Source organism: Schistocerca piceifrons, chromosome X, assembly GCF_021461385.2.
Source record: "Schistocerca piceifrons isolate TAMUIC-IGC-003096 chromosome X, iqSchPice1.1, whole genome shotgun sequence".
NCBI classification, from domain to species: Eukaryota; Metazoa; Arthropoda; class Insecta; order Orthoptera; family Acrididae; genus Schistocerca; species Schistocerca piceifrons.
Genome location: NC_060149.1, coordinates 429,193,692 through 429,337,870, shown reverse-complemented (window position 1 = coordinate 429,337,870; position 144,179 = coordinate 429,193,692). Strand labels below are relative to the sequence as shown.

At 41.8% G+C, this 144,179-nt stretch overlaps 1 protein-coding gene across 1 annotated transcript; it reads right to left on the bottom strand.

The window, feature by feature from the left end:
- Positions 1–31,779: 31,779 nt before the first annotated feature.
- LOC124722399 (sodium channel protein Nach-like) lies at positions 31,780–125,279 on the bottom strand. Its single transcript, XM_047247569.1, has 6 exons — positions 125,116–125,279; positions 92,136–92,342; positions 77,640–77,796; positions 62,121–62,290; positions 50,222–50,351; positions 31,780–32,106 (listed from the first exon to the last, which is right to left on the bottom strand). Exons 1-6 carry the CDS (start codon positions 125,277–125,279, stop codon positions 31,780–31,782), a joined length of 1,155 nt encoding a protein of 384 aa, XP_047103525.1.
- Between the last annotated feature and the right edge of the window lie 18,900 nt (positions 125,280–144,179).

Below are 144,179 nucleotides of genomic sequence, written 5' to 3'. Positions count from 1 at the left end.
GAGTTTCACACAAATCATTTCACGAGGTTGAGAAGTGCACGTTGGGACAAAGTGATTATATTTTGTTCTTATTACCGCTTTATCACACGACGCTAAAATGGCCACGACAACCTATTAAAAAACTGTCTTTATTATTTGAAATATTGTTCTTCATTATAAAATATTCTTGCACACGATCTTTAACAAAAACTACATTTTACTTGCAATATCTTCTGTTTCCTATACATAAGTAGCAAGTTTTCCCTTGTAAGGCATGACTTTACTTTTAATATTATACCAGTAAAACTGCAGTTTGAACATTTAAGGCATCAGTTTATATAAAATTTAATGCATATGTCTTTCCAAATGACTTTAGTATTCACCAATTTTATCCACTAGTACCCATGAAATCCGGTTTCAACCATTAAAATTGCACTCTTGAACAGTTTGACTATGGGGGCACTGCACATTCCTTTCCTGTCTTCTTCAAATGTCACTGGCTTCACATATGTGCCGGTGAAGCTTGTAAACGTCTTACCACGCGTTCTGAAGACCTGTATAGGAACATTCATAACCATTTGAAAGCTAGCGCTAAGGAACAGGCACAACTGCATGAATTTCAAACTTTTTTAGATATCAAAATTCAGAAATGTTGTATGCATCGCAGCCAAATCGCTATATTTGCAGGCCTTTGTAGTGAGAATTTTAGAACAGTGAAATGCTTTGCGTCTCTGTTTTGTTTCTAAATATGTAGAGGAGAGACTGGTTGCGGCCGAAGAAAATCACCGATCCCTCAGTGACAATTTTTTAAAATTATTTCATTAATTTTGGCCTATATTTTACCGAAATTCACAGTTTTAAATAAGTACTTCCAGCGTGGTGAAGTTGTTATCATTGAGTTACGTGAAAAGTTGGTAGAGGGATACAAGGAAGTGTTGCTTCAATGTGCATGGACTGGCAGTGTGTCATAACCAATAAACTATCTGAGCTTGAGCCCAACAACAAGTCAAGTTTCTTCCTGATAGCCAAACGTATTTAGGAGCTGAAATTCTCAAAGCAGTTCAGAAACTAGAAATGAATGGGACGCCGTGAAAGACTTTTACCGCAAATACAGGCTTTTAATGCAGACAGGAAGTTCAGGGCTAAAAAACAGATATAACTTTGACGATGATTTATTGGCATTTCTTGCAGTTTTGACGCCTACAGCGGTTCTTTCAAACAAAGAAAGGGAAAAAATTCTCTCACCCATACCTCTTACGTCAAAATTGTCAAGAACAGTCTCTTCCAATGATAACACTCACCTATAACAAAACATGGTGGCTGAAAGGAACTTCCTATTGTAAAACTAGAAGAAAATATGAAAAACTGTACAGAAGTGGACGTATTTTGGGGAAACATACTCAACATAAAACTTTATCTGGCGAGAGAGGATTCCCGGTCCTACCAGAATTTGCATTCTCGTGTCTGTCCCTTCCACACTCAAATATCGACTGCGAAAGAGTTTTTAGTAAGATGAGTTTTGTAAAAGTGAAAAATAGGAATAGCCTCGTTACTTCTACAGTGAATGGATGTTTGCCTCTCAAGCAGTGTGTGAGGAGCAACAGCTCATACAAACATTTTGTTCCCTCTGCAAATATGCTCAGTAGCGTGAAAAAAAGCGCACTTAAATTCGTGGCGTTCCACTTCAGTTCTTCCGTTCCTGACCCTCTAAAGGAGGAGGGGAATGATGATGCATTCGATTTTTAAGTTTTCCTCGAAGGTAAGCAAATACCTTTTTATAAATTTTATGAGCCCTGTGTAATTTTAATAAATTATTCCCTAATAATAATTTCAGTAACATTAAAATGCGGAGAAATTAACGTGAAATAATCGGAATAGATCTATTTTTATGCAGTGTATGTGCGATTCCCTAACGAAACGTACAACGATTTCTATGCAGTTGTACATACATACATACATTAATCCTTGTTCCATAGATCATAAATACATTTCGTAATGATGTGGAATGTGTCACTTTAACACACGTTTTCTTTACACAAAATAATTAATTAATTTTTTTACAGTTATTACTTCATATCTAAGAATTAATCTACTGTGTAGGGGGAGCTATAACTGAGAAATTCTTTTAATTTGCTTTTAAATGTTGGTTGGCTATCTGTCAGACTTTTAATACTATTTGGCAAATGACCAAAGATTTTTCTGACAGCATAATTCACCCCTTTCCGTGCCAAAGTGAGATTTAATCCAGAATAGTGAATATCATCCTTTCTTCTAGTGTTGTAGCTATGCACGTCGCTGTTATTTTTGAACTGGGATGAGATATTAATAAGAAATTTCATAAGTGAACATATGTATTGCGAAGGTACTGTGAGTATCCCGAGTTCATCAAGTAAATGTCTGCAAGGTGATATTTGGTGGGCTCTGGCTATTATTCTGATCACACGCTTTTGTGCAATGAATGCGTTCTCTCTTAATGACGAATTGCCCCAAAATATGATGCCATACGAAAGCAGTGAATGAAAATAGGCATACTAGGCTAATTTACTAAAATGTTTGTCACCAAAATTTGCAATAACCCTTATAGCATAAGTAGCTGAACCTAGCCGTTTCAGCAAATCATCGATGTGTTTCTTCCAATTCAATTTCTCATCAATGCACAAACCCAGAAATTTTGAGTACTCTACCTTAGCAACAGACTTCCGTTCATAGCCTATATTTATCAATGGTGTTATGCCATTTACTGTACAGAATTGTGTAAACTGTGTTTCCTCAAAATTTAGTGTGAGTCCATTTGCAGAGAACCACTTAATAATTTTCTGAAAGACATTATTTGCAATTTCCTCAGCTGATTCTTGGTTCTTGGGTGTGATCCAAAACGCTGCGATCCAAACGGTGCGATCCAAAACACTAAAAGATTGACAACGCTCCTTGTATATGTATTCGTGAGCATTTTGTGAAGCTCTACTGTTACTGTAACTTCTTTCATAGTAGGTCGCCTGAATCTTGACTCTAATGTAAGAAATGCAGCTAGATATCGACTCACAAAAACATGAGAGAGTAACTCTATATCTGTGTATCGCTATGATCTACACTCCTGGAAATTGAAATAAGAACACCGTGAATTCATTGTCCCAGGAAGGGGAAACTTTATTGACACATTCCTGGGGTCAGATACATCACATGATCACACTGACAGAACCACAGGCACATAGACACAGGCAACAGAGCATGCACAATGTCGGCACTAGTACAGTGTATATCCACCTTTCGCAGCAATGCAGGCTGCTATTCTCCCATGGAGACGATCGTAGAGATGCTGGATGTAGTCCTGTGGAACGGCTTGCCATGCCATTTCCACCTGGCGCCTCAGTTGGACCAGCGTTCGTGCTGGACGTGCAGACCGCGTGAGACGACGCTTCATCCAGTCCCAAACATGCTCAATGGGGGACAGATCCGGAGATCTTGCTGGCCAGGGTAGTTGACTTACACCTTCTAGAGCACGTTGGGTGGCACGGGATACATGCGGACGTGCATTGTCCTGTTGGAACAGCAAGTTCCCTTGCCGGTCTAGGAATGGCAGAACGATGGGTTCGATGACGGTTTGGATGTACCGTGCACTATTCAGTGTCCCCTCGACGATCACCAGTGGTGTACGGCCAGTGTAGGAGATCGCTCCCCACACCATGATGCCGGGTGTTGGCCCTGTGTGCCTCGGTCGTATGCAGTCCTGATTGTGGCGCTCACCTGCACGGCGCCAAACACGCATACGACCATCATTGGCACCAAGGCAGAAGCGACTCTCATCGCTGAAGACGACACGTCTCCATTCGTCCCTCCATTCACGCCTGTCGCGACACCACTGGAGGCGGGCTGCACGATGTTGGGGCGTGAGCGGAAGACGGCCTAACGGTGTGCGGGACCGTAGCCCAGCTTCATGGAGACGGTTGCGAATGGTCCTCGCCGATACCCCAGGAGCAACAGTGTCCCTAATTTGCTGGGAAGTGGCGGTGCGGTCCCCTACGGCACTGCGTAGGATCCTACGGTCTTGGCGTGCATCCGTGCGTCGCTGCGGTCCGGTCCCAGGTCGACGGGCACGTGCACCTTCCGCCGACCACTGGCGACAACATCGATGTACTGTGGAGACCTCACGCCCCACGTGTTGAGCAATTCGGCGGTACGTCCACCCGGCCCCCCGCATGCCCACTATACGCCCTCGCTCAAAGTCCGTCAACTGCACATACGGTTCACGTCCACGCTGTCGCGGCATGCTACCAGTGTTAAAGACTGCGATGGAGCTCCGTATGCCACGGCAAACTGGCTGACACTGACGGCGGCGGTGCACAAATGCTGCGCAGCTAGCGCCATTCGACGGCCAACACCGCGGTTCCTGGTGTGTCCGCTGTGCCGTGCGTGTGATCATTGCTTGTACAGCCCTCTCGCAGTGTCCGGAGCAAGTATGGTGGGTCTGACACACCGGTGTCAATGTGTTCTTTTTTCCATTTCCAGGAGTGTAGTTACCATCTTCCGACCGTCCGAGCATCACACCGAAACTGACACGCAATTTTGGACAGTTATTAATTACTGAAGTATCTGAATTAATTATTAGCCTCAAATGCTTCATTTTCTTTGATCCAAGTAATTTGCAGAAGACCTCCGGGGACAAACCCACCACCCTACTACAACGAACATGAAAACAATCAGATTCAGCAACAAGAAACATCTCCTAAACTCACAAGAAAACTTCCAAATTCGAAAGGCAATAGCAGAAAGGAAACACACAATTAGTGACCACAGAAACGTCAGCAAGCAGACGCTATTTAAATTAGTAGAGGAATTCGTAAAAATATGGACTACCATCTTGTTTCTCGTACATAAATTTCTCAGTTTTTCACGTTAAGCAAACAAAATATCTGTAGCACATATATATTTCAAGCTGCCTATATCTTCGAATACATGCTATATTAGGAACATTTCTAAATTAGGCATAGCACAAAGTTTGGCATTTTTGGCACTTCAGATTGTTGGGTGCAAATATGGGATACTCCATTCGTTTCCAGTTTATTAAAGTTAAAACAAATAATGGAAAATCTAATAATTCATTGTCAAAGAAAACACTGTGAAACATAAGAACACAGTAAAAAAACACACGAAATATACCATTCTCAGTTATTAAATTAGTTACTTTAGGTAATTTCACTTACAGAAGTCACACACATATCGTCCTTTAGCATAACGTGCACATTCAGCGTGCGCCCACGTTTCGCACATTAGACACATTACCCATTCTTCCCCTGCCTCGTTCTGCGAAAATTTACCTGAGCAAAAGAGATAATTGCCATCTTCATTAGTGGGTACATTGTTGTCCAGAACGCTTCTAAGGGTGAACAAATCATCTCTCATACTAAAAACATCATCCTCAGAAACGATTATTCTTGGTTCCTAGGCTTTGGTGGACTCTGCTTCTTTGTCTCTTGTTTATTTGTTGCTGTCGTCGATACTTCAGGAGATCTCTTGTATGGAGACGAGGTTGGGACTGCTGAAGAATCTGCTTTTCTTCCTTTAATTCCTGGCCTCTTCTTTATTTGTGCAATGGGTGAGATTTGTCACGGTGTAATTTCAGATGTGGCAGCAGACGTTCTTCCCTTGACATCAACATAAGCCTTTCCACTTTGAGAAGTCACAGCTCCTGCAGATGGTTCATTGACTGGATCATTAGGTAAATCCTTAACTATTCCTTCATTGCTGGTAATGAAGTCTGCATCCGTGAAAATTGAGGGTTTGACGGATATATTCCTGCCACCGTAGACCCGTTGACTGTTATCTCCCCTGTCTGGCACTGGAGATAGACTTTCCCATTCAACTCGGCGATGTCCATGTTTGTTACTGGACCTGCATTTTCCCTCATCCTTACGCGTACCAGCTCATAATAGTAGGCTTTCAAAGGAGTCATGAAAGTTCTATCCAGCGGTTGCGTATTGTGGGAGACATGAGGAGGCAGACAGAAGGTTTTAACATGGTTTCGCGTGCGAGATTTATAATACAAATTTCTGGAGTGGCCTATGTTCTTTTCTCTAATCTGGTACCGCGCGCTGCGGAATTTGAATCCGCGCCAGACGTCATGGACGTCGAAGACTCATAGAGGTCTCTGCATCATCGCGCCGTAAGCTGTGGCGGCGCGCGCCTCCTGGCCCGCTTTTAGTGTGGGGGCGCCACCGAGGAACACGTGGTCCCAGCGGCCAATAGCGGCGCCCCCGATAGCATACTTAAGCACCTGCCTCGCGCTCAGCCAGCATCTCCGGCTGTAATCCGGAAGGATACCGCCCTTCGATTGGCCTTTCGGTTCTAATCGAAGTGTTAGGTATATTGCAGGTGCCAGCCACCTTGCAGCGGTCCAGCCAGCAGCCTGCAGCCAGCGTCCAGCAGCGGTCCCTGCCAGAGTCCAGCAGCCAGCAGCGGTTCCTGCCAGCAGCCAGCAGCGGTTCCTGCCAGCAGCCAGCAGCGGTTCCAGCCAGCAACCAGCAGCGGTTCCTGCCAGCATCCAGCAGCCAGCAGCCCACAGCGTCCAGCAGCCAGCAGCGTCCAGCAGCCAGCAGCGTCTAGCAGCAGCAGCAGCAGCAGCAGCATCAATAGCGTCCCCACTGGCCAGCCAACCAGGTCGCCTCCCCCACCAGCAGCAGCAGAGTGGGGCTTCAGCCCCAGTCTCCTTCATAGTTTCTCCGTCCCTTCTACTCTGTGTTTCTCGTCGCCTTGTCCGTCTCTCGTTTGCTTCTTTGTCCTGTCCTGTGCTTTTCCCCTTCTTGTAATGTCGACCCCCACCACCACCATTACTGCCACCACCACTGCCATCATATACACATCCCCCTCCGCCGCCGCCATCACTATCACATGGTGTGCCGCATCACTCCTCCCTCAGTCCATCCCCCCACTCCTCACTCTCCCATCTTCCTCACTATTTGTCGCCCCATCCCCGGCTCCTCCCTCTCGTGCCTCCTCTGATCCCATTCCTCCACTCCCTCCCTCTGCTCCTTCCGCTAGGGTGGTCGCCCAGCGGGCTACGGCCCACACTCAACTCTCCCCTTCACCTTCATCATCATCGTCTTCACCGTCGCCTTCGCCATCGCCCTCACCATCTCCGGCGCCGACTCTAGCACCGGGACCTGCCACTCCCTGCCACATTCCAGTCGCTCCCATCCCCCACACCTCCTCCGCCACCGTCATGTGCCCCAGTGGCACCCCTGCCTACTCTACTCCCAAAAAGGCTCCGCCTCGTCCCCCTTCCCCAGCCCATGATGACATGGATGTCTCTCCACCTGTCCCTGCCCCCTCCTCCTCCTCCTCCTCCTCCTCCCCTCCTCCTACCGCTACATCCTCTCCCGTCCTGATCCCTCCCTTCTTGACGTCCGGAACCTCACCCTCTTCCTTCGCCAGAATTTTCCTGGTGCCCCCATCTCCCTCCTCACTCCTCGCCGTGATTCGGTGCTCATCTCCTCCCCCAGCCCTATCTTCCACACAGATCTACCTCCCGCATCCCTGTCACCCGCTTTGGCCCTAATGCCTCCCTCACCCCTGCTCCTTCCCCGCCTCCCTCCCGCCAACCCCAACCCCCGTGTCGCTCGCCAACCCTCACCGCCGTGATCACTCGGCTTAGTCCGGCGATCACGGAGGAGGAGGTGTTGGCAGAGCTCAAAGTGCATCCCCATCTGGAGGTGCGTGCAGTTCGCCGCATCCATAACTCAGCCGGCCCCACCCGCCTTATGCGGGTCTTTTCTGAACACGCCCCCTCCATTGACCGTCTCCTGAAGGAGGGTGCCCTTCTCTTTCACCAACGCTACCAAGTTGACCCTACCTGTTCCCCTCGTCAATCCCTCCGTTGCCAAAGGTGCTTGTGGTATAATGTACACCCGACATCTGAGTGCCGCGAGCCTCCACCTGCCCGCACTGTAGGCAAGCCCACTTTTTATGGCAGTGCCCCAATCTCCAGTCCCCCCCTCCTGTAATACCTGTAACCTCCCTCATCCTACTTACTTCCAGAAATGTAAGGCCTGACCCCCTCCTACCACTCCTGAACTCTTCATTCCTGTCCGCCCTCTGGACGCCCCCACCCCTCCTGGCAATTCCCTTCGCCCACCCCCTACTGCTGAGGACATCATCAGATTCCTCACCATCGTCCTTCAAAATGTTCATCCTTTTCAGCGCCCCCACATCCTCCAACCAATATCCCTCGCCGCCCGTTCCATTTTCCAACTAAAAATGTACGCCACCTACTCTAACAACCAGGCCCATTTCACCTTCTCCCATCTTGACACCCTCGTCTGAATCTCTGTAATGGCGTGACAGCACTGTATCCTTTTCAACAACATCCGCTCCCTCCCTGCCACCAAGAACCTCTTCCTGCACACCCTTGCCACCCACCGCGTGGATGCCTTCGTCCTCAATGAAACCTTCCTTCAACCCCACCACACCGTCCACACTTCATCCTACCTCCGATAATCCCCTCCCGATTGCGCGTGGCGGAGTTACCATTGGTCACCACCGCCAGATCCCCGTTCGGCTCCAACCTCTCCTTCCCAACCCCACCGAACACCTGATCCTTAGTCTCTTCTTCCCCGGCCTTACCGTCACCTGCGCCACCATCTATGTCCTCCCTAACGCCCCTATTCCCTTCGACTTCCTCTCCCACATTGACCGTACCTTCTCCTCCTACGTGATCGCCGCCGACCTCAACGTCCATAGTCGTTCCGCCGCCCAGTTACGGCAGTGGCATCAGTTGCTCTCCTCCCTTCAAGGCAACTTCATCCCCATCCCCCAGCACACGTGTCCCGAATCGAACTCCACTCCCGATGTTGTCCTTTCCTCCCCCAACCTCCTTGGCCGCGTAATGGTGGATGTCCTGGAGCCTATTGGTAGCGACCATCTCCCTGTCCTCCTCACCGTTTCGGACGGTCGTCGCCCCTGCCATGACCCTCGTAATGACCCTCCCCTAAGTACGTCCATGACTAGTCCCGTGCCAACTGGAATGCCTACCGGGATACCCTCTCCACCCAGGTCGATAGCCACCCCTTCACCTACCACCACCCTGACGATGTAACCCATACTGCCTCCGTTCTCCAGCAGACCTTGTCTGACGCCGTGGAGGCCCACATCCCTACTGTCGCCATCCACCCCCACCGTCCTATCTTACCCCCACAGGCCGTCCTCCTCCTCCGTGAATCCCGCCATCTCTACCGTGCCTTCCTCCGCACGCGTGACCCAGACACACTACGATGCCACCGGCAACTCCAGCGACACATTCATAATTTGCTTGCAGCTAAGAAACGCCGGGACTGGCGACAGACATGCACCCGTTTAAATGCTACCCTACCTATCAACTCGTCCAAGTTCAGGTCAGCCTTCCGTCGCCTTACCGGAAGTAAACCCTCCCCCTACTATCCTCTGCTCCATGATGATCACCCCTTCCCTGACACCCTTAGTAAGGCCAATCACTTTGCCTCCTACCTCTCTGATGTGTTTTCCATCCCCGATGATCCCCAGTTTGATTACTCCCTCTTCCCTGATGTCCGCAATCGAACTGACACCTCTGTCCCTCCCCTCGCATCTGGTTTCCAGTACTTGGACAACATTGCACACACAGAACTCAATGCCCTTATCACTACACAGGATCTCATTGCTACACTCCGCACGAAACGCAACACCGCTCCTGGTCACGATCGTGTCACCTACCGTCACCTTTGTGAAGCTCCTGTCTCTTTCCTCTCCCCCCTGGCCAGGCTCTACAATGTAGTCCTGTCCACCGGCTACTACCCCAACCTGTGGAAAACCTCCCATATCCTGATGTTCCTTAAACCTGGCAAACCGCCGTCCGCCATCTCCTCGTACCGTCCCATCAGCCTTACCTCGGTCTTCAGCAAGGTCCTGGAATCTATCCTCACCTGCCGCATCCACCAGCATCTCCACCAGCACTGCCTTCTTCCCGTTACCCAGTGTGGCTTTCAGCCGTCCTTCTCTTCCGACGACCTTCTCCTTCACCTCACTCATCTTCTTTCTGAACACCTTAATTCCCATCGCTCCACAAATTTCCTCTCCCTGGGCCTCGAACGTTCTTATGACCGCCTATGGCATTCCGGTCTCCTCTTCAAGCTTCAAACCTTCGCCCTTCCCATTAACTACGTCCGTCTGATCGGCTCCTTTCTCTCCCACCGTCCATCCTACATCACCATCCATAACACGGATTCCTACACCTTTTTTCCCTCCGCCAGTGTGCCCCAAGGCTCCGTCCTCTCCCCCCTTCTGTACCTTTTGTATATGGCGGACATGCCGCCGCTATCACCCCCCGTCCACCTTCTCCAGTTTGCTGATGACACCGCCTTCCTTGCCCCTGCCCCCACCCTGCAGCGCTCCCCGCACCTTCTCCAATCCCATCTTGACTGGTGCACCGCTTGGTGCAACCAGTGGTTGCTCAAGGTCAATACCTCCAAAACCCAGGCGATCATTGTAGGCAAAACCACCCCTTCCTTCCGACTCCTTGATTTCTATCTCACCGTCTATGGCCGTCCTATCACCCTCACCCCCACCCTCAAGTACCTTGGCGATACCCTCGACCATCGCCTCTCCTGGACCCCCAATCTCCGGACAACCCAAGCCAAGGCACGTTCCCGACTCCGACTCCTCAAGCTACTTTCCGGCCGTACGTGGGGTCTGGACCCCCCCACCGTCCTCCACACCTATAAATCTCTCATCCGCCCTATCCTTTGTTACGCCCATCTGGCCTGGATCTCCGCCCCCCCCCCCTACCTTTTATAAATCCCTTCAAATCCTTGAACGCCATGCTCTCTGCCTCGCCTATCGCATCCGTCTCCCCTCCCCCACACGGATCCTGTACCATCTCATTCTGTTCCCCCACCTCCTCCTTTTCCTTGAAAGGGTACGGATCCTTTACACATCCCGCAAACTCGATCCTCCTCACCAGCTTGTCTCGCCCATCCTCTCCCACCCCCGCCCGCTGCCACGCCTGTATTCCCACGTCCCACCCGGTCTCCATCTCTGCACCCTCCTTACCCTCTCCAAGGTGGCTTCCGCCAGCTCCCCCTCCCTGATGATGTCCTCCTCCCCTCCATCTACCCCTCCTATCAACTTTGATCCTCCCCCCACTTCCTGTGTCCTTTCCTTTGGGCACCCACCCTCCCTTCTCTTTCCTTTTCCCCCGCCCCCTTCCTCCACCCCTCTTCCCCCGGGCTTTCCCCTCCCCTTTCCTCCCTTCCCCCTTTCTCCCCTGCCCATGGCATCTGCTCTCCCCTCTCCCTCTCCCACCCTTCCACTCCTCCTCTCTTGGCAGGTCGCCGGACTCGTACACGGTTAGTGAACACCTGCGCGCCGGAGATCAACGCCTCGTGTTTCTGTGTGTGCCGTCGTTTTGGGCTTAAGTGGATCAGTGTTCTGTGCCCCTACGTTCACGTGTGACAATTTTCGTCTCTGTATGTGTCCAAGTGTCTGAGCAATTTTATCTTGGACTCTACGTCCGTGAACGGCACCTTGTATTTTAAAAAGTGTTTGTCTCCGTTTATATGTCCGTTTATATCTCCACCATCTTTTTTCTCTAATTGTCTTCATTTGTATCTTTGTGTTTCTCTGAGGCCAAAGAGCGGCGTAGTATGCTGCTGCAGGCCTGCCTGTAAACAAGTTTCAAAATAGCAAGAAAGAAAAAAAAAAAAGCTCAGCCAGCAGTCTAACATCGCGTGCGTCTCAGGACATATCGCCTCAGACAGCGTATAGACTTTCGTGTTTGTATTCCAGTGGACGTGGTTGTCTTGTTTGGTTCGTTACTCTATTGTCTGTTCTTGTTGTGTCGTAACGTCCTCCGTTGGTCGTGTCCGTCCATTCCTGTTGTGTTGTTGTTCGCGGGCCGCTCCACGGGTCCCGCCGCGTTTCCGTCGCTACTACCCTGCGACCGTTCCGGTCGCTGTTCATCTAACATTTTTCATTGCTATTTGCATAGTAGATTCATCCCACTGCTTTCGAGCTCGTGAAGTCATTTCTGAAGCAATCCCTTTAAGTAAAGCAGACTGTGAAAGTACGGCACAAATATGGAATACCATGGTACAAATATGGAATACTAGTGTTCCATATTAGTGACACAGCCAATTTGAAATTCAGAAACCCAAATTAAAACGAAAATTAAATTTCAGTAGGCTACAAATGCCCCATTTTACGGCTTACTGTATTAGCTAAACGTCTGTTTACAAAATATATTAACAGTTTATGTGTTATGACAAGAAAGAAACTGAAGACCAGCAACCTGCCACAATTATGCCTCCTAGTGAATACGTGAAAACGGCTTCACTCACTCGCAATGGCTGCCAGCTGTAATATGAATGCATCCCAAAGCAGTCTACAGTTTCTGAACGTAGTTTTTAAGCAGCTAACCAAAGTACAGCACATAAAAGGCGACATATAATAGTATTCCATATTACTGTCCCTATTCCAATTTTGTACCTCTTCCTCTAGTAAGTAAAGCATGCATCTGTTCATGATCATAGCAAACAAAATCGTAAGATAAAAACCATATTGTTGCGGTGACCACTGAAAATATTTAAGAATAAAACGAAACGCGTCAGGTCTTAATAAGTCTTTCATAACAGTTGCAAAAGACGGCAATTAACCTATACAATTTGTAATTATAAGGTCTTATCGCTTGAGGGTATGGTGCCACAGTTGGTTGCACGCTTTATATCAGACGAAAATAAGTGAGAGTGTTATTGGCAGCTAGCAGCACTCACATGAGGTGATCGGAAGCTGGGTAGCGAGCCGCCCTCAGGATGCCAGTGGACGCCTCGGCGAGATACTCCACTGAGGAGCATTCCGGGGCGCAGCTGCAGCTCTCACCCTGCTCCGCCTCCAGTTCCTCTGAAACGTCAAAGCACACTACACTCAACAGTAAACTGAGACACAATGTGGACAAGAACAATGCTCATAAAATCTCAGACGTATCCTAAGTCTCAACACAAGGAATCCAGTCTCTAAGATAATGGTTAAAAGCTGAGTAATTTAAAATTGATCTGTTGAACATATCTATACAGTGTTATTCGTAAGTAATTTCGGGGATTCAGAAAACAATAAGACATAAGACATACAGAAAATAGACGTAGAAGGTGGTTGTAATTAAACTCTGGCTTCTTGCAAGCGACCCTATGAAAAGGAGTGACTGTAGGACTGTGAAACTTTGAGGAAACCTTCTAAACGACATGCGGAAGAGAAATAACGAATAAAACGTTGAAAGAAACACAGTTTACATACGAGAGGGTAACATTTGTTAATTGCGTAATACTTTCACGCCCCAGGAGACAAGCGTTGCTCAAGGGGACGAGCATCTGCGTCCACGACAGCCTGGAAACGCGTCAGAGATGCAATTTCACAATTGTTCGCAGCACTATTCGGACAGTGGACCGTGGACTGTTCAGATGTCGTAACACATCTTGTGCACTACTTGAAGATTGTAGGTTGCGTCCAGCAGCCCCAGCCATGGCAAAAGTAACTTCTTCACAACTTGTAGCGCAATTGACAGTTGGCCTCCCCCAGGATCAACTCCCAAACCGCCAGCTAATTCGAACTTCCGAATCATGTTCTTCAGCCCCAGTGCGGAAAGAGAACCTCTCTGTCTTCCCCCAATGCGTCGTTACTCGCAGCAGTATTGCTGTTGTTTTGATAAAACAATTTTACGAGTAAAGCCCTGCTCACCTTGTTGGAACTATGTTAACTGTCTGCAACTCTAATGCACACTGATGCACGTACAAGAATTATTCAACGATCGGTCGCGAAATGGATACCACATTGAAAATCCGATGCAGTTTTGCATAGGTGTGTTGGACATTGTCTCTAGTATGCCCGTTTATCGCGTTACGTCGTTGTTTTTAGTTCTGAGCACACATGGAGCACATAAAGATATCTACAACAATAGTGTCTCCCGCCGAGTACGAGGGTATGGCGAGAAATTTCGCCTGAATCTATGCAGCCAACATTACATAACTGTCGTGCGGTTTCTTCTTCAAGACAATTCTCAGCCGCATTCTGCAGGGGCAATGTAGATGTTCCTGGATCGTTTTCAATTGGAAACGTTTGATTACCTACAATACAGCTAGTAATTGTCTCCCTTTGAGTTTCATCTCTGCTCACATGAACCGCTGGCTATGAAAACAACATTTTGGCACAGACAACGAGCTGTGGGCCAGCGTAGATAATTGGCGGAAAGCACTGGCGGCTGCCTTCTGTAACGAGGGTATTGGAAAGTTGGTACAACGCTACGACAAACGTCTAAGTCTGATCGTCCACAAGAGATAAGTAGCTGGAAGTTGTAGCTAACTGTTGCAAATAAAACAGTTTTGATTTTCACTGTGGTTTCCATTTTGCAACCTATCGTTTCTTACTTTTCGAATTGCCCTCGTATTTCTGCTAGCGTGTCTCTTTCATTTTAATTAAAAACGGGATATTTTAAAAAGCTTACAAAAGCCTGAGACAATGAAGGAAAGAAAAATGTTACAAAAGTGTACTGACAAAATTTAATGTGCATAGAAGTTTACCTTTGTGTAAATGCACTCAGATTATCCCAAATGTCCTTTTACAATTATTATGCTGCACTGTCACCGTACTTTTCACTCTCATATATTTTATCAAGAAGTGCATTTGAGACTGAACACTCATCTGTTGTTTCTTCGTCTTAACCTGATTCACAATGGCAGACCTTCCAACACGCCCAATAGAAAAATTTGATTTCCACAGCGTGTATTCTACAGTTTCTTCACTACCACTGGTAAAGCAAACTCACTTCCGATATTGGTGTTAAAATTACTCTTTCGCTTTGGCATGATGAGACAGTGACCATGAATCGGTACTACCAATAATGTAAAACAATAACAGTGAATAAAGATTGTAGAGAAAATTGTACAAGTGACACTTCTTAGCGCGACATTTTGGAAAAAACGGAACTGTCGCGGGAAAAACGGTACGAATTGACACCCTAGTTTCAACCCGAAGTCGCTGTAGCAGTACCAGCGCCTAACGGCAAATCATGACACTAACGCTACTAACAACGCCAAATCCTGCAGCACACAGTCTGGACATCTTTCCTATAAAGTTGTGTTTCAATACTGTAAATGGTTTTTCATCTGAAATGGCAGAAGTAGCGGAAGTTTAATTATAACAACCATGTATATCAGTGGATTGTAGCCATTTTACTCACTTCACAGGTGCTAAATAGGCACTGTCTGCGATAAGACAAACATGTTCTGACGTGCCTGCCCCCTTGCGGTGCGCCCGGCAACTACGAATGAAAACGTGAAGAGATGCTTTGTCCACTGACATTTTTCATTTCTCTGTTTCTTGAAATTTTCACACACTCCTCTTCTGAAATTCCGGAGGTACTTATGAATAACGTTGTGCTTCACAAGCAACCTACAACATAAGGCGGAAGGTATGTCGGTACCACAGTTATCATACACGACTCTCCAGTGACGACTGAGAAATGAAAACCACGCTCTGGCACTGAGAAACTGTTACATACCCCAACCAGGGACATAACCCGCGCGGAATGGCCGGACGGTTTAGAGGCGCCATGTCAGTGATTGGGGGGCTACTCCTGCCGGAGGTTCGAGTTTTCTCTCGGGCATGTGTGTGTGCGTGTGTGTGTGTTGTTCTTCTTAGCGTAAGTTCGTTTAAATAGTGCGTAAGTCCAGGGACCGATGATCTTAGCAGTTTGGTCTCTTAGGAATCCACACATTTTTGAACTGGACATAAATATTTATTTGTTATTACAGGATACTGGATTTTACGGCAGTCCCAGTTCTTCCCAGTCTTTCATCACTATACAACATAATTTGTATAACTTTAATAGAAGCTTTTGAAATGTGGAGTCACAGAAGAATGTTTAAAAGTGTATGGGTTGATCGAATAGCTAATGAGGAGGTACGAAATCGAATTGGGGAGAAAGAAAGTTGTGTCAAAAGATGATTAAAATAAGGGTTGGTTAATAGCACACATCTTCTGGCAGGAAGGAACCGTCAGGTTTGTAATGGAAGGCAATGTGAGGTCTAAAAGTTATAGAGGGAGACAAAGGACAGAATAAGGCAAGTAGATACCAATGGATTTAGGCTGCCGTGGTTATGCAGAGATGAAGAAGCTTACATGGGATAGACTAGTGTGGAGAGCTGCATGAAACCTCTCTTCAATCCGAGGATCACAACAAAGAAAAACACTGGTTATTTTTTACGGTAACGGAATTCAGTAACGTCTACTGTCACACCATTTTCACTCTTTAACGTCCGAAATTTGCTCTCGTTAAACAAATCGCTGCCGTCCCTTTTGTTTTTCAACCGTCACACAGCCGCCGAAAGCCAGAAACTATGCAGTATGCTATCATATTAATTTTCCTTTTTAAGGCTGCTGGAGCACAGGTTCCTAAGACACACATCTTTAGTTTGGAAGAAACTGCAAGAGAAAAATTTCCCACCGTTGTGCAAACATCACGAACTCACATCTAGTGTCCGGTGATGAAGAAGTTACGCGTATTTTGCATAACATCGTTCACTGCATGTTGTTGAGATTTGGGTTCTGAACCAAACGACATAATCAACAACGGCTGCCACATATTATGAGTGAACCATGGGGACTGCTTTTCTGATGATTGATAGGTCCTGCTGCAATATGTCGATGGTAGAGTCAAGATTCGTCGCTCCGAGGGGTGTTGAGCTCTCCACACAGACTTCACAGATGTCAGGCAATCACATGCGTCGTTTTTGGGTCAAATGGTTATTGCAGGGGGCACCATGAGAGATACGTCTGTGATCATTTCATTATAAACCATTTGCACTTTTAGTCGTTTCCTTCTCCACCAGAGATGTCATTTCAGTAGTACAAGTGTGCAAGCCACATTACCGCTATTATGAGAATTAGTTACAGGACCATGGCGATCGACTGCATTTGACGTCATAGCTTTGCAATTGCCAGCATGAGAGCGTGTAGTGAATGCCATAATGTAAGAAACAGCGTGTGAATGGACACAGAAGAGGGGACGCTGAAGTGCTTGTTTGAGTTTTGGGAAAATCCTTTCTCGAATCGCGAGCTTTGGGCAATGCGGACTGGCCGAGAAGAGTACTGTTTCCCATTGTAGAGACTTTACAACTGTGTTGCAACCACGATGCTGACGGCGTATGTCGATGGGTGCTTGCTTTTTTAAGAGAGCAACCAGAATAAAAGTCTGATGCGGAAAAAGTTTCTATATTAATTTAAAGGATATGTTGCATATCGTTCTATTTTATTAAACAATATATTGAAAATTGAATTTGAAATGACTATCTGATTAGTGGCTGGCTAAGGCAGGTTTTGCCGCGAGAATGACCTGGAAGGATCATTATGATTGGCCATTCAGATCAATAGCCAATCAGAATCAAGCGGTTCAAAAAAATGTTCAAATGTGTGTGAAATCTTATGGGACTTAACTGCTAAGGTCATCAGTCCCAAATCTTACACACTACTTAACCGAAATTATACTAAGAACAAACACACACACCCATGCCCGAGGGAGGACTCGAACCTCCGCCAGGACCAGCCGCACAGTCCATGACTGCAGCGCCTTGGACCGCTCGGCTAATCCCGTGCGGCTCAAGCGGTTCCCGCGTGCAGATAGAGGGGCAGAGAGGAGAGGAGCATCGGGAGAGTCGCTCACTAACCTGTTTCCGAGTAACACCATGCTTGATGTCTCCGAGAAAATAGTATGAAAAATGAAGAGCTGGTGAGATCATTTCAGATAGAACGCGTCGTGACTAATGCGGTTTAAGTTACGAACATTTTGAGGAAAGTGTGATGTTTCGGAACTGATTAGGTGAAGTTTTATAAGCGTGTGATATTTTGGTCGTAGAGACAATTCCGCGTGGCATATTCCGTGTTCTTGACGGAATACAGAGGCGTCCAAGAAATGTATCCACTGTTTAAAAGTCCATAACTCGCAAACTAGTTGACGGACTTGTCTCACTTTTGGTGAAAGTGTAGCTTAAAGTCCAACTTAAATATATCACTGTAGGTGTTCGAAATGGTCACCATTAACATTCACACACAAACGATGCCGCCGAACTGCAGCACGAACTACTGACTGCAACGTGTTCAGTTGGATATTTGCACACGAATGTACGATGGATTCTCGAAGTTCATCCAACGTGCGTGGCTTTTGTCGATAAACGACGTCCTTTAGTGTTTCCCACAGGTAAAAGTCCAGAGGAGTTAGGTCTGGGGAACGTGGTGGGTACTCCACAGCACCTCTACGGCCTATCCATCTTTCTGGTAGATTTTCGTCGAGATACGCCCTAACACGATTTTGGTAGTAGGCTGGGGCACCATCTTGTTGAAAGTAAACTCTTCCGTCTCCATACAAGTCTCAGATGGCAGGTGAAATGGATGTATGAAGCCTTTGTCTACATGGACGTTCGGATTTTCGGCGGTCCAGTAGATGCAATTGTGGCGATTTACTGTACCATTGAGTTTGAACTGTGCCTCATCAGACCACACAATCATCTCTGCAAACTCTTCATCATTGCGCACCATATTAGTAGACCAATGGCAGTACTCCATTCTACGAACTGGGTCGTCCTCGTTCATTGCGTGTAGCAATCGTGGGATGTAGCACTTCCACTTTGCTGTCCGCAAAATTCGCCGAACACTTTAGCGACTCACTCCAGTTTCACGGACACACTGTCTCACAGACCTCTGTAGTGAGCGAGTGAATTGTTGTAACACACGACGGGAGTTAGATGAACTTGCTACTGTTACAGGTCGTCCAGATCTTTATTTGTGTACATCTTTAACACAGTCTTCGGCTTCAAAATTGTCTCGAATGCGACGAATCGTTAAACGTATCGGTGGCTCTGTTTGATACTCATTTCGCGATTGCCGTTGAACCTCGTTAATGTTTTCGTACTTAAAATACCACTTCAAAAGTGACTTCTTTTCATCAAATGTAAGCCTTGCGCCAGCCATGTATACTCGAGTAACTAGGTGCAACTAAGAACAAAATACTGACTATCTGGCGACTGTCATCTGACAAAACAAAACAACACAATACAACGCTTGTGTGGCGATTGCCGGAACTACAAACTATTACACTATCAAAGATGAGACAACTTCGTCAATTAGTTTGCCAGTTACGGACTTTTAAACAGTGGATACATTTTTTTGGACCCCTCTGTACTTTGGCGAGCACTTCTGCCATAGAAGACCATTGAAACGACCGAAAGTTAAACTCGCTAATAGTGGTGGGTCAGTGACTGTTAGATCGCAAAAATTGATCGGGACGGGCCAGGAATTCTGGCTGCTTTTAAGTGTGAAATATGTTGGATAGACAGTAGACTTCGAATGATAGAGTATTACCATAGTAAATACGGACTGGATAGCCATGTCATGTGCTTCCTTATGAATAAAAAGACGATAATAGAATTTTCGAATGCTTACTGCAATTAAACTGCATTCTCCTACCGCCCGAAATTTGTGAAATGAACTTACAGGAACTGATTTGCAACTTGAGTTACGCGGCCTTGTGTGGTAGGTATTAGGTAGTGGTTTCAGCAACGCTGCTTTACGCTGCCTAGCGTGTATCTACTACTGCAGAGTGAAGGGACGTCGGAAGGAAGAAATATAGAGGTAGGTGAACTGTTCGATAAAAGTGACTTAGAGAGAGCAAAGGAGACGAAAGAACGACCGACCGAGCCCGCCCCGCCGCAATTGGCAGAGGGACACGTCGCTAGTCGGCTTTCTGAGCTAGGAAAAAATATTCTTTCGCTAAATCTGCGCCTCCGTTAGAAAAATGATAACCTTCTTGCTTTGTACGACCACCAAGGAATGATATGGTAACTCCTCGAGGGCGTAAGCTTGGTTTCGACGCCACCCCCCACCCCCAGCCGTCACCCTGTAGCCAAAACCGGAAGACATTTGCTGGTCGCGTGTATGGGGTAGTCTGTCCACAAGAAACGAAAATGGACAGCGTGGAACAAGGAGTCAAGAGGAGGATAACTGCTCACGGGGAATCATCTATTGACTGGCATTGATATATCGTCAGCCAATGATAAGAAATGACGAGAAAATTCCAGCCCTCCCGAAGAGCGAGAGACCTGCGTCAAAAACCAGAGAGACAGAGAGTGGAGAATGAGGAATGAGCGTACTGTCAGTAGGGTGATGACATTCAGACGACCTTCTTTTCTAAGAAGTGAGATTTCCTGATGATCCTTCCGAGAGACTTCGTGTTGGGACTTAATCTCAAGACTTGGTAGCCGCGACTTGGTTTGCACTTTCTCTTGGTGCTGATCCCATCCTGTGATGACTTTAGTCTACTCCATTTTGCTCTGGTTCCATTCCACTCTTTACTGCATTTCATTCCAGTCTGTTGCTTATTGTCAGGAGCATTCTCATTGGTTCCATTTTCTGAAGCCACTGTCTCAACTGATGCTACTTTTGCGGTCTGATTACAATACTGATCTAAGTTTTGACTCTGCCAACGAGTCATTATCATCATCACCGTCATCCGGTTAAAATCCGATTCCTTGGGTGCCGCTTCTGTAATTCCGCCCATGCACAGCCCCGGGAAACCGATCCTTCATGATGTTACTACTTGAATGGTAAACCTTCAGTCCTCGCCAGTGGACCACTGGGCGAATCCTCGCGGCCTGCACAAAGGGAACAGGCTGTTCAACTGTTGACAACTATCAATCATCTTCCTGGTGCTATCCACTCACACAGCATCGAAGTTACTTCTATGCTCTATGTGTCTCCTCGAAGAGGTGAAGAACACGAAAGAACCCCACCAACAGGCAACTCTGCACCGCCAAAGATCGGTTCAAGACTTCAGTGAAATCTCACTCACAAGCCAGCTGCTCAGACAACGCATTTGTGATATGTTTGTCCATTCCAAGCACCAAGGCAAACTTTAGTCAATAATTTTTCTCTTTTTGTTTTTATTTTATTAAACTGTTTTGACATTACTATCTGTTTTAACCTCTCAGTCATTCCGATGTTTTGCACACATCCATTGAAGGATGACTTTTCATTTAATTAATGTTGATCAAGCTTGGCACCCAGAAAACGAGAAATCAATCATTTTTTCCGTATACTTCCACCACAAGTTCCCATTTACCACATTTCAGCACCCAGCGTGGTGCTCGGTATATACGAGACTTACCGAAAGCGCTATATGTAAATTATTGTGTTCTTCATCAAAATATCCACGGGTGTACTGCCGGTCTACAGTGTCCAACGGACACAATATTTCGGCGATCATACATGTCGCCATCATCAGGTGAACTGACGGACTGAGCTCCTGTGAACGTGCCGGTACGGAGATCCGTACGCTATGGCTGCTCAGGGGGAACTGGGTTCGGTCGCGGCGGCGGCCGATTTAAATACCCTCCGCCCGCGGCGCACTCCCTCCGCCGTCCGCGCCCCGCGCCACGGTCATGCGGTGGAACAGATTGCGACGGCGCCTGAGGTGACGATTTACTCTTGATTAACCCAATTGCTGGTTCCCAAGCCTTGCTAAGATTATAGCCACAGTCACGGTTTATGAGGTCGTGATTGGTGCGAATTTCGATGGCCTCTCTAACAACGCTGTCCCAGTATCTCGACGTCTGTACCAGAATCCTCGTGCGTTCTTACTCCATAGCGTGATTTTCCGACAAACAATGTTCAGCGACCGCCGACTTGTTCGGATACATCAGTCGAGTGTGCCTCTGGTGTTCACGGCATCGATCCTCGACGGTACGCATCGTCTGACCAATATACGACTTGCCACATTGACACGGAATCTGGTACACGCCAGCCTTCCTCAAACCGAGGTCATCTTTGGCGCTCCCCACCAGTGCACGAGTTTTATTCGGAGGACAAAACACAGTTCCGACCCGGTGTTTCTTCAAAATGCGGGCGATTTTCCCCGAGAGTGCGCCTGTATATGGAATAAACGCAGTGCCTACCTCCTCCCTCGTGATTTCATCCATGGATGACCTCGGTTTGAGGAAGGCCGGCGTGTACCAGATTCCGTGTCAATGTGGCAAGTCGTATATTGGTCAGACGATGCGTACCGTCGAGGATCGATGCCGTGAACACCAAAGGCACACTCGACTGATGTAACCGAGCAAGTCGGCGGTCGCTGAACATTGTTTGTCGGGGAATCACGCTATGGAGTATGAACGCACGAGGATTCTGGTACAGACGTCGAGATACTGGGACAGTGTTGTTAGAGAGGCCATCGAAATTCCCACCAATCACGACCTCATAAACCGTGACTGTGGCTATAATCTTAGGAAGGCTTGGGAACCAGCGATTGGGTTAATCAAGAGTAAATCGAGCAAACGTACAGTTGCGACGACCACGGCGGACAGAGCCATCACACCGACGTCACCTCAGACGCCGTCGCAGTCTGTTCCACCGCGTGACCGTGGCGCGGGGCGCGGACGGCGGAGGGAGTGCGCCGCGGGCGGAGGGTATTTAAATCGGCCACCACCGCGACCGAACCCAGTTCCCCCTGAGCAGCCATAGCGTACGGATCTTCGTACCGGCACGTTCACAGGAGCTCAGTCCGTCAGTTCACCTGATGATGGCGACATGTATGATCGTCGAAATATTGTGCCCGTTGGACACTGTAGACCGGCAGTACACCCGTGGATATTTTAATTATCAAATACGCCTGGAGAAACTCAAGAATCATGTTGTGTTCTTCTTTATTTTTAACATAAAAATTTACGAGTTCGCGTAATTCGTTCCTTCCACATAGTTCAAACATTCTACTTTTACCCACTGTGCACTCGTTTCAGAAAGTCTTTTCCGTACTGACGTAGATTAACCCTATTTTATTTAATATTGCCCCAAAAGACTAAGAGCACTGCGCAAATGCACTGGTCGGATTTGCAAAGCAATTTCAATTTGGCGGAAAAAAATAGAACTACGCACCACGAATGAATTATCCGAATGGAACGGAAATCGATAGATGTGATGTGCATGTACGGGCAAACAAAAGATTTCAGTCCCAGAAAAAGTGGATGATTTACTCAAGAGAAAGAGCTTCACAAATTAAGCAAGTTAACGGCGCGTCGGTCTGCCTCTGGCACTTATTCAGCTTGACATTTATTGATAGAGTTGTTGGATGTCCTCGTGAGTTATATCGTGCCAGATTCTGTCTAGCTGGAGCGTTAGCTCGTCAAAATCCCGAGCTGGTTGGAGGACCCTACCCATAACGCTCCAGACATTCTCAATTGGGAAGAGGTCCGGCGACTTTGATGGGAAAGGTAGGCTTTGGCAAGCACAAAGCCAAGCACTAGAACTGATCATTGGGGCTCAATCTGAAGTGTGTCCAGGTCGAAGAAGTGTCTGGAGACTCTCCGGACAGCGATGGGACACCAACCTGATTGTCGTTCGCCGTACAGCCCGACAACAAACAGTGATGGTCGGGGTATTATTTTATTTCATAGCAGGACTCCTCTGGTTGTCATCTACAGTACACTTACACCACAGCGGTACGTCGGCGATACTCTACGCCCGGATCCGTTTTGTTGCCCTCCATGTCAAGCCAAGCTGAGCTTTCATATCAGCAAGATAATGCCCGCTCACAAACGGCGAGAGTTCCTCCCACTTGTCTTCGTGCTTGCCAAACCATACCTTGGTCAACAACGTTGCCGGATCTATCCCCAATGGAGAACATTAGGAGCATTATGGGCAAGACCCTCCAACTAGTTCGGTATTTTGACAATTGAACACACCAATTGCACAGAATGTGGCACGATACCCGTCAGGATGACATCCAACTATTCTATCAATCAACAGCAAATCGTATAGCTGCTTGAATAAGGGCCTGAGTTGATCAGCGCGTTGTTGACTTGCTCCATTTGTGAAACTCTTTCTCTTGAATAAATTATCCAATTCTTCTGAAATTGTAATCATTTGTTTGTCTGCACATATACATCACATTTACCGATTTCCATCTCGTTCGGATAATTCCTTCGTGGTATATCGCATTTTTTTCTTAGACCCAGTTACGTAAGGTATTTCCGTTAAGTAAGTACAATCCGAAGAAAACCATTTACACATGGAAAAAGTGAAGACATTTCTGATTTTCATGGAGTAATATATTATATCTTTTTTTGAGAGTGAGACAGTCACATCAATACCAAGATAGAGTTTGTTTTTGACTTCGTTTGACCTGTTCAGTGAGAGAACTGATTAACTGGCTACATATTAATCGAAATAGAGGGGAAACATTTTCTACGCTTATCTCAGAAATCAAGTACAATTACCTCTGTGCTTCTGTAGACACTTCAAATCGAGGAAGCCACACTTTCTCTTTCCATCTGAAACCAAAGCAATTATTTCAGTGTAAAAATGACATTGCTCCTTAGAGGAATATCTTGACATTATTGAAATCTAAGAAAGTTACAGGAGTGTATAGTATTATAACACCATATCTGTTATAATGTTAGACAATTAAGAGGTCGCGAATATGTTATGAAGTAATGGTGCAAGTCACTTTACATAATAAAGCATATTTTCGTATAAAGTCTTTGAAAAGATTATAACCCTTTTAGACTGAAAGTTGATCTTCAGGTGTCGATTCAGAGCTCAACGCTGATATATAAATATTCCTATGTGATTTACTTTGGTCTTCTAATGGATGAATATCTAAGTATGTTGATTAATAATATTCCATTTCTATTAATGGTAGAGTCACAAGAAATAAGTAAATAGTATCTCTACAAATGATAAGCCACGTTAGCTGGCGATCAGCTTCAGTTAAAACGTCGACTGTTTTACCAGAAGCAGAAAACAGTAACTGTAGAATCACTAAATACTTGAAGAAAGACGTACACACAATCAATGAATGGAATAGGAAGAATATTTATAGAATTGGGGCTAAAGAGAAATGTGTGTACCTACTCCCATAACTGAGAGGTCAATGTATCTGACACCACACGAAAGGCCGGTCCGCTCAGCCTTATGAAGTATGCTGAGGAACTTGAAGGAGAAATTACGTATCCGATTTCGAAAGCCCATGTTATCAGCAGGAAGAGGAGCGTACTAACAACATTCATTTTTTTTAAGAAAATATATTTTCTTCCACGCACTTCGCGATAATTCTTGGGCACATAAAACTCCACCTAGCCCAAAGAAATCTAACTTATTTCTCTTTCGCTTTGCCCAATTAATTACGGATTATCCAGTATTTCGTCTAAACCGCGAGAAGTGCTTTCCGTAATGCATCATTTAAGATATACAACGGGCACTACAGGGTTATCGCTCTGAATTCTATGGAGTATCTGGATCTTGCGACAGACTGCAGAACGGTTCTGCTATCTCCATATCAACGTAAATCTTGCGTAAGAATCGCGAACACAAAAGATATCAGGACTCGAACAGAAGCATAGAGAGAATCGCTTTTGTCTAGTTCCAGTTACAGGTGTAACAGGTAATGCAGTGACTAGCAGTGGCACAAGGCATGCAATATAAGCTATAGCGAATTCCATGACACTCTCTCTCTTGTTTCGCGATAATAAAAAACGAGCTGTCCTTCTTTGAACTTTTTCGAGGTCCTCTGCCAATCCAGTCTGATGTGGATCCCACACCACACAGCAATACTCAAGAGGAGAGCGGACAAGCGTAGTGTAAGCAGTCTCTTTAATAGATCTATTCTATTTTCTAAGCGTTCTGCCAATAAATTGCAGTATTTGGTTTGGTGATCATACCAGTTTAAGTTATTCATAACCGTAATCCCTAAGTATTTAGCTCAGTTTACAGCCTTTAGACGTGTGTGATTCATCGTGTAACTGAAATTTAGCAGTCTTTTTAGTGCTCATATGGATGACTTCACGCTTTTCATGATTTAGAGTCAATTCCCACTTTTTTTACTATACGAATATCTTGTCTAAATCATTTTGAAATTCGTTTTGATCATCTGATGACTTTATATGGTAGTAAATGACAGCACCATCCGTAAACAATCTAAGAGGTCTGCTCCGATTGTCTCCTAAATCGTTTATGTGGATCAGGAACAGCAGAGGACCCACAATACGTCCACGGAGAACGCCGGATATTACTTCCGTGTTGCTCGATCACTTCCCATCGGTTATTACGAACTGCGACCTTTCTGACAGGAAATCCATGAATCCAGTTACACAACTGAGACTATACTCCATAGCCGTGCAATTTAATTAGAAGTTTCTTGTGAGGAACGGTGTCAACGGCCTTGCCGCAGTGGTAACACCTGTTCCCGTTAGATCATCGAAGTTAAGCGCTGTCGGGATGGGCTAGCTCTTGGATGGGTGACCATCCGGTCTGCCGAGCGCTGTTGGAAAGCGTTGTGCACTCAGCCCTTGTGAGGCAAACTAAGGAGCTACTTGATTAAGAAGTAGCGGCTCCGGTCTCGTAAACTGACCTCCGGCCGAGAGTGCGGTGTGCTGACCACATGTCCCTCCATATCCATATCCAGTGACGCCTGTGGGCTGAGGAAGACACGGCGGCCGGTCGGTACAGTTGGGCTTTCCAGGACCTGTTCGGATGGAGTTTTAGTTTCAGTTTGTGAGAAACGCTGTCAAAAACCTCTGGTATGGAATCCATTTGAAGTCCCTTGTCCATAGCACTCATTACATGGCGAGAATAAACAATTGAGTCTGTGTTGGCTACTTGTCAATAAATCATTTTCTTCCAGGTGATTCACAATGTTCGAGCACAGTATATGTTGCATATTTCTATTGCAAAAAGACGTTAGTGACGTGGGTCTGTAATTCAGCGGATTACTCCTATTTCCTGTCTTGGGTATTGGTATGAGTTGTGCAACTTTCCAGTCTTTGGGCACGTATCTTTCCACGAGCAAGTGGTTGTATATGATTGCTAAGTGAGGAGCCATTGTACCAGCATATCCTGAAAGGAACCTGACTGGTATACAGTCTGGACCGTCTATTTCTCTGTTTGCGTTTGAGCCGCTTGACTGACTCAATGCAGGACCGCGCACTGAACAGTGACTGTGCACTAATAACACTGCAAGAGTTCAAGGGTATGAAACATGGCGTTGGTGCGATGCCTGGCAAGGGTCTGAAAAAAATGATTACTGAATTAGAAAAGACAGGTTCATTTGAAGCGCAATGTGGTAGAGGAAGGAAACAACCGACCCTACGTCAGTAGAAGTTGTGGCCGCAGCACTACAGGATGCATTAGGTTTCTCAGTTGAGCATTCATGATGCGAAGAGCCCGATCGAGGGGGTCCCACAGATTCTCGATTGGGTTTAAATTCGGGGCGTTTGATGGCCATGGGACTATGGTAAACTCACCCCGGTACTCTACGAATCGTGCACGTACACTGCGAGCTGTGTGACAAATTGCATTGTCCTGCTCGTAGATGCCACTGCGTTGAGGAAAAACAGGTTACATGTAGAGGTGGAAATGTCCCCAAGGATGGATCCATTCATTGCGCCTCCCAGAATGTCGAGACCACTCAGGGAATGCCTCGATAACAGTCCCCAGACTATAACGTCCCCTCCTCAGGCCTGGACCATTCTGACAATTATAGCAGGTTGTTTGCCTTCAGAAGTTTCACGCTGTACTTGCCAACCGCCATCAGTCCAATGGTGCATAAAACGTGATGCACATGAAAAGGCCACCTATCGCAACCCAGTAGCTGTCCAGTTGCAATACTGGCGCACAAATTCCAGTCGTCGTTGCCAATGAACGCTAGCCAGCATCGGTGCATGAACGAGGCGCCTACTGTGGAGACCCATACACAGCAACGGTCACTAGACGGTCGAATACGAGACACTGTTGGTAGCCCCTTGGTTAATCTAGGGATCAGTTACTCAACTGTTGCACGTCTATTCGCCTATACACGTCTGTGAGTTGGTGCACCACAGACGCCTCAGCATCGGTTTTGGATGCGACATTTTGCCATACACGGTGTACTTTAACCATGGCAGCACTCTATAAGCTTACAAACTTAACTATTTCAGAAATGCTTCCATCCTTTACCCGAAAGCCAATAACCATGCTCTTTTGCATGTCAGATAAATCGCTCGGTTTCCGCATTACGTCCCCCTGACATGCTTTAGATACCCTCCACTGCAAGTGCTCCCACCTGCCTTCTGTGAGTGGTTATTGCGCGTTGCACGGCCGCAGTGGGCGAGCGCTTCTAGGCGCTTCAGTATGGAACCGTGTGACCGCTACGGTCGCAGGTTCGAATCCTGCCTCGGGCATGGATGTGTGTGAAGTCCTTAGGTAGGTTAGGTTTAAGTAGTTCTAAGTTCTAGGGCACCGATGACCTCAGATGTTAAGCCCCATAGTGCTCAGAGCCATTTGAACCATTGCGCGTTGACGTCAGACATTGGCGGTGGTCACATTAATGTGACTGGATCGTGTAAGCAGCTTGAATCACATAATAAAGGCAAGGCCTCCGTTCAAGATTGTATACGAGTCAGGTTCCTCTCAGAGTATGCTGATAAAATAACTCCATATTTAGCAATTATATACAACCACTCGCTCAAAAATGAGATCGACAGGAAGTGCAAAATGGCTAAGCAGGGATGGCTAGAGGACAAATGTAAGGATGTAGAGGCCTATCTCACTAGGGGTAAGATAGATACCGCCTACAGGAAAATTAAAGAGACCTTTGGAGAAAGGAGAAACACTTGTATGAATATCAAGAGCTCAGATGGAAACCCAGTTCTAAGCAAAGAAGGGAAAGCAGAAAGGTGGAAGGAGTATATAGAGGGTCTATACAAGGGCGATGTACTTGAGGACAATATTATGGAAATGGAAGAGGATGTAGATGAAGATGAAATGCGAGATACGATACTGCGTGAAGAGTTTGACAGAGCACTGAAAGACCTGAGTCGAAACAAGGCCCCCGGAGTAGACAATATTCCATTGGAACTACTGACGGCCGTGGGAGAGCCAGTCCTGACAAAACTCTACCATCTGGTGAGCAAGATGTATGAAACAGGCGAGATACCCTCAGACTTCAAGAAGAATATAATAATTCCAATCCCAAAGAAAGCAGGTGTTGACAGATGTGAAAATTACCGAACTATCAGCTTAATAAGTCACAGCTGCAAAATACTAACACGAATTCTTTACAGACGAATGGAAAAACTAGTAGAAGCCAACCTCGGGGAAGATCAGTTTGGATTCCGTAGAAACAATGGAACACGTGAGGCAATACTGACCTTACGACTTATCTTAGAAGAAAGATTAAGAAAAGGCAAACCTACGTTTCTAGCATTTGTAGACTTAGAGAAAGCTTTTGACAATGTTGACTGGAATACTCTCTTTCAAATTCTAAAGGTGGCAGGGGTAAAATACAGGGAGCGAAAGGCTATTTACAATTTGTACAGAAACCAGATGGCAGCTATAAGAGTCGAGGGACATGAAAGGGAAGCAGTTGTTGGGAAGGGAGTAAGACAGGGTTGTAGCCTCTCCCCGATGTTGTTCAATCTGTATATTGAGCAAGCAGTAAAGGAAACAAAAGAAAAATTCGGAGTAGGTATTAAAATTCATGGAGAAGAAATAAAAACTTTGAGGTTCGCCGATGACATTGTAATTCTGTCAGAGACGTCAAAGGACTTGGAAGAGCAGTTGAATGGAATAGACAGTGTCTTGAAAGGAGGATATAAGATGAACATCAACAAAAGCAAAACAAGGATAATGGAATGTAGTCTAATTAAGTCGGGTGATGCTGAGGGAATTAGATTAGGAAATGAGGCACTTAAAGTAGTAAAGGAGTTTTGCTATTTGGGTAGCAAAATTACTGATGATGGTCGAAGTAGAGAGGATATAAAATGTAGGCTGGCAATGGCAAGGAAAGCGTTTCTGAAGAAGAGAAATTTGTTAACATCCAGTATTGATTTAAGTGTCAGGAAGTCATTTCTGAAAGTATTCGTATGGAGTGTAGCCATGTATGGAAGTGAAACATGGACGATAAATAGTTTGGACAAGAAGAGAATAGAAGCTTTCGAAATGTGGTGCTACAGAAGAATGCTGAAGATTAGATGGGTAGATCACATAACTAATGAGGAAGTATTGAATAGGATTGGGGAGAAGAGAAGTTTGTGGCACAACTTGACCAGAAGAAGGGATCGGTTGGTAGGACATGTTCTGAGGCATCAAGGGATCACCAATTTAGTATTGGAGGGCAGCGTGGAGGGTAAAAATCGTAGAGGGAGACCAAGAGATGAATACACTAAGCAGATTCAGAAGGATGTAGGTTGCAGTAGGTACTGGGAGATGAAAAAGCTTGCACAGGATAGAGTAGCATGGAGAGCTGCATCAAACCAGTCTCAGGACTGAAGACCACAACAACAACAACAACTCGCTCACAGAAAGATCCGTACCTAAAGACCGGAAAATTGCTCAAGTCACGCCAATACTCAAAAAGGTAAGTAAGAGTAATCCGCTGTATTACAGGCCTATATTATTAACGTCGATTTGCAGCAGGGTTTTGGAACATATACTGTATTCGAACATTATGAAGTACCTCGAAGGAAACTATTTATTGACACATAGTCAGCACGGATTCAGAAAATATCGATCTTGTGAAAGAAAACTAGCTCTTTATAGTCCTGAAGTAATAAGTGCTATCGACAGGGGATGTCAGATTGATTCCATATTTTTAGATTTCCGGAAGGCTTTCGACACCGTTCCTCACAAGCGTCTTCGAACCAAACTGCGTGCCTACGGAATATCGCCTCAGTTGTGCGACTGGATTCGTGATTTCTTGCCAGAAAGGTCACAGTTCGTAGTAATAGATGGGAAGTCATCGAGTAAAACAGAAGTAATATCCGGAGTTCCCCAAGGAAGTGTTATAGGTCCTCTATTGTTCCTGATCTATGTTAACTACATAGGAGACAATCTGAGGAGCCGTCTTAGATTGTTTGCAGATGATGCTGCCACTTACCGTCTTGTAAAGTCATCAGATGTTCAAAACGACTTGCAAAATGATTTAGATAAGATATCTGTATGGTGCGAAAAGTGGCAATTGACCCTGAATAAGGAAAAGTGTGAAGTTATTTACATGAGTACTAAGAGAAATCAGCTAAATTTCGATTACGCGATAACTCAAACAAATCTGAAGGCTGTAAATTCAACTAAATACTTAGGGATTACAATTACAAATAACCTAAATTGGAACGATCACATAGATAATATTGTGGGTAGAGCAACCAAAGATTGCGATTCATTGGCAGAACAGTTAGAAGGTGCAACAGGTCTACTAAAGAGACTGCTTACGCCACGCTTTTCCGCCCTATTCTGGAGTATTGCTGTGCGGTGTGGGATCCGCACCAGGTGGGACTGACGGATGACATCGAAACAGTACAAAAAAGGGCAGCTCGTTTTGTATTATCGCGAAATATGAGAGATAGTGTCACAGACATGATACGTGATTTGGAGTAGCAATCATTTAAACAAAGGCGTTTTTCGTTGCGACGGGATCTTCTCATGAAATTTGAATCACTAGATTTCTCCTCCGATTGCGAAAACATTCTGTTGGCACCCACCTACATAGGGAGAAATGATCATCACGATAAAATAAGAGAAATTAGGGATCGCACAGAAAAATTTAAGTGTTCGTTTTTCCCGCGTGCCGTTCGAGAGTGGAACGGTTGAGAGACAGCTTGAAGGTGATTCATTGAACCCTCTGCCAGGCACTTTATCGTGAACAGCAGAGTAATCACGTAGACGTAGACGTGTAATCTAATGATGCATTCTTCCTGCTATACTGTGTAGACACAATAAGTAAAATCTTGCTATTTGCTATCCTTCCTCTTGAATGGCCAGCACTGCAGTTTGAGGAAGCGGCTGACCAGTGTCGTAGACGTGGAAGGGCAGGCAGGCGCAGAGCTGCCAGGTGCGGTTGTTGCGACAGTCGTGGCGGCAGTTGTGGCTGGAGTAGGCGCGTTCCAAGTCGAGCGGCCGCTCCTCGCGCAGCAGGCAGCCGCGGCGGCCCGGCCGCTCGAGCTGCGCGGCCTGCGTCGCGTACATCAGCTGCGGCTGCAGCGACAGCAGCACCTCCTGCCCGGGGGACGCCAGCCACGCCGCGCTCGTCTCCGCCGGCACGTTCAGCGCGTCGTGCACCAGCACCTGGGCAACACACGCTCTCCTCGCTCACCGTGCGTTTGCACTACGCGAAACAGCCTCTCACAGTAGTTTCGCGAGGCAAGTCACACTAGTATCTCTATTGCGAAATGTGTTGCGCGAGGCCGACTCGTGGCTAGGTAGACCCCAGCCGATCGTTGGGTGCTAAGCAAAGATCCTCACCTCCCTTGTCTCACGCACTGTTATCATCCCTAGTGTTACTTCTGAGTCAATGAACAAGGAGGAAAGCATACTCACCGTCAAATTACACACTGAAGAGCCAAAGAATGTGGTACACCTGCCTAATATCGTGCAGGGCACCTGCGAGCACGCAGAAGTGCCGCAACATGACGTGGCATGGACTCGACTAATATCTAAAGTAGTGCTAGAGGAAACTGACATGAATCCTGTTGGGCTGTCCATAAATCCGAAAGAGTACGAGGGGTGGAGATCTCTTCTGACCAGCACGTCGCAAGGCATCCTAGAAATGCTCAATAATGTTCATGTCTGGAGAATTTGGTGACCAGTGGAAGTGGAGCCACTCTGCAGCAATTTTGGACGTGTGGGGTGTCGTATTGTTTTGCTGGAATTACCGAAGTCCGTCGGAATGCACAATAGACATGACTGGATGCAGGTGAACAGACAGGATGCTTACGTACGTATCACCTGTCAGAATCGTTTCTAGACGTATCAGGGGTCCCACATCACTCTGACTAGGCAACATGTTCCCAATCATCAACAGTCCAATGTCGGTGTTGATGGACCGAGGCGAGGCGTAAAGCTTTGTGTCGTGCAGTCATCAAGCGTACACGAGTGGGTCTTCGGCTCCTAAAGCCCATATCGATGACGTTTAGTTGAATGGTTCGCACGCTGACATTTGTTGATGGCCCAGCACTGAAATCTGCAGCAATCTGCGGAAGGGTTGCACTTCTGTCACGCTGAACGATACTATTCAGCCGTCGTTGGTCCCGTTCTTGCAGGATCTTTTTCCGGCCGCAGCGATATCGCAGATCTGATGTTTTACCGGATTCCTGATATTCACGGTACACTCATGAAATGGTCGTACGGGAAAATGCTCGTTTCATCGTTACCTCGGCGGTGCTGTGTCCCATGGCTCGTGCGCCGACTATAACACCACGTTCAAACTCACTTAAATCTATATAACCTGCCATTGTAGCATCAGTAATCGATCAAACAACTGCGCCAGACACTTGTTGTTTTATATAGACGTTGATAACCGCAGCGCCGTATTCTGCCTGCTTACATATCTCTGTATTTGAATACGCATGTCTATACCAGGGGAACAACCCATTACAATCGGGAGAAAAGAGAGAGTGTGTGGAAGGAAATGAGCGCGATACTAGAGAAGCAAGTCGCTACTTAGTAATATTTTTCTTTCTTTATTTTGATTTCATTTTCCCATTCATGGATGGGCTGGCAGCAGAGATTTAGCCGCTGTTAACCTACTTTGTGAAATATGAAAATGGTATTAAGTACAAAGAAATACGAGAGAAGGCGATATTATTGAAAAAAGGTATCGCTGATGCGGTAAAGTTGATGTTATGTGGGGAGCTGCTTGGAGGTTATGAGAAGGAGGAGATTAGTGTGCCGGCCTGTGTGGCCGTGCGGTTCTAGGCGCTTCAGTCTGGAACCGCGTGACCGCTACAGTCGCAGGTTCGAATCCTGCCTCGGGCATGGATGTGTGTGGTGTCCGTAGGTTAGTTAGGTTTAATTAGTTCTAAGTTCTAGGCGACTGATGACCTCAGAAATTAAGTCGCATAGTGCTCAGAGCCATTTGAGATTAGTGTTTAACGTCCCATCGACAATGAGGTCGTTAGAGACGGAGCACAATCTCGGATTAGGGAAAGAAATCGACCGTGCCTTTTCAAAGGAACCATACCGGCATTTGCCCCAAGTGATTTAGGGAAATCACGGAAAAGCTAAATCAGGATGGCCGGACCGCGGGTTTGAACCGTCGTCCTCCCGAATACGAGTCCAGTGTGCTAACCACAGCACCACCTCGCTATGTGGCGCCTATGAGATGCGAAAGATGATTCTCAAGTCGTTTCTTGCTTTGATCATTAGCTTCAGGTAACGGGTAGGGGAAGACATTACGATGGAGAAATAAAATGTCGAATGTAAACACCTTCAGCGGTCTAAATTTCCAGCTATTTTATTTCAGCAACCCTTACGCCAACATAACGCCATCTTCCTGATCGACTTGTAGGAAGAGTCTCACGTCTGGTTCAGTCAAAATAGGGGCCAGCATTCAGTGAGTAGTATCCGTGGACTTTGGAACAGTGATTCCTTCGACGATCACTTGCCGACTCATACGATCGAACGAAGGGATTGCTGTGTCAAAAATCTATGAATACTAGTCACTGAATGCTGGCCCCTATTTTCACTGGACCAGAGGTAGGATTCTTCCTACACGTCGGTTACTTGGCGCGGAGATGGCGTAATATAGTGCCGAAACTGGTTGCTCAAATAAAATAACAGGAAACTGAGACGGCTGAAGGGGTTTTGATTCGACATTTTATATTGAACAGCAGAGGTTCCGCAACCATCCGTATAAAGATGGACTTACAGAGATATTATGTTGGTAAGTGGACACAGGATGAGAAGAGCAGAGGTAAATAAACTGGAATTATATATATGGGGATTGATATAAGAAATGACCGCTCATTTGGCGTTATATAGAAGTGAAAGGTAGAGGAACTACAACGGTTGGATCACTGAATGACATGGGCAAATTATGTACTGTACAACACTGCTGGTCAATAAAACAACAACATCATAAAGGCGAGATGGAACAAACGTTAAAATGGCTTGGATATGCAAATTATTAGAACTTGTATTTCATTATTTCTTTATAAAGCAGGAAGGAATAATGTCACCTATACTGTGTATACAGGATGACTAGAAACAGCCTGAAAAACTTGTAAGGGTCTTGTAGGATAAGTTGTGCTGAGAAATGATCATTAAGAAAATACTTGATACTTTGCGCCGTTTAAGACTTAATTAGCATTGAAATTAGCCAATCATTCTGTTTCGCGTGCAAATTCAAGCAGCCTGCCAGACACACTCAGAGACAGTTGTTTTTGTATCACTCTTTTGTTCGGTTTTAGGAAACCAAACGCAGAATACGTTTGGCGACATCGTCTCTGACGAGCCCCTTGAATCTGCGAGAGCAACGGCCTGATTGAGTACTTTCATTGCTAATTAATTCGGAAACGACACAACGGATCGAATTTTTTTCTTCACAATTATTTTTCAATGAAACCCTGCAATGCCCTTACAAGCTTTCCAGACCGTTTGTGACCACTCTGTATGAAGAAAGATTACGCAGCGGGTTTTTCATTCAGACAATGTATTTGAATGTTGTTTGTTTGTGAGAAGATAGAATTATACCTCGTGTAAGAAGGAATTCGGAATTCAACAGCGGCATTGTCAGGGCTTGTCAAGCATGTGGCTTCTTCTTCCCCGACATTTATGCTCGTGTTGGTCAGGATCCCATGACTGTTGTGTAAAATACGCAACCAATGGATTCTGGAGGGTTATACTTAACGCTACGCAGGATCCTAAGAGCCCCACAGGATTAGCGCCTGAGAGGATAGACACTGCTTGCTCGACCTTGTGGTCGTATCGCTGTGTCACATGCCTCGAGTCAGGAAATGGGCTTGTTTGCAGCAACACATTAATTCTATTTTAGTAAGTACGTTGTACACAGGCTTTATGAAAATATATTTTTTTTCTGCGACTGGTCTCGATCCCAGATCGTCGTGATGGTGTTAGTAATTACAATTTTGTAAAATTTTCCACCGTGATGATGATGTGAAATCGAAACCAGTAGTGGATGAAAGATATATTTCCAGGAACTTTTAAAATATTTATTGGCTGTTAACATCCGCCATATAGAAATGATTGACATTTGATACTGCTACGTTGATTGACATACGTTTATTTATAAAAAGCTAGTGATCTCTGCAGTTTCGCATGGATAGCACTGATTACCCTCCCCCACATGAACCCTGGGACTTGCCGTCGGTGGGGAGGCTTGCCTGCCTCAGCGATACAGATAGCCATAACATAGGTGCAATCTTAACGGAGGGTTATCTGTTGAGAGGCCAGACAAACGTTTAGTTCCTGAGGATGGGCAGCCGCCTTTTCAGTAGTTGTAGGGCAACAGTCTGGATGAGTGACTGATATGGCCTTGTAACATCAACCAAAACGGCCTTGCTGTGCTGATACTACGAACTGCAGGAAGCAAGGGGAAACCACAGCCGTAACTTTTCCCGAGGGCATAGGGCATGCAGCTCTTCTGTATGGTTAAATGATCATGGCATCCTCTTCGGTAAAACATTCCGGAGGTAAAATTGTCCCCCATTCGGATCTCCGGGTAGGGACTACTCAGGAGGACGTCGTTGCCAGGAGAAACAAAACTGGCACTCTACGGACTGGAGAGTGGAATGTCAGATCAAAATGGTTCAAATGACTCTGAGCACTATGGGCCTTAACTTCTGAGGTCATCAGTCCCCTAGAACTTAGAACTACTTAAACCTAACTAACCTAAGGACATCACACACATCCATGCCCGAGGCAGGATTCGAACTTGCGACCGTAGCGGTCGCGTGGTTCCAGACTGTAGTGCCTAGAACCGCTCGGCCACCCCGGACGGCAATGTCAGATCCCTTAAACTGGCAGGTAGGTTAGAAAATTTAAACAGGGAACTAGATAGGTTAAAGTTATATATAGTCTGAATTAGTGAAGTTCGGTGGCAGGTAGAACAGAACTTCTCGTCAGGTGAATACAGCGTTATAAAAACAAAATCAAACATGGGTAATGCAGGAATAGGTTTAATAATGAATTAAAAAAAAACAGGAACGCGGATAATCTACTATGAACAGCGAAGTGACCGTATTATTGTAGCCAAGATAGACACCAAGCCCACAGACACCACAGTAGTACAAGTTTACACTATGTGATCAAAACTATCCGGACACTCCCAAAAACATACGTTTTTCATATTAGGTGCATTGTGCTGCCACCTACTGCCAGTTACGCCTCATCAGCTACCTCAGTAGTCATTAGACATCGTGGGAGAGCAGAATGGGGCGCTCCGCGGAACTCACAGACTTCGAACGTGGTCAGGTGATTGGGTGTCACTTGTGTCATACGTCTGTATGCGAGATTTCCACACTCCTAAACATCCCTAGATCCACTTTTTCCGATGTGATAGTGAAGTGGAAACGTGGAGGAACACGTACAGCACAAAACGTACAGGCCGAAAAGTTGAAGAGGGTCACAATGTGTAATAGGCAGACATCTATCCAGACCATCACACAGGAATTCCAAACTGCACCAGGATCCTGTGCAAGTACTATGACAGTTAGGCGGGAGGGAGAAAACTTGGATTTCATGGTCGAGAGGCTGCTCATAAGCCACACATCATGCCTTGTTGACAACTTGGGTCCATGGCTTCTTGGGAGCTGCGCCACACTCGAACCCTACCATCAGCAATTACCAACTGAAATCGGGACTCAACTGACCAGTCCACGGTTTTCCAGTAGTCTAGGGCCCAACCGATACGGCCAAGAGAAGCGCTGTAGGCGATGTTATGCTGTTAGCAAAGGCACTCGCGTCGGTCATTTGCTGCCATGCACCACAAATTTCGCCTCACTGCCCTAACGGATACGTTCGTCGTACGTCCCACATTAAGTTCTGCGATTGTTTCATGCAGTGTTGCTTGTCTTTTAACACTGACAAGTCTACTCAAACGCCGCTGCTCTCGGTACACTATTGACACTGTGGATCTCGGAATACTGGATTCCCTAACGTTTTCCGAAATAGAATGTCCCTTGCGTCTTGCTCCAACTACCATTCCGCGTTCAAAATCTGTTAATTCCCACCGTGCGGCCATAATCACGTCGGAAACCTTCTCACATGTACCATATGAGTACAAACGACAGCTCCGCCAATGCATTGCCCTTTTACACGTTGTGTATGCGATACTACCGCCATCTGCATATGTGCATGTCGCTATCCAATGGAGTTTGTCTCCTCATTGTATCATTTTCAATAAGGGGACTGAGTCGATACTATTAAAGTACGACTGCTGGCTGCCCCGGAAAAGGCTTCACCACCAAACATTACCCCACACCCTAACCGTCACCAGTAAAATAAACAAAATAAGTCTGATCAAGGTGTTCACGTGATGCCAGCTGACAGCTCCTTCGTCTTCTGCTTACATCGTCATAGGACGACAGTACTGCAGAGTCATTTTTCTAGCACACCACTCAGTTGTTATTTAATCTTTGCTTTCGAAACTGGAGCTACTGCTTGTAAACAAGCAGCTCCTTCGCTGTTTTTACGGGGCTACGTGGAACCCGCTGTAGTCCTGCCAGAAAGTGGCAGTCCTTTACAGGGAAGTCTCAATGCTTAGTTGTAAAAACGGATCCTCAGTACTAGAATCGCTGCTGAAGGGATGGACTGTTAAAGGGGGCTAAAAACGTTTGTTGTCCAGCATGAGGCTAAACTACTGTTCTCACATCCATTACCATCCATGGTATACTGCTGCACCGATAACAGCGTATTGTCTATCCTTCCACCTGCATGTATAGTATCAAACTTAAGCTGAAGAGCGTAGTGAACTCGAAGCATAATTTGAAGAAAAAGTATTCTGACGAATGCGGGTAACTTAGAAGACACAGTCACTCGTCAAGCCTCTAAGTTCTCGATGTGAATGACTTTCATTTTAACAGTGGCAGGACATTCCTTCCGCAAAAAGTCAATATGCTTTTTGTAATAAAATTGCCCGTATTTTCCAACATGATTCACTTACATAAACACATCTCAAGCATGTCAACTGAATGAAATCCGTATTAGACAACGTATGAACGAGCGAACCAATGTCACGAGTGCATATTTGTAGTACTGTTCGCTGAGAGACAGAGACACGACGGCCTGTTGAATCGCTATGTCTATGACCTGGTCTGCTCATTGATAGTTCGTTCATTCATTATTTAATATGAAATTTACTCACTGATCTGAAAACTCATACACAGATTAACTTGTAGTCTAAAGTTCCCTATTCTATCATAAATACTTGAAGTAAGCAAATGTGAATACTGATGTACGGGGTGGGGCAGATAAAAGTGACCCGGAAAACAGCGTTACAGGGTAAAAAAAAGCACAGCAGAAATAAAGGAAATAGAGTACTAACCCGACTACAGCAGATGTTGAAAGTGACCACAATTCGTCTCTTGGCACTTCTGGGCCCGGGTCAGCAAGCTACTGAAGCCGGGTCGAAGCTGGAATTGCTGCAATCTCATCCGAAATGTTCTGCTGCAATTCTTGAAGACTATGGGTGTTGTTGCGATACACCTTAGACTTGAGGGCTCCCCACACAAAGTAATCGCACACCGACAGATCAGGTGACCTGGGTGGCCAGCTAGGACCGCGACCAGACTGTCCTCCTCTAACAACTCTGTCAGGCGTGAAGATTGTGTAAATGTGCTTCAAGGTTCGGCTGGCTCTATGGACAGTTGCTCCATCTTGCTGGAAGTGACTGTAGGTCTTTTCCTCCCCCGTTAATGCTGCCACAAATGGTTTCAAAATGTTACCAATGTAATGCGCCGAAGTCAGCGTCTGATGAATGCATTAGCGGCGTGCAGACATTGCATACCAAACCCCAACATTCTGATCATGCAATGGTGTTTCGTGGAAGTTATGAGGGTTCTCCGCTGCCCAGAACCTGTGAGTCTGTGAGTTGACATAACCACTCATGTGAAACCAGGCTACATCACACATAAATAACAGATCCACGTCCAAGTCATTCATTGTTGTCTCAGTGAACAGTCACTGACTAAACTGGAGGCGCTGAGGAGGATCAGCTGGTTTTAATGCATAAACAACAGACACTCGTTAGTGATGCATGTGCAGATCCAGGTGGAGTAATTGTCGCATGATCGACGTGATATGCCGGTCTCTGAAGCATTTTCTGATGAACTGCAGCGACAGACATTTTCTGATGTGCGGGCACGTTTCGGAATGTTTTCTGACTTGTTCAAAACGGATCAAGTGTGACGCCATTTTCGGACTGAGCGTTGCGTAGCATTCTTTGTTGGCTCTTTGACACCATTAATCGTTCCAGCAAACAACTAACCACACAGTTTCCACGACTTTGTTGTCGCGTGACATTTAACAACGAACACCCGCTGCTGCCCTAGTAAAATCGTCCCCTTTGCACTGCTCCACTCACACCGACACAGCCCGCGCTACCCTCTGAACCGGTGTGGATCACGTGGCGGGAGTACACGTGGTGTGCTCGTCACGGGGTGTGGTTATATGAATAAGTACACGTCCAGTCGTATCAACTTCTCCGGGCCACTTTTATTTGCCACACCTGTATATAGATATCTAAGATGTGAGTACATGTTGAGAACTGCTGTCCATATCTTGAGGTAAAGCGAAACCACGGCTATTGCTAGATGCAGCAGGCAATATTCTCTCACGACGAAGTGTATCCACAGACATCGCTTACATCAGTGAAAGAACGTAATAAGTACAACGTGTTTCAGTAATGAGTAACCGACGACACTCTTTATGAATAATGCAAGTTAATATTCCACGAGAAGGTCAACGTTTTACACAGCCATTCTCCTGTGATTTGACAGTACAACATCGGAGCAAAAAGGTTGGATTGAGAGTTTAGAGAAGAATGTAATCATAGAGAAGTGGAATGGAACCCTAACGACATATCTAAACGTTGTTAATGAGAATGTGAACTAACTCATTTGTGATCTACCTCCTTTTTCTCTTTCGGAGAGCAAACATCTCACAAGGGGAGGCCACTACGTTAGGATCACGGATTTACTTCAAACTTTGTTCACCTATAGTAGGCCATTAAAACAACATAATGTGCAAGTAGTAAGGTGCACTATGGCAATACCGAGAAAATCGCAAGAGAAGTTTTACGCGTCTATTGTGTAACTGATGTATCTGTGCGTAACTACCGATCGTCGGAGTTCATAGTGGGCTAGTGGTATTCAAAAAATTTGCATCTACAGTAACCGTCTCGCTACATTAGCAATGTTTCACCGCTACGCAGATTAACAGCCAAATGGGACCTGCCTCTGTGTCTGCAGCTCGAAGTGTAGAAGTGCAAAGTAGTCCTGGGTACCTTACCAGATTGCATGTGTAAGAGATTTCGCAAATCACGACAGGCACACATTTTGAGGAAAACTGTGTGCGTTTCTTCATTTACTTGTCGATAGCTATAAATACTGTTACGACTTCTGCACCGCTTGTTAGCAGCAGTCACAGTGGCTGCGCCAAAGACAGAGACGGCGTGGAGTTTTACAATTATTTACTGAACTTTCTTTACAATTTCTCCCTCGTCGTCGCTGCCCAGCCCTGCGGATCCCTCCGCCTTGCTGCTGCTGTGTAGATTCTCCGACAATGCGCGCAACGCGCGCCGCTGATCGCACTCGGGAGCCTCAGGCCACCAGTACTCCGCTGAAGCCAGGATGCTCTGTGGTTGACATGAACTCGTCGCCGCTCGGCGCTCCAATACGTGAGGTCAGATGCTGACGCCTGCTGCACCGGCGGCTGGGACAGTCGCGATGTCCGCGAGGTCCTGTCATGGACGGACCACGCGCCGTGGGACCGGCTTGCCGTGAAATCCGGGCATTAGTCTCCGGCGGTGCCTGTGACCAAGACCGCGCTGCGGCCGGTCCTGCTGGAAGTTCTCGCTGTAGTTAGTCAGCCATGGTGCCGACCAGACTCGGGCCGACCTCCAGAGCTGAAGTTGACATCTGGCGGCTAACGGATGACTCCTAGGTGCTGGAACAGACTTCTGGAATCGTCACCTACGAAGATTGAACATTCGGACACGGACCACGTCCGTCCTCAGATCAGAGCTGTTTCCTAATGGCTTCTGTGTGTTTGCTTCCTGCGCTCCACTATTTATATCCGGCAGGAGGACTTTTTTTACCCTCGGTGGTAGCTTTATGTTATTACTGCCGCAGTATATTGCAGCGTAACTTAGCGTGCTGGCTTCACTTCCCCTTACTCAGTACTCTCCAGGCTTTGCTCGGCGCTCGGTCTGTGTGCGTCCTTGTGTCAGCCGGTTGGTAGACTGCTGCTGTAAGCAAGGCTATCTGTGTGTGCTTTACTTCGCAACGTCTTGGTCGCCGGCGTGCCTCAGTTTCGCCATTCTCCACTGCGTGAAGTAACGCTTACTACAATACGTTTGTTTTAATAATTAAATTTAATTGAAAAAGTAAATAGTCAAATAACATGAAATTCACTAAAACTTCATGCAAATGCACGTGTTTTTTAATTATATTGCCTCTCATATGTCATAAAAATTAAATTATATGACCAGCAATGAAAAAAATATAGATTAAAAATGAAGTGTGAGCAGGAGTCGAACTGTCACCGCATACATTTTCCTCTTACAAAGCTCGAACGCTAACTATTTCTTCTTTTTTTTTATAAGGGGGCTTTAGGGATCAGGTCATGGGTTGAAGGAGGCAGGGTGGGCAGAGGTCGCAACCCAATGCCTGGCTACGATGTCTCCTCCCTCCCTTTTCCTGAGGATGTGGTCGAAGGGATTAAATTTATTTTCATCATTTTTTATTTTTTTAGAATTTTATTTGATTGTTTTGCTTTTTTGCCATTTATATATGTAAAACACAACATACAAAACCTAAAGATGCCATTCAACACAGCCAAACGTAAAACGACTCCGAACGCCGTCTAGATTTAAAAAATTCATTAACAACAGAAAAACGAGACCCTGCAACGGTCCAGTTGGCATGTATCCAGGTCGGCTTCTCGCCAACTTAAGAACGAGATATAGTCTCCTGTGTACATCCGGGATGAACGTAAGTTCCTGAACGTTGAGCCATCTTCTCATTTCACTTCTCACACCCGAAACAGCCCAGCTAGCCGGAGGGTCCGTGAATAACGAATCTAAGTAATTGGAAAAACATGTTCTATATTTCACAGTGCGATACAGATAATACGTCGCCAACCCCTTTATTCAGTTTATGGTGTCGTTCTGGAGGTGGGAAAGTATACTTTGTCTGAGAACAATATGCACCGTACGTAATTAAAAGAAGAGCATTTTGCTCGTTAGAAGCCAACAGTCGACTGCCTTGCCAGAAATCAAACCATGCTCGTCGGAGTCGACGAGCGCGCAGTGGGGCATATCTGCGTGTCGACCAGGTGAATAGAGGGCAGTCGTTGACGCTTTAGGAATTATCCGTTCACCACTACATACCACAACGTACGTACCTCTGTAGGGAGAGAGGGATGATGAACCGCTCTCCATATTCTCTGCCCCTGTATCGCCGTGTACTTCTGTTCGAACCCATTGTAAGATTTGTTGCTGAAGGAAGCTTCGACATACGTCTTTCGTTGTGTGCAGCATGGTCTCCGGCAAACTGTCCTGAACGTAACTGTAATCGACGAAGAAGTCCCGAAGGCCTGCGAACAGTGCTGTGATGTGGCCAACACTGACTGATGGACGAAGTGAATGGGGGACCACTTCGTTGATCACAGCGCCCATTAAGGTGACGTGCTCGGTTCGCCAATAGCGTTGGATCGTACTAAGAAGTAACACACGCGCCCTGTTCCTCACGTTTACGACTCCGATGCCTCCCCCTCTCGGTGGCAGCGTCAAGGTTCCACTGTAGATTCTAAAGAGGAGGTCAGCACTCACGAAATGTCCGAAGACTAACTGTAGTCTTGACGCGATCGTAGTGGGCAACTGCAGTATGTGTGCCAAGTGACTTATTTTTGGAGCTATATAGATGCTGACATAACGCGAGCTGGAATACATCTGTGGCACGCAGTGCATATTGTCTTACTAATGCGCGAATTTGTCGCAGTAACCGTCGATAATTATCCGCTGCTGTACGTCGTATGTTTCCATGGAACACCACTTCCAGACACGTGAGAGTGGGGACCTTGGTGATGGGCACTGCTGTCCTTGGTTGCAGCCTCTGCCCACTTCCATCCATCAGGTCTTTCGTAGGTTAATGACACTACCCGTCACCGTTCCATACTGCTGAAGCCATCCTAGCGCTGCCTGGATTTCATCTCCTGACCTGACTAAAACAACGCCGTCATCGGCGTATGCGCGGTGTTGGAAACATGCGGCCCGTACTTAGACGCCTTTAAGGCGTCATCGGAGGCCGTATAGTGCAGGTTCAAGAGCGACAGCAAATAAGATGGCCGAAAGGAGACAACGTTGCCACACTGAACGCCGGATCGTGATAGGTTCTGAGCTAGCACTGCTCACCAACACTCTCGAGTGCTGGTCTTGAACCAACCTCGATACCGTGTCCACAAACGTAAGTGGTATTCCCATCCGTTCGATGACCGCGCGTAGGAATACATGGCCCACTGAGTCGAAAGCGTGATCGAAATGCACTGCCACTAGGGCTCCTCGTAATCTACTGACCCACATAAGTGCTATGACATTACTGTATTCCCCCTAGCGTTGTGTGTATATTGCTCTTCCCACCTAGACATGTTTGACCTAAATGTATTTTGTCCTTTATCGCCGCTTGAAGACGGCCACGAACGATACGTGCAAAGATTTTGCTATCTGCGTTCAATAATCTCAAAGGCCGGTAGCTTCGTAGTTCACGACCATCACATGGATTTGGAAAGGGTGTCATGGTACCATCTGTGAACTCAGTAGGAACCGATAGGGTACAGGGTGACAATTATTGAACTATATGAAATAAAATCTTCAAAACATTTGAATGGTTTGCGTTAGGACGTTCAAACTACAGGGTTGGCTGCGGGGCATGATGGGAATTAGTATGCGCTGTATGGTTTGGTTTAGCGACGAAGCCCCTTTCATTTGGATGGGTTCGTCAACAAACAAAATTGGTGCATTTGGGGGACTGAGAATTCGCATTTCGTGATCGAGAAGTCTCTTCACCCTCAACTGGTGACCGTGTGGTGAGCAATGTCCAGTCACAGAACAATCGGTGCGATATTCCTTGATGGCACGGTGGCTACCGAACGGTATGTGAAGGTTTTGGAAGATGATTTCATCCCCATTATCCAAAACGACCCTGATTTCGACGAGATATGGTTCACTCAAGACGGAGCTCGACCCCATCAAAGCAAGAGACGGTTTTATGTCCTAGAAGAGCACTCTGGGGACCGCATTCTGTCTCTGGGGTACACAGAGGCCTCTGGCATGGGCCTCGATTGACCACCGTATTCTCCCGATCTGGACACATGGGACTCCTTTTTGTGGGCCTATATTAAAGACAAGGTGTACAGAAATGACCCAAAAACCATCGCTCATCTGAAAACAGCCATTCAGGAGGTCATCGATAGCATTGATGTTCCGACACTTCAGTGGGTTATGCAGAATTTTGCTATTCGTCTGCGCCACATAATCGCCAATGGGGGCAAGCATATCGAACATGTCATAACCTAAATCCGAATATATTTAGTGACGTTTACATGTTGAATAAAGTGTATGCACGCAGTAGTTTGTAACTAATTTTCGTTTTTTTTCATATAGTTCAATAATAGTCACCCAGTAGGTGTTAAGAGTTCGTTGAACATCTGTACCCACGACGGCCCATTAGAGAAGGAAAGATGCGTTAGAACTCAAGATGGAGTCCATCCAGTCAAGCAGATCTGTTTAACGCACGACAATTTAGGGCAGCGTCCAGATTATCTACGGCGATTTCAGCTATAAGACCGTCCACTTCAGTGGGACGCTCAGCCGCTGGCATCTCGCGAAGCACGTCTGCAAGTTCTGCTCTGTCCAGTTGGTCCTCCACATAGGAACTATGATGGTGATGAGCGAAAGCACGTACAATAGCCTTCTGCAACGTGATCCGCGATCTATCGGCCATTTCGACATCCCGTGTAAGTGTACTTCGCCGCTGCCTCCTTTCTCTCACTACGGTATATATTGTGATGACGGCCGTTCATTGCGTAATCCATCGAGCAGCCTCGCATGTACTTTAACTCCTTCCGTCCTTACTACCGTAAGACGCAGCAGTTGTGCTTTGATACGGTGAACAGTCTCCTGACGGACCGGAGACGGTGGTTGCGTCGGTAATTCACGTAGGGCTGTGAAATAAAATTCGGAAGTCGCCCGTTGCCAATGTAACTTATCTTGACCATACCTTGTGACGGTTCTGCGTAAGGCCGGTTTAACATAGTAAAGCCACCGCTTAAGCGTTGAATCGTACGCACGTTGACGCCACTGACATTGATGCCATGTGTCTTCTGTTGTGTTGGCTAAAGAGTCAGCACCGTGTTACTAGAGGAGGCCGAAATGCACGCGTTTAGCTCACGCAGGCTGGCGTGAAGAGGGAAGAACTATACTGACGTGAGGTCTGGAACGTGACAAGGAATGAGAATTCAGAAAGCGGACGTAATTAGTTTCATACTTAACTTTAATCCATTAATGATGAACGTCGCTCTTGACGGTACATGATTCACAATATTATCTGTTAGTAACTGAATATGGCGCCTTGCTAGGTCGTAGCAAATGACGTAGCTGAAGGCTATGCTAAACTGTCGTCTCGGCAAATGAGAGCGTATGTAGTCAGTGAACCCTCGCTAGCAAAGTCAGCTGTACAACTGGGACTAGTGCTAGGGAGTCTCTAGACTAGACCTGCCGTGTGGCGGCGCTCGGTCTGCAATCACTGATAGTGGCGACACGCGGGTCCGACGTATACTAACGGACCGCGGCCGATTTAAAGGCTACCACCTAGCAAGTGTGGTGTCTGGCGGTGACACCACATCTTCAGCCTCCTGTAAACAGTTCTCATTACGCAGGTGGGTAACATTGAGCTTCCACGGAACCCTGCTGCGCCATTTCTTTTGTCGAGACAGAGCGGCGGAGCAGATGTAACCCTGGTCGTCTGTAAAGGCCGCAGGCCACATCTCCGCGTCAATAGTCGCCGTGCGTAGCCCACGCGACACATACACCATCTCGAGTTGATTGGCTGAATGGATCGTAAAGTACGGATATCCGAGGCTGTCGCCGGGCGTCATTTCCCAGGTGTCTTGCAAGGCAAGATCCTGGATCAGCGTCTGTAACGCCGGGCAAGGGATTAAGTGTGGGCGCAGAACGAAGTTAAAGTCGTCACCGACAATGTAGTTCTCCTGACGTCCTCGAAAGATCGGTGACACTTCCTCTGTATAAAAGGATGTGCGTTCGCGTCTCTTCCTCAAGTCAGACGGTGCCTAAACATTCGCCAAGCGGACATCCCCTACAGTCAGGGCAACACTACGGCTCGATGGTAAATATTCCACATCTTCAGCCACTATTGCTTCTCATGACAGTATGGCTTGCCACCGCTTCGTCGTAACCTGTTAAACGATAGACGCCATAACCATAAAACTCAACTGGGACATTGCTTCTTATCTCCTACATAAAACTATGTCGTCCACTGCCCACAGCATTTCTTGCAGCATTTGGATCTTTACTGGGACGCGAATACCATTGATGTTAACTGTACGAATACGGTAGACGTGTGGCATCGGCTCGGTTGTGCACTGCTAAAACGTCACGCACCAAAGAATTAGCTGTCTACGAAGCATTCTTCCTGGACCGGGACCACACGACACCGCTTCATTGGCCGCCGTGGGCAAGGTCCCCTCCCGACTCGTTGTCGGTGAAGCCAATGGCTGAACGTCGACGTCCTGCATCGTTTTCTGTCTTTTCGTCTTCTGTGGACAGCTGCCGCTTCTTTCGCTTCTTTGTCAACCGCTGTTTTCATAATCGTGCCTCCACGTCTGCTGAGGGATACTGTTCAGTGCAGTCCTCTTGCAGATCCGCTTCCACATCTGAAGATGGGTTCGATTGGAGTGTGGGAGGACCGTGGCTTCGCATCTGTTATGGGACGTCTGGCTGATGGTGTGACAAGGTCATTTGTGCCGCCAGTGACGTGGGATCGGGGACGATACTCGTAGACTATATGGGCACCGGCCTGTCATAGAGACTAAAAATCTCGAAAAGATCTTGACCAATTTACTTAACATTTTTACATGATGATCTAGGAAACATTCGGTAGGACGTAGGTTACATATATTTAAGTAAATCGGTCAACAACTATTCAACTATTAAAGATTTTGCGCTGATTTTTACAGGATACTCTAACAAATATTTGGACGGACATATATATACACTCCTGGAAATGGAAAAAAGAACACATTGACACCGGTGTGTCAGACCCACCATACTTGCTCCGGACACTGCGAGAGGGCTGTACAAGCAATGATCACACGCACGGCACAGCGGACACACCAGGAACCGCGGTGTTGGCCGTCGAATGGCGCTAGCTGCGCAGCATTTGGCACCGCCGCCGTCAGTGTCAGCCAGTTTGCCGTGGCATACGGAGCTCCATCGCAGTCTTTAACACTGGTAGCATGCCGCGACAGCGTGGACGTGAACCGTATGTGCAGTTGACGGACTTTGAGCGAGGGCGTATAGTGGGCATGCGGGAGGCCGGGTGGACGTACCGCCGAATTGCTCAACACGTGGGGCGTGAGGTTTCCACAGTACATCGATGTTGTCGCCAGTGGTCGGCGGAAGGTGCACGTGCCCGTCGACCTGGGACCGGACCGCAGCGACGCACGGATGCACGCCAAGACCGTAGGATCCTACGCAGTGCCGTAAGGGACCGCACCGCCACTTCCAAGCAAATTAGGGACACTGTTGCTCCTGGGGTATCGGCGAGGACCATTCGCAACCGTCTCCATGAAGCTGGGCTACGGTCCCGCACACCGTTAGGCCGTCTTCCGCTCACGCCCCAACATCGTGCAGCCCGCCTCCAGTGGTGTCGCGACAGGCGTGAATGGAGGGACGAATGGAGACGTGTCGTCTTCAGCGATGAGAGTCGCTTCTGCCTTGGTGCCAATGATGGTCGTATGCGTGTTTGGCGCCGTGCAGGTGAGCGCCACAATCAGGACTGCATACGACCGAGGCACACAGGGCCAACACCCGGCATCATGGTGTGGGGAGCGATCTCCTACACTGGCCGTACACCACTGGTGATCGTCGAGGGGACACTGAATAGTGCACGGTACATCCAAACCGTCGTCGAACCCATCGTTCTACCATTCCTAGACCGGCAAGGGAACTTGCTGTTCCAACAGGACAATGCACGTCCGCATGTATCCCGTGCCACCCAACGTGCTCTAGAATGTGTAAGTCAACTACCCTGGCCAGCAAGATCTCCGGATCTGTCCCCTATTGAGCATGTTTGGGACTGGATGAAGCGTCGTCTCACGCGGTCTGCACGTCCAGCACGAACGCTGGTCCAACTGAGGCGCCAAGTGGAAATGGCATGGCAAGCCGTTCCACAGGACTACATCCAGCATCTCTACGATCGTCTCCATGGGAGAATAGCAGCCTGCATTGCTGTGAAAGGTGGATATACACTGTACTAGTGCCGACATTGTGCATGTTCTGTTGCCTGTGTCTATGTGCCTGTGGTTCTGTCAATGTGATCATGTGATGTATCTGACCCCAGGAATGTGTCAATAAAGTTTCCCCTTCCTGGGACAATGAATTCACGGTGTTCTCATTTCAATTTCCAGGAGTGTATATCAGTAAGACGGTCAAGAACTTTTTGAGATTTTTGCTAACAACGTTTCCCCTTTATATACAAAAAGTATATAGCCTACGTACTATCGATTGTTTACTAGAACATCGTGTAAAATTTTTAAGTAAACTGCCCAAAATCTTTTCGATATCTTTAGTAAAAACGTCTCGTCTTTATAGTAAACAGATCAAGAACTTTTAGAGATTCTTTTTGGCAAAAATTTCGAAAGGCTTTTGATGATTTTACTTCCAGTTTTTACACGATACTCTAATAAACGTTTGAACAGACAAAGGCTATATATATATATATATATATATATATATATATATATATATATATATATATATATATATATATATATGGACAAAGAGGGGGAGGTGGGGAATGACCGAGAGAGAGGGGAGAGAAGGGGTTGGGCACTTATATTCAATTCCCATACATATACAGCAACTGCGAAGCATTGCCGGGTTCTCTAGTTAATATAGAAATGTAGATTCTATACAGTAACAGCTTACCTTAACACCATGTGATGCCTCCGTTGTGGTAACATAATCATTGCGGTCGTCTTTTATCAGCATGGACAAGCCCATTTGGCGCCCGCAAGCACTCATCCTGACAACGTCGTTTAGATTGTCTGCACTGTTTCTAAAAGAAAAAAAAAGATAAGACTAATATTATGTAGAGATCTCAGACGAAAAGCGCGAGAGTAGAAGAGAAAGGATGTAGAGGTTCCGGGACGGAAAGAGGAAAATGAAGTCCATGAAGGGACTGCCAGTGTTCTTAAAGAGTCCATAACCTAAGAAGAAGAAGAAGAAGAAAAGGATGTGGAGCATGTGCAGACAGAATATCTCAGGCGGTACATAAAGAATACTTGCAGCGAAGAGAGTACGGGTGGCAACGATTACAGGCGACGGAAGACCCAACAGACGATGCTAGCGAGACAGACGACAGTAGTTGCAATCTGACGATGCGGCACAGGCGAAGACGTAACAACGTTAAGTTGGCTAAATGCAGTGTACTAACTTAGGCTAGGTGATACATTGGACTTGCTGGCTACTGCAGCAGATGAATCCTATAACCTAGGCATGGAATAATACTACCCATTTCATTATACAGGACACAGCATACACATACAAACACACATGATAGAGATCCAAAGACCCTAGAACAGTAAAATTATAAACAAGACCATAATTAAACCTGACTGGTGATAGTCACTGGAGTGTCGCGACAAAAAGTGAACATTAGACAGTAACGTTGGATTATAAGGCAAATATTAAAATAGAGGACCACATACGCTGCCCTCTAGAGTAGATGAAAACTAGAAACTAACCTAGATGTATGATCATGACATCTGAAGGTAAGAGGATGAAGGTATTGCTGAGGTTCTCACCTTTGGATGGCGAGTAGTAGTAGATGGGGGTGGAGGTTGTCCAGGAGCGTAAGTCTCAGTGTCTTTCTAAGGTACTCCCTCCTGGACAGCATTGGTGGGGGCAGTCTATAAATCTAAACTCTTTCCCATTTTCCTATTTTTCTATCTTCGAGATACATAAATTGTTAAATTTAAGCCTTTCTGTATCCCAGCTAGTTTTGTTTCCACGTACATTAAGCTACAACTATGTTAAAACACTAAGAAACCACATAACCTTCAATTTGATATTGCGAAAACATGATCTGTCTTAGCCATTAGGTTACAGGTCAAATGAAAATGGCTGCATATTAAATAAAATTAAAAAAAATCACACAGAAGCATTGCCAAGCATCTCAGCTTATAATAAACTACATGGCCCAAACTCTCTGAACACCCATTCTCGGTCTTCTCAAAGACTAAAATTATTTCGGGCTTCCTTTTGCTGCTGTTTTAGTAAACCAGACCTCAGTGCGAAGGTTGGGTTGAACACCACAGTGAATTGTTAGGTATGGTCCTACTGGTAGCAATACACAGTTGTCAACTCCCTAACCTATCAACTGACTTACCCAACCAGTTATAGGGGGAGCCAGAGTTTAAAGTTGACCCCAAATCACGTGACATCTAAGCATTTTTCGTGACATGAAGCAACAGAACAGATAAGTGAAAAAAAGTCCAACAGTCAGCTTGGAACTGAACCTCGTTTCTTTGCGCTTGGAGTGCGATACTTACTCACTTAGTCTCCGAGCACGCTTACTACTATTACTGCCTCCGTTATGCTGTAGAGGCTCTCCATTCCATTCTAACATACTACAGGCGAAATGAGTTTCCCTTGTCTCTTGAGCACGGTGAGCAGTTGCTGAGTTTTTAAGTGAAATGTTCTGTCGTGCAGCTAATGCTTTAGTTCATTTCAAACGCGCTCAATTGTTTGAGATCTCAGCTTTGATGCCAGTCCTAAAATTCCACCTAAACTCCTTCCCCAACCAAGATTTAGTAGTCATCGCTTTGCGGGTAACCACATCATGATAAATATACAGAAAATGTGCAACTTCAACTGCTGCCATTATGTAGAAACCGTCCTGTTGTCTACAATGGTTTCACGAACACCGCCTCCCATTTTTCTGAAGACGAAAGCTAGTGGTCTGAGTCCAAGTCAGGAAAAGAAGATACCGTCTGTGAAACAAACTTCACCGTACTTCACAGCCACCACAGTAACTCAGAGTTGTGACTAAACTTAGCATTTTTAGGTGCAAAAACGTGTCGAAAAAGGTGCAAAACCCCTCCTGCACTATATGTTAAAAGGTATTTAAAACGGTGTCAATTCCATATGCGAAAATGTGTTTTGGAATACGTATATAAGTCATTAAATCACAAACATCATACACTGGAAAATACACTCCTGGAAATGGAAAAAAGAACACATTGATACCGGTGTGTCAGACCCACCATACTTGCTCCGGACACTGCGCGAGGGCTGTACAAGCAATGATCACACGCACGGCACAGCGGACACACCAGGAACCGCGGTGTTGGCCGTCGAATGGCGCTAGCTGCGCAGCATTTGTGCACCGCCGCCGTCAGTGTCAGCCAGTTTGCCGTGGCATACGGAGCTCCATCGCAGTCTTTAACACTGGTAGCATGCCGCGACAGCGTGGACGTGAACCGTATGTGCAGCTGACGGACTTTGAGCGAGGGCGTATAGTGGGCATGCGGGAGGCCGGGTGGACGTACCGCCGAATTGATCAACACGTGGGGCGTGAGGTCTCCACAGTACATCGATGTTGTCGCCAGTGGTCGGCGGAAGGTGCACGTGCCCGTCGACCTGGGACCGGACCGCAGCGACGCACGGGTGCACGCCAAGACCGTAGGATCCTACGCAGTGCCGTAGGGGACCGCACCGCCACTTCCCAGCAAATTAGGGACACTGTTGCTCCTGGGGTATCGGCGAGGACCATTCGCAACCGTCTCCATGAAGCTGGGCTAGTGTCCCGCACACCGTTAGGCCGTCTTCCGCTCACGCCCCAACATCGTGCAGCCCGCCTCCAGTGGTGTCGCGACAGGCGTGAATGGAGGGACGAATGGAGACGTGTCGTCTTCAGCGATGAGAGTCGCTTCTGCTTTGGTGCCAATGATGGTCGTATGCGTGTTTGGCGCCGTGCAGGTGAGCGCCACAATCAGGACTGCATACGACCGAGGCACACAGGGCCAACACCCGGCATCATGGTGTGGGGAGCGATCTCCTACACTGGCCGTACACCACTGGTGATCGTCGAGGGGACACTGAATAGTGCACGGTACATCCAAACCGTCATCGAACCCATCGTTCTACCATTCCTAGACCGGCAAGGGAACTTGCTGTTCCAACAGGACAATGCACGTCCGCATGTATCCCGTGCCACCCAACGTGCTCTAGAAGGTGTAAGTCAACTACCCTGGCCAGCAAGATCTCCGGATCTGTCCCCCATTGAGGATGTTTGGGACTGGATGAAGCGTCGTCTCACGCGGTCTGCACGTCCAGCACGAACGCTGGTCCAACTGAGGCGCCAGGTGGAAATGGCATGGCAAGCCGTTCCACAGGACTACATCCAGCATCTCTACGATCGTCTCCATGGGAGAATAGCAGCCTGCATTGCTGCTAAAGGTGGATATACACTGTACTAGTGCTGACATTGTGCATGCTCTGTTGCCTGTGTCTATGTGCCTGTGGTTCTGTCAGTGTGATTATGTGATGTATCTGACCCCAGGAATGTGTCAATAAAGTTTCCCCTTCCTGGGACAATGAATTCACGGTGTTCTTATTTCAATTTCCAGGAGTGTATAATGAAATGCATCATTGAATACACTGACCCACTTCAGTTACGCATTCAGAAAACTGTTTAAACAAATAACTTCCAACATTTCAATGTATCTGTGATTACTCTGGTCAGAATTGAAAAGAACGTACATATTACAGGAACGCGTTTGCCTCCTTCCGTTATCATCATTAGATGAGCTACTCTGTTCAAAGCTACAGTTTTATCTGTAATAATTTATGTAGATGTTTAGATGATTTGCTGTTTGGAAGTAGAAGAGGACCATTGTACATCAACAGGCACATGAGGTGCGTATTTTGTTTTCAAACGGTGGTCAATATTCTTATTTATCGACACGTTCCCCACAGCAGCGTTTCTAAGTTCAGCACGACTCTACTTCACAATAATTAAAGCACATCCTTCACATCTGTCAAAATGACCCAATTTGCTTCTTTCTCTAAAGAATTCGTCTCCAGTCTTCTCATGGCTGTGTACAATACAACACTCATCTCACATTTCCTCTTCCCTGATACTTTCATAGCCTTTCTTTCAGCTAAAGTATCATCTGGAAAATCATCTAAACATCTTCAAAATGCCTGAAAATTACTACAGATAACCAGTACAGCTGTTTCACTGCAGACGTCATTTTCCAAAATGTTTTGAGAAAGTGACATATTCTAAAATAATCCCTCACCTGAGAAACAGTAACATCCACGACAAATCACAGTTGCTCTACTGAGAATGCCATTTATATGTCACTCCCCAAATTTTACAAGCATTAAATGACAAAATAGAGCCAGCTGATATTTTCTGCTACCTATCTAAGGCATTTGACTGTGTAAATCATAGTATTCTCCTACATAAATTGAAGTTTTATAGGATTGATGGTACAGCCAACCAATGGATAATATCATATCTAACCAGAAGAATGCAGAAAGTTGTTCTTAATAATTCAGCCAATGCAGTCTGGGGACATAATTATGAGTGCGGAGAAATCACGTGTGGGGTTCCTCATATATATAAACGATCTTTCGTCTAATACATAACAAGCAGAATTAGTTCTTTTTGCAGATGACACTAGTATTGCAATCAATCCAAGCATACATACAGAAATAGAAGAACTGGTAAACGTGATCTTAAAAATATCATTGACTAGTTTTCTGCGGAAGGTCTCCTTGTCAATTTTAAAAAGACGCAACAATTTCAGTCCTGCATATCTAGGGGTACTACACCAATGATAAGTTCAACACATGACGAGGAAATAATAAATAGGGTGGAAACTTCAGAATTCTTAGGCGTCCATATTGATGACAATTTAAACTGGAAAAAGCATATTTTGGAACTCTTAAAAGAACTTAGTTCAGTCACATTTGCACTTATAATCATTGCAAATTCTGAAAGACATAAATCAGTAAGTTGACATATTTTGCATATTTCCGTTCAATAATGTCGTATGGTGTACTGTTCTAGGGTGACTCATCTTTAAGAAACAAGGTATTGATTGCTCAAAAAGTGCGGAAAGAATAATATACCACGTTCACATACGATCTTCTTGAAGACATATGTTTAAACAAATAGGTATTTTGACTACTACTTCACAGCCTATTTAGTCACTCGTGAAGCTTGTTCTACATAACCCACTGCAGTTCAAGACTAACAACTACGTACATAGTTATAATACCAGAAGGAAAAAATGATGTTCATTGCTCCACATGTACGTTGTCTTTATCACAAAAAGAAGTGCAAAATGCTGCCATCAAAATTTTCGATCACTTACAAAATAATGTAAGATACCTGACACAGAGCAAAGTTCAGTTTGAAAACAAACTGAAAAAGTTTGTCCTTGACAACTCATTATAATATCAATGTGTAAAAGGTGATTATTATTAACTCACAACAGTACCGATACTTAAAATATGTGCCGCACGCGCGCGCACGTGTGTGTGTGTGTATATATATCTGTGTGTGTGTGTGTGTGTGTGTGTGTGTGTGTGTGCATGTGTGTGTATGTATGTTGCTTACATCTCCTAAACCACTGGAGCGATTTCAACCGAACTTGGTACACGTATCCCTCACTGTCAGGCAACAATCGCTGTCGGAAAAAGAACCACATACGTATCATGGTTCGGGAAATATGACGTCATAAATAACGAGAGGTGTGGAAAACTGCCACATCGTGCATGACGTTTACATTTATTACTTCTTTGCTACTTACTCTACTCGTAATACATTTTGCAGGCTGTATCCACATATGCCGCTGAATGTGCCTATAAAACTATATCATTTCATGACACATACATCAGGAGACTTGATGACATAAACACTGAGATGCGTGAAAAAATGCCGCATCATGCATGACATTTTAATACAATTATTCTCTACTACCGAGGAACTCCTACAGTGGAGTCAACTTAAGGAAATCCCTGACACGTGGTAGCGCAATTAACAGCTTTCAACTGCGAAGCGTAAACGGCTGTACACGAAAACAATACCCGCTTATATAGCTATGAAGAGGCTTTTCCGCAGAGACGGTTACAAGATCGCGCTGTAGACACGTGAAGCAGCTGTACTCATACGTTTGTACACTGTGCAAATTTCTCTGTACGATTATTTCACAATTTCAAAGGTATTTTCACGAATACGTGGAAATGAAATTTTTTCGATATTACGCTACAAACACAGTTCATTGTTTGTTTCCGTTTCTAACAGAAAATTGGCAAAATGGAATACCCAGACAATCCCGGGCTTGTCAGCTAACAATAGTAATAATAATAAAAATAATCATGTAGCCATTTTTACGTATGAATTTGTAATGTGAATATAAAATGACTCGTTTCAATCACCAACTTTCTCCTCCGAATGCGAAAATACTTTGTTGGCGCCGACCTACATAGGGAGAAACGATCACCATAATAAAATAAGGGAAATCGGAGCTCGCACAGAAAGATATAGGTGTTCCTTTATTCTGCGCGCTATACGAGATTGGGATAATAGAGAATTGTGAAAGTGGTTCGATGAGCCCTCTGCCAGGCACTTAAATGTGATTTGCAGGGTATCCATGTAGATGTAGACGTTCCACATCATTACGATTAATAGCACAACTGGCCCATGGAGCATTAAACTAACTAACGTCTCATGAAATGCGATTTAGACGTTACAGACGCTGCACTTTTCAAAAAATTTGTTACAGTAGCGTCACTATTAAACTGTTTGACAGTGTCATACATTCTCCCAGTGTCATTTTGGATTTCGGCATTTTGGATGCAGACAAAAAAAGAGAATCTAATCTAGCAGAAGAACACTACAAGTAGTGCAAACTGTACTCACTAGAGTATGCGACCTGCTTAACGTCAAACTGCTTCTGCAGTTGGTGTAGTCGCGAGACAGTCACCAAGCAAACAATCACCGTGGCGACCATTGTTAGAGCTGGCGTAGCTATGTACTCTGCCTTGCCAGGAATTTTCGTAATATTCGAAATTTAATCACACTAATACGAGAGGGAACATACTTTATTGTTTAATATTTGTATGACTGACTTATACTTTTCTTTATTTACGGCTTCATTTATTTTCTGTTCCATATATTACTCTTTTCTTGTTATTCATGACGATGCAACATAGTCTTGCAGTACAAAATTACATTTCTTTCTTCGCCGTACATCATATGTATAAACATATCTGCAGGAAGTGTTATGGTACCTATCTAACTTTTATTGGAGCAACCGCTCATGTGCAAACAGCAAGTGATTCAAAGAAAATAAATCAATAGCAAAATAAGACTATTCCCAAATATCTCTACTTTGTTTTAGGGACGAACGTGAGTTATAAGAGAAGGAGGGTGACGAAGAGACAGAAGTTGAGTTTTTAGAGTTACAAGTGCCAAACAGTGTGTCCAGTGACGATTAATATCCACGATAAAGATATATGATCATTTCAGACGAAAGCTGAGAAGTAGGTTTAACACTAATGGGATGAGCAGTACCTTGAGGCATAGGGTCACTCACTCTTGGGATATAATCAAGAACAAAGGTACTTTACTGAAACCAATTTCGGGCATACGTGGACGCTTTGTAATACCTGCCAACATAAGCGTAAACTAAGCATGAACGCCAGTAAATGAAATATCGTTGATACGTGCAGTTCACCAGCGATGATTAAAGACAGTTATTTTCGATCAGATAACGGCAATTTTCAGAGTAAATCTTCCATATAACAGCCCACTTGAGGTCCAACGGGATATATCTGTCTCTCTTATAGTGTTTCAAATACCAGCATGCTGAGAAAACTTTTGAAATTATGTCTTCCATGAGGAACTCTTTCAGCCCAAAACCCAAACATTACACAGTGGGTCTCAAAAACAAAATAAATGAAATTGTCATAAAAGAGTTAAAGGTGCGGCAGAAGAAAAAAGTATTACAAAAGATACTGATAAAAGAAGCAGCAAAATCACGGTTAGGAGCATTTATTCCATGTTTCCTTTGGACGATAAGTCATTCACAATAGTTCAAATACGAAATAAATTAAGGCGCAGCTTTATATGCAGTAAAGTTGTTAGAGTTGGATCTAAAAGTGACCCACATTTCCGTGGGTGGCTAAGCGTTAACTATGCACGAACAACGTGACTGACTGCCAAACAGTCTGAAGTTCTGTGAATTTTCAGTTGATTAGTAGTTCCGCTCTCTATCCTAAAGAAAAAAACTGTGCAACGGAATTTTAATTATTGAACTCCAGAATGACGGATCAATACTATTCAGTATTTTTTTTTGACAGAGTACACGATGCTAAAGAGCATAGGACATGGAGGCTTGTGGTGGCGTGCACTTGAGCGAAAAGTTCAGCGAACTAAGTAGCTGCATTACTAACATTTATTTATTATCCTTTTTCTATCAAATTATATAAAATTTTAGACTCGTCACGAGCATCACATGCGCTTGAATGGAGAATAAATCTCAAAGGCTTAATCCAATGAATGACACAAACTTACAAATCGAAAGAAACAGTTAAAAACTGACACTGATTCGTAGCTAGTGGAGGAAAGATAGTAGCTGAACGATGGAAGTGAAACAAGTTGGTGGCTTCAAACATCACAGCACATAAGCTCGCAAGCCTAGTTCATTAAATGAGTGACCACGCAGCACTTACAGGATGAGAAAGGAAAGGAAGAAGAACAATACCACTTGACTTGACTCGGTTCCCACTTTACCCATATAATGGTTGATTTGGCCCGTCGTTATCTAACCTGAAATCCATTCCTATCCCTTCCGATGTGCGTTCAGCGTTCCGCATTGCGTATTTTTAACCCTGGCTGACTCACTGATTACAGCGGCCGGTATCGCGGTGCGCCCGCAACTCATGCCTTCGCCTCACGTACCGGTAGCGGAAGCAAATTTCGTGCGTCCGCAGTCTGCCACCGTCGTCGAGTGAAAGTCTCTACACCATGTTACACTGACATTCGAGCACGACTCCGACCTCCATCAAACCCCTGGTCAAGTGGATGCCACTTCAAAACTGATAATCTCCATCTAATCTTCCAGCAGTGTATCGTCACCTTCCCTCGACCAATCGCTGGGCAGACGCGAGATGCAGCTGCACATCAAAATAATTTGCAGTAAAATTTAAGCTCCCACCCGTGTGCGCGAGAGAGCCAGTTAGTATGGAATAGAATGGGAGGACCGACCGCGGTGGCCGAGAGGTTCTAGGCGCTTCAGACCGGAATCGCGCGACTGCTACTGTCGCAGGTTCGAATCCTGCCTCGGGCATAGATTTATGTGACGTCCGTAGGTTAGTTAGGTTTAAGAAGTTCTAAGTTCTAGGGGAATTATGACCTCAGATGTTGAGTCCCATAGTGGTCAGAGCCATTTGAACCATATTTGAATGGGAGGAGGTTGTCGATTGGACTGGAAAACTGCTCGAGTTACACCAATACTCAAAAAGGGGAATAGGAGTATTCCACTGAATTACAGGCCCATATCACTAACATCCATTTGCAGCAGGATTTTGAAACATATACTGTGTTCGAACATTATGAATTACGTCGAGGAAACAATTTATTGACAAATAGCCAGCACGGATTCAGAAAATATCGTTCTTGTGAAACACAACCAGCTCTTTACACTCATGAAGTAATGAGTGCTATCGACAGGGGATGTCAAATTGAGTCCATATTTTTAGATTTCCAAAAGGCTTTCGACACCATTCCTCACAAGCGTCTTCTAATCAAACTGCGTGCTTATGGAATATCGCCTCAGTTGTGTGACTGGATTCATGATTTCTTGTCAGAAAGGTCACAGTTTGTAGTAATAGATGGAAAGTCATTGAGTAAAACAGAAGAAATAACCGGCGTTCCCCAAGGAAGTGACATAGACTCTCTAGGGTTCCTGATGTATATTAACGACGTAGGAGACAATCTGAGAAGCCCTCACAGATTGTTTGTAGACGATGCTGCCATTTACTGTCTTGTTAAGTCATCAGATGACCAAAACGAATTGCAAAGTGATCTAGATAAAATATCTGTATGATGCGCAAAGTGGAAATTCACCTTGAATAAAGAAAACTCTGAAGTTGTACACATGAGAACTAAAAGTAATCCGCTAAATTCCGATTACTCGATAAGTCACACAAATCGCTGTAAATTCAAGTAAATACTTAGGGATTACAACTACAAATAACCTAAATTGGAACTATAACATAGATAATGTTGTGGGTAGAGCAAACCAATTGGCAGAATACTTAGAACGTGCAACAGGTCTACTAGAAAGACTGCTTACGCCACTTTTGTTCGCCCTTTTCTGGTGTACTGCTGTGCGGTGTGGGATCCGTATCAGGTAGGACTGACGGATGACATCGAAAAGTTCAAAGATGGGTAGGTCGTTTTTTACTATCGCGAAATAGGGGGGATAGTGCCACAGACACGATACATGAATTGGAGTGGCAATCATTAACACAAAGCCGATTTTCGTTGCGACGGGATCTTCTCATGAAATTTCAATCACCAGATTTCTTCTCCATTTGCGAGTACATTCTGCTGGCACCCACCTACATAGGGAGAAATGATCATCACGATAAAATAAGAGAAATCAGGGCTCGCACAGCAAAATTTAAGTGCTCGTTTCTCCCGCGCGTCGTTCGGGAGTGGAACGGTAGAGAGACAGCTTGCAGGTGGTGCATTGAATCCTCCGCCAGGCACTTTATTGTGAATAGCAGAGTGATCACGTAGATACAGATATGCAGATGTTGATTAGGCCGCCGCCTCACAAATAAGCTAATCAAATTTCGTAATTTTTGCACGAGAAACTGATCATGAAAAGTGGAAAAAGCAATCGCAAAACCAACCCACAATGATTTGTAGAGGAATGAAAAAAAAACCTCACTTTGTACAATATTATATTAGCGTTGCCATGCACAGCAAGTTATTTCATTTACAGTAATCTTACCAGGCAAACGCAAAAGACAATTCTGAATGTCTCATAGATCTGAGACAGGATCACTACAAACCATTAACTTACACGTAAATGTCTACCATACATGCATTCTGGGACGGATAGACGTTGATTAGGCAGACCGTCGGGTAATGACAATGTAATTACATTTTCTTATTTTCGTAATCAAGCTTGCAATTTGAAGAGCGCTTATTCGTCCATCTATAACTGTAATTCGTCAGCTATTCATTAAGAGAAGCAGACGCTAATTATTTATGCACGATCAAATTTTACAAGTCGAATACCATATCCGATAAAAAATTATAGTTTGTCTTGTATTCCAGTAACCTGGCACAAAAAGATGTAATCTGATGAATAGGTTTATAGCTGTCTATTCTACAAACTGAGTAAACACAGATGAGCGTGGCACATCAACGAAGCTGCATTCTTAACTTACTTCCTACAACAGTAGTGCGATTACGAGGTTTGTAGGAAAGCCCATTGCCAAAGTGTACCAACGCATACTCGTTTATTATTAAGCATAGAGTAAACCTGCCACGGGATGTAAAGCAATTTATGCAAATGATGTAACACGTAATTCGATAGAAGAATGGGTAGAAACATTTTTTTATGTATTCTCGGTTATCTGCGTCCATACAACATGTAACAACTTCATATTGAACAGCAAACAATCAAATGTGGTTTTGGACAGGCAGCAGGACAACACTGAGTTTCACAGTCCTAGAGCTACTGTCATTCTAGGCAATTCCTAAATGATTGTTTTGAAATGTTTATACCGAAAACTACAGCTATTAAACCTTTGTTGCATAGCGGGACGGGCGGCCCTGTAGTTGAAGCTGCAGCAGACGCCACATTCGGTGAGCACGGTCTTGAAGAGCTTCTGGCAGTGTCTCTGGAGACCTTTGAACTGGCACTTGATCACCACCTGATCGCACTGCGGGGCTACCTGAAAAATCACAAGAAAAACCTGTACCCAAACTGCCTGCACACGTTTCACGTTTGGAAACATCCTGCGCTTTAAAAGAAACTTCAATACGAGTTAAGAAAAGGCGTAAGCAAACTCCCGTCATAAACGAAAACAAGTATCAAACTTTATGTAAATGAATATTACACAGTGCTAAAATATTGCGTGCTTCATTGCGGAATACTGAACACCACTGCGGGCATCTTTAGATAGCTGATTACACGCAGCAGCCGCCAAATCAGACGCCTCATAATTATTGTAAAACTATTTCCTGCTGCAATAAGGAGCAGCGTCATCAGCATTTCACAAACAGGAAGGTAGAACTGCTCCAAACGCCCGTTGTTACTGAACAACACCATCACAAGCGTCTACAATCACTTTCAAAAGTATCGTTCATTGCAAAAACTATATGCCAATAGTCAGCATACTTGGTGAGAAAATGTTTTGTTTAATCAGTTGATGCATTCAGTTAGATAGCAATAAGGTTGGTTCAAATGGCTCTGAGCACTATGGGACTTAACATCTTAGGTCATCAGTCCCCTAGAACTTAGAACTACTTAAACCTAACTAACCTAAGGACATCACACACATCCATGCCCGAGGCAGGATTCGAACCTGCGACCGTAGCGATCGCGCGGTGCCAGACTGTAGCGCCTAGAACCGCTCGGCCACCACGGCCGGCAGATAGCAATAAGTATCAAAAATAAATGAAATGGTACATGTTATAACTCACTATTGTTCTGATCAGCTCCGAAAGAAGGTACGATACTCGATTCAGATTCGGAAGGAATAGACTCAAAATCTCCGTCGACTATGCAGATATATATACTTCTTGGTTCCCCAAACCACTGAAGGTCAAATGATGCTATGATTTCTTTCTACAGGTAATCGTTAATTTCCATGCCTATTTTTGTACTCCATCCCTAATAGCCTAGTCAGTGACAGGACGTTAAATCGTAGCGTTCCTACCATCAATACAGTATCGATACGTCTCTACTGCATCAGATCTCTTTTTCACCTACAAAAGAACCAAACAGGAAAATTCATCGTAATGAATGATGTTATAGCACAAATAAATTATTCAAGAAGCTTCCTGAAGTGAAATTGTATAAGTGACATGTACTGAAGGTATGCTACACTACTGGCCATTAAAATTACTTCACCAAGAAGAAATGCAGATGCTAAACTGGTATTCATTAGACAAATATATTATACTAGAACTGACATGTGATTAGATTTTCACGCAATTTGGGTGCATAGATCCTGAGAAATCAGTACCCAGAACAACCACCTCTGGCCGTAATAACGGCCTTGATACGCCTGGGCATTGAGTCAAACAGAGCTTGGATGGCGTGTACAGGTACAGCTGCCAACGCACCTTCAACACGATACCACAGTTCATCAAGATTAGTGACTGGCGTATTGTAACGAGCCACTTGCTCGGCCACCATTGATCGGACGTTTTCAATTGGTGAGAGATCTGGAGAATGTGCTGGTCAGGGCAGCAGTCGAATATTTTCTATATCCAGAAAGACCCATACAGGACCTGCAACATGCGATCGTGCATTATCCTGCTGAAATGTAGGGTCTCGCAGGGATCGAATGAAGGGTAGAGCTACGGGTCGTAACACTTCTGAAAGGTAACATCCACTATTCAAAGTGCCGTCAATGCGAACAAGAGTTGACCGAGACGTGTAACCAATGGCACCCCATACCATCACGTCGGGTGATACGCCAGTATGGCGATGACGAATACACGCTTCCAATCTGCGTTCACCGCGATGCCGCCAAACACGGATGCAATCATAATGATGCTGTAAACAGAACCTGGATTCATCCGAAAAAATGACGTTTTGCCATTCGTGCACCTAGGTTCGTCGTTGAGCACTCCATCGCAGGTGCTCCTGTCTGTGATGCAGCGTCAAGGGTAACCGCAGCCATGGTCTCCGAGCTGATAGTCCATGCTGCTGCAAACGTCGTCAAACTGTTCGTGCAGATGGTTGTTGTCTTGCAAACGTCCCCGTCTGTTGACTCAGGGATCGAGACGTGGCTGCACGATCCGTTACAGCCATGCGGAGAAGATTCCTGTCATCTCGACTGCTAGTGATACGAGGCAATTGGGATCCAGCACAGCGTTCCGTGTTACCCTCCTGAACCCACCGATTCCATATTCTGCTAACAGTCATTGGATTTCGACCAACGCGAGCAGCAATGTCTCGATACGATAAAGCGCAATCGCGATAGGCTACAATCTGACCTTTATCAAAGTCGGAAACGTGATGGTACGCATTTCTCCTCCTTACACGAGGCACCACAACAACGTTTCACCAGGCAGTGCCGGTCAACTGCTGTTTGTGTATGAGAAATCGGTTGGAAACTTTCCTCATGTCAGCACGTTGTAGGTGTGGCCACCGGCGCCAACCTTGTGCGAATGCTCTGAAAAGCTAATCATTTGCATATCACAGCATCTTCTTCCTGTCGGTTAAATTTCGCGTCTGTAGCACGTCATCTTCGTGGTGTAGCAATTTTAATGGCCAGTAGTGTACTTAAACCTAACCAACATAAGGACATCACACACATCCATGACCGAGGCAGGACTCGAACCTGCGACCGTAGCAGTCGCGCGGTTCCGGACTGAAGCGCCTGGAACCGCTCGGCCACAGCGGCCGGCCTTTACATTCGTTTTATGTCCTACTGATGCATCCGTTTGTTGTTCTGTATGCAGTATATGAACATAATACAGATATCTTCCAATTAATACGTCACATTTAAAAAGTTCTCTGCACGCAACCTACACTGCATCGCATTTCACATTCTCTTGTTCACTTGCCTTACGGTTAACTGAAGGATGATTGGTACTGTAGCCATGAGAGTTGAGTAGAGGTAGAGTAGATGATGGGACACTGTGCATGAGTGTGTTCGTGACACATTTAATATCAGTTTCATATCAGCGCACACTCCGCTGGAAACATCCCCCGGGCTGTGGCTAAGCCATGTCTCCGCATTATCCTTTCTTCCAGGAGTGCTAGTTCTGCAAGATTTGCAGAAGAGCTTCTGTGAAGTTTGGAAGGTGGGAGACGAGGTCCTGGCAGAATTGAAGCTGTGAGGAGGGGTCCTGCGTCGTGCTTGGGTAGCTCAGTTGGTAGAGCTCTTGCCCGCGAAAGGCAAAGGTCCCGAGTTCGAGTCTCGGTCCGGCACGTAGTTTTGAAATGCGAGGAAATTTCACAATTAATATGTCATACTTAAACATTGCCCTGCAGATAAGCTGTATTGTACCACACTATACAATTCTTGCTCGCATGCTTTAAGGCTGATAGAGGGATCATAGGAGCTGTATAGAGTGAGAGTGGAGTGGCACGACACTGTGTGTGTTTGTATGTGGCCGGGAGGGTTTGTGGGTTTGTGTGCATGCGTGACACATTACGCATATTTTGATTTGAGACCTGTATTGTTTCTTCACAGCTCATTTAAATCTAATTATTTCTATTCATAACTACATGGTTGAGTGTGTGTGTGTGTTTTTTATTCACATACATTCATTTTCTTCATATTCGCTTATGTGTGTGTGTCTGTGTCACGGTATGGTAGCAAGAAAGTTATGTCGCAATAATTCTGATTGCGTCCATCTTGTTTTCAAGTAAATCTGCTACACTGAAAGAAAAGATTCAAATAATATTTTTAATTAATTACGAAAGTAAAGTACAGAATTTGTCTCTTCAGGACTGGCTACTGTTATCTTTTAATTTTAGTATTTATTTCAGGCGAAAAAATTGACAATAAGTTAGGTGCTGTTCTCAACTCAGTGGCAAATACATGAACTCAGGTAGGAAGTGCAGTGAAGTGTTTCGTTGTTGTGTTTTGTATGGAAACAACCGAACCATATATCCACCCAATGCTTCGGATCTTATACGACAGCCTTCTGCAATATTCAGATAGAGGCCTGAACACCGTTTATCACATCATAATAGTTGTCAGTAATGTCCATTTCCAATTCAGTAGGAAGTTGTAGGTACAAATGACTAATGTGAACTGTTAAACGTAAATTTATGGCTTGTTTCGAGTGTAAAAGTTCTGATATGTGCGGGAGACAAGGTCGCGCGACAAGAAGCACTCGAACAGATGTGCTGGCCCACTCTAAACGTAATAGTTCAAAAGAGAGGATTGGGTTACTAATTTTTGACAATATTAGAAATAAGCGGGTGAGGTTAAACACCTTTTTACTTTATACTTCTAAAAAACGGCGAAAATTGTTATCCTCTTTAAGTAAATCTGACTCTTTCATTGTTGAAAAAATTTTTGTTAGTGAAAGTTTCTCTATTTGAGGCGTCCAGAAGAAAAGTGTGGTAAATCCACTATTTTTTGAGAATAAGTTATTGCCACTATTTTCTTCTCTATGCTGTCGTCTATCGATTAGGCCCTCAAAACAAGAGAAAAACAGTTTTTCTCTACCCTAAAACGCACCCAGCAAAATAGGCTACAGGTGCAAACGTAGGTGTATCTACTTCTGGTTGCAAAGCAAAACTGAGTGATCCACTGCTCGATAAAGTAGCAGAACGTAGGATATCCTTAGCAAGGGCCATTATCTAAGAAAGTTTGAAGGTGCAAAACTCACTATGTACCCGTTAAGTATTTTGTCTAAATAGCGCTGCTTTCCTAGTTTATTACTTCAATACGTTGATTTCCAGCCTATGTGTGGCAGTTTCGTCAAGTTGTTCAAACTGATCGCTAGTGTAAAACAAAAACAGTAACACACCGGTTCTTACGTAGCCATTTTTCTTGACTGATCTTGCTTGTGAATGCATGGAGAACGTTTATGGTGCTCTTTGTTGGATAAAATGTCAAGAGTGCTTTGTCATTTCCTTCATAGTGACGGATGTTAATAATGGAATACGTGTACGACCAGATCCGAAAGGGAAAGGCATTAAAAGATCAGCAAATCCTTCTGACTGGAAGAGGAACAAAGCAAAGGGCATGAGGTAAGATTGAATCGTAAACTCTCGTATTTTGTGCTGTTTGTCCGCATGGAAATAGTAAGAACTTCATTATCAGCATATCTTCAAACAGTAATTTTAATTTACACTGTGATGTGTTAGGTTCTTCAGGAGTTGGTCAGCCTGGCCTTCGTCTGTACGCCAGGGCACGGACGTCGGACGGAACTGTCGACCTTCCTATCGAGTGGGACTCCGGGTTGGCGGGCTACCACGGTCTTAAACATTTGACGATCACAGTAGTTCATGACGTGCGGGCCACCGCAGTTCTTGCACTTGGGAGGATGCGTCTTGGGTAACGGGCATTTTGCGCTCGCGTGTTCACCTGCGCGCTTCAGGCATGCTTCGGGGAAGGCACAGAGACGTGTCACATGTCCCATCGCTTTGCAGCAGAAGCTCTGGGGTGAGCCTTTCTTATTCCGTAGACCTCTGACAGTAAACTGAGTGTCCTCCACCTCCTTCACTGAAGATACCTTCTTGTTTTCCTGATTGTTGTTGGAGACCAACGGGAGTGAAGGTGACTCTCTCTGCATCTAGGTAGATTTGACGCATGTCACTGTGGGCTCACCGAATCCGATGTCCTCCAGGGGATCTGTTTGGAGGTCATGCTCTGAGAAACCCATGAAGACCGCTTTGTTGAAATTGTCTGGGCGAGCAACCTAAGTGTAGAAAGAAGCGAGAGCTCTGCCGCCTCGCTTGTGTTCTTCCGGAGGTCTTCGACATTTGAGAGTTGTATTCGCACAGTGTTGTCTCCTGCAATCCCCGCAGTGAAGACAGCTGTCGTCCAGTGTTTTGAGGCCCTGCAGCACTCCTTTGTAGTCCTTCTTTACCTCCATGACGGTGGGCGGATGTCGATGCACACATCGCCTGGCGGGGAGTGCCGGTCGGGAACTGGCTTTGTCTGTATTCTGCTGGTTCTCGGCCGCCTGTGCTGCGGACCATGTTTGTAGACCCTGCTCCGACCTCCCGTCAGGGAATATTGGAAGGGAGCTGGTCACGTCTTCTGTGGGTTCGTTGTCGGCCGTTCGCATAGGCTTTCTGTGTTCCGCCGCCAGTGGTTGATACCAGTTGGTGACTCGGGTGATGGTGGGCGATACTGTAGAAAAAATTTTTGGTCGAACAAAAAAGGTGCTCAGGTGACTTTAAGTAACAATTATCACACCGTGTGGGTACAATTAAGTGTTCAAGTATCACGGGATAACTTTCCAATTCTTCATCGTTCGTATGGCAGACATATGCAGTACATTTATCTAACATGTAATGAATGTCATCGCATAAAACGAAAATAAATGGACTAAATATTAATATCTAGGATTATAATCCATTTCACTGCTATGGCATTGGCATTGATAAAGTCAATGCACGTGCCCTCATAGCATCGTAGGATGCACTTCAGGCGTCGCAGCTAGGGCGCGATCGCCAATTTGTCTATTAAAGCTTTCTTGTATGAATGTATGTGGGCTCCGATTTAAGCAGTCAGAATCTTATACGTTCTGCAACGGGCGAGCTGTGTCCTGCAGACGTGCGTCATGACCATATGGCGTGACTGCAGGGTGTGAAAGTAGCGGAGAGGCGCTTACAGAGTAGTTACATTCTCTGGAACTATAAAAATTAATAACTGACCTAGAAATAGCCTGAGGACCTTCATATTAGGTACATAACCTTCTGTTGTGTAAAGGAACAATCTGTCAAAGTCTGAAGTCAATAACTGTCATAATTTGGAAGTTAGAAGTTACAAAAAAAGAAAAAAAGGCAGTAAAAGACGTAATTATTCGACACTTAAAAAACCTAAATCAACATATATATGTTAATAGTTCACCAACTGTGACTATTTGAAAAGATATAATAACACCTTCAGTGTTTAGATTCAAATTTGGAAAGTTCACGTTTTAGAAAACCTTTCGTAATTTTGCTGTAGTAATAACTTTAATTATTTAAAGTAGATATTTATGTTTTGTGTTAGGGTGAGTGTGAAAGAGAGTACTTGTGTGAGTGTATGTGGGACATTCGCCAATATTAAATTTTCAGTTTGTAATTCTCTGTAGGAACTTGCAAGTATTCCAGCTTTGTATCGTGGGAACGAATCCACCAGTGGTTTCCCTACTAGTGGATGACGGATGTCCAAGCATGTTTGAATATGTAAGAGATGGCCAGAATGTTCGCGACTATATAGTTAAATTCCGCACGTAAAGTAGAGCTTAAAGTTTATTTCATTTTATTTGTTTAAGGAGAGAGTTTTGAGTTGCTTATTTTAATGACGTCAATGAGCTGAGAGCAGTGGTTGGTTCATGCTCAATTTTGGCGCGAGGCGCGCCCTGAAAGTCAGTTCTGATTGCCCATAATTCTCTACAGCCAATCAGAAGTGAGACGGTTTGCCACGTAACGCATGAGACAGACGTGCTTGTAGAGGCAGAGAGAAGAGGGTAGTGGTGGACTAGCTTTCGAAGGAGCCGGTCATGCTGAAAGTGTCCGAACGCATTATGTGTAAAATGAAGTGGTATTGTGACTTCCGCGTTTCGGTACAGTGCTAAAGGTAGCTGGTGTTTACCATTAACTATCTGTGAAATTTTAAGACTCCAGAGACATTTTGTTCTGGAGAAAATCGGGTGTGTAAACATTGAACTAAAAGCGTGGCGGTACTAAGTAAATTTTTTTTACTGAGTATTTATGGCGAGCAAAAACTTTATTTAAAGATAACCACTGAATGCCGAGTGCAAAAGTAAATAGCAGTTTATTGACTGTGTTACTCTCGAAAATGATTTCGGAATTGTATAGGAAAAGTTCTGGCTGTTTGAGTGTGATGAGGACTGTGAACAGGAACTTTAATGATTTGAACACATGTGGGCTGATGATCTTGCTTAATAGAAATAAAAAAATCCTAATGCAAGTTTAAAAGGACCTTTGAACTTAGAAATTTGAACAGCAACCCATTTCCGATTTATTCTTTAGAGTTCACAAGACTATTTTCAGCTTTTTGTACTTATAGCGACCTCCGACGTGTAACTACATGAAATCTCAGTTTTTTCAACACTGCTTTTCTGAGATCTCTTAAGTAGCTGAAATCAGGCGTTACGTGTGCAGATCTGCAGCAGTATCGACGTAGGTGGACAATTTATGTTGCAGAACCGCTGTCGATGTGTGAAAGAGCGCGTTACGTCGCACACTCCTCTCTTATATGACTGATACATTGTTTCAGTGCACCACAATTACAACTCGGAACTCCACAGTACCGCATTTACAGAGTGAGTCGGAGCACCGATCACATCCAGTGTGGATTCTATTTAATTTGGCCCGCAGTTTCCCGTCAAGTTCGACACTCACAGTACCACAGTTACAGAGCCATTCCTGTTCTTGCTAATTTTCAATGTGTTGACAGTTCTTGTTCCAGAGCTCTCTTAGTTTGGCGTTTCTTGTAGCTCAATGTTGCATGTGTCTTGAACGAAGCCTATTTCTTCGTAAGACAGGTATGTCGTGATGAATGGGTAGTTCCTTACCCTCCAGTATATTATGGTAATCTGTAAGCAGGGTCTCAGTTCTGCGAATCTGTGGTGAGTAGATATTGCTTAGCAGGCGGAAGCCAGTAGGCAGGAGTTGGTATGATTATAAACGTAATCATGCGTATCGTGTTGTTGAGTTATGCATCGATGAAACTGGTATGACAAATATTGTACCACTCTGAAGCACAATACTCTGCTCCCCAGGTTGTGACATACAGCCTCTGAATGAAGTTGTTGCGAGTTTTTATCTTGGCCGATGTGTCTTCCAGGTGATTTTGTAACACAGAGTGCGGTAGAGTGTGATGCCAAGATACTTGGTGTAAAATGATAATTAAATCGACACCCCAGCTGCAAACAGGCGTTGATATACATCACTGGGGACATGTTGAAAATGTGTGTCCCGCCCGGGACTCGAACCTGGGATCTCCTGCTTACATGGTTGACGCTCTATCCAAAAAAATGGTTCAAATGGCTCTGAGCACTATGGGACTCAACATCTTAGGTCATAAGTCCCCTAGAACTTAGAACTACTTAAACCTACCTAACCTAAGGACATCACACACACCCATGCCCGAGGCAGGATTCGAACCTGCGACCGTAGCAGTCCCGCGGTTCCGGACTGCAGCGCCAGAACCGCTAGACCACCGCGGCCGGCCGCTCTATCCATCTGAGCCACCGAGGGCACAGAGGAGAGTGCGCCTGCAGGGATTTATTCCTTGCACACTCCGCATGAGATCCACATTCCCAACAAGCGATGGGCAAACATCTATTAGGCGCCCTACGAATGTATTGGTGTGGACTTGTTGAGAATGTTGGTCACATAGGGAGCGTGCGAGGGATAAGTCCCTTCAGGCGCACCATTCTCTGTGCCCTCGGTGGCTCAGAATGGATAGAGCGTCAGAAATGTAAGCAGGAGATCCCGGGTTCGAGTCCCGGTCGGGGCACGCATTTTCAACATGTCCCCAATTATGTATATCAACGCCTGTTTGCAGCTAGCGTGTCGATTTAATTATCATTTCATTCTATAGAAGCCGGGAACAGACACTACCTTCAAATACTTGGTGTACTTGTTGTACTAGCTCCAAACATGCAGACTAACTTAGTTGTCCATTTAGGAATAGACGTCGACAATCGGTGTTGCAAGGATCTAGATGCTTATGTCTTTAAACCACCTAGTAAGAGGCACTTCAGATGAAGTGTGAAAGAGGTTGTAGTAACCAAAAGTAAATATGGAAGGGCACTAGTAAGAGGTGAAGTGGCCCACAGAATGGACGCTGGTGAAGGAAGAGGGATATGTAGGCAAAGCCTACTCGTCCACGGAACCAAGTGTCATCCGAAATGGAAGAGTTTTAAAGGAAGAAAAAGTGAGAGACACTGATTTCCTGCTCAAGAATCATTTCGGGCAGACTTGGGAAGAAATCGAAAATCTTGCTTTCTACAAGAATACAAGGTGATTCAAAAAGAATACCATAACTTTAAAAATGTGTATTTAATGAAAGAAACATAATATAACCTTCTGTTATACATCATTACAAAGAGTATTTAAAAAGGTTTTTTTTCACTCAAAAACAAGTTCAGAGATGTTCAATATGGCCCCCTCCAGACACTCGAGCAATATCAACCCGATACTCCAACTCGTTCCACACTCTCTGTAGCATATCAGGCGTAACAGTTTCGATAGCTGCTGTTATTTCTCGTTTCAAATCATCAATGGTGGCTGGGAGAGGTGGACGAAACACCATATCCTTAATATACCCCCATAAGAAAAAATCGCAGGGGGTAAGATCAGGGCTTCTTGGAGGCCAGTGACGAAGTGCTCTGTCACGGGCTGCCTGGCGGCCGATCCATCGCCTCGGGTAGTTGACGTTCAGCGCCTCAAGCGAACAAATGTACAACTAAATGAAGCTTTATAGCTCCCTTAATTCGCCGACAGATAGTGCTTAGCTCTGCCTTTTGTCGTTGCAGAGTTTTAAATTCCTAAAGTTGTGGTATTCTTTTTGAATCACCCGGTATAATCTATGTTGTGAACAGTGCAGAGGAGGACTTAGACTTTGACGGTGGTGGTATGTCCCTATGGGACTAAACTGCTGAGGTCATCGGTCCCTAGGCCTACGCGCTACTTAATCTAACTTACGCTAAGGACAACACACACACTCATGCCCGAGAGAGGACTCGAACCTCCGACGGGGGCAGAGGCGCGAACCCTCAGATTTTGAAATTCATCCAAAGAATAGTGAGTTGCCACTGTAATTTAGACGGGACAGAACAGAAATTGTAAACTTGAGACCTTTAAACTACTTTCAGACTTTCGTTTAATGTCACATATATTGTCATCACAATCTGTTGTAGTCATTATACCGTTTTCTTTTCTTCTTTGTACCAGCAATAAGCTGTCTTTTTAGTGTTAGGTTATGTTATGATAATAATGCACATCCATCTCTACAGAAGCAAAGCTCTGAAGATCCGTGGTAACATATGGAAAGTTCGGAGAATCCAATTTATTTTTGGTTGCAACTAGTAGAGGAAAATCTGAAAATTTCAGGGATTGTCAGAAATGTATTCCTTAGGTAAACATAAATCAATGATGGACAGGAATTTCGAAAATCTGGCACTCAAAGTAGTAAGAAGTTTTTTGCGTTTCCTGAAAGAAATGTTCTGATACACTCACTGCATTTTGCTTCTGGACGCCTCATTTATGTTCTTATTTAAGCGTAGTGGAGGCATATAATTGGCTAGGTCTTGCAAAAAGGTAAATAGCTTTTTGCTTTCAGATAGTTCATCTGTTTGTATTAGAACACTAGCAGCATAAATATCAGGCCGTCGTAAACCCTTTACAGTGTATCACGAAAACAAATTCAAGAACGAAGTATAGAGTAAGAAGAAACAAAAGTAGAAAATCCATTCCTATAGTAGTAATGAGCTCGGTGAGAATGGTTAACTTCAGATGTTAGCAGACACACGACAGTCTCCTGTTTCTGCTCATGTGCACTCTGCAGCATACTCAGGAGTTTAGAACCCCACACTCGGCACTGATCGTTAATACCACTGCTTCACTCGCGACATCGTTGCTGGCCTATTTAAGCCTGTTTTAAATGAGCGACTTTATGGACAAAATCGACTACTCGTTGTGGGTGTGCGTCATATGCTTGCGGGTAAATCAATTGCGAATCACATCGTGGGTGGGACAATGACAACAATGATTAATTGACTCTTCTGAAAGTAAGGCTCCAAAATCTTGAGCATCCGGTACTTCAGACAGTGCATGCGCAGAAGTAACGGACTGTGTCGTTGTCTGCTAACATCGAAAGTTAACCTATTCTCCTCGAGTTCACTCCTATTGTAATAATGGAGTCTATGCTTATGTGTCTTTGTAATCTTTATTTTGTTGTTTGCTTCGATTTCGTGACACACGGCAAAGGTTGCACAAGGGCCTCGTATTTTTCTTCCTGATGTTCTACCACAAGAAGGACGATACATCTGAAAGCGAAGAGATATTGATATTCACGTTTTACAATACTAATATCTGGATGAAGAAAACGCCTACATTGTGCATAAATATGGATGTTTTGTAATGAAAACTAGAACTATTTAACGAGAAAAATAGTTTTAGATGTAACTTAGCACATAGAAAGAAAACAAGATACAAAGTAAAAGTAAAAAGGCGCAGTTTACTGAGCTTTAAATATTGTTTAACGTGTTTGTAAGTGTATGTCTATATCAAAAAAGTAAGTATCACCCTGATACGTCGTGCAGGTGTGTTGCTATTGTGACTGTTCCTGTATCGATCGGAAGGTATCCCTTGCCGTTGTTTGTAAACTACCATGAGCGCTACCTATGGGTAGAATGACGCACTCGAATTGACTGAAGTATTTCTTTTGAAAGTAAAGTATCAGTAGGGACACATTAAAGACGTCTGCAGAATAGTAGAATGAGCATCCATCATGTCACGAAGGACAATCGCGAAGAATGATCGAGTCTGTATCATCATGTTACTTGTAGAAGGCTTGTCTACCAGGCTAGTTCCTCTACGTGTGCTCAAAAGTCAAAGTGATGTGGTGCGGATATGGAATCGGTTTTAGTCAACAGGTAGTGCTGAGCACTTACACCGCTCAGGTCGTCCACATTTTACCTGTGCACAGGATGATTGATATGTACGGTTTTTGAGTCAAAGGATCCGTGGCCTGAGTGCTCCGGATCTGAATTCTACATTCGAAGAGGCTACACGACGTTATACGTCGTATCAAACTATTAGGAGGCGATTGCATGATGCGAATCTCCATTCCCGACGACCATGACGAGCACCACTCGTACAGCACAACACCATGGACTTCTTTATAAATGGGCAATAAATCATGCTGAATGGACGCCTCAGGATTGGTGTCGGATGTTGTTTAGAGGCGAAACTCGGATGTGTTTGTACCCTGATAATCATAGACAACGTGTTGGGAGAAAACCCGGTAATACCGAAAGCCTCCAGTACTACGTCCTACGTGTGCAACAAGGTGGTGGTGGAGAGATGTTCTGGGATGGCATCACAAGGGGTTGTTGAGGGCAATATCACTGTTCTACGGCACGGGGATGAGATTCTGGAAGAAGTAGTGAGACGATATGTCCAATATTTTGGTGACAGTTTCATATCGACGGATGATAACTCTTGTAGTTCTTGTGCTGTTCATGTGGACGCGTGCCTTCAGCAAACAAGGATCACCAGAATGGAGTGATCTGCCTCTTCCCTGGACATGAATGCAATCGAACACGTGTGGAATCGATTGAAACGAGCTGTTTCTGGACGTCGACGACGACCACGTATTCTGCGCGAGTTATTAAGAATCGCCATTGAAGGATGGGACAATTTGAACCAAGGCTAGCTTGATGATTTCATCGATACGTTCCACTGTGTATTGACGTTGCTGTGGAATGCTGTGAAAACTCCCCGTGGGAAACAGACTATTTTGGTGTTGCACAATTTTTTTTTTAAATTTGTGGATCGGGACACATTGCAAATAGCTATATACACGTGCCTCAGAGTCAGTTTCCGTCGTCTGTGCAATGAATTTCGAAATAATGGGGTGCTGCAAAACTTTTGATGACGTGTGTATATATTCTCAAGTAGATAAATGTAGATATTTTACAATGTTTGGACGAAACATTTCAGGAGTTTGGAAAACTTTCAATACAACCTTTCTCAAGAACATCCACTATTAATTTTGTTTTCGTCAAACATAAAGTCTATTATCATTCCTTGTTCCTCTATTCTACATACTTCGATTTTTTCGTAAAAAGGATAGTCCCTCACAACCACAATTTCCTCATTCGTGTGCCAAACTGCTAGGTAAACAATTCACACATACACACAGTTTTCGTGCTGATGTCTGGACGGAAACGACTACTCCTCACTGGCGAGAGTCAGCCCAGGAATAAAACGCCATCGGCGCTACAGTAGATTCATGTGGTGTGCGTACTGTAAGACCTTCGGTACACACACCTTCAGATTATTTGACTTGTCGCTCTAGCGAAGTAGGCGAGTGTCAGCAATATGTCGCGTGGTCTTATCGTGGCGTGTTTATCTTCTGCCGTTAGGTCAGACGATAGAAATGCCACTTGCACGCTTAGAGTAGCAGATTGACGGTGACCAACTTTAAACAGAACTTGATTAATTTTCACACACATTTATTAAAATAATAGCAAGCATAAAAATAACTTAACTTGGTTCTGGATGCTATTTACAATTGACAATCTGAAGTTCCTTTGGGTCTTGGTACGTTAATCTTATTCTCACATCTCTGATACTTGTCAAAGTGTCTATAAATTTCTCTTCATGGCTATGTACAGGAATATGGTAATCTTATTAGGCGCAGACTGAAACTTGACTATAGACTGGTACAGACTAATGCAGACTGACTAATCGGAGGTCTGTACACTCGTTATAATACCTCGAGCGTTCAGGTATCACCGCGCGAGTGTGATCCGCGAGGAGAAAAGGTTCTACGTTAGCAGCGATCTCATTGGCTGCGTTACATATTAATACGCGGCTCGGCGGAAGCAGAATTTGGTCCGTCTCTATGACAGCGCCATCTCGTAGTGCGGAGACGGACGAGCGCTGCGTCTGCGCTGTTGTGCTTAGCGGGGCGCGCTCTAGTGGGAAAGTTGTGTACGCGCAGACTACGCGGAACTATGTACACAGCAATTCACTTGTCACGAGGAGTCAACTGAGACGACAAAGTCGATCGTGTGAACGGCAGTTCGCACGCAAGTAAGTGACGCGCACCCACAACGAGTTGTCGATTTTGTCCAGAAAATCACTCCTGTAAAGCAGGTACTTGACTGGAGTCATGAACTGTTGCGGTCGAGTCTAGGATCGTTCTGCATATCTACGTCATGCGTTCTCTGGCAGCCAATGAGCATTCTGTAGGATTCGAAGCACTATTCTGTGAACGTTCAAGCCAGTGCGAGTATTAAACATGATTTTAGCGAGTGACATAGTGAATTTTTATTCCATTTTCTGCAAGTTGTCACGGCTATTGATGGCGGTAAGGGACAAATTCTGCATGAGCAAGCGAGAGAAGTAATTTTGCAGCATGCACGCCTTCTTAAAGCGCAAAGCACGCGTAGGTGCGTATCGCAACTGTCGTTTTGAACCGTAACACTGCAGTCTCCATCTGTGGCTCGACCTGCACGAACTGCCACTGTTAACGAATCGGATTGTAGGCCAATAAAATTTCTTATGGACTCATTAATCTCCTATTTTATTGTGACCGCTTTATTGTTTTATTGTTTTAGCGGTGGTAACGCATACCCATTTGAAAGGCCGACTTGAGAACACGCTTATAGGCGAAAGACGAGCACCTTTTGCATGAAGTCGGCGACGGTGAGGTTGTTGGCGGAGATGGCGGCGGCGAGCCTGGCCAGCGCCCCCTGCGTGCCCACCGTTCTGCCCAGCAGCGCCGGCACGTAGGCTGCGTCGCGCCGCAGCTGCTCCCGGCTCGTGCCGTGAGGGATCCTCCTGCCACAGTCAAAGCTCACATAACAAAGTCTTTGCGTTCTCACCGTTATATCAGCATCAACATGCATACGTTAAAAACCACAGTGAAGTACACGGTGAAGGTACTTACAAGGGAACCTCCCCGTCGCACCCCCCTCAGATTTAGTTATAAGTTGGTACAGTGGATAGTCCTTGATAAACTGAACACAGATCAATTGAGAAAACAGGAAGAAGTTGTGTGGAACTGTGAAAAAATAAGCAAAATATACAAACTGAGTAGTCCGTGGGCTACATAGGCAACATCATGGACAATGTAAGCTCATGAGCGCCGTGGTCACCTGGTAGCGTGAGCAGCTGCAGAATGAGAGGTCCTTGATTCAAGTCTTCACTCGACTGAAAATGTTACTTTCTTTATTTTTGCATAGTTATTATCTGTCCGTTAGTTCATTGACGTCTCTGTTCACTGTAATAAGTTTAGTGTCTGTGTTTTGCGACCGCATCGCAAAACCGTGCGATTAGTAGACGGAAGGACGCGCCTCTCCAATGGGAACCGAAAACATTTGATCACAAGGTCATAGGTCAACCGATTCCTCCACTGGAAAACACATCTGATATATTCTATACGACACTGGTGACGGCATGTGCGTCACATGACAGGAATATGTTGTCGACCCACCTAACTTGTACACTTGGCGAATGGGTAAAAAGATTCTTCTACGTTGCCCGATTTAGGTTTTCTTGTGGATGTGATAATCACTCCCAAAAAAGTGATGAAAACATAAGAGTTTGTCACATAAACTGAAAATAAAAAATTAAACTTTTAACTCGATGGAAGATTTGAACCAAGGACCTTTCGCTCCGCAGCCGCTCACGTTACCACGAGACCACGGCACTCCTGCATTTGTGTTGTGCTTGACGTTGCCTATCATCCCTTGAACTACTCAGTTTGTACATGTTGCTTATTTTTTCACAGTTCCACACAACTTCTTCCTGTTTTCTCAATTGATCTGTGTTCAGTTTTTCAAGGCCTATCCACTGTGCCAACTTATAACTAAATCTGAGGGGGGTGCGATGGGGAGGTTACCTTGTTAGCATTCTAGTCCACGATGCGGCTTCTCACCGCTCCAGTCCTCCATGGAGTACGGGAAAAATGACCGAATATGTGTATCTGTATGCGCGGTAATTAGTTAGCTCTCGTCTTTGTGATCTTAACATGAGCGATACGTAGGCAGTTGAAGAATATCTCTAGATTTTCACTTTATACCTGAAGGTTGTACATCATATTTTTGGCAAATTTTGAGTTTTCATTGGAATAAAGTGGTGCGTCACTTGAGATATGCTATCATAGCAAGGAATGTCTTTTTTCTGTCTACAGTTTGAAGTATTTGTAGTTGTAAAATTGGCCATACAGCGAGAACGTTGCGTACAGGGTGGTCCGTTGATAGTGACCGGGCCAAATATCTCACGAAATAAGCATCAAACGAAAAAAGAACGAAACTAGTCTAGCTTGAAGGGGGAAACCAGATGGCGGTATGGTTGGCCCGCTAGATGGCGCTGCCATAGGTCAAGCGGATATCAACTGCGTTTTTTTTTTAAATACGAACCCGCATTTTTTATTACATATTCGTGCAATACGTAAAGAAATATGAATGTTTTAAGTGGACCACTTTTTTCGCTTTGTGATAGATGGCACGGTAATAGTAACAAACGTATAAGTAAGTGGTATCACGTAAAATTCCGCCAGTACGGACGGTATTTTCTTCGTGATACATTACCCGTGTTAAAATGGACCGTTTACGAATTGCGGAAACGGTTGATATCGTGTTAATGTATGGCTACTGTGATCAAAATGCCCAACAGGAGTGTGCTATGTATGCTGCTCGGTATCCTGGACGACGTCATCCAAGTGTCCGGACCGTTCGCAGGATAGTTACGTTATTTAAGGAAACAGGAAGTGTTCAGCCACATGTGAAACGTTAACCACGACCTGCAACAAATGATGATGCCCAAGTAGGTGTTTTAGCTGCTGTCACGGCTAATCCGCACATTAGTAGCAGACAAATTGCGCGAGAATCGGGAATCTCAAAAACGTCGGTGTTGAGAATGCTACATCAAAATCGATTGCACCAGTACCATATTTCTATGCACCAGGAATTGCATAGCGACGACTTTGAACGCCGTGTACAGTTCTGCCACTGGGCACAAGAGAAATTACGGGACGATGACAGATTTTTTGCACGCGTTCTATTTAGCCACGAAGCGTCATTCACCAGCAGCGGTAACGTAAACCGGCATTATATGCATTACTGGGCAACGGAAAATCCACGATGGCTCCGACAAATGGAACATCAGCGCCCTTGGCGGGTTAATGTATGGTGCGGCATTATGGGAGGAAGGATAATTGGCTCCCATTTTATCGATGGCAATCTAAATGGTACAATGTATGCTGATTTCTACGCAATGTTCTACCGATGTTACTACAAGATGTTTCACTTCTTGACAGAATGGCGATGTACTTCCAACATGATGGATATCCGGCACATAGCTTGAGTGCGGTTGAAGCGGTATTGAATAGCATATTTCATGAAAGGTGGATTAGTCGTCGAAGCACCATACCATGTCCCGCACGTTCAACGGATCTGACGTCCCAGGATTGCTTTCTGTGGGGAAAATTGAAGGATATTTGCTATCGTGATCCACCGACAACGCCTGACAACATGCGTCAGCGCATTGTCAATGCATATGCGAACATTACGGAAGGCGAACAGCTCGCTGTTGAGAGGAATGTCGTTACACGTATTGCCTAATGCATTGAGGTTGACGGACATCATTTTGAGCATTTATTGCATTAATGTGGTATTTACAGGTAATCACGCTGTAACAGCATGCGTTCTCAGAAATGATAAGTTCACAGAGGTACATGTACCACATTGGAGCAACCGAAATAAAATGTTCAAACGTACCTACGTTCTGTATTTTAATTTAAAAAACCTACCTGTTACCAACTGTTCGTCTAAAATTGTGAGCCTTATGTTTGTGATTATTACAGTGCCATCTATCACAAAGCGAAAAAAGTGGCCCAACTAAAACATTCATATTTCTTTACGTACTACACGAATATGTAATAAAAATGGGGGTTCCCATTTAAAAAAACGCAGTTGATATCCGTTTGACCTATGGCAGCGCCATCTAGCGGGCCAACCATAGCGCCATTTGGTTTCCCCCTTCAAGCTAGACGAGTTTCGTTCTTTGTAGTTTTTCATTTGATGCGTATTTCGTAAGATATTTGGCCCGGTCACGATTAATGGACCACCCTGTATATAAATGAAAACCGCGGATGTTCGCTCCAAAGGATATTGCATTGTTAAATAAAAGCATAGAAAGGAAAACAGATACATCAGACTGGAAGCAGAATGTTAAGAAAGGTAGGAGGGACAATGGAAAATCTTACATTTTTACAGGTGGTAAAGACGTGCTCGAGAAAACTACATCCAATGTGGTACGTTTAAAGAACGTTGTATATCATTAAAACGTAAAAATTGTACACCAGAGTAATTTCTTGGGTCCGGCCGTTGGTTTGGGCGAAAAAACAATGGTACAACGATAGTTTTGTACAAGTACCTCATTTTGACAGAATATTTTACAACAGTACAGCGAAAGTTCATCGTTTTGGTGCATAGCTTTCTACTGACTGAACGTACTTCTGCATTAATCGGGAAAGAAGAAGAGTAAAAGATGTCATGATTACCTATGAATGGAAATATGTTATATCTGAATCTTGTTCAAATATACGCTGATAAGCCAAAACATTATGACCACTGTCCACAGCGACGTTTCATGGAGCCTGGTAGCGTTGCGGGCACATCACGTGGTGACAAAAGTATGTAAGCGGAGCAGACACGGACGGGTGATCACCCTAGCGAGGGGAAATCCTTTAAGATAAGCGACTTTGACGAAGGGCATGTTACTATTACGCAGAGCCTGTCAACGAGAATCTCGATAACGGGGAAGCTGGTCGAATGTTCACGTACTACTGTCGTGATCAGCTACGGAAAGAGGTAGAAGGATAGTGAAACTACCACCAGCTGCTAAATGGTTGAACGGCCACGACTCTTCACAGAACGTGTGGCTCAGAGGCTTGTCTGCTCTGTAATGTAGGATAGATGGTGATCTGTGGCATCTCTGTCAAAAAAGCACAATGCTTGTGCACGCACTAGTGTTTCGGAGCACAACGTTCATCGTACATTGTTGAACATGGAGCTCCGCAGCACACCAGTTGTGTGCGTTCACGTGTTGACCCAATGACATCGTCAATTGCGACTGCAGTGGGCACAGAACAATCGGAATTCGACTGCCGATCAATGGAAACATATCACCTCTTCGGGTGAATCAGATTGTTGCTACACTAGGTCTATGGTCGTCTCCATAAACGTCGCCATCGAGGTGAACGGCAGCTCGAAACGTGCAGCGCCACGGACGCAACCTGCTGGGAGCAGTATTATGCTGTGGGAAACATTCCCCTCCACTTGCCTGGGACCTGTGGTAGTAATCGAAGACACGATGACAGCTTTGAACCACCTGCATCGCATCATGCTTGATGTTTTCCCCGGTGGTGGTGTCATCCTTCAGCAGTGTAACTGCAGAACCGTGCTACAGTGGATTGAGGGGCGTTACAGGTAACTCACATTGATGTCTCGACGTGCAGATTCGCCTGATGTAAATCCTATGGAACCCAATCAGGGTCACTATCAGGCGCCATCACCGTGTACGCAAAGCAGCATAATATACGCGAATTACGTGACTTGTTCGTAACATCTGATACCATATACCTCCACAAACCTACCAGAAAACTGTCGGATCCCTGATACACAGCCGGCCACTGTGGCCGAGCGGTTCTAGGCGCTTCAGTCTGGAACCGCGCGACCGCTACGGTCGCAGGTTCGAATCCTGCCTCGGGCATGGATGTGTGTGATGTCCTTAGGTTAGTTAGGTTTAAGTAGTTCTACGTTCTAGGGGACTGATGGCCTGAAATGTTAAGTCCCATAGTGCTCAGAGCCATTTGACCCATTTTTGAACCTGATACACAGAATCTGACGGACAAACAACCTATTAAGCAGGTGCTCAAAATTTTTGGCTCATCAGTGTACATTTCATTATAAAAGAAATCAACCAAAATGACCTTGTTCCTGTCAGTGTGCTCAAGGAATTGAAAAGTGTGACCCAATCTTGAAAATTAATATTTACATATTAATATAATATAATATAATATGAATTCAAATGATCCAAATTCATTATATCGACGCCTCAATCACACTGTCATTTACCCTTGTGTACATCTTTCTCTACTAAAAAGAAAAAGATACAATCAACCTCGTTTCAACATACCTACACATGTTATTAGTTTTCCTTTGTTATATAAAGATCTTCCTCCCATATCGACAGAGAAAATGAGGGACTTGTTGGTTATCTATAAATACCCTGATGCACAATACAGGGAATTTTAAATGACTATACCTTCTGAGTGAACGGTTAAATTTACACTACTGGCCATTAAAATTGCTACAGACGCGAAATTTAACCGACAGGAAGAAGATGCTGTGATATGCAAATGATTTGCTTTTCAGAGCATTCACACAAGGTTGGCGCCGGTGGCGACACCTACAACATGCTGACATGAGGAAAGTTTCCAACCGATTTCACGTACACAAACAGCAGTTGGGCGTTGCCTGGTGAAACGTTGTTGTGATGCCTCGTGCAAGGAGGAGAAATGCCTACCATCACGTTTCCAATTTTGACAATGGTTGGATTGTAGCCTATTGCGATTGTTGTTTATCGTATCGCGACATTGCTGCTCGCGTTGGTCGAGATCCAATGACTGTTAGCAGAATATGGAATCGGTGGGTTCAGGAGGGTAATACGGAACGCCGTGCTGGATCCCAACGGCCTCGTATCATTAGCAGTCGAGATGACAGGCATCTTATCCGCATGGCTGTAACGTATCGTGCAGCCACGTTTCAATCGCTGAGTCAACAGATGGGGACGTTTGCAAGACAACAACCATCTGCACGAACAGTTTGACGACGTTTGCAGCAGCATGGACTATCAGCTCAGAGACCATGGCTGCGGTTACCCTTGACGCTGCATCACAGACAGCAGTGCCTGCGATGGAGTACTCAACGACGAACCTGGGTGCACGAATGGCAAAACGTCATTTTTTCGGATGAATCCAGGTTCTGTTTACAGCATCATGATGGTCGCATCCGTGTTTGGCGGCATCGCGATGAACGCACATTGGAAGCGTGTATTCGCCATCGCCATACTGGCGTATCACCCAATGTGATTGTATGGGGTACCATTGGTTACGCATCTCAGTCACCTCTTGTTCGCATTGACGGCACATAGAACATTGGACATTACATTTCAGACGTGTTACGACCTGTGGCGCTACCCTTCATTCGATCCCTGCAAAACCCTACATTTCAGCAGGATAATGCACGACCGCATGTTGCAGGCCCTGTACGGGCCTTTCTGGATACAGAAAATGTTCGACTGCTGCCCTGGCCAGCACATTCTCCAGATCTCTCACCAATTGAAAACTTCTGGTCAATGGTGGCCGAGCAAATGGCCAGATAACTGGCATCCGAGGTGTTTCAACTGGTTGCCTGCCTGCAGGTGCCTAGGACTGCTTTGCAGGTTTTTTTCTGTAAAGGCATATTTTTAAAATTCTCAATAAATGTGGGCACGTGCCACCGAGGGTATTACTAAAATGGTGAAGGGGGAGTGTGCCTTAGAGGGACCCTTTGCCGTTGGATTCACGCATGTGTCAATGTCGCAACCCTGTGTGATAACGCCACAGAAGGGCACGAAATAGGAAGATAGAAAACGCATAAGCACACTTTGCTGCTTCGGTTCAGGTTCAAATTTCGTCGATTGGTTTTTAACGGCCCCTAGTGGTTCCATCCTGTACACTGGAGCAAAAATTGAGGTCGCAAAGCACTCGAAAGCGGGAGATCACATTCAGTGGAGCTGCTGGCCGGCGATGGTTGAAGCGTTTGTGAGGTGTCAGCAGTGTCAAAAATTGGCAAGAAGATCGTCCTGTTGCTCACCGCACTGCGAACTATCGTTTTCGAGCGCGAAACGTATGGGAATCAACTTCCCAAGGGAAGGAATTTCCTCAGCCAGAAAACGGCGTGATTTTAATTCTGGGTGTCGTGTTTCTGACCTCCATCGCAGAGGCGTCAAAAGAAGAAGTGAAATATGTGTAAGAGGGGTTGTGACGACCCTTCCATCGTGTGGCACGTCCACGGTGCCGTTGAGGGGAACTGCGGCGAAATTTGGTGCAATTGTGACACCAATAACCCACCGCACACCTCGCATGAACTTCTGAGCTCTGGCCTCTTTTCCACGTGTGTCGATATCTTTCTGTTTGAAGCATCGTCAAGCCCGAGAGTGACGTTATAGGGCGCCACGCTTTCGCGTTATTACATAAGAACATAGTAGCTACCTTATAACCAAATTTCAGGTTTATTCGTCGCAATGGGAAACAATTACGGGATTATGAAAAAGTAGTTCAAATGGCTCTAAGCACTATGGGACTTAATATCTGAGGTCATCAGTTCCCTAGACTTAAAACTACTTAAACCTAACTAACCTAAGGATATCACACACATCCATACCCGAGGCAGGATTCGAACCTTCGACCGTAGCAGCAGCGCGGTTTTGGACTGAAGCGCCTAGAAAATGTAGTCCTTGAATTGTGCTGCGTCGTGTATATGAGTGGAGCAGACAGGAATATGGAACCCTATAGGTCATTACGAGTTCGTACAGAGGGTGGGCAAAAATATGGGAACACAATGAGAAATGCGCACTTGATCATAAATGTGTACGCTAGGCAGCCTGCAGGTTGCACTGTTTTATTTCACCACGAACGGTTCGTGTGCGGTGTCCTGAATTCACTGCAAGGATCAGTCGTGGTCAGAACAGTGTTCTGTGTGATTGTGAGTGCATTGTGTCGGAGCTAAGTTAAGTCGAACGTGGGCAATTTTTTCATGCTCATATAATGGATGCTTCCCTGACTAAGATAGCCGATGTGTTTCGACGAGGCACAGTATCGAAGTATACTGGAAATGCGAAAAAATGTCATGCGCTAAGTCACAACGTGGACGAAAGTGTATGTTGAGTGATTATTGCAGAAGAGAACTACAACTAAAAACAAGAGGACGACAGCTGCAGAGAAATTGCTCCAGAATTGAATGTGGCACTCGCGTGTCAAAACAACACGAAGGGAGTTACGTAGGAGGAGATTTCAGGGCGAGCTGGAATTCCAGAACCACTCATGAGCAATGTTAATATCTGTAACAGGAAAACGTGGTGCTGAAGCCATGAAAGCTGAATTATGGTGCGATGGAAGAAAGTCATTTGATCGGATGAGTCTTGTTTCACAATTATTCCAACGTCTGGCCTAGTTTACGTCTCAAGAGTGAAACATGGTTGGGGGAGGGGGGTTAAGATTCGGGCAGCCATGCAGTGATATTTCATGGGCCCAATGGTTACTTTGCAATGTCTCATTACTGCCAAGGATTATGTGACCATTTTGGTTGATCAGGTCCACTCTACATTACAATGTTGTACCACCATGGTGATACTGTGTTCCAAGACGACAGTGGTCCTGTTCACAAAGTTTGTATCTTCCTGGACTGGTTTTGTGAGTATGTGAATTGATTGTCGCATCCTCCCTGGTCACCACAATCAATAGATCTCAATATGATTGACCCTTTGTGATCTACTATGGAAAGGAGGGTGCGTGGTCACTATCCACTTCTATCACCGTTACCTCAATAAGCGAATATTTTTCAGGAACAACGGTATAAGATTCCATTGAAAACCATACATTATCTGTATTTATAGTTTCCGAGATGACTGGAAGCTGTTTTGAATGCCAACTGATTATCTACTTCGTATTAGGCATTGTAATGTGTTGTCATTTTGGTGCTTCCATATTTTTATCCAACCTCTGTATGTCGCTGGGAGAGGACGCGTGTACTAGCGCTGCGGACGGAGCATGTGCTCCGCATGCTCGGACAACGGCCGGTTGAAAGGCGGCGGGTATAGGCTCGTCGGCAACAGCAGTCGGCCGAAGAAGGCTACGAAGAGAGGCATTGAGATGGACAATTCTTGCGAACCTGAACCGCTTCTGGTGCCACTACCGAGCTCTGACGATGAATCTATGTCGAAAACTTTGTTTTCGTGTACACGTGTACGGTACATGGAGCGGCCCTTCTGCCACTACCAGCCACCGCTACTCACTAAGGGAACAAGGAAAAGAACGCTTGTATCTGGTGCTGAAGGTTTTGTATAGATCATCAAGACTATACGACGGTCAAAATGTTCCACCGTGTCGCCGACAGATGTCGCTAAAACCTTCCAGTTTTAGACGTGGATACCAAAGAGGCTCGAACTGAAACAGAGCCAATGCTCATTGTAGTAAAATTCGAAACGACACTGAGCTATTTCGAATTCTGAAACTACTGGTGGGACACGATCAGTTTGCCATCCGCCCTGATGGGACAGATCTATACAAAGTTACCCTGCCATCTACCGCCAACTACAGAGCAGCAACAGTAGCATTTGGAGAATAGGACATGCCGTTTTATACGTCTCCATGAACGGCAGATAAGATCCTGAAGATGGTCGTTCACGGCCTGCCGCGAAAATGTGAACTTAGGTAGAGCAGGAGGACCTAGATTTCGACTACAGCGTACGCTCCATATCACGCCTTCTATCGCTCGAGACGCGTAGAGACTACTCTCTTTGGTATTCATCATTATCAGCGGCACCCTACATAATCGTGAATAACGAGAAATTACAAGGATCTGTTTTACGCCAGTGAAGATGGAGGAATTGCGCTCCAAGAAGATAAAAACACAGTCTACTACCACCAAGTTGTCGGCCATGTCACCTGGTATTCCTCAATGCCATCTACACGAGTCAAGTGTGCTAGTGACCATCCTAGTCTCTACTACCCACGCCGTAAACAAGAGGAACCTCTGAAATGTTCTGGCTGCAATGAGAATCGTGTAGCCTCACACGATTGTCTGCTTTAAAAGTGCTGTTGCGTGGTGCCACAGTCAGCGATGCCAGAGAAAGCCCACCAAATTTTACCTGGTGTGAATCCTGGCCACGCACATCGAACCACACAAGAGTCTGCGATATCGCCAGTTGAGCCAGGAACCTCCACCCAACCAAGTGTCCACCCCACAGAAGACACCACTGTGCTCGGATCGTCAGAGTCGTTCGTGATCAAATATAACGCCGCATCCTGCAGGCTCGGTTAGCATCTCCATTTATGTTTTTTCTCGCGATACTTCCAAATTTTTGTCCAACTCTGTAATTTCAGAAAGCAATTGCTAAGACTTAAATATATATTCAGTGTTAAAAAATTTCTCTTTTTCGAAAACGCTTTTCTTGCCATTGCCAGTTTCCATTTATATCATGTCTGTTTCGGTCTGCGTCAATTATTTGAGTGCCCATGTAGCAAAATCCATCTACTGTCTCATTTCCAAATCTAATTCCCACAGTAACGCCTGATTTAATACGACTACATTCCATACCCTTGTTCTGCTTTTGGTATATTAATCAGATAACTTCTTTCCAAGAGGCAATAAATTCTGTTCAACTGCTCTCCCAAATCCTTTCCGTCTCTGATAGAAATAGAAAGTCATCGGTAAACAATGAAGTTTTTATTTCTTCTTCCCGAAATTTAATTCACTCTACAGATTTCTTCTCCGTTTCTATTATTGGTCGTTCAAAGTACAGACTGAATAACATCGGCGATAGGCTACAGTAGTATACCTATAAACTATCTGGCGCACTTTTTCCTTAAATGCTTCATTGACCCTTGAGATATCACTGACATCAACTGGAAGTGCTAATGTGGACTGCTTACACGCCAGGAGCAATGGCGTCATCTGTGACCTCTAACGAATTACGCCGTCAAGAAGGCGCTGGTGGGAAATTAAAAAATGCAAGACGTCGGTAAATTTAAAAGATCTGAAAGATTAAAAAATAATTTTAAAGAACTCAAAACTCAGAGGTGGCAGAACTATCCCTGTTGTACTTTGTAACCATTCCCCTCGCCATCCCATGCCCACCCCCTCCAGCCAATATCAACGTAGTATTAAAACAAAACAGCCAATCAGAGCTGAGTGTTTTAGCGGACATTCAAATGAATTATCAATTTTTCTTTTATTTTCTTCAAATTATTGTGCTTTTTGTTAAGCGATTAATAATTTTGTCACACACACACACACATGATGTTTATGTCGTAACTTACAGATTACGCAGCACAAGTGAACGAGCAAAATCTGATCTGTGTACCATACACGATGCAAGGCACTATGGACCCTCGGAGTAATTACATTCCATATCTAAGTTATTCTATGATGCTTTTGAAGTGTCACAATGTTAATTCAACATCTAAAATGTCTGCAAAGATATGTCAACAATACAAAAAAAAAGGTTTTAACAAGTCTCACAATGTCAGTTTCTGCAAACACCCTCCCACCCACACACACACTACACCACCCTTCAGTAGCTGACACCTAATGCTTGTGTCAACCACCACTGTGTTGCCTGCTTAGCACTGTGGTTTCCACTGTGCGATATCATAAATTAGCATTATCATCAAAACATGATAATCGTTTTGGTAGTGCGAGATAAAGTTAATACCCTTCCATTGAGTCGCTATAATATTTGGCTAACTTCGGAAGTGGATAGTTGAAAGCATGCCAGGCCCAGTTTGATAGCTATACAAATGAGCATTACTAGTGTTTGGTATGCTATCCCATTGAAGTGTCGTGTAGTTTCTACCGTGTGAAACAGAAGGTGACAACGTTTTCAACTACAAGATGAAGTTAATACCCTAGCATAGAGTGACTATCATGTTTGGCTAGCTTTAATATCAGCTTTAGAGAAGAGTTTTTCATGAATTTAGAGGTGAGAATAAAATTGCTTACTTTGGTAATTCTAGCAGACAAGCGCACTTCAATATGTGAGTTGGTAGTACTAATGTGTGTTTTGCCGTGTTACAGAACCACTTTTTATGTTTTGTGATGAATTTAATGCATGGTATTAATGCGTGGTACAGGGATTGAACAGCTCTTGCTCAGTAACTTATAATTTATTTAGATAGTACCAATAAGCGAGCTGCGTGTATTTCAATAAATTATACAGACATGTTAGATTGTGAAATAATTTGAAGGTCTGTTGTGCTTGCAAAATGCAGTACAAAAATCAAACAAGTGCTGCTTAACCTATAAGTTCTCCAAATCTTTTATACTGAGAAGTAATACAATCTCATTTTGGTACAAAGTTTGAATTTTCTCTCGTTATCTGAGGTCTGTAATTATACTTGCAGAAAACTGTGTGTGTGTGTGTGTGTGTGTGTGTGTGTGTGTGTGTGTGTGTGTGTGTGTGTGTGTACTTCAGATCATTATTTATTATGATAAATAATTTTATTTTGGTGGTATGGATTGTATTTTCGAAACATTCACCTTTCACATCCACATTCTTGCACCATTATCTTTGACCATGTTTTGACTGTCTTATTCCACCACCACAGTCTTTGGTCTTGTTGTGTATTTACATCTTCTATGTGGAGATTTACGATGCTATATTTGCTAAATACGAAAATATGCAGTTTAAATGACACATTACAATAAACATTTCATCGAAAGACCTACTTCTTTCCTAAAATGGTGTTTGGTTATTTTGTTTGTGTTTTGACTGTGTTGTGTGTGTGCTTTTCACATCACGTATTTTGATTAGATATTTGGTGTTATTTAGTAGCCAACAATTTTGGCAACATAGTCCAGCTGATAAATTTTCCAGCATTCCTCGAAAGTTCTTCTTATAAATAACTTCCAGTTAAAATGCCAATAAAAACAGTATTAGCTTGTTAATAACATTGATTGTACTTTCTAATGTAAAACGTGATTCATAATCTTCATTCCCCATAAAATGGTGCTAGCTAAGGTGAAACATTGTCAGAACAGGTGAAACTGATCAGTCAGAGAATTCAAGCTTGCCAATGTCTGCCCCTGCTTGCCTTGTAACACTTGAGAAGCGCCACAGAACAATTTAGATGTGGACATATTTCAGTTGACGCTACATTGTACCTTACATTAAGGATACGCTAAAAGTTGCATATAATTAACATTCTTCTACTATCTGGCAGTCATTCAGACTGGCTATTTGTTTGTGTGTTTCACATCTTAGCATAGTACTTTAGGGAACATGTGTTTTCTGCAATTATAGTCTTAGTCAGTTTAGTTTTGCTACATCGCCTCGTTTATGCCTGTCTCTTAATGTCAACTGCTTGTTTAGCATGTTATTTTTTAGCCCCATGAGGTTAGCTTTGGGGCTCTTAATTTGAGAATTCAGTCATTTTTAGGTACCAGTTTGCGGAAGTATTTTAGATATGGAACTACTGCTGGTTGCACTCTTTAAGTAATTTGTTTGGATAAATACATTTGAACACGATGAAAAATAAATTCAGATCATTCAGATACATTTGAGTACAGCCAAGATGGCTCCCTGGTTCTATGTTGTGATTGTCTGTTTCATTTCAATGTCCACTAAAATACTAGTCTCTGATTAGAGCAGAGGCAAAGAAGGGGGAGAGGGAGGGAGAGCCGGTTGAGTGGTTACAAAGCACAACTGGTTTAATTCTGCCATTTTCGATATTTTGAATCTTCCTTTCGAATGTCTTTTGAAATTTATTTGATTTTTTTTTAATTTCCCACCATCTTGCATTCTCAATTTCTCATCGGCGCCATGCATTATTAAATGTCTTGCCATCTGCCTTCCTACATTTTTTAAATTTCCCACCATCACCAGTCTGGATTTTTAAATGTCTCACAATCTCATTTCGGATTTTTAAATTTTCCCACCACTACCATCTTGATGACATAATGAGTTCGATGTAATAATTAAAACATTTAGATTAGGTGTGTTAAAGGAAGGTGTCTTGGTTTGTGGCATAATAGGTCAGGAGCCATGGGTTGTCGCGTGATAGAAAAGGGGGAGTGGTTCATGATGTCATTATGATGTCGTCATACATGGCTTGCGACATCTCAAATGTAAACAAACGAATCTTTTGACTTGTGGACAAAGTGGTAAAGGGTCGCCATTGATATATAACTGGCTACAACCTTGTCTCACTCCCCTCTCTACAACCGAATCCTTTTCATGTCCTTCAACTTTTATAACTATAGCCCTTTATTTTATACAACCTATAGATAACCTAACGTGAATTTAAAGGCACTAGGTGACAATGCTAGTGGCTGGTGGGTGTGTCTCACCACTCGCTGAGGAGGTTGCGCAGCTGGCCTTTGTGCACCTTGTTTGTGGGACAGATGGTGACAGCAGGAAATGGGAAGTTCCACACGGGGTAGTGCGACGTCTCGATGTCGATTAGCGTGGGTCGCGAGTTGTGCTGCTGCAGTGCCAGCCACACCAGGCTAGCAGATGTCACCAGCGCTGCCGCCACTGCCGTCGCCCACAGCAATCTGCTCAGAAATATAGATTCAAGGAGGTAGGGGTTATAGAAGCAGAGTATTTATATTTTTACATATTTCAAACATTTTTACTTTATTTTGTATATAAATATTTTGTATATTTATTTCCAAAATTCTGCAGGTATCTATGTATAGAAAGCACCTATGTATAGAAAGCACCTATACATAGATATACCTCCAGAAAAGTCATCATGCCATCACACTACATACCAACATGAGGCATTTAGAGCCATGCTACATGGAGAACATTCACTTAACGGCCTTTAAGACATAATTGGACATAATTTAAAGTATTGTCATAAACTATGGCTATACAGTTAAAACAATAGATAATTTAGACGCACAAATACACAAAAATAAGATAAGGCATTACCAAGCTAAGGAAGAAGAGAAAGTGTTTGCTTGCATCCGGTACCTACGCCCCATTTTACAAAAACCTGCTAACCTATTTAAAAAACCAATTTAACTCCATTAACAATAATTCAGAACACTTACTAGTCTAGAACATAAAAACAGATTTCCAAAAATTAGCTGTTGGAAGTCGTGATGGCCTGTCGCAAGTTCCAAGTGCTCTGACATCAGAACGAACAGTGTGGAATGCTATGTGATGTTTTGGATTCATTTCAGTGCTTTTCCGTTATTTCTGGATAGTGACTGTATAATATTGCTGACAAAAATATTGTGCTAGTTTGGTTTTAATTTTTTTTCGTATCTCCTGCAGTCTAAAACTTAAGTTCAGTGAATATCTGTGTGGCGTTTAGATTGTCCGTCTCTAAATCATCCTACCACTGCAGTCTTGGTCTCCCCTCTGAGCTAACTACCCTCTGGCTTTGCAGTTAGCATCTTGTTTGGTACTCGCTTCTCCTGCACTTCCATTCCCTGCACATGTCCCAACCACTGTGACCTTCGTGCCTTTACGCCTACGGTTCTGCACTGGCCCTATTTCTCCAAGCACCGTTATCTCATACTGTCTCATATACTGAGGTGACAAAAGTCATCGGGTAGCAATATGCACATATACAGATGATGGTAGTATTGCCTACACAAGGTATAAAAGGGCAGTGCATTGCTGGAGGAACCATTTTTATTCACGTGATTCACATGAAAAGATTTCAGATGTGATTATAACCGCACGGCTGGAATTAACAGACTTTGAACGCGGAATGGTAGTTGGAGCTAGACGCATGGTACATCAGATTTCGGAAATCGTTAGGGAATCCAATATTCCGAGATTCACAGTGTCAAGAGTGTGCCGAGAATAACACATTTCATGCATTACTTCTAACCATGGACAACACAGTGGCCGACGGCCTTCACTTAACGACCGAGAGCAGCGGCGTTTGCGTAGAGCTGTTAGTGCCAACAGACAAGCAACATTTCGTGAAATAACCACGATGTGGTACATACGACGAATGTATCCGTTAGTGCAGCCACTATGTTCTGCCGACGTCACACTATATCCATCAATCAGTGGTCTTTTTTACCTGCTAGCACAGTTTCCTCTAGATGTGGAAGAGAATTGAGAAGAAGAAGTAGCTTTGTTCCTTGGTGACAGCCTGCCAGCTATCTGCATAGATAGCTTTTTAAAGTCCTTATTTCCGTGTATTTTAGGATGACAAACAGATGTCTATCTCGCGGAATGTTTCTCTGATACAAGCCTGATAACCGCACCCTGCCTGACTGCATTCTTCACTGAACAACTAAAGCTTTCTGGGCACCTTTCTGTGACAGGATAAAAACCATAAAAGAACACCTCTCTCCAGCTGGACCTCGCCGTTTTAGAGTTCCATACCTCAATCGATAGAAGCGGAACTCTTATGGGATCACTTTGTTGTCTGTCTGTACGACTGTTAGGACCCTCTTTTCTCAAGGACGGGTGGAGGTATCAAGCTGAAATCTATGTCACATACTACGGTCTATGGTCTCTTGGCGGCGTAAAAAATTTAAACTTCTAACTCAATGAAACCAAAACATACGGCCATTTATGTTACATATTTCGACACTCGCCAGTTCACACATCAAAGCCTATAGGGTACTTCCCAGTGACGTAGAAACATGAAATTTAGCAAGAAGCAAGGTTTCACACTAAACGTAAGTGAAAAAAATCCAGAAATTGTAAATTTATAATTAACTTTTGTTCTATTTGTTGTCTGTCACATATTTTGGTACTCGCAAACTTGCTCATCAAAACCTACAGACGTACTACTGGAACTGTATACATGTTGGGCCTGGTGGTCTAGCGGCACAGCACGTACCACCAAACCGCGAGGTCACAGGATCGAGTCTTAGTTGGGCCATGGATATTTTAGCCTTCGTTTTAACCTAGCCTTCACCTCTCAACAATGTCAGGATTCAGTATTGCATCGCGTCAGCAATCGTAAGTATCGAAATAATTATGAAAAATCCGCCTCGATTGCACAAAATACCTGGTGTTTACCTAAGTTTCAGCGTGTTCTGAAGAAGGCGTGGTTACCCACGTTGAAACCTAGGTAAACACCAGGTAGTTTGGGCAATCGAGGCGGATTTTTCATAAGTATTTTAATGTCAGGATTCTCTAGAAAAAACATGTGGTCCGGATCCCACACCACGGTAAACTGTGGGTCCCCTTTCCGCCTTTGGGTAATTGCGGTAGGTTATGGATATGCATGTCGCTGAAGTGGTGTCCAAAAGAACGACTTGCACCAGGCCATTGAGCAACAAAAATTATTATTATTACCTATATACATAATTAAGTTTGTACAGAACAGTCAGTGTGCAATCCTACTCGTTCTTCTACGGTATTTTAATATGTCTGCAGCTTGGCTCACATTATTCCAGAGCCACCGGCGCTGCCACGCGGGTGCAACTGAGCCTGCGTCCAGTCCTATTTCACGCGGGCAATGTGTATGACCCCAGACGCTTCTGCCTGTGTCTGCCACCTGCCAGTTCACAGAACACCTCGTCCCTTATCTGCAGGGGTTCTGTTTCGATTGCGTTTCTCTCTGAATGTTCGACCCCGTGCACTGGAGCACGCCACAGCTTTTAAGTTCATCCGAAAAACTCATCATAACAGTATGCACTAGGTTAATTGAGGGTCTAAAAGTACGAGCGGTAAAAGTGACATTTCACAATAAAATGACCTAAATGCCACGTTTTAAAGCTACATTGTGGATCTCTTCAGAGTAAAAAAAGTACAAGCGATTTCCTGTATAGTGTTACACTCAGTGGTGATAAAGTTCAGGCTCTGAGCCAATGCCTGGACTGCATGTAGAATACAACTAGTATAAGTGAATTGGCGGACGGAATGAGAATTATTGCTATCTTTAACGAAGGTTCAGATATCGTATGTATTTTTTTTATAAGTATAGCAGTAGCTTAACGTCGACAGAAGCGACTATGGTCCATTGGTAAGGAGTCGGGTGAAGGGTGTGAATCCGAGCCTCAGACGGTTCTGCTGCCGCGTAGGCTGCAGATTCCTCGGCGAGAGCCATAGGGTGGCGGGTTTCCGTGTTCCGCTAAGTAGGTCAGGGGTTCACTACACACAAGAAGCGACTACACGGGTAGCGGGTTCTGTGCGGAGAGGACTGGGTGGTTATTAGGTTACAGGGGTGGAGCGTTTATTGCTGTCAGATGTAATTTACCTTGTAGTGAAACTGAATTAGATACTTCCTGTGAGTTTAAATGGGTAGAGGTCATACTTGTCAACCGGAATAAATGAATAACTGGTTCCTTTTACCGATACCCAGACTCAGATGATACAATTGCTGAACAGTTCAAAGAAAACTTGAGTCTCATTTCAAATAGGCACCCCACTCTGAGTTATAGTTGGTGGTGACTTCAATGTACCCTCGATGAGTTGGCGAAAATACATGTTTAAAGTCGGTAGTAGGCATAAAAGATCGTCCGAAATCATACTGAATGCTTTCTCAAATGGTTCAAATGACTCTAAGCACTATGGGACTTAACACCTGAGGTCATCAGTCTCCTAGACTTAGAACTACTTAAACCTAACTGTCCTAAGGACATCACACACATCCATACCCAAGGTAGGATTCGAGCCTCCGACCGTAGTAGCAGCGCGGTTCCGGACTGAAGGGCCTAGAACCGCTTGGCCACAGTTATGCTTTCTCAAAATATTATTTTGAACAATTAGTTCAGGAGTCCACTCGAAGTGTAAATGGTTGTGAAAACAGAAAACATACTTGACTTCTTAACAACAAATAGCCCTGAACAAATAGGGAACATCATGACAGATACAGGGATTGGAAACCACAAGATTCTTGTAGCTAAACTGATTACTGTAACATCCAAACCCATCACAAATAAACGCAAAATACGTATATTTAAAAAGCAGATAGATATTCCCTTGACACCTTCTTAACAGACAATCTGCTCTCCGTCCAATCTATGTAAGCGCAGACCAGATTAGCTTTAAATTCCAAGAAATAATATCGACGGCAGTTGAATGATATGTACCACATATTAATAACAGATGGTACTGATCTCCCATGATACACTAAAAAAGTCAGAACACTGTTGCAGAAGCAACGAAAAAGGCATGCCTAATTTAAAAGAACAGAAAATCCCTAAGATTGGTGAAGTCGTACAGAAGCTACAAATTTAACATTAACTTCAATGCGAGATGCTTTTAACAGTTTCCACAACGAAACTCTCTCTTGAAATCTTGCAGGAAACCGAAAGAGATTCTTGTCGTATGTAAAGTACACCAGCAGCGAGAAGGAATCGATACCTTCAGTCTGCGATAACAATGGTGACATTATACATGACTAGAGACCAGATTATATGCACCATAAAAACCTTAAAATATGTATGCAAATATGCATGAAAAATGCTTAAAAATATATCAAAAGTGTCGAAACATGCAAGATCAAATAATAAATAGACATGGTAGTTACTGTGTACATTATATCTCAAAGTCGAGCCTGTGTATATCAGTTACGAGGAAGAGCGTCGGCCAAGCGAAAAATCGGTACATTTGGAACGGTGATATCATTTTCTGAATACTTTCTAGTAGAGGTTAGGAAGGGGGCCTTTCTGGGGATTAGTAAGTGACCAACATTCTTCAGCATGCGCCATATTTTGGAAGTGTGGGGATCGAAAAGTACAAGCACCATCCAAAAGAAGACGGAGGCCACATGTGAGTACTGTGAAACTATACGTATATCATAACGCAGTGGATTCTTCTATACAATCTCAACATCAGCAGTATGTACTCTGTTCACAACCTATCAAACATGAGGCTGAAGAACCTTTACAGAGATCAGGAAAAATTTCAAGGGCCACTTCTAAAAAAAACTAATGAAACGTCGATGTCTACTACGTCTGTGATCTCACCTGATGAGCAATCTAGTCACTCGAACGCCACATAATTAGTTTTATCAGACAGTCCTGCAGCAATTTTTGACAGACGCAGACGAAGTCGTCGGTAGAATATTTAAGCTTCAGAGGACTCGTTGTCTATCTTAGAGACACTATACTGGGGGAAAGCTTTTCATTTAATTTGTCCCAGTTACGAGCCACCTAACCAGGATGCTATGGGTACCACGTTGTTCAACGCTAAATATCAACATGTTAACGTTCAAATGCTCACACTTTAATTTCTGATGGATGGACAGATGTCTGATGACATCAAGATGAGGTACATTTAGAAAGATATACTAATATGAAATTCAATATACTCCAAAGTAAATTTGTGTCAACAAACAAGGATATTTATAAAGAGGCCACAATAAGTCAAGATCCAACGTTACTTTTAGTGTAAAAAAGTGACTATAATATTTTTAAAGAAAGTCATTAAAATCTCCAGAAATATGCAAGTCCTGACAAATGAATCATGCAGATAAGAAGATTAAAACTATATGGGATAATGCGAAATGGGAAACAAGACAACCAGATAGTGCACAAGCTACTGCAGCATTTAAATTAAATTATGATGATGTGACTGATTATTCACGAATTGCCAGTATGTGTAACAAGCACTAAATGTAGCAACAAAAATAGGATTAAATGTTTCAGATGAAGCAGCAAGAGAATGTAATAAAAATGTCATTCCACAAAACATTAAGCACCTACAACTAACATGAACATCTTTCACTGAAGTTAACAGAGTTACAACATTTCTAAAATGGAAAACCTCATATGGCGTTGATGGAATTTCAGACCGAATTCTGAAGAGTTGTTCTAACTTAATAAGAAATGTTCTTAGTAATATATGTATAGCACAGTTGCCGCAGAGAATTTTTCCATATAGATTAAAATATGCAGTTGTTCAATCTCTTTACATGAAAGGTGCGAAGAAAGCCTTAAAAATTATCATTCAGTTTCTGAATTGAGTTTGTTTTTCCAAAATATTCGAAAAGTAACATACTCAAGGGAAGTCTCATCTTTAAGTAGAAACAGCTTACTTAGTATATCACAGTTTGAATTCCAGTAGGGTTGCTGGACTGAGAATGCGATTTACACAAGCACTCACGAAATGTTAAAAGTCTTAAATAACAAAATATTATCAGCTGTTACTTTATTGGATCTTTTCAAGGCGTTTGATTGTAAAGGAAATGTCACTGTCTTAGAAAAGCTTAAATTTTATGAAACTGGTGGCTTTACACACAACTGGTCTGAGTCATACTTAACAATCGATGCAAAAAGCTGTGCTGAATGATTCAATCAATGGTGAAAGAAGAGAAAATTTTACTGTCAGGGGAGAAACCACAAAGGGAGTTAGTCCCATAAGATTCATTGTTAGGTCTACCCCTACTCCATATGAACATAAATAACCTTCCATTAAATATTCATCAAACAGAATTGCTACATTTTACAGACAATATTAATGTTATAACATATCCCCTTAGAGATATAGCAACAGAAGAGATTGTTAATGATGTTTTTCGTAGAATTATAGTGTGGTTCTCTGAAAATGGATTGTTCCTTAATTTTTAGAAAATATACTATATTCATTTCTGTACAACAAAGTGATACACGCCAATAATTGATGTAGCACACAAACAGAAGTCAGAAAACAGTGTAGAATGCTCTAAATTTTTGGGTGTACATACTGACGAAAACTTGAACTGGAAAAAGCTATTATAGAGCTGCGCAAAAAACTAAGTTAAGATAATTGGGCTCTTCATTTTATTGTTAATTTTGGAAATGAAGGATTCAAACTCCTGCATATTTTGCATGTTATCACTCAATAATGCCTTTTGGAATAACGTTTTGCTGCAGCTCATCACTTATAAGTGAAATGTTGATTGAACAAAAACGAGCAGTAAGAACAATATGTGAAGTAAATCTGAGGTCGTTATGTAGGTAAGTCTTCAAGGAATAGGCATTTTAAATGCACTATCACAATATATATACACCTAAGGGAATTCACCATACATAAACCATCGCAATTCGAGAAGAACAGTGACGTCCATACCTACAACACCAGAGGAAAAATGGCCTTCATCACTTATTATTTAAGTTGGCAGTGGCTAAGAAAGCAGTTAAGTATGCTGCAACAAAAAGTTTTGATCACTTGGTCAATACCATACAGTGTCTGAAAGATAGCAGAGTATGTCTCAAATCAGACCTAAAATCATTGCTCCCTGACAACTCCTTCTATTCCATGAACGATTCTTTTATAAAAAATGGTAGCCTGTAAAATATTATGTATGGCACATATAACTAACAACAACAGCGAAGGATATAAATTATCATCTCCCAATTGTTCTGCCCACTATGTAGGGAAAATGCGGCAGGTTCAAAACTCACTTGCAAGAACACATGAATGCTTTCAGACTTAATCAATCATTGTAAAATATATGCTGGAAACTAAACACATTAACAAAAGGGAAGAAAACAGCTTGGTAGTACTACCAACAAAGCCAATAAGCCAATGGTAAGACCCTAAATCTGTTATAAAAACTAGAAATACACTCCCATATAATCACAAAGCTGCTAGCCACAGTTATTTTAATAAATTCAAAGACTTGTCTTAAATTTAATGTCTTATCTATGTCAATTTATTGTAACACTCTGATATCTGACACTACATAATAAACGTCATCGGTGCTCATCTCACAGTAAAAAATTAACAGTATCTATGAAGTGTTCTGGATTGTACAAACGTACGAACGTCTTGAATGATATAATGTGGAATTACAGAATGGATAAATCAACGTTTTCTGACATCAAAGCATTTTCCTGAACCTTTCGGTATGTTTTTGACTGTTGCTCATCATATTTTCTGATATCTCATTTTTGAAAATTAATATACAACCTCGCAACAGCAACATACATTTCATATCACTTTGCTCAAGAACAAAAGCAAATATTGTATTAACTCGATTTGCACCTGATGATAGAGACCGAGACGTATCGTGTGATTTATTGAAAGACGAAAATTTGTAACTAAAGGCGTTATTATTCATATTTTCCGTGTATTACACACAGTTATCTCGACAAATGTAAAATTTCTCAGCAAAGTTTTGGAGAATAAAGTGGCATGCAAACTAAGAGCCTCGAAAATGACGAGAAACTCTAGACTGTAAACGTTTCTTGCATTGTGAAATTTTAACTTCTGTAGTTCTAAAGATATCGAAATATTGTCGTGTAATTGGGTGCTCCACATTTATCTGAGACAGCTGATGTATTCAGATTTGCTTTAATATTTGATGTGAATTATTATAGACTTTCAAAGAGCTGTAGGAAGCTATCTTTCAGCTTGTGTGACACTCCACCATGTCTTAGAGCACTGGTTTCTGCACAAAGGCCATGTGAGTGACAGCCATCAAAATTCCCCGTGTTGGGATTATCCTATTTCCGGCGATGCTTCTAGTCTTTACCTGGACTCGCTTGTGCCACTCACCAAGCCGGAAGCTGGAACTTGGGCAGTGTGCTGTGAGATCTGGGCCTGCTAGCATCCAGCCGTACACCAAATTCATCTTACCATATAGCAATTCTAGGCGGCCGATTACCTCGCCTACATACTCGTATCGTTATAACTTGTTCGTCTCAAATTCCGTAGAAATGTTAGAATGCGTGAGGCAATACTGACCCTACGAATTATCTTAGAAGATTGATTAAGGAAGGACAAACCTACGTTTCTAGCAATTGTAGACTTATAGAAAGCTTTTGAGAATGTTCATTGGAATACTCTCTTTCAAATTCTGAAGGTGGCAGGGGTAAAATGCAGGGAGCTAAAGGATATTTACAATTTGTACATTAACCAGGTGGCAGTTATAAAAGTCGAGGGGCATGAAAGGGAAGCAGTGGTTGGGAATGGAGTGAGACAGGGTTGTAGCCTACCCCCGATGTTATTCAATCTGTATACTGAGCAAGCAGTAAAAGAAACAAAAGAAAAATTTGGGGTAGGAATTAAAATCCATGGAGAAGAAATAAAAACTTTGAGGTTTGACAATGACATCATAATTCTGCCAGAGACAGCAAATGGCTTGGAAGAGCGGTTGAATGGAATGGACAGTGTCTTGAAAGGAGGTGATAAGTTGAACATCAACAAAAGCAAATCGAGGATAATGGAATGTAGTCGAATTAAATCAGGTGATGCTGAGGGAATTAGATTAAGAAATGAGACACTTAAAGTAGTAAATAACCTTTGCTATTTGGGAACTTAAATAACTGCTGCTGGCTGAGAAGATATAAAATATAGACTGGCAATGGCAAGAAAAGGGTTTCTGAAGAAGAGAAATTTGTTAACATCGAGTACAGATTTAAGTGTTAGGAAGTGTGAAAGTATTTGTGTAAAGTGTAGTCACGTATGGAAGTGAAACATGGACGATAAATAGTTTGGACAAGAAGAGAATAGAAGCTTTCGAAATGTGGTGCTACAGAAGAATGCTGAAGATTAGATGGGTAGATCACTTAACTAATGAGGAGGTACTGAACAGAATTGGGAAGAAGAGGAGTTTGTGCCACAACTTAACTAGGAGAAGGGATCGGTTGGTAGGACATGTTCTGGGGCATCAAGGGATTACCAAGTTAGTATTGGAGGGCATCGTGGAGAGTAAAAATCGTAGAGGGAGACCAAGAGATGAATACACTAAGCAGATACAGAAGTATGTTGGTTGCAGTAGTTACTTGGAGATGAAGAAGCTTGCACAGGATAGAGTAGCATCGAGAACTGCATCAAACTAGTCTCTGGACTGAAGACCACAACAACAACAACAAAAATGAGCATGAAAACGGATACAAGGGTTAGTGAACACAGGGCTTTCGTAGCGAGACTGAATAACGTAATTTCCATATCCACCAAAAATAAACGAAAAATATACCCATTCAGAAAAAAAGATAAAAATTCGCTTGTCGCCTTCCTGAGAGACGATCTCCACTCCTAATATTAGTGTAGACCACATACGGCTTGAATTCAAAGAAATACTATCGATAGCAATTAAGAGAGTCATACTAGATAAATTAACAACCGACAGAGATGATCCCGCATGGTAGCAAAGTAGGTTAGAACACTGTTTCAGAAACAACAAAAAAGCATGCCAAATTTAGACGAACGCAAAACCCCCACAATTGGCGATCTATTCCAGAAGCTCGAAATTTAGAGCAGACTTCAATGCGGGGTGCATATAGGCTAATAGTTTCCACAGTGAAACTTTATCTCGAAACCTGTCAGAAAATCCAAAGAGACTCTGGTCGTATGTAATTTATGCTAGCGGCAAGACACAATCAATGCCTTCTCTGCGCCATAGCAATGGAAATACTATCGATGACAGTGCTGCTAAAGCAGAGTTACTAAACACAACCTTCCGAAATACCTTCAGGAAAGAAGACGAAGGAAATATTCCACAATTCGAATCAAGAACAGTTGCCAACATGGGTAACTTAGAAGTAGATATCCTCAACTTAAAACTATTAGTAAAAGAAAGTCTTCGGTTCAGATTGTACACCAACTAGGTTCTTTTCGGAATATGCTGATACAGTAGCTCTACGCTTAACAATCATATACAGCCGCTTGCTCGACGAAAGATCCGTACCCAAAGACAGGAACTGCACAAGTTTCACCAATATTCAACAAAAATCAATAGGAGTAATCCACTAAATTACAGACTCAGTCATTAATGTCGATATGTAGCGAGTTTTTGGAACATATATTGTGTTCGAACATAATGAATTACCTCGCAGGGAACCGTCTAATGACACATAGCCCACACGAATTTAGAAAACATGGTTCTTGAGAAACACAACTAGCTCTTTACCTTCACAAAATGTGAAGTGCTGTCGACATAGGATTTCAAATTGATTCTGTATTTTTAGACTTCCAGAAGGTTTTGACACCGTACCTAACAAGTGGCTTGTAACTAAATTGCATGTTTATGGAAAATCGTTTCAGATATGCAACCCAGTTCTCGATTCCGGGTCAGAGAGGTCACAGTTCACAGTAATTGATGGAAATACATCGAGCAAAACATAAATGGCTTCTGGCCCTCCCCAGGAAAGTGTTACAAGTCCTCTGTTGTTCCTTATTTATATAACCAATTTAGGAGAGAATCTGAGCAGCCATAGTAGATTGTTTGCAGATGATGCTGTCGTTTATCATCTAATAAAATCATCAAAGGCTCAAAACCAATTGCAAAACGATTTAGATAACATAGCTGTATGGTTCTAAAATTGGCAGTTGACCATAAATAACGAAAAGTGTGAAGTCATTCACATGATTGTTAAAAGGAGTCCGTTAAACTTCAGTCGCCGGCCGTGGTGGCCGTGCGGTTCTAGGCGCGTCAGTCCAGAACCGCATGTCTGCTATGGTCGCAGGTTCGAATCCTGCCTCGGGCATGGGTGTATGTGATGTGCTTAGGTTAGTTAGGTTTAAGTAGTTCTACGTTCTAGGGGACTGATGACCTCAGATGTTAACTCCCATAGTGCTCAGAGCCAAACTTCAGTCACACGATAATTAGTCAAATCTAAAGAACGTAAACTCAACTAAATACCTACAAATTACAATTACAAACTATTTAAATTGGAAAGAACATGTAGACAATGTTGTGGGAAAGGTGAACCAAAGACTGTGTTTTATTGGCAGAACACTTAGAAGATGCAAGAGATCTTCTAAAGAGACTGCCTACATCACACTTGTCCATCATCTCTTTGAGTACTGCTGTGCAGTGTGGGATCCTCACCAGAGAGGAATAAACAAGTACAGTGAGGAAATTCAAAGAAGGGCAGCACGTTTTGTATTATCGATGGGGAGAGTGTAACGGCCATGATACAAGACATGGGTTGGATAGCATTAAAACAAAGGCGTATTTCGTTGCGACGGGATCTTCTCACGAAATTTTCAACCCCCAAATTTCTCCTCCAAATGTTAAAGTATAAAGTATCCGGACAACTGGCTGGAATTGGCTTTCAAGTTCGTGGCGCCCAGCAGCGGTAATGCTGGAATTCAATATGGTGTTGGCCCACCCTTAGCCTTGATGACAGCTTCCACTCTCGCAAGCATATGTTCAATCATGTGCTGGAAGATTTCTTGGGGAATGGCAGCCCATTCTTCATGGAGTGCTGCACTAAGGAGAGGCATTGATGTCAGTCGGTGAAGCCTGGCATGAAGTAAGCATCCCAAAACATCACCACAGATGTTCTATGAGATTCAGGTCAGGACTTTGTGCAGGCCAGTCCATTACAGGGATGTTATTGTCCTGTAACCAATGCGGCACAGGCCGTGCATTATGAAAAGGTGTTCAATCGTATTGAAAGATGCAATCGCCATCCGAATTTTACTGTTGCCACTAAACACGCTAGTAGATACATTTTGTCAGTCTGGGACATTAAGACAACGTCAAAATAAATTATGAATTTTATATATAAAACAGCCGTTTTTTAAATTTTTTAAAAATTCAGTATGTTTAATTAAATCAAGCAATTTTATTAATGTTAACTAAATTACATATTTTTTACAATAATGGAACTAAATACAATAAACAACTTATTTATAACTTCACTGTAGCACAATAATATGTATTAGTTAATAAGAGTAACTTATTTTTTTAAAAAAAATCACATTGTGAATGTAAGTAAATTAATTAAAATTTGTTAATTAATGAAAGTAAATTATATTAAAAATTATATAAAACTGAAATGTAACAAACACTTACACTTGCATCCAAGCTAATAAAATAAATAAAATGAATTAGATAAAAAATGTAAATTACACTAAAATTTTCAGTTTTTATTTTTCCTATCTTTCTTACAATGTTTCAGAATGTATATTAGCATGAAGTTACCATTTTTATAAATTTTCTAAGCTTTCATTCATTTATATAGAAGCAAATGTTGACATTTAAAAATTTTCATCAAGTAATCTATGTTGTGCATCATATGTAAGATTGTTTTTACCATACATAATTACATAAGCAAATGTATCATTTGGAATTTTATCATCAAAAGTTGACAAAGTTTCATATTTGTTTTTTGTGTAGTTATAACATTTTTCTACATGTCGTATTCAATACATCAGTTGCATAATTACTTATAAAAGCAAATGGATTAATACTGATTTCTGATTTAAGTAAAGTAATTCTTTTAAATTCTAGAAATGCATCACATGCTTATAGAAAATTATTTGATGGATTAATAGTCCACATTTGGTGAGGAAATACTTCACTTTTACTATTTTTTAAATATATACTCTGTAGTTTAACATGATCAAATAATGATGAATCAACTGACTGATTATTTTTACAACAACAACAACATCAACAACAAAATATGGCATAACAAATCCCATAGAATTATAGTAATTTATGATATGTAGTTCAAAATTATTTTTACCAGATAATCCAGCAATTTCTTTTGTTTGGAGTGCATAAAAAGAAATAGGAATTTTAGGACTTTTAAAATTTTTTAAAAATTGCTGAACTTCATAATTTGGTTAGCATTCAACAACTGGTACACAAATTTCCATAGATTCTATAATAATTTTTCCTTCTTTAGGAAGTGTGTCTTTTATTTCAACACCAGCATGATTTTAATCAAACCAACATAAAATTGCGTGTCCAGAAGATGAACGATGTGTAAAAACTACAGTTAAGTTCCTTCAAACATAATTTCATTATAATCTTTAAAAAATCCACCAAAAATGATAATGGATAAAGTACTTCATTTCTTTTACTATTTATTTTTCCTGTATTAAGAATATGTCCTTCTAAACTTATTTTGTCAGTAACAGATGAAGTTGAATGTAGTAAAACTGCTGATGAAATAAAACGATGTTCACTTCTAGATAATATATCATTTCCTTTTTTTATTGTTTGAAAGTCAAACAATTTAGTTACATAATTATCAATTAACTTTTTGTTTTATATTACATCATAAGTTGGTTAATCTGTAATTCATTCTCAATAATACTAAAATTCAAATATAATTGTGCATCATTTGCATGTAGCCAACCATCACCAATATTTATTTCAATTTAAATATCTATGTAAGGAGAATTTATATTATTTATAGTTTTTTCATTAACAGAAAATCAACAAAACTGACAACTTGCAATTTTATTCATGATTTATTAAGGAAAAACTTTTTTTCATCATATTTTTAAAATAATGGTTACAGCAGCGCCATTAAAATCAATTAAATTATCATTTTAATCAGTTATAGTACCTTCTAAATCCTGAATTGTATTAAAAAGTGGAATATTTACAGGTTAATTTGGTTCATAAAATATTGGTCGACCAAATTCTGCATTATGTTTAAGTGAGGCAATAATATCAGTTTCTTTATGAAAATGATCATTACGTTTTACTTATATTCCATCGGCAAGATCAAAAATTATATTTATTAATTCAAAAAGAATTATTTTAGGAACATCTTAAGCTATAACTTTTTCATTAGCTTGAACAATTTGATTATTAAAACCAAGTAAACTTCCAATACTATCTGCTATACCAATACACAATTTTACATCACTTTCAATAACAATTTTGTTTAAAATTTCATATGTTTTAATACGTATATTCGGTTTTTCCATATGTATAATGTTTTTTAAGCTTTCAAAAATATATTGACCTACAGTAATATCTATTGTTTTTCCATCACCATTAAGTTTATTACTTTTTGTTATAATATTTGGTAGTAAAAAAGTCAAATAAAAACCAATGAATGAAACATTAGTATAATTATCATGTACTGGAAGTTTATTATTTTTTGTTGTAATATTTGGTAGTAAAAAAGTCAAATAAAAACCAACTAATGAAACATTAGTATAATTATCATGCATTGGAACAGTTAATCAATTTCTAAGCGTAGAAGATTTATCACTAAGCTGAAAACACCTAATCATTTACTACTGAAAAATAATTAATAAATGTAAAAATTATTAATAATTGTAAAAATTATTAATAAATAAAAGTTATAAATAAATGAAAAAATTATTTATAAATGAAGAACTCAGATTGGGAAACTAAAGTAAGAATTCCAGAAAATAATTTAAAAAACAAAACTTGGTAACCCCCTATCAAATCCAATAAGATGTACAATAATTGGAACAAGTGGTTGTGAAAAAACACCATTAATGATGATAATTATATTTCAGCCCCAGGATGGTTAAATTCGAATAAAATTAAACATTTGTATGATTATTCAAGAGTTTAGAACAATGAAAGTATCAAGAATTTATAAGACAATATAAAAAATTGAAGATAAAATTAATGAAAACGTTGTTGGTTTTATTGAAAATAATGAGGAAATTATTTCTTTCGATGATTGAGAAGATAATTCAGTTGTTGTATTTGATGATTTTATTCTTGAAAGTCAAAATAATGTAAGAGAATATTTTATTAGAGGTAGACACAAAGATATACATTACTTTTATTTAGCACAATCTTATTCAAAAATACCAAAACACTTAGTTAGAGACAATTTAAATTTTTTTAATATTCTTAGACAAGATGATAAAAATTTAAATCATATTTATCATGTATTTGTTGGTGGAGATTTAAAGTTTAGTAATTTTAGTGATTTGTGTAGTAAAATTTGAAAATATGACTTTGGTTTTTAACAATAGATATGTCTAGAAATTCAGAGATTCAGGGAGAGCATAAGGGAGCAATTGACAGGAATGGGGGAAATAAATACAGTAGAAGAAGAATGGGTAGCTTTGAGGGATGAAGTAGTGAAGGCAGCACAGGATCAAGTAGGTAAAAAGACGAGGGCTAGTAGAAATCCTTGGGTAACAGAAGAAATATTGAATTTAATTGATGAAAGGAGAAAATATAAAAATGCAGTAAGTGAAACAGGCAAAAAGGAATACAAACGTCTCAACAATGAGATCGACAGGAAGTGCAAAATGGCTAAGCAGGGATGGCTAGAGGACAAATGTGAGGATGTAGAGGCCTATCTCACTAGGGGTAAGATAGATACCGCCTACAGGAAAATTAAAGAGACCTTTGGAGATAAGAGAACGACTTGTATGAATATCAAGAGCTCAGATGGCAACCCAGTTCTAAGCAAAGAAGGGAAAGCAGAAAGGTGGAAGGAGTATATAGAGGGTCTATACAAGGGCAATGTACTTGAGGACAATATTATGGAAATGGAAGAGGATGTAGATGAAGATGAAATGGGAGATTTGACACTGTGTGAAGAGTTTGACAGAGCACTGAAAGACCTGAGACGAAACAAGGCCCCCGGAGTAGACAATATTCCATTGGAACTACTGACGGCCGTGGGAGAGCCAGTCCTGACAAAACTCTACCATCTGGTGAGCAAGATGTATGAAACAGGCGAAATACCCTCAGACTTCAAGAAGAATATAATAATTCCAATCCCAAAGAAAGCAGGTGTTGACAGATGTGAAAATTACCGAACTATCAGCTTAATAAGTCACATCTGCAAAATACTAACACGAATTCTTTACAGACGAATGGAAAAACTAGTAGAAGCCAACCTCGGGGAAGATCAGTTTGGATTCCGTAGAAACACTGGAACACGTGAGGCAATACTGACCTTACGACTTATCTTAGAACAAAGATTAAGGAAAGGCAAACCTACGTTTCTAGCTTTTGTAGACTTAGAGAAAGCTTTTGACAATGTTGACTGGAATACTCTCTTTCAAATTCTAAAGGTGGCAGGGGTAAAATACAGGCAGTGAAAGGCTATTTACAATTTGTACAGAAACCAGATGGCAGTTGTAAGAGTCGAAGGGCACAAAAGGGAAGCAGTAGTTGGGAAGGGAGTGAGTCAGGGTTGTAGCCTCTCCCTGATGTTATTCAATCTGTATATTGAGCAAGCAGTAAAGGAAACAAAAGAAAAATTCGGAGTAGGTATTAAAATTCATGGAGAAGAAATAAAAACTTTGAGGTTCGCCGATGACATTGTAATTCTGTCAGAGACAGCAAAGGACTTGGAAGAGCAGTTGAATGGAATGGACAGTGTCTTGAAAGGAGGATATAAGATGAACATCAACAAAAGCAAAACAAGGATAATGGAATGTAGTCAAATTAAATTGGGTGATGCTGAGGGAATTAGATTAGGAAATGAGGCACTTAAAGTAGTAAAGGAGTTTTGCTATTTGGGGAGCAAAATAACTGATGATGGTCGAAGTAGAGAGGATATAAAATGTAGGCTGGCAATGACAAGGAAAGCGTTTCTGAAGAAGAGAAATTTGTTAACATCCAGTATTGATTTAAGTGTCAGGAAGTCATTTCTGAAAGTATTCGTATGGAGTGTAGCCATGTATGGAAGTGAAACATGGACGATAAATAGTTTGGACAAGAAGAGAATAGAAGCTTTCGAAATGTGGTGCTACAGAAGAATGCTGAAGATTAGATGGGTAGATCACATAACTAATGAGGAAGTATTGAATAGGATTGGGGAGAAGAGAAGTTTGTGGCACAACTTGACCAGAAGAAGGGATCGGTTGGTAGGACATGTTCTGAGGCATCAAGGGATCACCAATTTAGTATTGGAGGGCAGCGTGGAGGGTAAAAATCGTAGGGGGAGACCAAGAGATGAATACACTAAGCAGATTCAGAAGGATGTAGGTTGCAGTAGGTACTGGGAGATGAAAAAGCTTGCACAGGATAGAGTAGCATGGAGAGCTGCATCAAACCAGTCTCAGGACTGAAGACCACAACAACAACAACGATGTCTAGAAAACTAAATGAAGCTAAGTTTGGAAATAAAATACAAAATTTCTTAACAATGTAAACATTAACCATTAACTTTCACGATAAGTTTCACTTAAACATAAACATTAACTTTAACACTAAACATACACATTACCATAAATATGAACATAGTCATAAATATTAACATAAACATAAACGAAATAAAATTAATGTTTTCTCTGCAATAATGAATGATTGCAAAGTATTATTTAAAAGTTTTTAAACAAGCTAAACAAAATGGAACGAAATTTGAAGAATTAAAAGAATAGCTTAAGCTTTGGAAAAAATAACCAAGTGTAGAATATGAAAATATAAAAAGACCATCAACCTGTTATTGATGCTATTGAAAAAGTAAAACAAGGTATTGAAGGTTTAGGTGATAATGTTTTAAAAGCAACTTGAGAAAACGGAGAAGTTAAAAAACAAATAATTACATATAGTCATCATAAAGAAGAATTGGATGATTTATCACCAACAAAAAAATTGACAGATTGGTCTGATGATATTCCTGGAAAATATAATTATAATTAAGTGAAACAGAAATTAATAATATATTTCATAAATATGAAGAAGAACATAAAGGCAAAAATATAAATGAAAACAAATGTAAAAATGTAAACGAAACTAAAAAGATCAATGTTAGTCAAATAATGTTAAAGTATATTAATAACAGTCATGATAAAGTATATGGTTTAAAACCTGTTGGTATGTTTTAATATGTTGGTAATTTACCTGTAATATTTAATGGTGCCAAATTACTAATCGGTGAAAGAACTTATGAAGGTAAAGATGGATTACGAGACTCTTAACTGAAAAACAAATTAATATACATAATTCAAATGAAAAGTTTAATGGTGAAGCTTTATCGAATTATGCAGATATATTACTAAAATCAGGAGCATTATAATCTGAAAATAAACAAAATAAAATTAGATCAAGTAAAGATAATAAATAATTTTATTTAATAAAACCAATTGTTAATTATAATTTTCCAAATTTAAGTAGACAAACTATAGATTTTTCAGATTTCAGTTTTCCTGAAAAACAAATATATGTGAAGGTTTATTTAAAAAATATACACACAAATCAATGGAATATGTTTTGTTAAATGATGTTAGACAAGTAATTGATAGATTAGCAGCAATTCATGGTGAAGTATTAACTGGAAATAAAAATTATCGTAATGAAAAAGTTAGTATTGTAGAAATGTTAACAAATAAATTTAGAGGTTTTGTAACTGTTAATCCAAAAGGAATTCCATATGTAATTAGATTTTTAAATAATTTTCCACATACAATTTTGGAAAAGTTATACAAACAGAAAAGAATTAGTAAATACTTTAATTAACAATCTACCACTTCACTAGAAGTAAGATTAGCTAAAGGTGATAAAGGAATAAATCCATTAGATGCTCCCTGTAAAAAACATAATATTGCTTACAGAGATAATAAACATTTTTAAAAAATACATTTAGCTGATAAATAACATCAATTAGCTGCAAAAGAAAGGATGTATGCAAATTATGCTTCATTTGGTGATAGAGTTGCAACAACAGTTGTTAGAGGAATAATTTACGGGAAAAAAATTAGGTATGGGAATTATTGTTAATGTTGACTAAGATGGTTGGGGACATATAAAAAGTCTTCATAAATTTAGAAACTAAATAAAAAATCATTAAAAAATTTTTTACTACATAAAAATTCTTAAAATCCGTTACACTATATAAATTTTTAACTATATAAAAATCTGTATAAAATTCTTTATAAATTTTGATCTATATAAAAACCTTATTAACTTTTAACTGTTAAAAACTTTTTATCTAAATTTTTAACTATATAAATGAATAATTTTACAATTGATTATACTTTGCTACCAAGTGGTAAAATTATAGCAAAATCAAATAAATTAAAGTTAAATAGTAAACAATTAAATAGAATTGAACCATTTTAACTGATGTTCAAAATAGGAAAAAGAAAAGAAAATTGGTGGAACTTTACTTGTCACAACAGCTGTTCCTGTTGTCAAAAAAATTATTGAATATTTAACAAGAAAGAAACATGGTAAAGAAATAAGACAATATGAAGGTGGATTTTACCATTATTATTAGCTGCATTACCATATTTAGCAACAATTGTTTCATTAGCTGGAGGATCTGCAGCGATTGGATATGCAGTATCAAACAAAACGAAAAATGATGAAGAATTAGAAGAACAATAAGGACATAAATTAGAAATGGAAATATGATGGTAATAGGAAAAAGAAAACAAAAAAATTTCAAAAGGTAACTGGTAAATATTTTTATGCATTTAATCATTTTGATATAGAAAAAGTTACTAAATAATTAAAAATTATAAACTTTCGTGGTGTATCCATGATTGATTAATTAGTAAATAAAACATTAAAAATTGAATTATGATATAGTAAATTTAGAAATATCTAACAATGGTTGTACTCACGGTACTTGTTATTATAAAAACAATGATAAAAAATTTGTTTTTGATTCATTTCCTGGTGATATAATAAAATAGTTAGTAAAATGTGTATGAAAAAATGAACTATACTACAATATAGATGGAATACAAAATTTTGGTGAAATAATATGTGGGGCATTTATGTTTATTTCTTTTAAAATTGCTATGTCAGAATTATAATTTTAATGGTATTTTAGATTTAATAAATGGACACTTCTGGAAATATCATAAATCTAACTATACAATATGCACAAGTATTTAATACACATATATTCATTTTTAAAAAATTTGAAAATAAAGAAAATATTATTAAACAACTTCAATCATCTACAGTTTTATAGATAACTAATGCTATTAAACGAATCAAAAAGATGGTACTAAACTTTAAATTGGTTTTAAAAATAGAAGACATTCCAATGTAAATTAACCAATTGATGAAAAGATTTAGTTAAAAAATAATACTTACAAAAAGAATATGTTACAAATCCTGAATACACAAGCATTCTAACACAATTTAATAATTATGTTAGAAAGGAAGAAGCAGAAAAAGTTTTTCAAATTATTTCTCCAAAAAAGTCTTAACTCCATACTTAAATATGTTAAGTGATCTTAAAGATAAAGATTATGATACCCAAATAAACGAATTTACTTTTATAACAGGTAGTGAACAAAAAATGTACAATTTTGAAGATGTTTTTATAGTTAAAAGGATTATTGTTATTGGTAGAGATTTAAACTTCGATGATTTTGATATAACAGTAAGTGTAGCTGATAAGTTACATCAAATAAACCATAAAAATGGTACAAAAATCAAATTTTATAACAGTAACATGCAAATTGTGTTAACACTGTTCCTGTAGATGTAAATATAAAAGTGTTTGGTGAAATAATTTAAAATTTAATAAATTTTTATCTATAGAAATGAATAATCACAATTCACATTTAGTACTGAAAGATAATTCTATTTATTGTTTGAAATTTAAGAAGTTTAGAGAAACACATAATGCATATAGACTACAAAAAAATAGTAGACAAAGAATAACAGGTATTTGTACAATTTGTAAATCTAAAAAAGTAAATTCGTTAACAAAATATTGTAAATGGTGATGGTTTAAATAATAATATTCCTGATGATGTAATTAATTAACTAGATACACCAATTAGAAACGATTTTAAAAGAAGAAATGTTGTTTCTTTTAGTATAGATGATTTATTGCAAGCTGATTTAGTTGAATTTGATTCTTAAAAGAAGAAATGTTGTTTCTTTTAGTATAGATGATTTATGGCAGGCTGATTTAGTTGAATTTGATTCTGGTTATTAAAAACGAATTTGAAAAAAAGAAGGGCTACAAATATTTATTAACAATACCTGATGTTTTATAAAATTCGAATTTGCTGTTCCTATGAAATATAAAAAAGCTAAAAATATAGTTGATACTTTAGAAAAAATTTATATTCTATGAAAACCATCTAATTTACAAAGAGGTAATGGAAAAGAATTCTATAATAAACATTTTCAAGAATTAATGGAAACATATAACATTAATCATAATTCAACTATTTCAGAATTAAAAGCATCTGTTGTTGAATGATTTAGCAGAACACTTAATCTGGAAGAATTATCTTTGCAAGGAAAATATAAATAGTTAAATTTAGTTAAAAATCTAATTGATGAATACAATAATGCAAAACATTCTGCAATAAAAATGAAACCAATAGAAGTTAATGAAAACTTTAAAAATAAGTAACATTTTCACTAATCGAAATACTGAATTTAAAAAAGGAGATAAAGTTGAAATTAGTATATATAAAAATCAACTTGAAAAAATTATCCAGCTAATTGGTCAATAGAAAATTTTAAAATTGAAGATGGTATTTATTTTAATCCGATTACATGAAAATTAAAAGATATAAAGGAAATTTTTATGAAAAGAAGTCCAGAAAAACGAATATCCACATAATAATTCACATAACAATTGGATAAATAAAGTTAAGGAAATTTTATAAAAAACTAGTTTAGTACTTAGTTTAATAATCAATTAGATGTAAAACAATTAATTTTTTAAAGAATTAATTTGCCATTTTGCTTAACAATCAATTAGTGTTTTAAATAAATATCAAGAATTTCCATGAAATTTCGAATTCGAACAGTTTGTTCTTTATTTCTTTCATCTATTAGTTAAATTATTTTATCTTTCATTTTAATTCTATCAACTTTTAATTGAATTATTTCATGCTTATTTTTAATTCTAACACCTTTAATGTTAATTATTCTATTGTTTCATTTATTCAAACTTTGTAGTTTCACTATACAATAATCATAGTTTATTTGATCTATATAAAATTTTATTTGATCTTTGTAATAAGTTTCCCTTAATATAAAAAAACCTTATGTATATAGAAAATTTATTAATTTAATATAGAAATTATTTTATTAAATTTATGTAGACATAATTTTATTAATTTTATATAGAAATAATTTTATTACATTTTTAACAATACGTAATGACCACATTGTAATCTATTTATTTTGTATTCCAATACATATCTTACTATCATACCGTTTTACTTACTTGAATTGTATATATTTCATTATTAATTAAAATTAATTTTCTATATTGTTCTGTATTGTTAAACAAACAAACTTTATAAACATATTTAATTTCTCATTAAATTAAATTTTCTATTTTGTTATATATTCTTAAGCAAACAAACTTTATAAGCATACATTTTTGCTCATAAACCAAAAAATTCTACAATTTCTTTTCTAGTGCATTCATCTTTCATTTTTCTAACAATTTTTTTGTTTAATTGAGGAATATTATATATACTATTTGTTGGTAAATCACTTGTATCAAAATAATAGATCACTGATTTTGTACCTTCATAGAAGTCTTCAGTTTTAATATTATAAATATAGCTATCTTTATCTTTATATCATTTTTCAATACTTTCACCACATTTAGGTTTCATAGCTCTATTGCGAAAAACATACATTAGTCCTTTAGATAAATCTAGTATACTTAATCCAACATAATTAGATTTATCAAATGTTATTTTAGTTCTATTCATACGATTAGCAGCAAGATTATCACTGAAAACTTTTATAAATTATTAATAGCCTTAGTTCATAACTGTGTGTTTAAATCTATATACTTTTTTAATCAATCAGATTGTTTAAATTTTTAAACTTTATATATGTTTGTAAGTTGCATTCCTAATGATAAATATTGTTTATGATTTCTATAGTGTACTACATAATTACATTTTTTATATAAAGTAGTTATTAATTTACTTTCATTTGTACCTGGAACAAGATTTGATTCAGGAGCTAATTGTAAATCGTTATGTAAGTCATGTAATAGTTTTGTATATTCTAAATCTACTTCAAATATATAATTATTTTCACAATTGTTTGAAATTTCGTTTACTTTAGTACAATTAAAAATATTTGGTTCATCCCATTTAAATCCACCATATGGCTAAATATTGGTTCATAACGTAACCATATAAATTATTTGCATCTTGATACAGAATATAATTCGATATTTTTTATTGTTAAAATCTTTTAAATATTTATTATTTGCTTTTACATCTCTTTTAAACTTTGTGAAATTCCTTCCTTATTCGTTTTTCAAGCATTAGAAGCATATCATAATCATAGAATAATTCAAGTTTTAGTTCAGTAGACTTTAACATAGCATCCCAAAATAAAACTGCAGCTGTAAAATATCAAGAAGGATCTATATTATATGTTTCTAAACATGTTTTTCTGAAATGTTCAAAAATATCACTTAACAATAATCCATGAGTCTTAAGATATAAATCATGACATTCACCTAGATTTTGTGTTGAATATTTCCCCAAATAATTTTGCATTGTCTTAACCTTCATCACTTATATCACAATCATTTAATTTACAATAAAATGTTTTTTGTTTGTAATTACGTATCTTCAAATTTTTTCCAAGAATCAATATAATCATATGGACAAACAACTTTACCTAATTACTAAATTAAATAATTCTGAAGAAAAATAACTTTTAATATTTTTAATTGATTTTTCTATAAATTTGTTATAAGTTTATCGAGTGAAGAAACCATTTATTTAAATGTATCAACAAATCTCATTTTTAAATTTTTTGTGTGTTTACCAAAATTAATGTATTTATTTTCATTGTTTTGTATTAATTATATTTCTTTATTATCATAACCAATTTCTTTTACAAAAGATATGAATCATAACCATATAAATTCCGTAAATAAATTGTTACAAAATCACGATATTTTAGGTTTAAATTACAATTATTTGAGAATGGAGCAACATATTTTCCCATTAGATCATCATTATGATGAACTTTCTTTTTTATTTTTTGTATAATTACATTTACAAAGTTTACGGTCTTTCGAATTATTATGTATTTTACTTTCTTCAGATGCAAGTGGTAACATTTCTTTCATTTCAGAATAAATTTTTCCAATTTCTTCAACTTCTTGTTCTATACATTCAATAAATAATTGATGACAATATTGTCCTCTATTGACAACAGGAACTATATATTGTCGATATATTAAATATAAAAACTAAATACTCTTGGTTGATGTTTTTGATTGTCTATGGTTCTGGATTTGGTTCACAATTATTCATTTTTAAATGTAAACTTCTAGAATCAGCATAAATAAGAAATGGAACTTTTTGTGTATATTGATAATTTTTGAAATATACATACTCTCCTTCATTTGGCATTTCCACTTTTTACGGCTTCTTGTTAAACAATTTGTTGAATGATTATCTAATTTTTCTTGACTATAAAATGTAATAAACACAAATCACAAATTATTTTAATTTTTCATGCATATTAATTTGACTTGATACAAGTCTGGATAAATTTTTATATAATAAAAGCATGAATTATTATCTTTCTTCAAATAAAGTAGATTTAAATGTTTTTCCTTTTTAGAATTTGTATAATTTATAATGGATACACTTGATAGTTTTCATGTTCATCATCAAATGACTAAGCATTAGTAGATACATTAATTATATTTTCTGTTTTTGGAATCTGATCAACTAAAAAGGAAATTTAATATTTTCAAATTTTTTGTATCTAGATCAAGACCAACATTTTAATATTTGGTTATTCTTTCATGATGTTCATCTACATGAAATAAAGCTATAGACCATAAAAAAGTTGGCCATTATTTTTTACACAAATAGAAGATTTTTGTTCTCTATTACTTATTTAGTGGAATATATTTATTAATTGCTAGTTATAAACTAATAATAGTATTTAATGTCCATCCTGAAACTTGTGCTTCATAATTAGTTATTTTTTCTAAAATATCTCTTTAACTTGTATAAATTTTTTACTAAAATTTCTTTCTGTTAAAATAGTATAGTTCTGAGATTCTTGACCAAATTCTCGAAATTTTTCATTTATTTCATTTTTTGCAGTTTATATTCACAATATAAATTAAAATTTGTCTTTACACTACGATGTACTTTCACATAGTCTTTGTTTGTACTGCAGTTTAGAAATGATTAGGATCAAGTATATCAGTACTATTTTCAGAATTTATTGTTTGTAGTTTATTTTCAAATGCTTTTTCAACTAAGGAATCTTTAATTTTTTTTCTATCTTTTCGTTTCAATTTTTCAAATATACAGGGTGATTCAAAAAGAATACCACAATTTTGAAAATGTGTATTTAATGAAAGAAACATAATATAACCTTCTGTTACACATCATTACAAAGAGTATTTAAAAAGTTTTTTTTCACTCAAAAACAAGTTCAGAGACGTTCAATATGGCCCCCTCCAGACACACGAGCAATATCTATCTGATACTCCAACTCGTTCCACACTCTCTGTAGCATATCAGGCGTAACAGTTTGGATAGCTGCTGTTATTTCTCGTTTCAAATCATCAATGGTGGCTGGGAGAGGTGGCCAAAACACCAGGGGGTAAGATCAGGGCTTCTTGGAGGCCAGTGATGAAGTGCTCTGTCACGGGCTGCCTGGCGGCCGATCCATTGCCTCAGGTAGTTGATGTTCAGGTAGTTACAGACAGATAAGTGCCAATAAGGTGGCGCTCCATCCTGCTGAAATATGAATTGTTGTGCTTCTTGTTCGAGCTGAGGGAACAGCCAATTCTCTAACATCTCCAGATACTGTTGTCCAGTTACAGTAGCACCTTCGAAGAAAAAGGGACCAAAAACTTTATTGGCTGAAATGACACTCACCTTAGGTGAGTCACGTTCATACTGAGTTGTTTCCCACGGATTCTCAGTGCACGATGAACAACTGTCGTCGATTCACTTCTTCCATACTCAATGACACAAAAAGCTTTCTGTTGAGCGGGCGCCATCTTAGCATCTACTGATGCTGACGCTTAGTCAACAGCGCCTCAAGCGAACAAATGTACAACTAAATGAAACTTTATAGCTCCCTTAATTCGCCGACAGATAGTGCTTAGGTCTGCCTTTTGTCGTTGCAGAGTTTTAAATTCCTAAAGATGTGGTATTCTTTTTGAATTACCCTGTATTTGCTGAAATGCAAATATTCCTTTTAATGGTTTATCTTCTTTAGTTAGAAGAATATCATAAATATCATAATATGGAAACTTTTTCCAAAAACTTTCACTATGTTCAGGTGTATAATATTTAACAATATTTGTTTGATTTTGACTTACTTCTTCAGGTATATAAATTTTAACAATATTTGTTTAATTTTTACTTACTTCTGTTATATAATTTTTTAATTTTCACATGCCTCAGCATGTAGAAGTCTTACAATTGCGTTCAGATTTATTATTATTTTTAACAATATTTGTGTTATGTTCACTCAATTCAGATGTATTATTTTTAACAATATTTGTATTATTTTTGCTTACTTCAGAATTATTATTTCCAAAAATAATTGGATTATTTCTAATAATAATTGGGCGATTATTAATAATAAATTTAATTTACTTGGGTTTACATAAATTTGAATATCCTCGTAAATTATTTATTGTACAAAATTCGTGAGGAGTTGGAACTATAAATTGTTGTAGTTCAGCAGCAATGAATGTTTCCATTTTACAAAAAAATTACATAGATTTCTGAAAAATATTTTTTAATAAAATGATAATTATTTAATATATGGATAAGAACTGTTATTTAATAGATAATTAATGTAAAAGGGGATTAGTTTATTATTAAGTTCAATAATCAATTAGTTTTTAAACAATTAGTTTTAAAAAAATTACGTTTATATTTAGTTTAACAATCAATTTGTTTTAATAATTTATTTAATTAATCAAAAAGGATTATTATTTAATAAATAATTATTCATAAATTTCAAGATGCTTCTTCTGCTTTTTCTTATTCTTAATATATTCGTAAGTACATTTCTTAAATTTATTATAATGTTGATCTTTATGTGAATGATTTATATTAAAACAATTTAAATCTTTAATCTCGTGACAACTTTTACATTTCTTTGTAAAAGTAGTTGGTTCTTTGGTTACAACGTCTTGATTATTCATTGTAGATGTAGATTTTTCTTCAGTATCCATTGTTAATAATATTTTGTATTTTCTTCACTTGGATTTCGTCGTAAATGTTCTTTTAAATAATATTTAATAATGTACACTGGGGAATCGATTTTAAATGTAATTTTGTGCGTGATATTTATTTATACATGGTCTGCATATAGTTGTATAACCATCTTTTGTACATTTTTGTGAAGTAAAATTATTAATTGATTTCTCTGTATTACAATATTTAAAAAAATTTAGTTTTCACAGAAGATTCTTGTTGAACTTGCTCCATTTATATATATAAAAGATTTACTAATTTGTGGAAAAGTAAATTTTTAAAAAATTTTAAATTCTTAATATAAATTATTTTAAAAATAGGAATCATCATCAGATGCATAATGTTGATTTCTAAATTGTTGAATTCTATCAAACTAAGGATTAAAATATCTTGTAGTTACTGGTACAGAATCAAATGTAGCCAATATATCTTCTAATGTAGGTTCTTTATTTTTAATAATACTTCTACAAAGTGGACAATTTTCTTTTTACTTAAACCATTTATCAATACATTCTTTATCCAAAATATGATTGCAGTTTTTTAAACAAATTGATTATTATTTTTATCACTTAAACAAATAGGGCAATCAATATATTTTTTCATACCTCAATTATTTCATAAGTATCTTTTTCTGTAGCTTGCATTTCTTTTTTGTTCCCCATTTATAGGAAATAATTTTTATCATATTAATAAAAATAAAAAAGAATAATTTTCAATGAACCATTTTGGTATAAGTACACAATAACAATTTTTAAAAATGTGTTTTATATAAACTACAAACACATTTTTCTAAAACTAATAAATAGTTGTTTTGTATAAATGGAAAATATTTTAATGAAGAAATTATATAAGTTAAGTATTTTAAGGAAATTAGAATAGTAAGTGAGCTAGAGATAAATGTTTTATATAATATTAGGAAGTGTGGATATTTAAATTCTAGTTTTGGAGAACAACTTTGTTTAGAACTCAATAATGATTTTAAAGTTAATTTACCAAGTAGGTTTTGTAAATTAATTGATGATTGTGATTTGGAAATAATTAAAAAATGACGAATGAAATTGAAATATAATCAAATGAAAAAACTTAAAATAAAAATAATGAATTTAATGCCATACTTTTCACAATGTGATTTTTTAAAATATTTTTTTATTATCTAATACATTATAACTAATTTACTTACCTTCATAATGTGGGATTTTTGAAATAATGTATTTTATTAACTAAAATATTTTAATTAATTTACATATTTTCACAACATGATTTTTTAAAAAATTAACTCACTTTTATTAACTAAATCATATTATTGTGCTCCAATCATGTAGTAAATTGAATAATGAAGATATAAATCAGTTGTTAATTGTATTTAGTTGTATTATTGTAAAAATAGATAATCTAGTTAACGTTAATAGAATTGGTTGATTTAATTAAATATACTGAATTTCTTAAGAATTTTTAAAAAGTCGGTTGTCTTATATATAAAATACAGAATTTATTTTAAGGTACTCTTAGTGTCCCAGAACTACGGAAACGTATCTACTCACTCTGGCAGATGACGTGCAGCGGGCATTCGCCATACCCACATTTTGCCATTGATTCGCCTCTTTGTGTACCATGATTCGTCACTCCACACAACGTATTTCCTATTTTTATGCTCGTTACACCACGTGGGGCGTCGTTTGGCATTTACCAGCGTGATGTGTGGCTTATGAACAGCCGCTCGACCATGAAATCCAAGTTTTCTCAACTTCTGCCTAACTGTCATAGTACTTGCAGTGGACCCTGATGCAGTTAGGAATTCCTGTGTGATAGTCTGGGTAGATGTCTGCCTATTACACACTATGAATCTCTTCAACTGTCAGCAGTCTCTGTCAGTCAACAGATGAGGTCGGCCTGTACCCTTTTGTGCTGTACCTGTATCTTCACGTTTCCACTTCACTATCACATCAGAAACAGTGGACCTAATGATGTTTAGGAGTGTGGAAATCTCCCGTTGAGATATATGACACAAGTGACATTCAATCACCTGACCATGTTCGATGTCCATGAGTTCCACAGAGCACCTGATTCTGCTCTCTCACGATTTCTAATGACTACTGAGGTCGCTGATATGGAGAAACTGGCATTAGGTAGCAGTACAATGCACCTAATGTGAAAACCGTATGTGTTTGGGGGTGTCATGCTACTTTTGGTCACATAGTGTGTTTTGTTCGTGCTGACCTGCATAGGGTGATACGATCATCATAATGAAATAAGGGAAATCAGAGCTCTTACGGAAAGATATAGATGTTCGATCTTTCCACATGCTCTTTAGAGTCCAATAACAGAGATTTATTGTGAAGGTGTTTCGATGAACCTTCCAACAGGCACTTTAGTGCCATTTTCAGAGTAGCCACATAGATGTAGACGTAGATATTTTTGGAACCCTGAAGAAAGATATTGGTGGCCCTTCAATTGCTTCAGACTAAGAGATGCGTTCTTGAATGCAGTTATGATTCCACAGGGAGCTGCAAACATTTTTCCACAAAGGCATTGTTCAACTTATTTCACACTTATATCAATGTTCAGGGTGTACCAAAATGAATCGTCCGAGCTGACACGTCTACATTTCTGAAAGTAATGAACATATACAACGAATTTTGTTTTCTGATGATCGGGAAATTGAAAAAGGTTTTTTCGTATCTTGTCATAAGTGCTCAATATCCCCCCCCTTGAGATGCCCGGCATTTGTCAGTGTGGTATTGAAATTGTTCCCACACTGCAGCGAGCATGTCTTGAGTTACAGCTTCTACAGCTGCTGTTATGCGATGTGTCAGTTCATTCATTTTTTCTGGTAATGGAGGCACATAAACAGAGTCTTTTATAAGCCCTCACAAGAAATAATCACATGCAGTCAGGTCCGGTGACCTTGGGGGCCAGTAATGTAGAGCTGAATCATTTGGTCCAGTGCAACCAATCCATTATTAAGCAATCCTTTGATTTAAAAATTTCCGCACTTCCAGATGCCAGCGTGGCGGTGCCCCATCCTGTTGGTGAATGAAGTCGTTCGAATTAGTTTCCAATTGTGGGGAAAAAAAAGCTCTCGAGCATATCGAGATGTGTGCTTAATGTAACAGTGTCCTCAGCAAAGAAAAATTGACTATACACCTTTTCCTGTGAAACTGCACAAAACACATTAACTTTTTGAGAGGCCCTCCCATGTTGTACAACTTCGTGTGGTTGTTACGTACCCCATATTCTCACATTATGATGGATCACCTTTCAATTTAAATGGAATATTGCCTCGTCACTTAACACTAAACATAGAAAAAAACTATCATCCTCCATTTTGCCAAGAACGAAATTACAGAACTCCACACGTTGTTGTTTGTCACCTTCACGAAGAGTTTGCAGCAGCTGAATTCTATATGGACATTGGGGGCATGTTGAGCTTTCGAGCTGCACGCCGAATGGATTTCTGCTGACTCCTTCTGAAACTTTTGGCGGATGCGTTTGACGTCTGTGTCAGACAATTGGTGATGGCACGGCGATTTACCTTTACACAAACAACAATTGTTCATGATATCGTCTAATGTTCTGTGCTGCAGAATGATCCACAACATACCTAGTACGAAAGTCATGCTGAACAGTAATCAATGACCTGCACTGCGCAAAACGTAGAACCCCAAACGCTTTCTGTTTTCCTGACATCATTTTTATTATAACTGAAGTGGGTGCACGCTGCTGCTACCTACCACGAACCATGTAAAACTCGGGAGTTTGCTCTTTCTAACAGTATGTTGTTCAAGCACATATTTCAGATAACATAACAGTTATGACTTTTTTAAAAATCGGATGATTCTTTTTGGTACACCATGTGTTTAACAGTCATGGAGATTACTTTTAAAATATCACCCTATATTCTGTTGTAATCCGATGGAAGGGTATGGGCTTAGCGAATTCCTGGAGAACGTTCCTGCCATCATGTTCATTGGCAACAGTGAGGTATAGAGGCGATGTTCTTGGTTATGGTGTGGTCCCCTTATTGAGATTATGCACATACTAAATGTGGAAGGATGCGAACTCATTATACAGCATTTGTGAGGCAAAGGTTTGTGAGCAGTAACATACCTGAAATGGACTGGCCTGCCCAGAGTTCAGACCTGGACCACCTTTGGGTTGAGGCAGACCTACCTTCTATTGCTTCGGCTTTGAGGAAGAATGGGCTACCATTCCTCAACTGGCATTCAGACAACTCATTGAAAGTATCCTCATCAGACTTCAAGCAGTTATGAAGTGAAGGGTGGACACACTCAATATTAGTGTCCACTAACAGGTATACGGATAGTATTCCTTCAGCAAATACATCCTAACAATTAAATTTATATTGTATGTTAAAAATTTCTCTTCTTCAGAAACGCCTTTCTTGCTGTTGCCAGTCTGCATTTTATATCCTGTATACTTTGACCACCGTCACTTATTTTGCTGCCCAGTTAGTAAAACTCATTTACTACTTTAAGTGTCTCATTTCCTAATCTAAGTCCCTCAGAAACGGCTGATTTAACTCGACTACAGTCCGTTACATATAACATAAATAAATGTACGTTAAAAGTTCTCAGACGAGAAGCTCACCTTTCCACGAAGACACGGTCGGGCAGAGCAATGTACTTGTAGCCGTGCTGGGACGTGTTGAGGCAGAACTGCTGGAACACAGCCACGATGCCCGTAGCCTTCCGGATACCTTTGCCTTGAGGCGGTACTGCCTCAACATGGACTGTCGTCCGTGCGGGAAGCATTTTACTTCGAAGAGTTTTGTCCTCTGCGACACTATTTCTGCTACGGGAGACTGCCGACTTCCTGCTGCAACAAACGGTTCCTTATTCTGAATACCTCGCTCCACAATTGCGAGTATTCCGGTAGTGTCGGCCCCCATGTAGAGAAATTAAAGCTCGTCAGAACAAGACGCTACGTATACGTGAGTGTCAATGCGACAGTTTGACCATACCCGTCGGCACAAGTCACTTCTAATTCCCTCTTTTGATTAGTGGGTGACCATATTTCAGCAGGTTTCAAGTAGAAGAACTGATGCCTCATTGTCACAATTTATTGAACCACCCGAGCAGTCGCATCTTCGGAGTTTTGTACAGCGTGGATACATTTGTTTCAGAAGGTGATATTTATTATTACTCATTTTTAAAAAAAATATATGAACTTTCAAAAAATACTATATTGTGTAGGTAATTTGAATGCATGTCTGGATAAAAAAAGTACTGTTGTCGACATTATTCGAAAAATTTATGAATGTCTTTTTTTAAACGTTATGTGGGGCGAATCACGAGAAAGTTGCATCGCAAATATTGGAGAAATTGCTGTGCGATTTTCACAGAATGGATTGGTAGTCGGGGGATTGTATTGTTAGCCAATAAACAAATTGTAATAAGACTTACAAAATGTATTTTTTGTGCAAACATACATCTTTTTAAATAGAACAATCCATGTTGACATAAAAAAGCTAAAAGTACGGTAATTTAAAATGTCAGTGATATTTGTTGCAGGATTATAGTGCGAGTCGTTTACGAGATCTCGCATTTTGAAAAGTTTCCACACTGACGCTTGTGCCATTTAATCTGCATAGTTGACGGGTACGATGCTGTTATGATTGCTTATAGTGTGCTTGTGTGTTCCTTGAGTGCAGTGCGTCTTGCTTGACAGTTAGGGCATGACAGTCCAAGCACTGGGTCGTCAGTGGACGATGGAATATACCGATGCAGAAAAAAACCGACATCATCACGGTGTAAGGAGAGTGTAGGAAGAATGCAGTTCGCTCTTGTAAGGTGTATGCGGAAAGATATTCTGATAGATGTTAACCACCCCGGCAGTTATTAATCAATCTCTTCAACCAGTTACATGAAAGTGGTAGTGTAACACCTAGAAAAAGTAACAGAAGGAAACAAGTGACAACAGAAGAGAGAGAAATTAACGCTCTTGTTGCTGCTGGTGGTTAGTGTTTAACGTCCCGTCGACAACGAGGTCATTAGAGACGGAGCGCAAGCTCGGGTTAGGGAAGGATTGGAAAGGAAATCGGCCGTGCCCTTTCAAAGGAACCATCCCGCCATTTGCCTGAAACGATTTAGGGAAATCACGGAAAACCTAAATCAGTATGGCCGGAGATGGGATTGAACCGTCTTCCTCCGGAATGCGAGTCCAGTGTGCTAACCGCTGCGCCAGCTCGCTCGGTACTCTGCGCTCTTGCTGCTGTTGCAGTTGATCCGCACGTTAGCTCCCACGCAATCGCCCGAGGAAGTGGCATGAGTGAGGCAAGTGCCCTATGCATTTTCCATCGACATAGGTACCATTCCTATCACATCTCTCTCCGTGAAGAGCTGCATCGAAACGATTATGAGAATCGTGTTAACTTCTGTACGTGAGCATGAAGACAGGATACCCCAGATGTATCATCTATCTTCTTTGGTGTCGAAGCCACATTTACCAGTAACAGCCAGGTAAATAGCGAAACACGCACTATTAATCTGTTGACAATCCCCTTTGGCTTCGTTAGGTGGAACATTAACGTCCATAAAGTGTAAACGTGTGGTGGGGGATAATGAAACCTCAGCTCATAGGCCCGTTTCTCATAGACAGAACACTCAACTCACACAAGTATAGCAGCCTCCTAACACATCATCTTCCACGGATGCTTCAGACTAGGAGGAATCTTTGGTAGCATCATGATGGTTGTCCAGCCCGAAGTGCACGAAATACTACAGCATGTCTTCACGAACTGTTTCCAGATCGTTGGACTGAGTGCAGAGGATCTGTGCCTTGACCGTCTCATTCATCAGATTTGACGCCTGTAGATTTTCTTCTGTGGAAAAAGCTACAAAGACATACCAACTACACCCAATGATATGCAACGATGTATTGTTGCATGCTGCTAGGACATCTCCGCTGAAACTCTAGAACGTGTGCAACAGTAGTTCCATACCAGACTGGGAACGTGTTTTGACGCTGCTGGTGGTCATTTTGAACACAACCTGTGATGGTCAGTTGTCTAGTTATTCGTCAGAATCCACATATATGGTGTATGCACTTGTTTTGTTCTTTAGTGTGTGCTACAACAGGTATTGGCATGTGTCGGTGTGGGCACTTTTCAAAATAGTGTATCTCCTAAACGACTCACAAGAATCGTGCAACAAGCACTACTGACATTATAATTCGCCCTACTTCTAGTTTGTTAATATCAATAGGCACTGTTCGATTTAAAAAGTGTATGTTTGCACAAAAAGTATACATTCTACCCCCCCCCCCCCCCCCGTCACGACTGAGGAAACCGTACATCAAAGGCACTTTCCATTTCTACAATATTTGCGGTGAAGGTTTTACGTGATTCACCCCGTGGATTCGTCATCTTAGACATTCGGAAGAAAATTGTTCTTTTAGTATAAAATTAATCCCACAGAGTTTTATGGAAAGGAGAGGAGTTTATCAACTCGTGTATCAGGCGGAAAGATGGTGATGGGGATGATAGTTTCCTAAGTGCCTCGTCTAGTTTTTCTCATGATGATTATTATATGTCAACAAATGGCGGTGGTACATGAAACAGTTCTGATGATGGTAAGGATTTACCTTTTGTTGTATGCGAGGTCCGCCAGTTATACAAAACACCGTTTTTCTCAGTACCCAAAAACGTTTCGGCACCACTGTGCCATCAGCAGTGGGTTTTCGTTTTTATTTATTCTACAATGTGAACATTTTTGTTAAATGATTATAAAATTACGTGCATTTTAGTTCAAACAACAGATAGTTTTTTTTTGTAAATACCTTTACATTTGGTGTGCATGAATTTTCTGGATCACTTGCGTGTTAATTATTACAGGTAACTTGTCAGCTGCAACCAAACGATGTTGATGAGAATTTTTTTTTTTTTTGCTGGGAGTTAACCTATCTTCTAGAATGTAAGTCAGTTTTTCGCGATGTTTTCGCGTTTATTCGTTTTTACTTACGTTTTCGTGTGGCAAGTATTTCCATTCTCCGCATAATGCCGAGGTGTTGTGATGCACACGTAACTATAAGAAGTATTTTTCGCAAATAACGTAGTAAAACACTTTTCACTTCACCAGAACACAGTGTGATTGTGGTTTGTTATGTGTCCCCACCCAGTCAGTGTTCATTTGTGCACCAGAGAGTTCGGCGCCAAGTTTGAATTTTGTTTGTATTTTATCTTTGTGTGTGTGTGTGTGTGTGTGTGTGTGTGTGTGTGTGTATCTGTGTGTGTGTGTGTGTGTGTGTGTGTGTGTGTGTGTGTGTGTGTGTGTGTGGGTGGGTGTGGGTGGGTGTGTTTTCTGTGCGCTTCTTAGCTGTGTGTGTTGACTTTTATATGGTATTCCTTTTGTGTGTAAATGGTGAGTCTTTGCAGATTTTAGTTCATCTATTTTTCGTGTGTGTGTGTGTGTGTGTGTGTGTGTGTGTGTGTGTGTGTGTGTGTGTAGACTTTATCCGTTTGTGCTGTTTTTATTTGTAAAGTTCCTTTAATGTGTTAAATATTGTGCCCTTGCAGAGTGTACTGTATTCGTTTAAGACCTGTTTTCCTTCTGCTATTGCCTTCTGTATATGGTAGTTTTCCTCAATGGTGTAAGTTGTTTATTTCATTGTGTAGCTGTTCTGTGTGTGTATGTGGTTCATCAATCAGGCATATTATGCCATCGACATAACGGTACCAGTATATAACTTTGTAGTTCTTTGGTTTTATTATGTGTCTGAAGATCATGTTCTCGAGGTTGTTCATGAATATGTTAGGCCGAATAACATTCTATTGCATTCTAGAGGATAGGTTACCTCCCAGAAAAAAAAAATCTCATCATCATCGTTAGGTTGCAGGTGACAAGCTACCCGGAGTAATTAACACACAAGTGATCCAGAAAATTCATGCACACGAAATGTAAAGGTATTTACAAAAAGAAACGATCTGTTGTTTGAACTAAAAATGCACATAATTTTATAATCATTTAACAAAAATGTTTACATTGCAGAATAAATAAAAACGAAAACCCACTGATGATGGCACACACAGCGGTGCCGAAATATGTTTGAGTACTGAGAAAAACGATGTTTTACATAATTGGCGGACCTCATATCCAACAATTTTAACTGCAAACACGGCCAATACAAGGAGTTGCAGAACAAAATGATGGGTTTAGCTGTTATCTGTAGGTTTGTACTGCAGCGTTATTTATCTGTTTCAGAGGTAGTAATTTTCGAGGGACAGCAGTCTGTAGAGGTTTTTTGTAACTTTCAGAGCCAAGTTTTTTCAGCAGGACAATGTTGGACAATGGCCAGTCGTGTCTAAAAAGAGAGGCAGGTGTAAACTGCAAGGGAATCCCGCCACTTGCCTGCGAGAAGTGTGATGTTCCTTCGTGCACCGTGGAAAAGAGATGCTGTTTCCTGGAGTTCCACGAAGAATAACATATGTCAGAAAAGTATATCTGAATCCGTCAGAAGGCAACATTTAACTCATCAGTGTCCTCAAAACCCTGTCGGAAAAAAGTAACAATGCAAAATGCATTATTTAAGCATATTTACATTTACATTTTTATGAAAATATGTTTATTGTGATAGTCAACTCACAAAAATTGAAAACATATTAGTCTTTGTCTTTATTGCAAGCTAATTCTGTCCGTAGAAAAACAACAAATCACTGCTATTAGGATTCAGTACGTCACTAAAACGATTATCGATAGGCTCGCCACCAGACCAACGACCACCTCCTAATTTGGCTGACAATGACTCACGTAATAAGTGAGCAAGGAAAGTAAAAATTCTGATAATTTATTTTTTATTGATGTGTGAAGCTGCACACTATAAATTTCAGTGTAGCAACCTTTCAAATGAAGTGACTACTTACTTTACATAAAGTAACTGAAGTGACAAGACTATACTTATGGAAAAAATTCGCAACACCAAAAAATAACTAATGTAGAGTAATAAAATTTCGAGAATATTTTTGTCCAGGTAACATATTTAAGTGATTAACATTGCAGGATCACAGGTTAATATAAGCGCGAGATAAGCCATTGCAAATTTGAAATGCTAGTACAATAGTAATCGGTGTAACCACCGGAATATTGAATGCAAGCATGCGAAAGTGCATGCATTGCGTTGTACAGCTGCCGAATGTCGGTTTGTGGGGTGGAGTTCTATGCCTGCTGCCCTTGGTCGGCCAATAGAGGGACGGTTGATGCTGTCTGTGGATAACGCTGGAGTTGTCCAGTGATGCCCCACATGTGCTCGAGTGGAGACAGATCTAGTGATCGAGCAAGCCAAGCTCTATAGAGCATGTTGCGTTACAACAGCGGTATGCGGGCGAGCGTAATGTTGTTGGAAAACAGCCCTTGGGATACTGTTCATGCCGGCCGGGGTGGCCGAGCGGTTCTAGGCGCTACAGTCTGGAACCGCGCGACCGCTACGGTCGCAGGTTCCAATCCTGCCTCGGGCATGAATGTGTGTGATATCCTTAGGTTAGTTAGGTTTAAGTAGTTCTAAGTTCTAGGGGACTGATGACCTCAGCAGTTAAGTCCCACAGTGCTCAGAGCCATTTGAACCATTTGCTACTGTTCATGAATGGCAGCACAATAGGGCGAATCACCAAATCGACGTACGAATTTGCAGTCACGGTGCGAGGGGATAACGACGAGAGCGCTCCTGCTGTCATACGAAATCGAACACAGACTATGACTCCAGGTATAGGTCCAGTGTGTCTCAAACTCAGACAGATTGGTTGCAGATCCTCAGCTGGCCTCATTCTAACCAACACCCGGCCCTCACTTGCACCGAGATAGAACCAGTGTTTATCAGAAAACACAACAGACCTCCACACCGCCATCCAATGAGCTCTCCCTTGAAACCATTGAAGTCATAGTGGCAATGGTTAGGGTCAGTGTAATGCACGTTAAAGCGCGTCTGGCTCGACCTGTCCTTGAAACGTCGGATTGGTAACAGTTCGTTGTGTCACTGTGGTGCCAACTGCTCCTCAGATTGCTGCTGCAGATGTAGTAAGATGCGACAGAACAAGTAGTGCCATGTGGTCTACTGGAGCCCGGTCTCGTGACCACCAGCAGTCATGTACAGTGACTACATTTCTGCCCAATCTTTCTGTAATACCGCAGAAGGAACCTACAGCTTCTCCTAGTCCTATTACTCGACGTAGTTCAAACTCAGTGAGGCGTTGATAATGGCGTCTTCGCCGTCTTAAAGGCATTCTTGACTAACATCATCTCACCACGTCCAGTTTCAAAGGCAATTAACGCTCACGACCGCTAGATCGTGTATTTAAAGCAATCCTGATTTGCATCCTCGTAGTGGCGTTAGTAGCGCCACTCTTACGCGAGTGGCGCGTAATACGAATAGACAGCTTTCAGATGTGGAAACAAGCCTACCAACTTTCGTTTACGTCGCACAACTCCTTCTTGGTGTTGCAATATTATTGATGGGGATAATGAACGTCATATACTGACTTATTTTTTATGAAAGTATCTACCTCTATCGTTATTGTTATTATTGTCACTTTTACTGAATTATTATTAATATTAGTGGCAGCAGCAGCAGTAGTGTGAGTACTTCCAGTATTAACTTTATTAGTTCACAGTCAGTATTATTTATTCACAATGTCTCTATAAACATTCAAATTATTTTAATACTATTTGTTACATTGAGACTGCTATTTCTTTGGTAACTAAGATGTACAAAAAGTACTGTATAGGTGAAAGCCTGGTCTAATAAAAGAGGCCCTCTCTTATATTGGACGAGGGTTTCACATATACAGTACTTTTTTACATCTTAGTTACCAAAGAAATAGCAGTCTTAATGTAACAAATAGTATTGAAATAATTGAATGTCTATAGAGACATTGTGAATAAATAATACTGAGGGCTCTAATCAGAACAGGTTCAGTGAATAAATGAATAAAATAAAAGTTTATTTACTACAATCTGTTTGGCACACTTTGCGGAACATTGTAGGGGCAAAAGCCATGGTAATTTGCATGCGTGATTTTTTCTTTCTTTTGGAGGACACAGGTAATCACTGTGCAATCATCGTGATTTTAACTATTCATAAATCATGTGTAGATTCCACCTTTGTCCCATCGATCTGAATTACACAATCTTTTCCGAGGTAGTCATGTGTTAGATTTATAGTGACCCATGTTAATAATCAATACTTTTCTCAATATTTGCATTGCTTGTGATCAAACTGAACCGATAATAATTTGTTACCAATATATGTCAGCATAAAATATTGTAATAAATAGGGATAAATGTAGACCACTTTTTAATTTTGTCGTTAGATGAACACCCTGTTTATTATCTTGTGCGAGTTGCAGCATCCAGGCCTCATGTTTGCTAAGGCCACCCCTACCTCATTTATTATCCGCTGCACGACACCTTTTTCATTGAATGCATATGAGTTCATAGAGAGCGATCTGATTCAGTCAATGCTAATCATTCTGACAATCACAGGGATATGTCGAAGGCTCAGCCGTAACCCCACGACGTACAGGGATCACCTCAGACACAGTACATGCGCACTAAAATTGTACTACACTATGAAAAATTTTTTATTCTTCTACCTACGAAATGTAAAACTGACGTTCGCGTAAATTTAACCTCAAAATATTGTGATTCTTAAAAGAACAAAATTAACAATTATTTCGTTTCGTTTGTCTAGCCTTCTTACAGCGAAACTATTGTGCTTCTACGATTAGATCGAATTGTAAATGTAATTAGACTTTGCGTAGCGTTTACAAAAGTCTTTCTTTTATTGCCCTGACGAGAAAGATAAAATTAACAATGTTGCTGAAACAGCCGACTACGTCGACGACATAAGAGAGCGAGAGGATATTGAAAATATCGCGTGTCGCGCACGCGATGTAGCTTAAGTGGCTTTTGTAAGCCAATTTGATGTTGTTTACAGGTTTGATAGACTGCAAGTGTCCTATATCAAATTGTTCGTCTCGATTTCCCCTACGTCCCTGTTGTGTGTTGTAAACAGTTATCGTTTACACCCCTATAGTTACTGTGACGTACGATACGTCTAATCAAAGGTACAGTACTCAGTTACACTTAATCAGTCATTTTACAGCCCGATAAGTGGTCCATATAGTACAGCCTAAATTAAAATCGCACGATTTGTAAATTCGTATAGATTAGTGAATTTTGTACATCAACACATAGTACAACGGCAGCATGATGTAGCTACGATACCCTTGTCGTCCCGCATATGAGATGTGTAATTGTAAGACGTATTTACTGAGTATATTAGAGATCAATTGAAATGGCACTTAATAAAATTATCTGTCACCTGAAATTTGTACGATGTAACACATGGGGGCAACAGTGAAAATAAATGTAGAACAATTTCTGAGAACCTTTCAAACCACAAAAAGGTGCTTCATATCCGCTCACTGTTTTTGATAGTGCCATGACTTTTATAAAAGTTTTCTGTGTTTAAAATCTTTTGAGCAAAATTATTGATTTTGTTTTTATTGTTGAAGAAAGAGCCATAACACATAGGTTCGATTGTAATGTCTCAAGATACAGCAGATTTAAAATATGCCTAATTTGACATTTTAATTTTAGTATTAATTTTTGTTTAACATCTGAATGAACAATCTTCTAGTTTTAAGCTAAGGCGTTGGGTTTACATTGTATACATTGCAAACATACAGAAAGCGGCCGCACGTTACGCCTCGGCGTCTCAAACTTAGTGGCCACTGTACCCAGAAGTCAGAACCCGTGAATTTTCGTGATAAATCACGTCTGAACTGTTTTATGGGGCACTTGTCCACGAGTTAGTGCACATACTTGCTGGACTACGTTGTAATACCGAGTGTTGAACTGTTCGAAGCTAAAATACATTAAAACTGCTTTGGACGCTGATTTTCGCGAAAATGTTTCGGACTTAGACGTCGGATTGCATACCCAACACTTAAAGTTTTTGTTGGACTTCATATTTCATGTGTAAGATCATCTTCGGTATCCTTGAACGCTTTTACGTCTACCTACTGGTGATGGGATAGTATATACTCTGGTGCCTATCAATGAAACTACAACGTGCGTTAAGTAATTTGCAGACGCTTCCAACTTGTGGATATTTACAGCTCAGTATGTGGTATGGGAGTTTTCTGTAATGTAAACAAGTCGAATGTTCTTAAGCACGCGATATAAAGCCATAATTTGCATTTAAGATATACCAATGAATAAATAGCTATTATTCATTGGTCGTATTTCAGAATGGCGTTTACGATCGTTTGCAAAGGTGTGTATATTTTTAAGATTAATCAATTTGCTGGTGTACATTGATTCAAGATCCAATTTATCATCTAAGGAAAATTAGGTAAGAATGGAAAATTCATGAGATATTTGTGGCCAATTATTGAAGTTCTACTCTGTCTCAGAAATTCAGTCGATTTTGTTTAGTTATTTTTCTCACGCTTCGCCAGAGTGAGTGGATGCCATTGTCACAGACTAAGCTTCCAAAATTGGTGGCTTTGTCCACCACCAGAATGGAGAGTGAGTCATTGACAATGCCAGCTACTCGTTCTGGTGAAACGTCAAAAAGATCGTTTAACATACGTCGGCTGAAAATAACGAGACAAAAGGCAACAGGCAATACGTCATGATGAACGCGACAAGCCTTCGCAGCTGAAGTGTTATACAAATTATACAAGCCTCTACGGCTCACTTACTTGCAAAAACCAGGCGTAACCTCATAACACTACGAGAGATACCAGGGATGGATGCAGCTGTCTGCCAAGGAAAACGCGAAAGTCCCGGAAGTTCTCGTCTACCCGTCGCAAGTTCTTCATCTGCTCGGAACTTAAACTGGGACCTCAAGCATAGATCTTATCAATAATGTGATCCCAGTTGGTTGGTGGACGTCCCATGTGGAGAACTAACTCCTAACCAAGGCAGGATTTCTTCGCAGATGTCTCCAAGAGATCCATTGCAAATTCTGGGAAGCGCCTGTGACAAAGTGTTACAGTTCCCTCAAGAATGTCAGCTGCAGAAGTATCCTTTAGCGACTAATATCACGCCTCACCTGTTGCCTCACTACATAGACTCGCCGGTCACCCCCTTAAATAAGCACACTGGTCGCTTTGTAGTGTTGTAGATACTACAGAAGTGGTACTAGAGGGTGTTTTGACTCTCCACCACTTACATTAAGTGATGGCAGTGAGATGGTCTGCATGTGCGAGTCTGTGTGGAATCAGTGCAGTAAGATGAGTCAACGTAGAGACAAGACACTATCGCAGTAAGGAGCTACTGTGAAAGAAACACCGTGAACGAAATAGCATTTTCTGCTGTATCGATCCGGAATGTCTAACGTTACTACAAGGAATGGTGTCCTACTCGCAGCCATGTAACACGACGTAAGAATAGTGGTCGTCAAAACATCCTAAAGGAAAGGAATTGCAGCTACCAGTAAATGCTAGTCCAATTGAACCAGCATCCGGGCGAACGTTTGTGAAGGGAACTGCATTTAATGAGTATTTGGTGACGTGTAACTCGAAAAAGGCCTTCTCTCAGTGGCACATAAAGCTGTAATGAGTCAAAAAGCACGCAAACTGGACAGTATCTGACAGGAAGCGTGTAATGTGGTCCGTCTTCACGATTTTGCCCCTTTTTCAAATGATGCAACATGTCGAGTGGACCGGCGACTCAATGAGACTTTTAACCATCGATGTTTGAACCCTATTGTTCAGGTCGGAGATACACTATATGATCAAAAGTATCCGGATACCCGCAAAAACATACGTTTTCATATTAGGTTCATAGTGCTGCCACCTACTGCCATGCACTCCATATCACCGACCTCAGTAGTCATTAGACAACGTGAGAGAGCAGAATGGAGAGCTCCGCGGAACTCACGTACTTTGAACGTGGTCATGTGATTGGGGGTTACTTGGTCATTCGTCTCTACGTGAGATTTGCACACTCCTAAACATCCCTACGTCCACTGTTTCCGATGTGATAGTGAAGTGGAAACGTGAAGGGACACGTACAGCACAAAAGCGTACAGGCCGGCCTCGTCTGTTGACTGAAAGAGACGGCCGACAGCTGAAGAGGTTCGTAGTGTGTAATAGGCAGACATCTATCCAGACCATCACGCAGGAATTCGAAACTGCATCAGGATCCACTGCAAGCAGTATGACAGTTAAGGCGTGAGGTGAGAAAACTTAGATTTAATGGTCGAGCGGCTGCTCATAAGCTACACATCACGCCGGTAAATGTCAAATGACGCCTCGCTTGGTGCAAGTAGCGTAAACATTTGATGATTTAACAGTGGTAAAACGTGTGGAGTGACGAATCACGGTACACAATGTGACGATCCGATGGCAGGGTGTGGGTATGGCGAATGCCCGGTGCACGTCATCTGCCAGTGTGTGTAGTGGCAACAGTAAAATTCGGAGGCGGTGGTGTTATGGTGTGGTCGTGTTTTTCTGGAGGGGGCTTGCACCCTTTATTGTTTTGCATGGCACTATCACAGCATAGGCCTACATTGATGTTTTAAGCACCTTCTTGCTTCCCGCTGTTTAAGAGCAATTCAGGATGGCGATTGCATCTTTCGACACGATCGAACATCTTTTCATAATGCACGGCCTGTGGCGGAGTGGTTACACGACAATAACATCCCTGTAATGGACTAGCCTGCACAGAGTCCTGACCTGAATCCTATAGAACACTTCTGGAATGTTTTGGAACGCCGACTTCGTGTCAGGTCTCATCGACCGACATCGATACCTCTCCTCAGTGCAGCACTCCCTGAAGAATGGGCTGGCATTCCCCAAGAAACCTTCCAGCACCAGATTGAACGTATGCCTGCGACAGTGGAAGCTGTTCAAATGGTTCAAATGGCTCTGAGCACTATGGGACTTAACATCTGAGGTCATCAGTCCCCTAGAACGTAGAACTAATTAAACCTAACGAACCTAAGGACTTCACACACATCCATGCCCGAGGCAGGATTCGAACCTGCGACCGTAGCGATCGCGCGGTTACAGACTGATGCGCCTAGAACCGCATGGCCACTGCGGCTGGCGAGGAAGCTGTCATCAAGGCTAAGGGTGGGCCAACACCATATTGAATTCCAGCATTACCAATGGAGAGCGCCACAAACTTGTTAAGTGGTAGTGGTAACGTCTTATGGGACCAAACTGCTGAGGTCATCGGTCGAACTTGTAAGTCATTTTCAGCCAGGTGTCTGGATACTTTTGATCACATAGTGTAGTTCTGCGATGATTTGGGGGCGTTATCGTGAATATGAACCAGGGGTTTTATTTAAACATTCTCTGTAACTAATTCCAAAAGCACATACACATACATACTCCGCAAGCCACTGTATGGTTCGTGGTGGATGGTACCCTGTACCACTACTAGTCATTTCCTTTCTTGTTTCACTTGTAAATACAGCGAGGGAAAAACGACTGTGTATATGCCTCCGTACAAGCCCTGATCTTTCTAATCTTATCTTCGTGGTCCTTACGCGAAATGTATGCTGGTAGCAGTAGAAACGTCCTGCAGCCACCCTTAAATGACGTATCTCTAAATTTTCTCAATGCTGCTCCTCGAAAAGGTCGCCTTCCCTTTAGTGATTCCCATCTGAGTTCCCGAAGCCTCTCAGTAATACTTGGGTTTTGTTCGAACCTACCGGTAACAGATCTAGCAGCCCACCTCTGATTTGTTTCAACGTCTTCCTTTAATCCGACTTGGTGCGGATCCAAGACACCCGAACAGTTCTCAACAATGGGCCACACTAGTGTCCTATATGCGGTGTCCTTTATAGATGAACCACTTTTTCCCGAAATTCTCCCAATAAATCGAAGTCGACCATTTGCTTCCCCTACTACAATCCTTACATACTCATCCATTTCATATCGCTTTGCAACGTTACGCCCAGATATTTAATCGACTAACTCTGCACTAGAACATTATGGATTTGTTTTTCCTAGTCATCTACATTAACTTACATTTTGCTACATTTAAGGCTAGTTGCCATTCATAGCACCAAGTAGAAATTAGGTCTAAGTCATCTTGTGTCGTCCTACAGTCACTCAACGACAACGCCATCCTAACCACCATAGCATCATCAGCAAAGAGCCGCAGACTGCTGCTTACCCTGCCCGCCAGATCATTTATGTATACAGAAAATAACAGCGGTCCTACACACTTCCTTGGGTCACTTTTGACGATACCCTTGTGTCTGATAAATAAACGCCGTCGAGGACATCATACTAGGTTCTGTTACTTAAGAAGTCTTCGAGCCACTCACGTATCTGGCAACCTATTCCGTATGCTTGTATCTTCGTTAGCTGTCGTCAGTGTGGCACTTTGTCAAATGGTTTATGGAAGTCTGGGAATATGGAATCCACCTGTTGCCTTTCATCCATTGTTCGTAGGATATCTTATGAGAAAAGACCACACGAGCGATGATTTCTAAAATCGTTCTGATTTGTGGACAGAAGCTTTTCCCTCTCAAGGAATTGTTGTCCTTTCTTTTACATCTTCCTTGAAAGTATTCTCTTGGCACATGCATCTTCCAAGATGACAACAGGCATATTCGCAGGGCTGCACGCATACGTTCCTGGTTTGACGAACACTCAAGCATACTACACCATATCGACTGGTTTGGTAAATTACCCAATCTTAGCCCCATACAAAATTTCTGGGTCTGTTCGGAAATGTGTGTGAAATTTAGCGATCAAAATCCCTCCACTTTGGTAGCTCTATGGGCTCTAATTATTAATGAGTGGCTTCATCTTTATGCGGCAGACTTTCAGAACATTATGGACTTCCTTCCATGCCGAATTGAGCATGTTATGAAGCCTAGGGCGGTGTTGTAAGGTATCGATGTGCTGCCCACGATTCCTCTGCCCTTTTTTGGAGCACGAGGTTTAACAAGAGCGCAACACAGGATACATTAACAGCTAATGAATTCTGTTCCTTTATCTTTACACTTAAACTTGAATATTTCCCACTCACGTTATTGCCATTGTCATAGGATTGCGAACGACAATCTTCTATCCTAATACTGTATTTTCCAAAGAGATCTAGGATAACTTTCTTAAGACTTTCTCCCGTATAACTGTGTATGGAAATAAAACACAAAAATCTTCCGTGAACTCTACCCTCGAAACAATACCTAAAACGACTAATTGAGCTCTATGTGCCGTGTCTACCGTTGAATTTACAACTAGTCGTAGTATTTTGCTGTCTGAATTTCGCTAACTATTTCACTCTACACCTTGTTTGCCATTAGACCAATGAATTCTTCACAAGTAGTCTTGGTCAAGTATGACTGATGGCCACAGCCTTTAGAGCCAAGTTTTAGAGTTTCAAAAATTGGTCAACATGAGCAATTAATTCAAGAGAACCTGTACTATTATTTGTGACTCCAAAAATATCGTTATCACCACGAAAAGCAAGTCCCCTTATTGCCAAATGTTTAACTACTTCTGCCACGCACCGTAGTACTTCTTACCAATAATTTTCTTCTGTTTTAAGCATATTCTGCAGTTCACTGTCAACATGTCCCTTGTACTTTGATCGCAGAAGCCACGTCACTAACTTTTTGCGATGATTAAAGCTTTTTTCATGAGAAATCACTTTTTCTTCCCTCTTCTTCCAGTCAGCAAATCCACAGGTAGAAAATGGAATACGCATATTGTCTAAGTCTATGCTGTCACTAAATATTTTACAGGATATACAAAATATACATCCTGTAGATTCGGAATATAACAGCCATTTCTTTCATTTTTCTCTACTTTTAGCAGTTTTCTAAAGAACAACTTTTTGGCTGCGTACCTTTTTTGTGATTTGTAGACATATTCAGATCATCTAAACTGTTCTTAAAATAGTATAAACCTATCGCTAAACACAGTTCCACGAATTCATTTTTCAATTTTTTCCATTTCGCCGAATCTTTCTCCGAAGTTGGGGACTAATTCATTGTCAGTACTGTCACCGGTTTCGGTTTTATGATCGCGTAGTTCAACATTCGCAGTCATCACCGCCTCTCTTACAAAATACTGCTCCACAACAATTTCATTCACCGGAACTTTTCAGTCACTCCATAGAAGAAGTAGGCACTCCTTAGAAGAAGGAGGCTCTGAGTCAGTACAAACTTCACTAACGTTACCAAAAGAGTAATCTTTCTGCGCAAACTACGAAGTCACTTTTGGCAGTTTCTTCACAAGTTTGGCTGTTTCTTTCTGTGCTTTACTTTTGCTGACACCACTGGAAAACTTTTTCACGAGATGAGATTCCATTTCGAGTCCCAAAAACAAGAAATGAACCCCAAATATGAGTTACACACTAACTGATTAGAATAAGCAATGTCACCCCACGCACTAACAACAGACAATCTACAAATATACAGTACATTACAACGCACTAAACAATACTGGCACACGAATTAACAGTTCAGCTCAACAACAGCAGACAAGCGACAAAAGCGGCTAACAAAGGAAGCAAGTGATGAGGGGTAGGTGTATCTCACAGCGCGCAAAAGTGTTTGAAGTAACCCGCCTGTTGTTGTGGTCAAAGTTATACCCGACTCAATGCATGCAGAGTTTATAAATAGGCGGAACTGACTGACATGAAAGGAATATATCCTATTGTGCAACTACGCAGTAACTTAATTTGTTACTGGATTGGGACTGGGTATAGAATTACGAGTACATGAGACGGCAGAACACTTCCGTTCAACGAGAAAATATGAACCACACTTATCACGCACGATATTCGATCTTCTTTTTCACAACTGGTTTACGCTAATTTATTAAGATAGTTGATGTAAAAAAAAGAATATATTTGTGTCATATTTTTGGCCATATTTTATCCTGTGATGATGATTATATCTTGAATGATTCATATTAGACAGCCATTTGAAAACTCGACTAGAGTGGAGGCCCCCATCCACCTGGAGGCACGGATCTAGAGCCTTCATAAGCCTCCCCCCCCCCCCCTCTTAATCCGGCCTTGCCCCTCACGTATTCTGTTTAGTGGGAAGTGGATGTCATCTTCACTCAGATGACCACTTCACCATCTGGATTCACTTGCAAGACGGAGTAGTTCCCAAAAGGATGCCACCGAAATGGATGCTTAGCTGGGTTAACTAAATGTTATAGTCTAGGTTAACGGTGTTCGAGCAGCGAGAAAGCGCCATCCACCAGGCGAGTCACTAATCCAAACAAATTCTTCATGCCTACCCATGCTCAGGAGACAGCCTGGAATGGCTTTCACCTCTTTGTAACCAGGGACAGGTGGACGACGCCTCGGAGGCTCAAACCGATTGTAGAGGACGTCGCGTGAATCGAGTTGCGAGGGAATAAACAATACAGTTCCAGAAAATCGCTGGTTTTGTGGCTACTTCTTTGGTGGGTGGATTACATTTCATACAGATTCTTACAATGAATCTCGAGCTGGCATCGGCTTTTCCTACAACTACTGTAGTTTTATATATTTCTCGGGAAGCATGCTCCAAGGCATTAAATGGTTGTTATGGTTTCCAGTAACTGATCCTCAAATGGGTGCTCTAACAATAATGTCTCTTCCACCTATTTATGTGCAATACGTTACGTTGAGTCACGGTGAGCATCAACGGCCTTCCCTGCACGAAACGTCAATCTTCCACAGGTCTTCCTACATTTCATTACTTTTTATAGACTTATGAGTTTCCTGTTCAAGACAATATCATCCACGAACAGCGTCACTAAACTTCCAACGTTAACCACCGATTCATTTATACACTGTCTGATCAAAATTAGCTGAGCACCTGTTAGTGGCCATTAATATGAAGTGCGCCTACCTTCAGCCCTTATGACGGATTGGACTCTGCTGGGGACGCTTAAATGTGGTGTCTGAAAGCCTATGGAGGAATAGCAGCCCATTATCCCTCAACAGCCCAAACCACCGATGTAGTGATGTGGACACTGAGGTCTGGAGCGAAGTCGACGCTCTAACTGATTCCGAACGTGTTCCATTAGCTCTAGGCATGCTAGTCCATTTCAGGTATAATCTCGCCCGCAAACCAGTGCGTCACAGATGCTGCTTTATAACAGGGTATATTATCATGCTGATAAAACAATCGTCGTCTCAGCTGTTCCTCTTACATGCGCAGTCCATAATTCTGTAAAATGTGTTCATATCCTTCAGCATTTAATGTTTTCTTAAGCCCAATAAGGGAGGCATACCCTAACCATGAGAAACACTCCCATACCGTAACGCCACATCCTCTGTATCTCACTGTTGGCATAACACAAGGCGCCAGGAAATGTTCTCCAGGCATTCATCAATCCCAAACACTATGCTACGCCACAACTATTTCTCTTGGCACGTCTGAATAAAATAAAGACAACATCACGCTAATTGAAAGAGCCTCATGGAAGCAGGCCAGACTGGGGCTGGCCAGGCAGAGTTACATTAGGAGCTACCTACTGATACAACAAATACTATCTCCACAGTGTTGGACAGTTACCACATCACCTGACCCAGCCGAAGGATCAGAGTCAAAGTATCATCGACAAAGCAGAAAGGCAGAGCTGCTGTGGTGTTGGTGACATGATTGCCTCACGTCGAAGTGAAGTGGTATACGTGAGGGGAACCGACGCCTTGACAAAACAGTGAAGCCCATTACTCATTTCTAAACAGATGTATGCAGTTTTGCCGGCCGGTGTGGCCGTGCGGTTCTAAGCGCTTCAGTTTGGAACCGCGTGACCGCTACGGTCGCAGGTTCGAATCCTGCCTCGGGCATGGATGTGTGTGATGTCCTTAGGTTAGTTAGGTTTAAGCAGTTCTAAGTTCTAGGGGACTGATGACCTCAGTAGTTAAGTCCCATAGTGCTCAGAGCCATTTTTTGTATGCAGTTTGACTGTCAGCAGCTGTGGGGACGGACCTGTGCCAGTTTACGAGTCTGCATGGATCGACTATCCACCACCACTGGACTCTACCCCTGATCGCTCTAGCCCTGCTGTTCGAACTGAGTCTGACGCTGCTGCCTTAGCGCCCCCGAACTGTTGAGCCACCTTTGGACACAGTTCATCTGCTGCCAGCCCCATATCTTTGTGGTCTACAGTTCGAGCCCGAGGCCGTGCAGCCACTTAGCTGTCACTGCCTGCGCCAACAAACTCCTTGCTCTCCAGCTCTGCTGGCGTCCAGCTACTACTGCTGGATGCTGTCTCATCCACACTAGGTCCACGACATGATTCTGTGTGCTCCGGCGTTCCGCGCCGAGATGCGAGGCCACGTATTGTCTGCGTGGTCGTCAGTCCAGTCCGCCGCATTTGCAGTGCGTCAGCGTCCCTATCGAGTCGCTGGCGTCATCGTTTCACCGACCGAGCGACGCTGCAAGCTGCCAATGACAACGCGCCTCTCGCTGACCGTAGCACCTTCTCGCCGGCCGTGTATAGCTTACAGCTGGGGACGCTGGCCCCTCCAAGTATCGGGACGACTGTTGTAGTTTTCTGACCAGTAAATGGATATGTAACAGTGCTGTTTTAATGACGAAAAGTCGGACGATAGTCAGGCATCCATTCGTAACTCCACTGCTACCCCGAGCCGGGTGGTGATCTGCTGGGCTATCTGACCTCTGAGAACCCATGTCAATCACCTATCGTAGAGGCTAACCAGCGCCGGCCTCTGAAC

Excerpts from the sequence above, each read along its gene's own strand:
- LOC124722399 (XM_047247569.1), bottom strand. The coding sequence starts at position 125,279 with ATGCTTCCCGCACGGACGACAGTCCATGTTGAGGCAGTACCGCCTCAA. Across the intron at positions 92,343-125,115 it reads GACCGTGTCTTCGTGGAAAG|ATTGCTGTGGGCGACGGCAG; the intron begins GTGAGCTTCTCG and ends ATTTCTGAGCAG. Across the intron at positions 50,352-62,120 it reads TTTAATAGCTGTAGTTTTCG|AAACAGTGCAGACAATCTAA; the intron begins GTATAAACATTT and ends TTTTTCTTTTAG.